General features: G+C 36.5%; 1 protein-coding gene across 1 annotated transcript; it reads left to right on the top strand.

Annotated features, from left to right (window-relative positions):
* Positions 1 to 2,236: 2,236 nt before the first annotated feature.
* LOC6041371 (homeotic protein empty spiracles) lies at positions 2,237 to 62,559 on the top strand. The gene is made up of 3 exons (XM_038249245.1): positions 2,237 to 3,768; positions 38,385 to 38,539; positions 61,457 to 62,559. The coding sequence occupies exons 1-3, from the start codon at positions 2,934 to 2,936 to the stop codon at positions 61,733 to 61,735; spliced, it is 1,269 nt and encodes a 422-aa protein (XP_038105173.1). The 5' UTR covers positions 2,237 to 2,933; the 3' UTR covers positions 61,736 to 62,559.
* Positions 62,560 to 119,713: the final 57,154 nt, after the last annotated feature.

Below are 119,713 nucleotides of genomic sequence, written 5' to 3'. Positions count from 1 at the left end.
GCGAGAATCGCTGTGCCCCTCAACGAGCACAATTTAATCTTACCCCAAACCACAACCATCCCTCACACCACTTCCAGAGCCACCGCGCGCCGTCAGGTGCCCTGTGGGATCCTTTTTTTCTCGTCGTTGTCCTGGGTCCGCGGTCGTGCTCCGACTTGGAAATGAGGCAAAAGCAAATGGCGATAATAACGAAAATAAAACACCAAATAACATACCAGACAATTATAGAATGAACTTTTAACAAGCTTCTAATAATATATAATAAATAAAGTAAATATATGCCATTATAGCGGCCCGGCAGTGGTCGGAGCAGGAGAACGTGGGCTGCTCGCCAGAAAACCTCCCATCTGGTCCCGGAGAGCAGCATTCTGCCAGCGCCACCTCGTGTCGAGAGAAGGGGGTTTCAAATAAACATGGGCATCGTTAGCTGGGTTGCGGGCCGGGTTGCCAAGTTTTGAAGTGTAAATCGTGTAAAATATTTCACGAAATGCCATTCTTATTTGACAAATCTTTAAAAATAATTTAAATTCTGGTTTCAAAATATTTTCCAAATGTGGATTTAAAAAGTTTGATTTTAAAATATGTGAAAATAAAGTTATGAAAAAGTTAATTGTCGTTGATCACATCCGTTCATGGGTATCCGCGACAGACACGAACGACATAACAAAGAGAAACAAAAAGTAACTTTTTCAAAACTTTTTTTCGTAAAATCATGATAACTCGTGATGGTTACAAGCAAACCCCTTATGTTCATGTGCTACAAGCAAAACCCTTATGTTCACATATTATTTTTTGTAATTGTCTGCTCTTCAATTTTGTAGAACATTGTTTCGCTCTATAAAAACCCTGCAAAATTAGAAAAAAATGAAATTTTAAAATGAAACATTTTGTTCTAATGAAAAAATTACCCTTGGCGTCATCCATAAAGTATGTCACACTAAAATCGACCGAAATTAACCCCCCCCCCCTGTCTCCCCCTTTGTCACACTTTTCAGGCTTCAAAACAAGTCTTTTTTCGAATGTTCGAATACGGTAGGGGTCGTAACCAGGCATGCCAGATTTTGCAGATTTTAGGGGACATCACAAAAACGCAAATGAATTTAACTTCATTAAAAATCAATATTAAAAAAAAAAATCACCAGAATAACTGTAAAACGTTTATCTTTTTTGTGAGCAAATGATTTCAAAAGAAATCAACGATTAAAATATTTAAACAATACGTTTGAGCATTAAGGATGTGCTAAAACATCCGTCACAAAATATAGAAAAATGGAGCTCAGATTCGTGATCAGGCACAAAAAATATCTCAACAAAATTGTAAGGACATCAAAAAAGGGTCGAGGCAACTTCCGATTTCGTGTACTCACGGAGATTTACCCAGTTTCAATTAACCATTTTTTTATCAATTTTGTTTAAATGTTTTATAACACTGATTACTCAACACCCAGAATTTTTTTCGAGAAGAAATTTGTATGATCACGCCTTCCGTTGATTTCCGGAGGTAAATGTTGGCCCCGGTCTAAACTAGAGGTTATGTGGTTAGCTCAGTCCAGGTCGTTTTTCTGGATCTTGTCTCGGTAGAGGCGCTGGTCGGCGGTTGGACTCACAACCCAAAGGACGTCTGTGCGAATCCCAAGGTGGATACACCCGCAGACCGAGTGTATGGTCCTTCCGAAAAGAAACGAGAGGAATGTACTATTTTGCAAGAGTATATACCTCTTACGCTCATAACAACAACAAATCGTGTTCATTCGTTCATTGAAACAGTTCATCCCATTGAGTGGCTTTATAGACAAATGATCGTCACTTAGTCACCAAAACATATGTCGAATATCTTGGGTTATAGTCTCGGTATCGAATCTTTTTTTGTGAAGGGTGAACTTTTTGAAAAATGAACCCATGAGTAAAGTTCTCTCGGTAATTTCGATATTTATCCTCTCCGTCCGGAACTTCTTTACTGACAAACAGTAATCTTTATCCTCGTATGCCGAAGCCTAGTTTTGGGTGTAGGAGATTAGGTGTAAAAAGAGACTAACAATTGCCTCAACAATCAAGTTTTGGGACACCTAGTTTCGAGTAGGAATCTCGCAATCGAGAACGCCAAGGCAATGCCGTATAGCGAAAATTCTGATCTATTTTTATTTTTAATGAGGCAAAATATTTTTATCAGCATTTTCCGATTGACCTGGCAACCCGTCTTCAATCCAGTCCCGGAAAGGGTTTCAAACACCAAGGAAACACAGCTGCAGGCGCTCGGCCAACATCCATGGACAACACAGTTCATCACATCGAGCTTGGTGCTGCCCGGGGTTGAAAGCTCGCTCTCCCCGTTCAACGGCACAACGACAGCAAAGCTTCCAACCAATCACGTTGGTAAAATGTTATGTACCTATGTAAAATTTTATGCTCCTCCCTCTGGGTTTCGAAAAGCTCTTCCAAACTGGAAACACGTGCTCGCTGCTGGTGTTGGTTCCGTCGGGTGTCGCTTGGTATTTGCTTGTGTTGGTGCTGGCCGGGGCAGCCCGTACGGAGCTGGTTTTTATTATGTGCCCGAGCGTCGTTGAACGTGGAACGACGTGGTTTTACGTGCGTGCGCGTGTAAAGTAAAGTGTTAAACGGCCCCGCCGTTGTTGTTGTTGTATCGTTTTGTTTTTGCCGTTCCGGCCGTCGCGCGGCTGTGGGTGCCAATCGAAGCATGAACACAAACAACACCCGGGAACAAATTAAGCTGTTTGGAGCGCCAGCTTGGGCTCTTTTGGGAGGAACTTTAGGCGTTTTCGCGAGTCAAGTGTCGGGTTCTAGGTGTAAACATATTGTGGCGCCCAAGCAAAAGTGTCAATTATGAAATGTGAGCGTGGAAAGGAAAAACAAATTGAATAGTGAATAGAAATTACTCACAGACCTCAAAGAAATAGTTTCGTAAAGGTTGCAAAATGATGCCACTGGCTCCGACTTCCGTGATGGCGCTTCCTACGCCAAAGCCTCGGATAGGGTTTAGCATAGAGTCCATCGTCGGGAACCGTATTACGAAATCGCCGCCGCACTTTTCTCCAAACAGTGAAAGCTCGGAACGGCCGCTGAGTCCGCTCAGCGACAGCAGCTATCCGCCGGACCTCCCTAACAACCTCTCCACTAATCCGGTGGACCTCCAGCGAGTCCTGCGACTTCCGCCCAACTGCTCCCCCAGTGATTACAGTACTCGCCTGCAACGGTTACAACAAAGTTCCTCACCTCCGATCGACCTGAACCGATCCAGTCGATACCCGGAGTCTCCACAAAGCCAAGACCTAACCCGACTGGACACCAGTCGGAGTCCTTCACCACCTCAAACCCGACTAACCCCAGATGACGTAATACGGGACCGTCGCTCGTCACGAAGTCCTTCTCCTCAATCCCAACCGCCGCCAGCCAAAGGCCCCATCGTAGTTCCTGGGATCCCTGCCGGTCTCGTCCGACCATTCCCCATAAATCCCCCACAATCGCTAGATAACCTCCCGAAACCGCCCGGAATGCCCGGGCCCTTCCTAAACGCCCAAGAAATGGTCCAGGCGGCCCACAACCATCAACACCTACTAGCGGCTCAGTTCCAGGCGGCGGCCGCCCTTGCCCACGTCCAGGCTGGCCAAGGATTTCCACCGGGTGGCGGTGGGCCACATCCGCACATGCTGCACCCGAACCACCCGAACATTCCGCGTGACAGCTACCCGTTGTACCCGTGGCTACTGAGCCGTCACGGTCGCCATGTGTTCCCGCCACGGTTTCCTGGAAGTAAGTCAGCCTCTTTTTTATGGCCACTTTACGGTTTAGGTTTATTTTTTATTGTTTTGTGAGTATCGTCGAGTGCCGGGCGGTGAGCCAAGATCGTTTATGGACGAGTAGCACAACAATGCGCTGGAGTATGTGTGTGGTTTGAAAAATAACGCAATTTGTGAAACAAAACAACCGACGATATGCTAATTACAAGACAAATTGTAGACTGTATTGTTAAGCGCTCTCGAAAATAATGTTTTCTTAGTTGTTTGGTAATCTTAGGTATTAGGTAATCTTTTATCGGAAATCCAAACAACAATGCCAAAGCTTGATAAAATTATAAATTCCTCAATCTAAGAACTACAAACTTTGTGTGGTTATCTACAATCTATTGAGCAGTTCTCTCAGATTTCGACCATTCGATTTTTTTTTGTATTTTTTAATCAGACTGAAACTTTTTTGGTGCCTTTGGTAGAACTTAGAAAACATCAATTTTCCTGTTTTCAATCACTTGCATGGCAATATCTCAGCAACTACGGGTCGTATCAACAAAGTTCAAAAAACAAAATATATATAATTTTTCTCAACTTTTCAATAATATTTTTTTCAAAGGTGGGCAAACATGAGCATTAATTTAAAAAAAATAAAAACTTCGACTATTTTCAAAAAAGTTACCTATAAATGGCTTTAACTTGAAAACGGTGCACTTTATCAAAATTTCACTAAAGTACTTTTTGATTGCAAATTTGATTTTACATCGAAAAATGAAGTTGAAATTTTTTTTGCGATCAATATCTCAATCTATTTTTTGAAGAAATCAGTATCGATTCAAAAAATCTTAACTCGGTCAACGATTTTTTGCACAACCTGGAAATTTCTGAAGAGTTGGCTTTTGATGTCCCCTAGAACATATGAAAAAAATAAAAATAGTTTTTTTTTTGCAAATCAAGTTTTAGTGTCAATAAGTTAAATAAAAAATCACAATTTTTTTACCGTGTATCATTTTTTTTTCAGTGTAGTCCTTATCCGTACCTACAACTTTGCCGAAGACACCAAATCGATCAAAAAATTCCTTCAAAAGATACAGATTTTTGAATGTTTATATGGACAAACTTGGAATATTATATGGACAAACTTATGAAGAAAAATGGCTTCTTTGGGCATACCGAAGGCACCAAAAAAGTTTCATCCGGATTCAAAAATACAAAAATAAAAATTCAAAAAAAAAGATCGATTTTGTAGAGAACTGTTCTTCTATTTCTATTGAAATCTGAAATATAATTAATATTTTGCAATCCGGGAAGACATTGATATGATTTTCACATGTCTGGAGTTTTTGCCTTCCTCACCTTACTGAGGAAAGGCTATAAAATCACTCTTAAAATGAACTTCTCAATTAGACCTCCTAGACCCTAGACCTATCGACTCAGAATCAAATTTTTTGATTGAGTTGGTGTCTTCGACAAAGTTGTAGGTATGGATATGGACGACACTGAAAAAAAATGCTACACGGTAAAAAAAATTTTGGTGATTTTTAATTTAACTTTTTGTCACTAAAACTTGATTTGCAAAAAAAGACTATTTTTAATTTTTTTTATTTTTTGATATGTTTTAGAGGACATAAAATGCCAACTTTTCAGAAATTTCCAGAATGGGCAAAAAATCTTTGACCGAGTTATGATTTTTTGAATCAATACTAATTTTTTTCAAAAAATCGAAATATCGGTCGCAAAAATTTTTTAACTTCATTTTTCGACGTAAAATCGAATTTGCAATCAAAAAGTACTTTAGTGATTTTTTGATAAAGGCACCGTTTTCAAGTTATAGCCATTTTTAGGTAACTTTTTTGAAAATAGTCGCAGTTTTTCATTTTTTTAAATTAGTGCCCATGTTTGCCCACCTTTGAAAAAAATATTTTTGAAAAGCTGAGAAAATTCTCTATATTTTGCTTTATTGAACTTTGTTGATGCGACCCATAGTTGCTGAGATATTGCTATGCAAAGGCTAAAAAACAGGAAAATTGATGTTTTCTAAGTCTCACCCAAACAACCCACCATTTTCTAATGTCGATATCTCAGCAACTATAGGTCCGATTTACAATGTTAAAACATGAAACATTCGTGAAATTTTTCGATCTTTTCGAAAAAAATATTTTCAAAAATTTAAAATCAAGACTAACATTTTAAACGGGCCAAACATTCAATATAACGCCCATTTGAAATGTTAGTTTTAGTGACAAAAAGTTAAATAAAAAATCACCAAAATTTTTTTCACCGTGTAGCATTTTTTTTCAGTGTAGTCCATATCCATACCTACAACTTTGCCGAAGACACCAACTCGATCAAAAAATTCCTTCAAAAGATACAGATTTTTTAATTTTCACATATAATTTTTGTATGAACAGCTGCCAAATTTGTATGGAAAATTATATGGACAAACTAATGATGCAAAATGGCTTCTTTGGGCATACCGAAGGCACCAAAAAAGTTTCAGCCGGATTAAAAAATACAAAAATTAAAATTAAAGAAAAAAGACCGATTCCGTAGAGAACTGCTCAGTAGGAATAATGAGTCAAAATTGATAAAGCTCTGAAAAACACCGCCATTTTGTGTCTATTTTGGATAGCACCCTTTAAATTTGAGGAAGGCACCAACCACCTAAGGGTGGATTAAGTAACGTTTTGTTTGTAAAGGCCCAATAAACCAAATTTTCAGTTTTTGCTTTTTTGGTGTTTTTTAACACCCCTGACTCAAGGCCGTTTCAAAATCACCCAAATAGCAAAAAAACTGGAAATTTGGTTTATTGTACCTTTTCAAAAATCCAGAATGTTTTATTTGAATTTTTGTAATCAATTTTAATTCCGGGGTTTCTGACTATCAGTATGACAGTGCGTTTTGCAAATTTCGCAAAAAAATATGCTCAAATAATTTTTTTTATGATTAAAAGGCAGTTTTTTTTTAGATTTTGCTCAGTTTGTTCTACAGGTCGTATCGAGGTGTTCCGATTTGGATGAAACTTTCAGCGTTTGTTTGTCTATATATGAGATGAACTCATGCCAAATAACGTCATGATTTGAAATTCGGACACTTAGTCAGAGCTGAAAATGTCAGGGGTCCTGACGCGAAAATCGGCGACGCATACACGATTTTTTCAGATCCATTCACTGAACCGCAAAACCGTGACATAAACAAACCCGACTCAGTCGTGAGTGCCCTAGCTCACTGAGCAGCTGCAATGCGAGGCAGTAGTCGACCAACGCTCATTCGACGTTGCACGCACACACATAAAGAAACGAGTTTTTACACAAAAAGTTGGTATTTATGCGTGGAAATGTAATTTTGAATATTAGTTATGGTTTTTTTTAAGTGTTTTGCACAGTCTAGAACCATTCAATTGTTCGAAAATAGTCAAAATAGTGTTTAGAGAGGATATTACGAGTCAGTCATACGACACGAATTGAGTGAGTGTAGCTCATTTTTTCACGTCTCTCATTCTCCACCAGCCGACCGGCACGAGTCAGGCGGCAGTAGTTGAACGGACACAGTAGGCTTACAGTCAAATGCTAGCAGTGAACTGACATTTTGGTTTGCTTCATGTGTACGCTGGGTTGGAAACATTTTGCAGGCCTGCACTTAGTACCATATTATTTTTGTTATAGCTGGTAAAAAATCATGTAATAAGTTGGAAATGTAGAAATATCATCAGGATTTAGTATAAACAGTCTTTTTAACAATTTTTCATCAAAATTTGAAAATTAAAATGACATGTTGTGCTTCGAATCCCGGACACTGTTAAAAGCTGATTCGAAATCCGGACACTTTTGCTTCGAATTCCGGACACTCGATTTTGCTTATGAATCGCACAAATTTGGACTGAAATGTTATTGATCCTTGCACTGTAACTTGGATTTGGCCCGCACTTTTCTCTCGCACTTTTGACAACCAAATTTCCAAAAACTAGGCAACCAGCAGTTGTTTATTTACATTTCCAGTCGCAGTTTCCACCAAACTGGACATTCGCACTTTAAAATTGCGATTGGCAGGTGAGCAACATCGGCTCGCTTTGATCATTTTTTGAGAAAATTAAAATTTCCCAAGCCAGTTTGACAAGTCGCAATAGTGCGATCGATAGCAATAATTTAGTGCGAAGTCCAAGTTAGTGAGAATTGCGCAATAGTGAATGGCATTCTTTAGGTCTCAAGTAAGCTGTTAACATCAAAACAATCGATAGTTTATATTAAAATGGCTAGAATTTAAGAAAATCAAAAACATAAATTTCTGTTTTGCCTTTCCGGTGCTTCGGACGCCTTTGAAATATTTCCGTTGAAATGTTTTGCATTTTTGGTAATCTTATAATTTTATTTTATTTAATTGTTTTGGCATTAACTACAGCGTTCAAACAAATCTTAATGAAAGTTGATGTTAGAAATTCTAACTTAGAATACATCAATTAACACAGTTTTGACACTTATATCCAAATAATTGATAAAACAAGTTGAAGTGTCCGGGTTTCGAAGCCTCCAGGAATTCGAATCATGACGTTATGACAAAGAAAAGTGGGGTAAAACGGTTGAAGTTTGAGGTCCATAAACGTGAACAATCTTAAAATTGCTCCCATTTGCGTAAAGCTTGACCAATTCTAATTCTCTTAGTTGCATTCAAAAGGTCTCTTTTTAGATGGTTAAATTAGAATATAAGCTCCCAAGTTAACAGCATTTGAAAATTGTGTAAAATTTAAGTTTCTTTTTATTTTAGTTTCTGTTTCTCAGAATCGAGACGAACAAAATAAAATCACGGAATCGGTTTGATTCGTACTGACTTGCTTCTGACAAACTGCTAAAAGAAGGTGAAAATAGCAAATACTTCGTTATCATTTATTGTTTTGTCCTAGATTAATTTGATAATTTCGAAAGCAAAAACACAGATTTGAGCCAGCTCTCTGTAGGATTTTCTGAGAAAAGTAATCTTGGTTTAATATAGTAAGTTAAGATTTAGATTGCTTGCTCATTAACGTCCCTTTTTAAACAGTTCAGTTCAAAACTAATCATGAGTCAATTTAGAATTTTCTGATTACAGCTTGAAAAAAAAAGTAATTTGCTGTTCGTGCTCCCACCACTCATCCCTTAAGGTGACAACAATAGTGTTTAATTGATGTGAGCACATATCACATAAACGTCACATTTGGCCCAACTGTCAGTTGCTCTCCAAGTTTTTTTTTATCTTTTTCAAGCGAAGAGAACACAAAAAAGCAGATGCACATCTTGCTCAACTACTTATTCCGTTAAAAAAATTGAACGCCATATCAAAATGCATATGTCACACACAGCACATCCCCTCGCAGCAAACAAAACATTGCTCTTCTATTTATCAAAGCATTAACACGCCATTCATACATTATTACCTAAGTTCTTTTTTTTCTGAGTCTATGAGCACTCTCTCCGCTCCTATAACGATCTCATAAAAAAGTTCGCCTGCCCTTTATTCCCCTCGCCCAAAAAAACTCAGCGTGTAAAACGATCTGACACTTTCCATTCTCCGTCCACACGCATGCACATCCTCACGCAGTTTGATTGACTCTCTGGCCACAGCATGATATCAAATCCCTCCGCGCAGAATCCGCTCTCCGTCACACACACACACCCTGGTTCTAGGGGGTCGTCAGCACTCTCTCGCTCCCTCTCCTCAGCGAGGTCCAAGTTTTGATCTCGGGTGTAAATAACAATATTTATTTTTAATTTCCCTTCACTCAGCCCTGCTTCAGCCCATTTTTCTGCTTGTGGCCAAATCCATATTCCAGAGAGCGCGCCAAAGTGCCGTAATCCCTCTTAGCTAGAAATTAGGGATTAATTTTATAATTGGATTTGATTGAATTCGGACGCGCTGAAGACTGACACGACGCAACGGGGAAAATGGCAACGTGGCAGTGACACATGGCCTGGCAGGGTGGGTTTTTGATGGAAATTAGGGGTAGAACGTTTCTTTGGGAAAACAATTAAAGATTTATCAAATTTAGGTCGTTTAAAAGTCTGAATTTCAAAACTAAAAGGGTTTAAAATAAGTTTTGAAAAGGTGAAGAAACAAACGTGGAGAAACCGAAAACTCTTTCAGAACATTATTTACAGAGTTAAAATATGGTGAAAAGTCTCACACCCCGAAAATATTTATCGATCCCGGCATCCCATTCACGAAAACCAATTTATTCGCTAAACGATCGAGCTTGCAAAAAAATATCGCAAAACTTGATTTATCGAACCGCCTCCGGCCAACTTTCAACACCAAGCTGGCTGACCGAAGCGAAATCAACTGCCACCAATCCTTCTGGCCATTACTCATGTCACCATTCCAAACCACCTTCCCCAGCACGCGAGATAATGCGTTCACACGCTGCTAAATTTATGCTATCAATTTAAAAGCTTCTTGTTATCATTTTCGAACATGATTTCCCTTGAGTTTCAAAGGCTCTCTTGAAACCAGTTGATCAGTCCGGATGAACGGGAAATCTACCTCTCTCTAACTCAAACAGCGATTAGTCGCTGCTGGAAATGGATCAAAACTGACAGTTTATAAATAATTATCACACTTCTAGCGGAACAAATAAGCTCGGCTACCGACTGGGCAACTTCTAAGTCTAGCCGGGAAATGAAAGGAAAAACCAGTAGCTTGCATCTCATATCGATTTGCTCGACTTTTTCACTTTTTATGGTGTCTCGCTGCCTATAGGGTAATTGGATTTATTATTGGGACAATTTATTATTTACACACTGAAAATTACCTTTCGGCATTCGTTTGTTAGTCAACAAAAGATCAGTAATCACTCACTCATCACCGAACGAGAGAGCCTAAAAAAATACCATCGCGGCGCTCACTTGGCCTGCGCTACAACAGTTTGACGTCAATTAGAATTTTGCATTGTGGAAATTGCCGTCAAATATGTCTTTGATGTAGTGTAAACAACAAAATGGCAAAATATCATCGATATCGTTGGTTTTAAGCAATTTCTTAAATGATCAAAGCAAAGCCGATCGCAGACTATTTTCAGTGAGCTTCGAGCGACTTAATAAAATCGGTCTCTCTGAACCATTCGCTGTACTACTCGATTGGAATGAGAGGGAGAGCAAAAAGAGAGTATTCAGTAGCGATTGGTGTAGAAGTGGTTATTTTAGCCAAATTCTAACTAATTTAATTTCTTTATAATCATTTGATGTTTGTGTTGATTAACTATTTATTTTATTTGTAAAAAAAACCGTCATGGCATAAGAATGATTCTGTGCTGAGATAAATAGAAACTTCCTATTTTGCCCCATGAAGCTATCTTAAATTATTGTATGAAGTTTGAATTCTTTTCGAAGCAGTTTGCAAAATACGTACATTGTAATCATTTGGAACAACCCATTTCACCACTGTATACCTTCTATTGTGTTTAGGAAATTACGCGATTTGTGTACAATCCTGGTTTAACAATGACGCGGTAGTTACCGGCTTTGATTGCTAATTTCAAAATTCTTTTTTAAAATTTTCAAGATAAATATTAGAATAGGGTTTGATGTAAAATTAGACCCTTTTCACAAGTTTATCTTGAGTTTTAAGATTTTGGTGATATTTTTATCGGAAAGGTCAAAATATTTCACGTAGGTTCAAAATTGTTAACATTAAAAATCGGATTAATAATGCTGAGATATCGGCATTTCAAATTTTAGTGCTATTTTAGTGATAACTTAACATTCCATTTTTCCTGATTCTTTTTACTTTGTGTGGTTGTATTTTCGCAAGAAGCGGTCCACTCTTAATTTTTTTAAGCTATTTTTTTGTAAATTCTGTTAATTCTTTGAATAAAAAATCAGGAAAAGGATAAAGTTTAACAAAACTTCTGTAAAGCATGTTTTGACCTTGCATTCAAAAATTAAGTGATTTTATCGAGCTGTTTATTTCAAAGTTGTTCAAAAATTATGATTTGAAAAAATAATGGCATAATTGCCAAATATTGCTTGCCCTTGCTGGGCCAAGGTTGATAGGTTTGGTCAGGTTTTTGAATGCCGGGCCAAATTTTAAGCTCAAAAGAGCTTGCGGGCCAACTGTACAAAATATATTATTTAAAAATTTAACTAGGTTTTTTTTTATTTAAAATACAAAATAGATCTATTTTTTTCTAATAAATATCAAAATAGATGTTTTTTTATAATATAGATTGTTTTTTTAAATTTCTGTTATTTTTTGAACATTTTCGTTATTTAAAAATAATAGAAAATAAAAAATGACAGTTTCCCATAAGATTTATTGATTTTATTGTTTTAGATATTGGACAAAATAGTATTTAGTTGAATGTACTTGTGTTTTCATAGATATTTTGAAGCTTAATTTATTTTGAAGACATAAAATCTGAACAAATTATGCGACGGCGTAATTTTATCTTTAAATTATTTTCCAAAAATTGGGCCCTACGTAATTTTTTATGTACAACGGTAAAAAACATAATTAAAAACTATTCCTGATCACTTTGTTTTCATTTTCATGCAAAAAATAAATTGACAAGACAACATTTTTTCGATTGATCAACTTTGGTCCTCTTGGAACGAGCTGTCCTATTTGACAGCTCTTTTTCTGTCAAGAAGGGCCGCGAAGTTATTTTTTTTAAATTAAAATTTATATCTTTTCCAGCCGTACAAAGGGTCGTTGTACTCAGGAAAGTAAATTTTATCGTATTGAACAATAATATCAGAAATTTAAGCTAAGTTTAGGACCCAATTAGGCAATAATGGAAAATGTTTAAAAAAAAGTTTTATATTGATTTCAGCTGATTGCATTTAAATTTTCATTGAAAGTTTGAAGTTTTTTGAAAAATATTGTTTGCTCTTATTTTTCGAACCGATTTTAATGGATGGGAGGGTTGGGGTGACAAAAGCTTACGATGTTTACTAGTTTCACTCACATTGAAACGTGTGGAATTGTTTCAATTAGAAAGATTTTTGAACGAAATATTTGTGTTGTAAAATGGGGTTCAAAATATGGATAAATGTTTAGTTTTACATTAGAAAAAAAAAAAAACGTTTAAAATTAACTTTCATTTAGAAAAACAATAACTCACTTTACAAATGGTCAACGGGCCATTTTACATGATCATTCAAAATGGGTCCGCGGGCCACAAAAAGACACCTCGCGGGCCACGTTTGGCCCGCGGGCCATACTTTGTCACCCCTGGGTTTGGTTTTTTGATCCTCTTTTTTCAGTTTCAACAAAATGATTTCTACCATTATTTTATTTTTATTATTTTCGAATTTTATTTGGTCAAGATTCGATTCCATCAAATAAACAATAAATTTATGGAAATGTAAGAAGCATTTACTGATATTGTAAGTGTTGATGTAAAGTGAGCCCAAAAACTAAAAAAAAGTATTTTGATTTATTTTTTTTTTCAGTAATAAGCGTGGTCGGGCCAGAATGCACTGCTGTGATACTCCTTTGTAAATGCAGCGGAGTCATTTAGAAGTGATTCGTGAAAACTGCTTTGACCCGGTGCATTTTTCCCCACGTGGTTGTTACAAATAATTCAAAAATTGCCTTAGATTTTTTTAAATTTATAACAATTTTGAGGTTTTTCAAGACTTTTTTTTCACATGGATGACGTAGACAAACTGTTTTCCCTTAGGGAGTGTATTAGCATATTCCATGCAGGGGAACCAATCGGTCTAGGCTTCATCCATAAAGAACGCCACGCTAAAATCAGCCAAAATTCCCCCCCCTTTGTCACGCTTTTCCTATACTTACAACACGCAATGTCACACTTGCTCATACACCCCCTCTCCGCCTAGAGCGTGACATACTTCATGGATGACGCCCTAGGCGTTTTAAATTTTTGACTTTGTGTAAAATACACAAACATTTTTTGAGTTTTTAATTTTTTATACAAAGTAGGTTTCTTTTTGGGTCAAAATCCGTGCAGATTTGTCGATTTTGTAAAGCAAAATCATATTTTTTTTTTGTGATTTTCGGTTTGAATCACTGATGTTATTTACTTTATTTTTATTTGTGGGTCATTTTGTTCTAAAAATCGACAAATATGAAGCGATTTGGCTGAAAGTGTCACATGGGCCATATCTTGACCCAAAAAGAAGCCTGCTTTGATTGAAAACTAAAAACTCGAAAAAAATTATTATCGGTCTCAGATAAGGTCAAAAAAAAAAAAAAAAAACTTGTGCGATGAATTCACTATGCATGAATTTTGCTCAATTTTCGGCTGTCGTGCTATCTTGTTGCTCGTGCACTATGAGCCAAATTGAGTTAAGAACGCCATTTTCTGCAGCTCATAATGTCTCACCTTTTGGCTTTCACAGATCCACAAAATTCGATTTAAATCATGAGATATTCAATAAAAACCGAAAAACCTCCGTGCATTGTTGTCACTTTTAATATGAAAGAAGTTTCAACCTTTCCGTGCTATCTTGACACATCCTGAAAATTGCTGTGCGACAATTGACCAAAGGGATTTCAGATCAGAACGATCCAAGGAAATTTTTGCACGCTAAGGATGCATTTTACCCCCTCTCTCCCCATTTATTTTCTAATTAAAAACATTCCAAACTGTACGCAAGAATGGTTCAAGATTTGCTTCAGTTACCTTTGTTTTTGCTCTGTTAGTTTTTTGCAAATGCATAAATTCGCCGCACTCTGACTCTGAACCCAAAGCAGTGCAAAAGCAAATACTCCGCGCTCAGTGCAGTTTAGTACCTATACTAAAAGCCAGCCAAAGTGATGATTTTGAAATTTATTACGCCAGACATTGAATGCAACGTGGATGGATATTCGATCGGCCTTTGGCTTGCTTCTTGAAGCAGGGGAAAAGGGCACCAGAGGGTGGTAAACGAGATACCGAATGGAAATAAAAACTAGGTGATTTTATAAATTGTTGTTAGGCCGCTTGTTTATAAATATTATTGATTTATCGTTCGCTGTCAATGAGAGCTGCGGGTGAGAGAGCAATGCGATTTTTTTTCTGCTTGCTTTATATTGCTCATGTGAATTTGCGGGCGCGAAAATATCACGTTTTTATAAAGCGCTGGTAATTTGCACACCTTGGCGCAAATTGACAGGAAACTGGGGTGGGTTTGGAGGTTTCGGGGAGGGGGAGGTAAAATTTGAGACAAGGTTGGGCATAACACTTTTGCTGCAAAATCAGAGAAAATCGATGTTGGTTTTGACCTGATAAATTATGGCTTTGAGTTTGACGCAAATGACTCATTTGTCGAGAAAGTTGTTTGACTCGAGTTTCCTATTTATCAGAAATGAGTTTAAACCAATTAGTTTTGATTGTTCGTTCACAGGATCATCCAAGTACACGATTATGACAGAAGCCGTAGTGTTACCTAAAACATACTGCTTTTACCTAAGCTGCAAGTGAGAGTCAGCAATCAAGGGAGCATGGCAGAGCCGCATTAGTGTGGGGTGAATAAATTTGCTCCACGTCCCATCCTCTCTCGCAGTTCATTTTTAACCCCAAACCATGACACGAAAACAAGCCGGAAAACAACATAATGCAACAACCCCATCCCGCTCGAGCACCCAAAGAGGAAACCCAAATAATTAATTAGTTTACATGCACAGAAAAAGGTGTTTTTTTATTTCATCGCATATATAAATAAAAGATAATCTACGCCACGCTCTTGGTTCAACAAAATGCGAGTGCGCTTCTTCCACAAACCTGAGGCTTCTTCAACCCGTCGAGATATGAGAGCTCAATAAGGAAGAAGGAAGGAATCTTCCCTGGGTGGAAAGGAAAACATGGAGGGGAAAATCCCGAACGCATTTATTGTGCTCATAATAAAAATGATAAGTGAGATCTTATTCATGATCGTGCCATCCCTCTTCCACGTTTCGGCTCGCAAAACTCAAGCTGGCAAACGGTGGCTGATGTCTGTCTGGGTTAGTGGCTGAAGTGGAACTGTTTAAAGTTGTACGAATTTACGATAAAACGATTAAAATTAGTAGTTTAAGCAACAAGTTGCGAAAAAAATCGCGTTTTGCATCTATTTAAATACAATTCAGGAAAATACCATTTTTTCAGTGAAATGTTTCTCCGCTTAAATGTTTTTTTGCCATCAAGCTAAGCGTCACACTCCAAACAGTATCTAAAAGTATACATTTTCAATACAAGTGCTGAAAATTTGAACTTTTCAGCTTTCGAATGGATGCTGAATAGTAGTTAGGCAAAAAGTGCTGAAAAATCATTTTTTTTGCGAGTATATAACACTTGTACCATTTCGGTGAACACCATTTGAAATGATTTTTTCAGTGAAACACTTGGATGTTTTTTGGTGTTTGCTGTATAACTCCAAAACAGCATCGAAAAGTATTATTTTTCAATACTAGTACTGAAAAGTTCATTTCAAAAAGATGCAGATCAATTCTGTTATTTATGGCGTTAAACAGTAGAGCAGTTCTCTCAGATTTCGGTCATTCGATTTTTTTTTGTACTTTTTAATCCGACTGAAACTATTTTGGTGCCTTTGGTATGCCCAAAGAAGCCATTTTGCATCATTAGTTTGTCTATATAATTTTCCATACAAATTTGGCAGCTGTCATACAAAAATGATGTCTGAAAATTCAAAAATCTGTATCTTTTGAAGGAATTTTTTGATCGATTTGGTGTCTTCCAGGGGCGCCGACTAGTCCAAAATGTTGGGGGGGCACGGTTGTTTTCCGAAATCAATAGGTAAGAGTGGCGATTAGATGTTTATGTTTCTTGTATATCACGAATTAAAAAAAAAATATTACGATGTGATACGGATTTTTTTCATCCGGAATCCATTTTTTAAGAAATATATAATTTATTAAAACGTGATTGAGAATGTTAATTGGAGGGAATTTTTCATATGTTTGGAAGGCGAATTCATTCTCATTGTCATATTCGTAGTTATTTTCTAGAAGTAACAGTCAATAATAAAAATAATCAGATATTTAGAAATTCAACAATACAAATATTCTAAAAATAAAAACAAAAGTTAAATGCAAAAATTTAGAACTTCAGAAATTTGAGAATACAAATACACATTTAAAAAATATCCATTTTTCAAATCTGCAATTTAGAAAAAACAGATACACCAAATTCAATATTCCAAAATTAAAAAAATACAGAGAAACCTCTCTTTATTTTTGAAAGCTTCAAAGGCGTTTTTAGATCTGAACCTTCAACCTACAAATTGCTTTTAAAAGATTGCAAAAATGTTGCGTCGTTCCAGAGAAATTTACAAATTAAAAACGTAACGCATCGCATAAAAGAGAAAAAAAGAAAAAAATCTAGGGTTACAAAAACTCATGACTTGAAAATGTTAAGAAATCAAAAGCAGAAATTTAAACAATCAGAAATTTAGAAATAACAATAAAATTCAATGTTTAAAAAAAATCGAAAATTTCAAAAGAAGAGAATTTATGAATTAAAAAATTTATGAATTTAAGAATTTAAGAATTTAAGAATTTAAGAATTTAAGAATTTAAGAATTTAAGAATTTAAGAATTTAAGAATTTAAGAATTTAAGAATTTAAGAATTTAAGAATTTAAGAATTTAAGAATTTAAGAATTTAAGAATTTAAGAATTTAAGAATTTAAGAATTTAAGGATTTAATAATTTAAGAATATAAAGATTTAAGAATTTAGGGATTTAAGAATTTAAGAATTTAATATTCCATTTTTAAGTATTATTTTCTACTCCTGATTTTTGATATATTTTTGAGGATGCAGTTAAAATTTCTATAGCCTTTTTATTTTTAAATCGATCATGAATTGCAGAAAGCAATACACTTGTGTTTTATGATTATAATGTGGAATTGTCTCAGATTATGTTTTAATTTGTCAGCTTCTCAGTAAATCGGTGTTCTAGTTTCCAAAAATTTACTTTTTGAAACAATTGTATTTTTCAGCTAAAATTGGTATAGAACGGTTAACAAATGTATTTGAAATCTTTTCAAATCCTTTCTAAAATTACTAAAAAAAATATTGAATTCCTCAGCATTTTTGTAAATGTAAAGCAGTCATCAAATGACCATTTTGAAAAGTGTTTCAGTTTATATTCGCTAAATCCTGATCTACAATGGCAAATCGCAGAATGTTGCGTTTGAAAACTTGGTGATTGTAGATAAGGTGCTATGGAAAAAGTACATTGGTTTTGTTTTTGAAACAACATGCACAGATACAAATCTTATGAGCAAATCCGTAAAATTTATGTTGACGACATCTCTCAAATCATATACCGATGCCTCTGTGCTCTTGTACTAGATAACTGATTTTCCTAGAGAGCACAGTGGTATAGATAAAACGTTGTCGATTTAGAAAAAATGCATCTAAATCCAGAAAATTGTAAACGATTTTGTTCGAAAAATTTCAGCGATTTCGAAAACAACAAATGTTTTTGAGCTATTTTACGGATTCGCTTACAAGAATTCTATCCGTGTGTACAAACAATGTTCCATTTAAGTTTAAGATACTATTTTCAATTATTTCTGTGTTTTTTTACATTTGAAATAAAAATATTTTTCTTCCAAAATTTCTGGGGGGGCACAATGTATGCGCTGCCCCCTCAGCCAAATTTTAGGGGGGGCAAAAAGTACCGTGCCCCCCCAGAGTCGGCGCCCCTGGTGTCTTCGGTAAAGTTGTAGGTATGAATATGGACTACACTGAAAAAAAAATGATACACGGTAAAATTTTTTGGGGATTTTTTATTTAACTTTTTGTCACTAAAAATTGATATGCAAAAAACATATAATAACGTAATATTGAATATTTGGCTCTTTTGAAATGTTTGTCTTGATTTATTTTTTTTGAAAACATTGTTTTCGAAGAGATCGGGGCATTTACGAATGTTTCATATTTTAAAATTGTAAATCGGACCATTAGTTGCCGAGATATCGACTTTAGAAAATTGTGGGCTGTTTGGGTGAGACTTGGAATTCATCAATATCATGTTTTTAAACCAGGGGTGCCCAACCTTTTGGACCTGCGGGCCAGATCTGATTTTTCTGAACCAGTGGCGGGCCGGAACAAAAGTTTGATAAAAGTTGAATGTGTAAAAACGCCCAACCAAACCACAAAGATAATAAAAACTTTTTTTTTAATTTAAGGTTCTTTCAAGTCTAGAGTTTTTTAAATTGTTTTTTATGTGTCCTATCAATAAATAAACTAGTGTTAGTTCATTACCATGATTTTAGAAAGATAAACAAAGATAAATTTCAAAAATATGTTTATTTGATTTTTTTTAAATTGATTGAGTAATTGTTTATGAAAAAAACATTTTTTTGATCACTGATTTCTTTACTTATTTTAGACTTTTTTTTTAAATTCTAGAATTTTTTGCAGCAATCTTTATTTTCAGTATGAGTAAATTGCTTTCTGTAAGGTTTTTCAAACAAAACTTTATCACTGCAAAATTTTATTTTAAAAAAATACTTTGCTTTGCTTACTCACTTATTGAAAAAAATCAATTTTAATCAAGTCCTCAAAAAAGAAAAGCTTCAATTTGCAGAAACATGGTACAAATTGTAAAATTTTAAATTAAGTGTCTTATTGTGCATTTTTAAACAGTGATACAATTTTTTTTTTCATTTACATTTTTACTAAATGGGTAATTTCATTATCTTGCGCCATTTTACAGTTTATTAATTGATTCTGAAACTTTCAATTAAGAAATGACATGAATAAAATTTAAACATAAAAAACTGCATTCGAAGAAAAAATATTTCAAAATTACAAAGCCAAATTAAAATAATTGTTGAATTCACAACATTTTATCGCAAAAAAAATGATCTCAAGTTTTTTTTTTTATTTATACACTCATATTTTTTTTTATTTAATATTTCATGATCAGCTTTAGGGGCCGGTCATAGAACTATTTTGAAAAGTCATCGCGGGCCGGATGAAATGGCTTGACGGGCCGGATCCGGCCCGCGGGCCGGACGTTGGGCAGGCCTGTTTTAAACCTTTGCGTGGCAATATCTCAGCAACTGAGGGTCAACCATTTTGAAAAAAGTTACCTAAAAATGTCCTGAACTTGAAAACGGTGCACTTCATCAAAATTTCACTGAAGTACTTTTTGATTGCAAATTTGATTTTACATCGAAAAATGAAGTTGAAAATTTTTTGCGACCAATACTTCGATTTAAAAAAAAAAACCAGTATTGATTAAAACATTCATAACTCGGTCAAATGTTTTTTGCACAACCTGGAAATTTCTGAAAAGTTGGCATTTGATGTCCTCTAAAACATATCAAAAAATAAAAAAAATTAAAAATAGTTTAAATTAAAGTTTTAGTGACAAAAAGTTGAATAAAAAATCACCAATTTTTTCACCGTGTATCATTTTTTTCAGTGTAGTCCATATCCATACCTACAACTTTACCGAAGACACCAAATCGATCAGAAAATCCTTTCAAAAGATACAGAATTTTGAATTTTCATAAATCGTTTTTGTATGGACAGCTGCCAAATTTGTATGGAATATTATATGGATAAACTGCAAAATGGCTTTTTAGGCATACCGAAGGCACCAAAAAAGTTTCAGTCGGATTAAAAAAAATACAAAAATTAAAATTAAAAAAAGACCGATTTCGTAGAGAAGTGCTCTGTAGGCTTTCTTCAACTTCAAACTTACGTGGAATTTTCCGAGGATTCCGAATATGTAAGTAATGTAAGATTTTACAGCCAAACTTACACAAATCTTCTTACGTATAGCTTTATCCGAAATAAGTGTGGAGAAGATTCCAATAGCAAGTGTTATTATATCCTTTTTTTATTTTTGTGGGAACTTAAGAATTTGTAACATAGAATTAGGATATTACAAAGCATTTCAATGAAGGAATTATGCTGAAAATTTTAATTTTTTTTTGGATCTCACTGAATTTTTTCTTTAATAATTTTAATAATAATTCTAAACGCCTATTTGTTTATGAAGAGTGTGCAAATTTGAGCTTAAATTGAATACTTAGGCTAACATAAATATGAAATTGGGCATTAAGCATGTACCACGCGGCAATCTAAAGTATTACTCCAAAGTTGCAATCGAATCATCATTTGAAAAGTATATTACAATATATTGGATATGGTGTGATGAGAAATAGCCTCTTAAGGGGTTATATTAGCCCGGGTCAAAAAAATTAAAGTTGCTCAAATCAAAAATTATATGAGATTGCCCGAAAGAGTACTCAAAATGGAGGCTCAGGCCAAAATTTCAGCCCATTTGGTTGAAAACTGGCTTGCCTTGAGCAGGAACAAGTTTAAATGGGAATTAACCCGTAAAACTGGAGCATTTAGGTAAATTGCTCTGTACAAATCAGCCGTTAACAAATGACGACTTTTGCATACCATGGGGTCCTTGGGGATGGTCTGGGCAACAATTCCTCCGAAGAGTGCAAGACGATCCGAGGCCCCTGGTCTTGCCTTGAACCGGATTAATTCCGGCGTCGCAGAAATTCTCATGGTCCCAGCAAAATGTATAGGGAAAAATCAAAGCACACTAAGAAGGCTACCTCGATCAGAGGACGCCACATGGCAATCAGCCACCACGTGGCAGGAGGGTATAATCATTTTTTGCTTTTAAAGTAGTTTTGTTATTCCTAGAACACTTTATTCAGCCAGCTATTTGATCAAAACATCTTAAAAACGCAAAATGTAATTTTGAACCCGAATTTGAAGTAATTTTCCTTCCACGTGGTGGCTGATTGCCATGTGGTGTCCTCTGATCGAGGCAGCCTTCTTAGTGTGCTTTGATTTTTCCCAATACATTTTGCTGGGACCATGAGAATTTCTGCGACGCCGGAATTAATCCGGTTCAAGGCAAGACCAGGGGCCTCGGATCGTCTTGCACTCTTCGGAGGAATTGTTCCCCAGACTATCCCCAAGGACCCCATGGTATGCAAAAGTCGTCATTTGTTAACGGCTGATTTGTACAGAGCAATTTACCTAAATGCTCCAGTTTTACGGGTTAATTCCCATTTAAACTTGTTCCTGCTCAAGGCAAGCCAGTTTTCAACCAAATGGGCTGAAATTTTGGCTTGAGCCTCCATTTTGAGTACTCTTTCGGGCAATCTCATATAATTTTTGATTTGAGCAACTTTAATTTTTTTGACCCGGGCTATTATATATAAAAATCGACAAAAAAGTCAAAGGTTGGTGTGAGCACACACTTAATTTTATATGGAATCTGTTTTTAGGGCATTAAAAAATACATTTTCATCTATTATCAAATCAAATTTGAAGACATTTGGTTGTATCATTGCCGAGATAAAGCTATTTGAAGTTAGTCGTTTCAAAAAACGGTTGCCACGATATCTAAAAACTGCATTGACCAAACTGGCTCAAAATTTTAGTGAAGACTTATTAAACCGGTGCTGTGTGCATGACGAAGGCCGATTTTCAAAAAACTTATTTTAAAAAAAGATAAAAATATTTTTGTGTTTTTCATATAAAAAATCATCAGTTTTTAATTTTTGTATTTTTTTAAAATAGCAAAATTTCTAAATCGGGCTTCGTCATGCACACGGGATCCCAAGTAACATTTTTTTCCAAGAGTTCTACAAGAGCTCTTCAAGATAGCTACAGCATAGCAGTTTGGAAGAGTACTTGAAGAGAGTTTTATCCTACCGCGGTCCAAACTGCTATGCTGTAGCTATCTTGAAGAGCTCTTGTAGAACTCTTGGAAAAAATGTTACTTGGGATATGTCTTGAGAATCTTCATCCCAAATTCCAGCCAATTTGGTCCATCCCATCTCGAGATATCGTGGCACCCCTAAATCAACTCGGTGTTTCGTGAAAAAAGCTCAGAAAGTTTAACAGTCCGCTTTGCGCACGGCAAAATGTTGAGCTTAAATCGTCACTAACGCAGTTTAAGCATGTAATATCTTCATGAAACTTTCAGGTGTGATTGAAAATCATGTTTTTAGTGGATTCAATATTTTTTGTAATATGAAATTTTGTGATTTTCTACATGTATGTAACCCCTTAAGTTTGATTTTCAATAAAAAACATCAGGTTTTTGATGAAAATAAGTGATTTTTTTTTAAATAATACTAAGAATGTTCAGAAGATTTGTCTATAAATTGTGTCTAAGAAACATTAAATATTGTACTTCTGGATGCTGAGATACAGTGTATATAAGAAAAAGAATCAGAAAAATGTTAGTTTTCTGAGTCTCACTGAAATTTTCTTATGCCATGGATTTGGTCTGTCAGAGGTCTTGGGTTCAATTCACGATATTGATACTTTTTTTACGGGTGATTTTATTCTTAAATGAGCTTTAATGGGTGAATCAATGACGCAAAATTGCTGATAGGTCATAGGGAAGGCCTCTACAATGATGAATTTTCATTAGATTTACATTTATAAGTAAAATGACTTAAAACAGAGGTAATATTAAACCAACCAAAATGTTTAACCTTCCAAAATTCTACTTTTTTCTGTGTACTTCTTTTATCGTGCTCACTCTTGCTGCAACCACGCCATTAGATCCAAGCCTTGAGTTTCTCACCTCCACGGCATAACAGCCGGAGCATGTTTCTCGGAAGTGGCGGCTCAAAATGCACCCATGAACCTTGATTGCGGTGAGGAGCACTGGTGTGAAAGCATGTGGTATTCTAGTAGAAGTTTGGACTCCTTTGGGCTTTAAAGAGGACAAGATCATTACCATGAAGTTTTTTTACGGTTTTCAGATATGTTATAATCGATTTCATTTAGATGTTGGATTTTTTTTGTTATGTTTCAAAAAAAACTTTTCATCTTAAATTGTAATGTGCAGGAAAACCCATAAAAAGTAGTTCATAACTGCAGTCACCAGCAATAAACACCCACAGAGCGAGTTTCCTAGTGCGCGGTAGCACTAATGAACATGACTAATTTGTCGCGCTAGGAAATTGCCCAAGTAGGTTTATTTATGGCTTTGAAAAACTGCTAGAAAATTGAATGCACCGTTGCTCCTGGTGCGTGAAATGTGGGTTAATGTGCTGCGAACCAAGCTTTTAAGTGTTCATTAACTGTTCGGCTTCCGCAATAGCCAGGGGCTTATCACCAATGGTACAAATCCAATTTCACCGTGCTAATGCTTCTGGAATTGTGTTTTCAAATGACTTTAGATAAGCAAAAGCACGGTCATGGCAGGTCGTGAGGGAGTTTGCGTTTTTTCGCCCCTGCATGCTTATAATTTATTAAATTATCTGTAATTTGAGAACAATTAAGAGCAATAAAGTTAAAGTAAACGGCACGACGACCAAACTGGATCATTTCGGTGTCCGACCGACCATCCGGTGCAGACAGAGACCAATCGTCGCGGTTCCTCCGCCACAGCAAAGTGACCGCGATTCGCGAGCCCTCTGGGTTGTTGTTTTTGCTTTGCTCCGCTCCATCCAGACCATCGGGGTTTGATTGACAGCAGCAGCAGCACAGGACAGAGGGGTACACTATCATTTGGAGAACCAGTTTCCAGTGTGACGGGAATCACATTTAATCAACGGTCATTAGTCGGCGAGTTCGCGCGCAAATATGCAACACTTGCGGCCTTCCATCGAACACCAGCAGATCTACGGACGGATCTTTCTGGTCCCCAGAAGGGACTGCACTGGCTGGCTGGATGGATGCAGTGACAGCATTTGCGGCCGGGAACTGAGCTGATTTGACTTGAGTCTCAATTGCTGGCTGCGGGGAATGATTGTTGCTGTACGTCGTCTTAAGGAAACGACCCACGCTAAACTGTGCTCCCTCCCTTTAAATGCTAAATGATCGGTTCGTGTGAAGATGAATTACTTGATATGACCATGAGTGAGGAGCTGCAATTACTGTATTGCTTCCAATTCGGTTAGGTTGGTTTTGAAATTGAAATAACAGAAAAAAAAACATAATTCATTGATAATTGTAACTATTTATTGTTTTAAACTGCACAGTTTTTAAACGATACTTGGACGTACTAAATTCCGCTTATTTCTTTAGAATTCAGTATGATTTTATTGTTGTAACAAACTTTTTCTGAATCAAATTCAGCCTATACCAATATCTATCAGGATCTGCAAAAAAGATACACTCAAATTCACACCGCAAATACGCGTATCAAATTATCACAATTCCGTGTAAAACCAACCCGTAAAAAGTTAATGATCCACCATGAACACCGTCATAAATCTGCACCGGCCTCCTCGCAGGTTGTGGGTCATTTTCCAATTGCCAGCCGTCGTCGGGTCCAAACCTTGGGCGGCAACACCAAGAGTCTTGTTGCGTATAGTTGAGCGTTAATTAAGAAACAATTTCCGCTTGTCGGCGCGGCTAAGGAGATTGATCAATTCCACAGCAAGCAGCCTCCTCAGTCCCCGGTGAGCGCGTGTTACGTAGATAACCTCCCGCCGATTAGCGCCAATCGATAATGATTTCCACTTAGGAGGGGCATTTATTTATATTTTTTTCTGCTTCGTTCAATATCGGAGACTATGGTCTGTAGACGTAACGTTTACTTTAAAGCCGCACCTTCCAAGCCCGACTACGACGGCGACGCAATCTAACAACGATATTAATATTGAATTAAGGCTAATTAACAGGCTAAATATTTATTAAAACTCATTAACTGTGACAAGCAAAGTGACAAGTTTATAAAACATTTTACATAAATACTCAGTGGCGCAAAAGTGGTTTTTGCAAGTGACTACGATGGGGAAGGGGTGGGGAGGTAAACGCACACATCATTAACGGGTTTTCTGTACAACGGATAATTGTATATTTTTTCCTCATTCGCGACTCGTTTGTATCTACTTCGAGAGTGCGCGGCTAGACTGGAAAATTTAGTACGCCGCCAATGAAGACTTGTTCGTAAATTGCAAATTAACTCGCGAGGAATCGACATCAGGGGGTAATTCTGATGTTGTGGTAAAAAAACCTGAAGTGAAAAGTGATCCCACCCTGTGTTTTGAGTTTAATCCATATTTCTGAGACAATTAATTTTTTAAACTATTTTTTTTATTCCTAATGATAAATAAAAATTAATAAAATCAGATTACATTTTTGAATTGATATGTTCAAAAGTATTGAAATAGTAACTCAAATATTTAAACTTTGCGGGCCCCTTCCCTAAGACTAAAGATGCAATTTTGGTTCATTGGTTCACCGATATAAGTCTCCATACAATTTTGGCAGCTGTTCATACCACAAATGGTACGTAAATATTCGAAAAACTGTAAGTTTTGAAGGAATTTTCTGATCGATTTGGTGTATTCGGCAAAGTTGAAATTATTGATGTGATATCCCCATTCATATTCGAGAGTTTCCCCATATAAACTTCAACGATAAAAAGCGTCCCCTTAACCTTAACCGATTTGGCTCAAAATTGGCACATATACTTATTTTGCCTAAAAAATTGAGCCACGGAATATCCCTGACGTCGATTTTTGTATTGTCACCCTAGGGTCCATCCATAAACCACTGAAATTTACATCAACTGAGTTTACATGTGATTCATTTTTTCCGTGTCGAGTAAATTCACATATTTTTTCTGTGTAGGCTCTTTTATCCCGAGACCACCGAAACCGCCTTGCAGGTTTTCATACGACCTAAGGCTAGACTTTTGATACTCCAATCTATTTTTCTCTTAAAACACAATCAATTACCTTTCATTTGCGTCCAAAAGAGCTAATATCGGTTGAAATGGCGTGTTGAAAATGGAATTTTTTTGGACCACCGTAACACGGGGTACACAGAAAAAAATATGTGAATTTACTCGACACGGAAAAAATGAATCACATGTAAACTCAGTTGATGTAAACTTGAGACTCGACGTAACCAGTTGAATCACACGTAAAATCATGTTTTTACGTATAATTTGTCGCAAATTTACATCAATTTGCATTTAAATTTAAATGTTTAATGACGTGCAAAAGTGTTACATCATAAATGATGTAACATTCGGAAATATTTTTTTTTGTGTTTAGGTCGGCCTTATGGCCAAACAAAAAAATACGGGTCGAATTATTTTCGTCCAGGAACCACACAGCAAAAAAAGTTGAATTTTGGAATGTTGCAAATGTGGTAGGTTGATAATACTTCTTTTTTGAGTAATTTGGGTAATGTTTAGGTAATAAACACAAATATCATCATTTTTTTGAAGTTGAATTTTGGAATGTTGCAAATGTGGTAGGTTGAATATTACTTCTTTTTTTAGTAATTTAGGTAATGTATAGGTAATAAACACAAATTTCATCAATTTTTTGAGATCCGGAATGAAAAAGTACACAAATATCACTGAAGTGGTCATAACTCGAGACAGGGTTGCCAGATCATCAATGTTTTGGACTCATTGGAAAGGTCTTTCGATTACCTAACCAACGAAGGGTGGGTTGATAGATCCGGACATAGTTTACATATATTTAAGCGAGATCCGGATGTTTGTGAAAACACATTTTTATACATAACTTTTGAGCTACTTATCGAAACTTCAAACAATTCAATAGCGACGTATAGGACCCTACACCGAGTCTAATGCGATCGGTTTGATCTAAACTGGTTCAGCCAGTTCTGAGAAAACTGAGTCAGAACACACATACACGGACATTTTCGTTTTCGATTCTGAGTCGATAGGTATACATGAAGGTGGGTGTACGACGATTCTGAAAGAAGTTCATTTTCCGAGCAGGATTATAGCCTTACCTCAGGTGAGGAAGACAAAATGTGTAAAAATGTGAATCTAATTAATATTCGCTAGAAACTGATGAAAAAACATCATTTTCTGATGTACTATTACACTTTTTTACACAAAATCTGTCACCATTTCCTAATGAATATTACCAGTTTTTTTCTGTGTGGTATTCCCCATTGATCTCAGGGATTCGATCTGAAGACCTTTGGATTACGAGTCTAACTGTCGATCAGAGACTCTACCGAAGCAGGTTCAATAACTATAACTGAATTAGGCGATGAGCTAAAAAGTTAAGATGGAAATTGAATCTAACAAAAATCCGGTTGCTTCATGTAATTTATAATTTTACAAAAGAATAGCTTTCCAACAAGGAATAGATGCTACAGATTTGGCAACTCTTATGAAATTACAAGTTTCAAAAGTTAAACTTCGATATTATATATTCGTTGACAAAATTTATGGATTTTAGAACAAATAAATCATCAACCAAAACATATAAATTTAATCAACCAAAGAAATTAATGTTACACACAATTGATGTTTTGACTCAAACTGTCTCAGTCACAAGGTTAATTTAAGCCACATAACCCTTAAAATTGTGCATGGTTAAACTCAACCAGTCAAGCTGTTTTTTTTTGCACAACCCAAGTCACCAAACAGTCGCAGAACCAAGAGTGGCCCAGTGTGTGCCTGCATGTATAAATATATGCGCAGTAATGATATGTAATTATTTAATTATATTGTATTTTTATAGTGTATATGCTAAAGAGCAGGCAAATGTGTTTAACGTTGATTATAAACACACAGCGACTGGGTGACTGACTGACTGGTGGTTGTTTTTGCTGCCTTCCTCAATACTTGTCCGGACCGAGGGCGCAGGCTTCAGGTTTGAACTTTTCACTACTTGGCGGTGCAGCAGCTTTTTTTTCTCTGTATTTTATTTTATTTTCTTGCTCCGTTTAGATTGCGACCGCGATGGTCACAAGCCTTTTGGTTCCGTGGCCGGTCAAGTCTCGCAGATCGCCGGAGTTCGGTGTGGGGTATGAACATGTTAAGTTAATTATAAATGATTGATTTTTTTGTAATTTAATTTTAATTTGATCCCGGGCCCGGTCAGTACCGGCGGGTACCTGCACCGAAGCTAGTGCTTATGGTAATCACGTTGGCTGTTAGTAACTGCTGCCGTTGCCTACCCCGGGAGGTAATTTATGGCCCCTCGGATCGCAAATTGGTAACGCGAGAGTGAGCAACCGTGGGTTCCACACCGGATCAAACTGCACAATTTAGTAGCAGTTTGGTAGCGAATTACATTCTCGTGTTGAGCATCATTGGCACCATGAAGATTGTGTTAGGAATGGAGATTTAGATGTTACATTGTTGCAATTTTGTTCAAATTTGAGGTCAGGCATGGATAAGGTTAGAGGTTAGGTCTAGTCAAAATTTGGGTACATAACATTCACAAATGCTGTAAAATTTTCAAAATCAAAATATTCTTGAGAAGTTTTTACTCATGATTCATGGATCATAACATCATGATCACTGGCAACACTGCCACGCCAGCCCAAACAAGCTTGCCTGACTCGATCAATTTGCAGGCCAGGCTAATCTCGCTTATCTTGGTCGCGATCGTGAGTAAGTTGACGCGCGCTACAACTACATCAGCAAGCCCAGCATAAGTGGGTGTGGGCGGTTATGGCCATCTGATCTGGTACGCTCTTTCCTCCTAGCCCGCATGGCCAGCAGCCACCGATTGCACGTCACGAAACGGGCGTGCGAAAAAACAAGGGTTTGAAAAGCCAATAAAACATGTAGCCGCTCAACAAAATCATTAATTTAATAATTGACTTAAGCAAGCACACATCGTTTGCGTCCCGACGGGTAGTTTAGTTTAGGTTGAGTGGAACGATGGTAATCCAGCGACATCCGTCATTATCTCGAGCTAACCCTTAACTGACACATCACCCCTAACTGATTCTGAGCGTTTGGTACGGTATGTGCACGCATCGTTCCTCCCCTGTGGATTATGTGAAATGTGGTCCGTTCACTGAGTCTGTCTCTGCGGTTAATGCAATGCAGTAGGCCAGCACGGAGAAAAAAGAGTTCTTAAAATCGTGAACAAGCGTTCATGAAAATGGGAACCTCGAACAAAGTGTTCAAATTCCATGGTACGATTTTGAAAAACGTACCATGAAATTTGAACACTTTGTTCGTGGTTCTCATTTTCATGAACGCTTGTTCACGATTTTGGGAACTCTTTTTTCTCCGTGAGGTCGCTTTAATTTTTGCTGTACATTTTCGGGTTTTCTCGGATGTACTGCAATTATTAATATTGGCAAGAAAGGACTTGGGGCGTGATTTAACCATAAGTTCTTCCAGGATGCATTTAGAAATATCTGCAATTAAAACTGATTTATTCAGTGACCACACTAAGCTTGAGAAGCAAAGGGTTAAATTGCAGTTCGGTTAGTTCGTTAAGAGTCCGGTTTGCTTTCCTCTGAACTGCAAACACAGGATGGTCGGATTGAAATAATTCGTGCGGGATTGTTACAACTTTTTGTGCCACCAAGAAGCGGAGGGGGGGGGGGGGGGGCTTCCATAATACGCGTGTAATGAAGTTTTTCCGTTAATGATCGATAATGGTGGGGCTGCTGCTGTTGATATGGTCAAACTGTTACGTATGCAAATTAAGTTGCGTTCAGCGCTACTGATCAGGTAGTTTAATTGGTTATAACAAGCCGAGATAAGATAAAGCTGCAGTCCGGTTGCATGGAGTGGAGCCCTCGAGTACTGTTCTAGTTTAGTGAGCAAAAAAACCCAGCAACATTCTGTTTAGCACCGACTGCTGACGGTATTTAAACACACAAATTGAGTAGACTTTTGCCCCTCAGGCCGTGGTAGTGACTCAGAAACGTCATTAGAATCACTCGCACTGGCATAATAGTTCACGGAAACAATCAACTTCGGTATACATTTTAGGTTCGCTTGAACTCCAACCTCTCCCTTCTACTTTGCTTTTTGTGATGACGGGGTTGCAGCTGAAACAGGTGCAGACATTTAGGAGAGATTAGAATCTTATGTATTATTTAATCTATTTTTTCTTAAATTTATTGTTTTTAAAATTCAACCGAATTACACATCAGTAAAAAAAATTCAATTGGCAGTTGATCAAGTTTCCAACATCGTCCAACAAACCCCAACCTCACCCGCGCACAAAGTTCGCGTTTTGGATAACCTCATTAGAGCCAATAAAATCGCAATTTAAATGAAAAGGGTGGGCCTCTGCTATCTATTCACCTTAATGTGCGCCACACCACAATCATGGTACCGTGTCGTACTGGTGGGTTGAGGAAATCAGGCTCGAAAACACTGGTTCTATCAAGCCAACACCCCCCAACACTAACGGCGGCAATTTAAACTTTCTATGAATAATTACTATAATGGAACATCAACAGAACCCTCCTCGCCCCCACGTTATGCTAGAACTCTTCGTGTTTGAAACACCCAGAAACGGATTGATTGAAGTGGATGAAGCGCGGGTTGCGAGGGTGGAACAACTTTTGACGCGGGAGCATTTAGCAGTTGTAGGGAAATTATAATAAATTAAAAGGTTAACCCCGTTCTGTCACGGAACACCCTTCGAAGCATTGTGAGAGTGAGAGCTGCTGAGTTGGGGCTGTCACCAAGACCGCTTGAGGAAAACAGGACCAGGTCACCAATTTGAAGGATGGTGGGTGGTGGTGGATGGAAAACTTTTCACCGCTTTCCAACGGAAAATATTAGGAAACATTATTGGAACCGTTTTCCGCGCAAATGCAACATGCAACGGTGATTCGAGGTGATGGATTGGGATCGAAAGTTGATTGTGGAATGTTGCATTGATTTTGTGAACTGATACATTGTTTTGAGCTACTTTTTGGCCTCAATGAACTGCTCCTGTTCGCATTAATGTCTAATACGATTGCTTTGTCGCATTTGAGTTAATGATGCAATTTGTGCGTAATTTGTATATTGATGAATTGTTCAAAACATTTGAAGTACTTGGGCTAGACAATCATCACATATACATGACGAAATCCAGTCTGCAACCCGCTAAGATTTAAAGCCTTTTTTTAGTTTTTGTAAATGTCTTGATATTTTTTTTTTATCTTTTACTTGCCAATTATTTCAAAACATGTTACAAAATAATCTAAACGAAAAAAATTTAGTTATTTTTGTCATCGAGCAGAATCTTCCACTCTCAAGTGAGTTTCAGAATATTTAAATTATAAAATTTTATTGTTTTTTTCTCCTATTTTTTCGTTGTTGTTGTTTTGGCAACACTCTTAATTTTTTTTCTAACAAATCGAGAGGCTAAAAATATATTGCCAACACAAAAAAAAGGAAAACAAAAACTTGTTCAATCGATTGTTGATTGTAAAGAATGTATTGTACATTGTGGTTATTTTATTGGGCAGGAGCTAATGTTAAGCCAAATTTGAAGCTCACATAAGCTTGCGGGCCAACTGAGAAAAGAAGGAAATTATGTATAGAACTAAATAATAAATCTTCCAGTAATCGTTTTTTTTTAATTTCAGTTTTTTTTTACAATTTCTTAAAATTAGCAATTCTCTACCAAAATCGGAAATGGAAATGGGCCTTCCCTATGACCAAATAAGCTATTTTGTGTCATTGGTTCACCCATACAAGTCTCCATACAATTTTGGCAGCTGTCCATACAAAAATGGTATGTAAATATTCAAACAGCTGTAACTTTTGAGTGAATTTTCTGATTAATTTGGTGTCTTCGGCAAAGTTGTAGGTATTGTTGAGAACTTTTGAGAAAAAAATTGCACATTTTTTTCTCAACTTTTTTAGCACTAAAACTCAATTTCCCAAAATATGTATTTTTGATTTTCGAGATTTTTTTATATGTTTTAGGGAACAAAAATCCGCAACTTAGAGAGCCATAGAGAAACATGGTCAAAAAATCTGCCGCCGAGTTATGAATTTTTGAAAAAAATGTGATTTTTGGAAAAAATCGAAGTTTCATGCAAAAACAAGTTTGACATTACAAATATTTGCAGTTTTTCAATTTTTAAAAATAGTGACCATGAGTGACCATTTCTAAAAATATTTTGTTTGAAAAGTTCAGAAAATTTGCTATAAAATTGTCTAAGAGACATCGAAGATTGGACCTCTGGTTGCTGAGAAACAGCGGCTTAAAGAAAAAGAAACACAAAAATTGAAGTTTTCTAAGTCTCACCCAAACAGCCCACCATTTTCTAATGACGATATCTCAGCAATTAATGGTCCGATTTTCAATGTTAATGCATGAAAAATTTGTGAAATTTTTCGATCTTTTCGAAAAAAATACTTTGAAAATTTTTAAATCAAGACTAACATTTTAAAAGGGCCAAACATTGAATATTACGTTATTAAGTTTATTTAAAAATAAACTTACAAGATGATTTTCAATCACTCCTGAAAGTTTCATGAAGATATTTTATGATTAAAGTAAGTTACAGACGATTTAAGCTGAACATTTTGTCATGCGCAAAGCGAACTGTCAAACTTTGCGAGCGTTTTTCTCTGAACACCGAGTTGATTTACGGGTGCCACGATATCTCGAGATGTGATTGACCGAATTAGTTGAAATTTGAGGTGAAGATTCGCAAGACATGTGCTCGAATGTGAAATTTTACATTTTTTTAAAGTACAAAAATCAAACACTTTTGATTTTTTATAAGAAAAACAACACTTCCTCATGCACACGAGACCGGTTTGATAAGTCTTCACCAAAATTTTGAGCCGATTTGGTCGTGGCAGTGTTGCGATATCGTGGCACCCGTTTTTTGCTTACTTCAAATAGCTGTATCTCGGCAATGATTTGACCAAAGTCTTCAAATTTATTTAGTTAATAGTTGAAAATGTACATTTCAATTTCCTGAAAACAAATTTAAAAAAAAGTTTCAGTTTGTGCTCAAACCAACCTCTGACATTTTTGCCGATTTTCATGTTTGTAACCCCTTAACGTTTTCAAAATTAACATGTGGCAATTCTTTCTCTCCCGCTAGTCAAAGATCATGTCTTCGTTACATAATCCATCACCGCCGCAGTAGTAGTCGATCACGAACTCCCGGTGAGAATTGGCACCCTTTGACGGGCTCGTTATGCTGAAAATCGATAGATTTTGTTCAGCTCTTCTAGTTAGTGCATAACTCTTTATTTTGATTACTTTATGCTCGTTCGCGCGCGGGAAACCTACTAATCTAGTAGGCCGGGAATTAGGCAACTTTACGTGAGCCAGAGTTCGTTTTAAATTAATTTAATTATTGTTTGATATTGCCTAATGGCATAAAATTGAGCGCGCGAGCAAAGTCGGTGGTCAGAGTCCGCTAACCCGTCATTCGGTTGGCTGGGAAATTGCTTATCGAAGGTAATTTCCATAAAATTCAATTAAATTTTTGTACTGCTGTTTGTATAGACCAGGCAGGGAGAGGCTTGTTGCGAGCTCCGGTTATGGATTTGGCCGGCGGACAGGCAAGGGCGCTCCCGAGATTCATCACGTTAATTAGACATGTTTTTATTAATATTTATTCGGTTTAATCGTTTTCCTCTCGCTAATTACGATAATTGCTGGCAGTTTGAGCTCAATTTTGCCTCTTGCAACGGGGTGAGCTTTCGAAAGGTGGTATGGGAACCCTTGCGGAACCTGGCGTCATCTTTAACGATTTTACGATGATAAAAATGAGAAGAATTTTCACAATCCTACATTCATTTGGTAATATTTGTTCTTTTTTCATGCTTTCGCAGGTATGAGGAAGAATCATTCTGCGATCAGTTATGAAAAACTTGGCTCAACATTTGAAAACTCGCACATCAGTCCCTCACGGGTTAGCTTCTCCATCATTAAGATCTTAATTTATGCACTCTGCACTTGGGGAGGAAAGGTGGTGGTATCGTTCCCGGTTCGTGTGTGTTGTAGTTGCAAAAGGCACATCACGATTAACGAACATTATGCATCCGAATCAATCAAATTAGGCCTCGTAAAAGAAGCATAAAACAAGCAATGTTCTCGGGGCCTTACGGGGAAGTTCGACCACAGCAGTCAGTGCATCACTGATATCGTGCCTCGATGCGACGATAATGATCACGTTGATATGGGTAAAGTCGGAGAGCCAGAGCTGGTTAACAAACTTGGGGTCGGGTTGGGGTTCAGCTTTCCTGATGGGTTGGCTTTCGGAAAGACATTAGCCTAATGCGTTGCGCGGTTCGCGATTTTTGAAGGGGAATGTTCTCGACTTTAAACTTTAAAATCCTGCAAAATTTGAAATCAATGGCGTTTTCCGATTAAAGCAAAACTCATAATTTCAAAAGTTTGATGGTAAAAGAATGCCGAAAACGTTTATAAAAAAAGAAAACACATAAATGCTTCTAAAAGGAAAATAGGAATAGTTTTTTTTTGTTTTTTTTTACTAACGTTCTGAAGGCATCATAAAAAATATATTTGAATTGAAAATCTGAAAAGTTTTGTTGTACTTCTATGGCACAGAAAAAACCCTTTCAATAGTTGAAGAGAAAGTTAGGATAAGACTGCCTCACTTTTGAAAACAACACAGTATAATAAAAGAAACTCAGCCTTGATTTTATTCCCTTAAATTTTTCGAATAAGTGTGAAATACTAACGCGGTTTGTTTCGTAGAACAAACTTAAGTATATAATTTGACGATTCTGATATTTGAGAGGAGTTTTCTCGACATTTTGCGGGTTGAATCGAATTATTTCGTAGGAGGATAGGGCAACTTTCTTTGATTAAGATTTTTGTCGGTTCTATCAGATATTTCTATAGAAATGTCTCAAAATATCGATGAATTCGAGTACATATCTATAAATTCATTATGAACATGTTGCTGTATTTTCATAACAATTTCTACAAGAAAAGATTTTGATTCGGTCTCGTTTATTCTTTTGGCTTTGATTTTGGGATTATTTCAAAGAAAGCTGGAAATCTAGTAAATTGGGTCGGGAATCATTTATTTAGTGATCTAATATGTAATTTAGAGTCTTTGAAGCCATTTTAATAAGGGACCATCCACAGACCACGTAGACATTTTTTTGGAAATCTCAACCCCCCCCCCCCCTCCATCGTGGACAATTTCCATACAAATAAAATCTTTTTGTGTAAGTATTCTCTGAAAAAAAATTCCGTGCTAAAAATGATTATCCATGCAGGAATATGTATTTTGAGTTGTTTCCAGGTGATAAGATTTTTAAAATAAAGAGAGCTGGAAAAGTTTGTTTCTTATGATTACCTATCAATTGGTAGCACTAATCATGCAATTATCTCACGCAGGGATGCCACTTGTTTTTTTTAAATGTCTGTAAAAAAGTCTGTGTACGTCTGTGCATTTGTCTAAAATTCAAATATATCAATTCACAGTCATTGAAATCCATCAGAAATTGCGCTTTTAGGCATTTGAAGACTAACGAAATAAGTTTCGACAAAAAAGATTACAAAATAATAATTTAATGAAGTTTTTTTAAATGTCTGTGCACCTCAAAAAATGTCTGACACAAGCTCAAAAGTCTGTGAAACACAGACAAATCTGTGTATCTGGCATCCCTGATCTCACGTTTTATCGTGTAAATTTAAAACTATGCGAACAACGAAAAACCACGACCGCAAGATTTAAAAACAAAATCTGTAAATGATCATGAAATTTCGATATTTTTTTCCAATGTAACAAATCCAAACAAATTTTGCTTTTCGTTTCTTGTGGCAATGTAAAACACATAGGAAAGATGTAAATTTACATTTTATTTTTATTTTTAATACAATCTTTTTTCTGAAAATGTTAATCCATCCCCATTCCCAGATGTTATTGATTTACATATTTAAATACACAATATTGATTGAAAAAGTGACATTATAACGGAGAAGTGGTAAATTTACATTTTTTTATGGTAATGTTAAACATTTTTTTCTAACAAAAAAGATGTAACCTTCCTAGATGTATTAACCAGTTTTTTTACTGTGTAAGTACTGTGCTCTGATTATTTAAGCCAAATGTTTTGCTAGTAAACTTAATTTGAAAAAAGGCCTGGCAAAGTTATCTTTACCCTTTACAACCCGACTCAAATTTAGCCAAAAATCATTTTTCAACTTTAAAAGCATAAACTTTAATAGCATAGGTAAGACGAAATCAAAAAAATTATGAAAATTTTACGGTTGGTAGTTTGACTTGTGTTATGTGACTTTGCCATTGTTTTAAATATATTTTTTTGTGGTCAACTCTAGCTGTTTGTTCACTTTTTTTATATATATATTTTACGTGAATATAAGATGCATTTTTTTTTACAAAATAAATTACATTGTGCCATTATCTTTGTTGTAGAAAATGTAAAAAAACATGCAGAAACAATGGAAAAGTTACATTGAAAACATAAAAAAACATAAAAGGCAAAAGGTATTTAAAGAAGGTTGAAGAATGAGTTAAATACTATCAAAAATAAACATAGATTAAACAAAATAAATGCAAATAAAAATATCAAACATGGAACAAGGAAAACATAACACAAGAGAAGTAAAGTTATTCTTAAAACAAAAGTTAAGGTAAATATACAAATTTTCGAAAAAAAATTGCAGTCGAAGGTATTTTTTTTGGGAAAAAAATAATTCTTTCAGGTAATCGAAATAACTTTCTAGTTAATAAAAAAAACTACGGTATTATATGCAGGTATGAGTAGAACAATTAAATTATAAATAATTTAAAGGGGTGGCTGTTGTGATTATTAATGGCCATATTTTTTTTATATTTGAGGAATAAACCAACCACACCAGGGTTTTTTTTAAATATTTTTTTAGGAGAAGACCATCTGCGTGAAATGTATTAACCGCTTCTAAGTGAATTAAGTAACATTGTTCAAGATCCATTTTCAATACTGAAGTTGATTTGTTACACTTTTTTTTTAAATAAAATTTAAAAGATTTTTTTTGCAGCCCCTTTATTGGTTTCTATTTAAAAACTTTTAAATTTTTGAAGATTAACTGATAAGTAATCTTAAACACTAGAATAATATTGATAAAGTTGTTTTGCAATTTTAATTTTTTTAACAAAGCAACTCTCCCCTACCATTATGCCATCAGCAAGAACACTGCACTTCTCGCTTCTTCGGACCTCTTGGTAAACCTCTTTAAGAGTGCAATTACTCTGCCATTAATGATGCGTGATCGATTTACTCCCTTCACTCTCTCTCTCTCTCACACACACACACACATACACACACTCTTCTGACTTCTACTTTTTTTTCTCTGGGGATTTGTGTGGAATGTGTGCAAACGATTCCATGTCGATAATTTGGGGTCCCGGGCGGACCACATTAAGTAATGGCGGACAATGAAAAGTCGCCTCTCTTTTCGAAGCGATTTTTTTTTATATGTTGTTTCCGAAGATTCTGCCATCCATCTGCCCATCTTGAGACTCAAGAGGAACTCTTCCTCGAGGGCAACATGAACAACGATTACGAAAAACGATGGGTTGTATTTGTAGTTGGAATTAATTCACGGACACTTTACTTTGTAAAACTTCGTACCGATGATGGCCCCTAATGAGAGTGGGAAACGTAAAAGTGCCATTAAATGGCGATTCTTGGTCCGCACTTGGTTCGGGCCCTTGCAGCCTTCTGAATTGAGCGTATTTTTGCACTAATGCGAAATTAATCACAAGTTTTGCACGGCGATGCAAGTCACCACTTACCGATAAAGGAAGAACACATGCATGGTTAATGGGTTGGCTTATATAATTGAGTTGGAATTGCGGTTGAGATTTTGTAAGAGATCATTTGGAGGAACGCTTGGAGTAGAGTAAATATAGAGAAGCTTCTGAAGTTTGTTGTCGTTTCGTTACAATCGAATTAGCTAATGATAAGTTTGAAATTGATTCTTTCAAAATCCGGTTGATGAGACAAAGACATGTTCAATACTAACTGCTTTAAATTCTTGTATCCATCCTTCCAGCTTACCTGCTCCCCTTTCGGAAGCCCAAACGCGTCCGGACGGCCTTTTCACCCTCGCAGCTGCTAAAGCTGGAGCACGCCTTCGAGAACAACCACTACGTGGTGGGGGCGGAACGGAAGCAGCTCGCCCAGACCCTCTGCCTAACCGAAACCCAGGTAAGTCAGTCACCGCCGCCACCACTGCAGATCGAGATCTTATCTAGATGAGCGGCATCGATGGAGCGGGAGGAGAAGGTACTTGTTGGGACACATTTGTGGCAATTGATTTCACGCTCACGATCGTTTAATTTGCCACGCAATCTCACTTTCTGCCAACTCATGACGTTCGGTCGGTTCCCGGGGAGAAGTTATGGCACCCTTTGTGAGGCAGCTTACCAGAGGTCCAGAGGAGCCGGCCGTCCAACCGTTGTCGTTGGAGGCAGATGGCTATCGCAGAACACCATTGTGTTTGGCTGGGAAAAGTAACTTTGCGGTACTTTGAAACAATTTTTATGGTGTTATTGCCAGAATTGGTTAAAAATTACACATCACATAGACATTTTGAAAATCAATCTCAACAACTTAAAATGTTTTTATTTTTCCCTGAGGCCATTTTGAATAAGTTTAGTTCTCCGAAAAACTTTTCTTCTTTTGTTTTATGTTTTTCTTGTTTAATTTTTAGTATTTTTTCATGTTTTTTCAGTCACTTTTACAAATTTTTGCTTATTTTTTCACATTTTCTGTTATAGAATGGAACCATTATCATTTAAATTGTAAAAAGAAGTGTAAAGGCATAGTCTGGGATACTACAAAAATTACTGCATACTTCTTTTTAGTTGAAATACACGAAATGTTAGTAAGAAAAACTAACTCAATCCACCTATGTGGTTGGGGCCTTCCTCACTCATTACCAGCAATGGCTGTACACAAATTTCATCTATTTTTTAGATCCAGAATAAAAAAGTACATGAATATTCCTTAAGTGGCCATATCTCACGGCAGGGTTGCCAGATCGCCAATGTTTTGGACTCATTGGAAAAGTCTTTTGATAACCTAATCAACAATGGGTTGGATGGTGGATTCAGACATAGTTTACATACATTTAAGTGAGATCCGGCTTCAAAAAGTACATCAATATCACTTAAGTGACCATATCTCAAGACAGGTTTGCCAGATCGTCAATGTTTTGGACTCGTTGGAAAGGTCTTTTGATAACCTAACCAACAATGGGTCGGATGGTGGATCCGGACATAGTTTACATACATTTAAGTGAGATCCGGCTTCCAAAAAGTACATCAATATCACTTAAGTGACCATATCTCGAGACAGGGTTGCCAGATCATCAATGTTTTGGGCTCGTTGGAAAGGTCTTTTGATAACCTAACCAACGATGGGTCGGATGATGGACCCGGACATAGTTTGCATACATTTAAGTGAGATCCGGATATAAGTGAAAACACATTTTTATACATAACTTTTGAACTACTTATCGAAACTTCAATCTGTATAAAATTCGATCTATGGGACCCTAAACCAAGTCGAATGCAACAGGTTTGGGTCAAATCGGTTCAGCCAGTGCCGAGAAACATGAGCTAGTTTGTTGGTCACATACATACATACACACACACATACACACACACATACACACACACATACAGACAGACATTTGTTCAGTTTTCGATTCTGAGTCGATATGTATACATGAAGGTGGGTCTACGACGTTTTTATACAAAGTTCATTTTTAGAGCAGGATTATAGCCTTACCTCAGTGAGGAAGGCAAAACAGCCAAAGTTGACCCCTGAAAAAAATATTTTTTAAACCATTGGCAAAGTCACATAAAACAAGTTAAACTTCCAACCCTAAAATTTTCTAAAATTTTAAGAGTTCTAAAGGCGGGGTTTGGTTTGGTGTGTAGAATTTAATTTTACCTCATTTCTGGCCAGAAAATAATAGCTTATACTCGCTTAAAAATGTTATGGAATAATTCCAAGAAACCAAGCTACTCCATGGATAAATTGGGACCTAAAATGAAGCTTAGATTGCTGATATTATTGTTTACAGCGATAGAGCTTATTTTTCTGAGTACAATGACCCTTTGTACGACCACAAAGTATTTAAAATGGATTTTTAAATCAATTTTGAAAAATTAACCTCGCGGTCCTTCTTGACAGAAAAGCTCCTACTTGACAGCTCGTTCAAAGGAGACCATAGTTGATCCATCGAAAAAATGTTGTCTTGACAAAAAATAATTTTGCATTAAAATGAAAAAAAGTGATCAGAAATGGTTTTAAATCGTGTTTTTTACCGTTGTACATAAAAATTGAGATAGGGCTTTAGTACCCAATTCAAAGAAATGGAGAATCAATGAAACGCGGTTGTACTCTAGAGTTGAATTTTGTTGAATAACCTATGGCTGTTCTTTTTATAAGAATATTTTTTTAATACTGTTGAATCAAATGCTGGAAAGCTGATCTTCTCAGAACTCCAGGAACAATCCCGTTTAGAAAATACTGACTTTTCCGGTCATTCCATACTAGAGGTGGGCAAAACCGCTCTTTTTGAGGAATCGCTAATTTTCGATCGCTCATTAAAATGAGCGCCTCATTTGAACGGCTCTTTCACTCTTTGAAAAAATATAGGAAAGAGCTAGCAATTCCCCACGAAAACAGCATGGAAAAAAACAAAAGTGTACGGAACGGGATCAATTTTTTTAAGGTTCCATGGCCGAAATAATTAGTCCCGTATTTTTTTGTTTGGCCATTAGGGTGACCTACGCCGTGTTAGGGTGGTCTGAAAATGGCAATTTTCGTCGATTTTCGCAAAAACCACTTTTTTCGAAAAATCATAACTCCTCGCCATTTCAACCGATTTCAATTGTCTTATACGCAAATGAAAGGTGATAAGTTGGCCTTTCAAAGAAAAATAGTCACAAGTTTCAAAAAATGGCATACAATTTTTATTTGACTTTTTGAAATTATTTAAAAAATATAGAAGTAAAAGCGAGAAGATTTGCTTGAAAACCAAAGGTCTTGGCGTTCTTTATGTAAAGGTTTATACCAGAATCTTAACGTTCTAATAATTGGATGGGAAGAGCACCCAGACTTGTAGTAAGTAGGAATTTGGAGTAAAGTGTTATTTATTTGTCGAAGTTGCGTTTATGTCTGCTAGAATTTAACAAAACATTTAATGCTCATATTTATTTTGAGAAAATATACCGCAAACCATTTTTTACATTCTGATTCAATCAATAAAGTCTATAAACGTCTATGTTTCATTCAAAATGTACAAAATTTTCCAAGTTAAGCCTATTAATATGCTTAAATTTGTATCCGGGCAAAACCTTTATGTATTTTTGTTTTACATTAATTTGTAAGCATTGAAATATTTGAAATAACATTTTCAATTCTCGAACCGCCTGAATTCTCCCTACAAATTATGAAGAAAAACCATTCGGCCCTGTCTAAATATTTTTGAAAAATTCAAAGTGCACGTGTTTCTGTGGACGTGCTTCCCATCGAGTTTAGCCTGCGCATTCATTTTTTTTTCATTTTTTGTTGGTGAGTGTAATAATATATAGTTAGAGGTGGGCAAAAAATAGCGAACCGCTCAATGAGCCGATTCGCTAAAAAGAGCGAACGAACCATGGCTCACAAAAAAAGAACCGCGGTTCTTTTTTAAACTCTGGACTTTTGAAAGAACCGTTTCAATATGGCATGATTTTTGTTATAAATATAATTTATTGAATTTCCAAAAAATAGTATTTAATTTGTTTTTGAGAATTGAAAATGCAATTTCAAAAACTTCAATGCTTATAACAATTAATCCCAAAAGTAAATGATTTTCTAAACAAAATGAAATAAACTTTTCATTGTACAACTGAGTGTACATTAAAGTAATACCGGAATACAAATTTGAGCATTTCAAATAGCATAATTTGTCAAATATTACCAAAAATCTACTGAATTTTAAAGAGATTTTGGAAAAAAATAAATCATATTGTCCGATTAAACATAAGTATTTATAGTATCGATTAAATAAAATGTAGAGAAGAGTTCACAGAATATTTTCTCCAAATAAAATATCAGCATTAGTTCAATTCTTGCAGAACTCTTTCTCACAGGAAATTCACTAAAGCGTTTACTAGCATCAACTTGAAAAATGTTTAATTCTTGCAGAAATAAACGCAATTTTAGAATTAATAGCAATTTTTCCAATTCCAATTTTTTTTCGGCTTAAAAAAAGTTCATTAATACTTCGATATTTTGAAATCTAATGATTGCAATACAACTGGGGATGTGTGAAATGCATTTTTAAACTCTTTTTTTCATTCAAATGTTCATACCATGGCTTGTTATTTATTTATTTTTTGCGACTTTGGCTAGAGTTGAGGGTTATAAACTTCAAAAAATATTTGGTACGGCCTAATTTATAAAAGTCCAATGTGAAATAACTTATAAAATCACACGATTCTTGAAAAAACCCTTTTCATCCTCATTTTAAAAAAGAGCGAAAGAGCCGTTCAAAAGAGCGGCTCTTTTTAAAGAGCGAACGAAAATGAGTTGCTCCTGAAAAAGAGTGATTTTGCCTAGTGCGCCCACCCCGGGAATTCCCGGGACAAAAATCCCGGGATTTTTCCAAAACCGGGAATTTCCGAATCCCGGGAATTTTCATATTTTGTCCCGGGAATTCTCGAAATTGAAAAAAAAATCCAACTTTGGTCTGGAAATTCAGATTTGGTTGTGGAAATAAGTACACAGTTAAATACTTGGCAATCGACAAAAATTTGGAAGCATTAAAAATTGTATTCGGCATACATCACCATTAATTTGGATTATTAGGGAAAATTGCAAAATTTTTGGTTTACACATCTGCAAAATGCCTAGCGCTTAAAATATTTTGTTATTGAATTTTGTATATTTTTGAAAGGCAGGTTTCTATATTTACTTATGTTTATAATGTTAAATTTGAAAAATATCATATTTAACTATTTTTCATCACCGGCATCTGAGGCAATTCAGGACAAATATAACAAAAAAAGACAGCTGTTTAAGCCATTTTTTGCCTAATGTTTTGTTTTGTATTTTTGTTTTTTTATGTTGGTTTAAAAAGGACCAGAACAAAAAAATTAGTACACCGTATTTCAAATTTATTGCTACAAAATTTCCAGTACCTGTTAACACTGTAGTCCCGATTTTCCCCAGTAGGCGGTGACTTTGAGATAATTCGTAAAATATATTTCATATAAAACATGAAATTCCAAACATTGCTGAAATTTTACATTGACTGGCATTATTTTCTTGTTTTTTTTTTACATTTTCAAAGAATCATTATATTTTAATGATTTTGAATCACATTGCATTAAAAATGGTGGTTCATTTGAAATCAAAAGCACAGCAAAGAACAAAAAACATTTTAAATTTCTTTTAAACTATTTTCAAACAGCTGCCCTTGTTAAGATTGAAGTTTAGATTATCACTATTTAATAGTATTGAACAAATTCTATGATTTTAAGCTTGAAAAACATAACATATATAATAAAAACATTGATTTTATTGTTGTTTCAAAAATTTCCCGGGATTCTGAAAATATTTTTTTCCGTTTCCCGGGAAATTCTAAACCCGGGAAAATTGGACGCCCTAGTTTTGTCCACCTTTAATATTTAGCTTGATTGAGATCGTTTAAAAATATATTTATTACTTACAGAATTACAGAAGTATCAAAATGAACGGAGTTTTTTTGCCAGCAATGTTTTATTCGCTCTTTTTATTTAACCGGTTCTTTGAGCGGCTTGCACCTTTTTGGCCCATCACCATTCCATACATATTGAAAACAAAATTTAACATTCTAAAATTTTGTATTTTTTTCTAACTTTGCAGGGTTATTTTTAGAGTGTAACAATGTTCTACAATGTTGTAGAGCAGACAACTACAATGAGAAATTCATAAGGGGTTTGCTTGTAATCATCATGAGTTATCGCGATTTCACGATTTTTTTTGAAGGGTTGGTCGTCGTTGATCATGGCCGGCCGTTCATGGTCACCCGCGGCAGACATGAACGACGAAACAAAGAGCATGCAACCATGCAAAGTTAGAAATAACACGAAATTTTAAAATGGAAAATTTTGTTTTAAAAGAAAAAATACCCTTCTGGGTTATAACAAATTTGAAAAGTACATTAAATTTCCCATTAAATGTCATGTCCCTTTTTGGAAGGGATCGTACCGCCCCTCCGTCACGAGATATCAAAAAACGGACCTCGGATTCGTGATCAGGGACAAATGTGACCCCTTAGAACAAAGTTTCACGCAAATCGAAGAGAGGTCGGGGCAACTGCTGTGGGAGTTGGCGGAGAATCACCCACAATTTATTAATTTATAAAAAAAGGAAAAATAAGGAAAATTGGCACCCCTTTGCACGGTAGAATCAAATTTCTTCGCTTCCATTCCCACTTCAACTCCCCGTTGCTGATGGTCGAGAGGAACGGTAAACACAAGTCAACAGAGCACACAACACAACATACTAGTTAGCACTCCCTAAACATTCTCGCCGTGTGTATGTCCTTCCTTTGATCGCTGTTCCCTTCTTTGGCCGACGTCGGTTCAACTTTTGTTATTTGGTTGGTTGATGTTGTTGACTCACTTAATCTACCGTATAATCCGATTAGACTCGCAGTCTTCTGGGACCGATTCCGTTTCTTCACCCCACCTCAGCCGTTCGAGCAGACTTTGAAAATTTGAGTTGCTGGAACAAGTACGATTTATGAGAGGGAACGGGGGAAACTGAGAAGTGCCCAATTTCGAGGGTGATGGCGGTAATTTTCCAGACATTATCAAATCGGTTTTCAGGGCTTGCTGGACGCCAAGCGGGGTGGAAAATGTCTGAGTCTGGTGTCGCCATTTGCCGCCGCCGCACCATCGCCCCAGCAGGAGGGAGGGTTGACACCCCTTCCCCACCTTCATCACAGGGCTAGGCGGTTCGTGTAAGGAAGCAATCATAATTAGATTAAATTACAACCCGTCGGCGTCGGGGACCTGGCCCTTGCAGTCGTCGTCGTCTGGTGCTATATTAGTGTTCATAATTGTGGTCGGTGTGTAATTTCGAGGGGGCGGAGGTGAGAAAGTGACTTTTTTTGGGGTTCAACCAAAAGTCTTCACGGTTGGTGGTTGCATAGACTAATATTCTAGATGGAATGAACAGCGTTTTGCTGCTTTGAGCTAAAGAAGAAGCGTAAAGCGCACTTTTACAAACATTTGTAAATATAATATTGTTTCATGCCTCTAAGAATCTCAAAAAAAAATACACATCCTTCATCTTTAATTAAAACTATTCGATTAGAAAATTAAAAACACGTCTTCAAAACAAGTCGTTGATATAAACTAAAGACTTCAAATTCACGGTTGGCGTCGTTGCGTTTGAGGTGTGACTGACGTCGTCTACGACGACTTAAATGGCGACGAAACGGTGTATTTTCCCTTTGTGTCATTGATAGTGTGGTAAACTGAAAAAATGAACCAAGGAATCACGGTTCGTTTTGATGGATTAAGATTTTTAACGTTCCGTGAAGGGATTAGGAATTGGATGACACAATTTTATTTATTTTTAAAATAAGCTGGACAAACTTTCATACATGAAAATACTAATGGATATTAAATAAATACCAACAACGGAATTGAATAACAAAAAACAAAATTTTCTTTTTATGTTTTTTTACTTCTTGGCTCAATTTTTTTTTGTATTTTGTGTTTGTTTTTTTTTGTTATAAATATTATTGTTTCAATTTAATTTGAAATATACCACTCTATTCCAAACTATTTTTTTAATTAATTTTTTGAGTCAAAACTGACATCAGAATACAAAATTTAGTGTTTCATACACACTTTTTTTATTAAAATCTACAAAAGTAAAGTTTTAAGAGTCGTGTGGTGTTCGTGGGGGAGATCAGTAGGTAAATCGAAGCGCGAGAATCCGCGAGAAAGTGGTAGAATATTCTTGAATTTATTGATCCCAGCATTTTTAAGAGAATTTCATATACCCTAGCATATACCCTTTCTTATCGATGCATTTTTCCCAGTCATCACATTAGCTAAAACATTTGAAAATTCAAATAAATAATTTGAAATCAAAAAATACAGTTTTGAGCTACTTTAAATGAGTAATTCCCTACACGGAGAAAAAAAGAGTTCCTGAAATCGTGAACAAGCGTTCATGAAAATGGGAACCACGAACAAAGTGTTCAAATCCAATGGTACGTTTTTGGAAATCGTACCATGGGATTTGAACACTTTGTTCGTAGTTCCCATTTTCGTGAACGCTTGTTCACAAATTTAGGAACCCTTTTTTCTCCGTGTACCAACTCACACGAAATCGGGAAATGATGCCCCGACTTTTGTCCCTTTATGAAAAATTAGACGCCGGATTTAATGGCGTAGGGGAGATGGGGGTAAGACGGCCACCCTAAGCGGGAAGTCCAATAAAATTTACACAACAGATTATTTTGATCTCAAATTACGTACATATTGTTCTACTACTAGTCCATTATAGAAATGACATAAATTAGTTGGTCTAAAAACCAATTTTCAATACTTTTCAGCAATTTCAAAAAAATAATTGAAATCGTACATATATGATAACGCGGGGTAAGACGGCCACCCATGTGGGGTAAGACGGCCAATGCTATAAATTAACTTAATAACTTTGCTAAATCCACCCAAACACCTACATGGCCGGTTCAACAGACTTCTCTGAACATAATAACTATTTTGGTTGAAAAAAATCAGGTTTTAAATGTGAAGAAAAATGCTGTTTAAAAAATTTAATATTTTGGCTCAGTGAATTTCATATTATTGCGACCACATTTTATGAAAAACTATGAATTTTTACTACAACATAAACACAATTTGATACAAAAAAAAATTAGTTTGTGTATTTCGATTAGAATAAGTAAATCAAAATTATGTAAACAATATTAAATTAGCGATTTTTATGAAAAGTTTGATAGGATTTCATACTATTCAATGAGTTTTGCTATATCACAGTAAAGAATGTTGTCGAAACGGTATTTAACAGCATTTTGATTTAAAATGGATAGTTTTATTGAAAATGCTTTTCCTTTATCTACAAATATGTCTTAATAGTCAAAAACCGTCAAAAATATAACCTATATCAAATAAAATCTACAAATTACGGGTGGCCGTCTTACCCACGGTGGCCGTCTTACCCAGTCACGACGTTCTAGCAGGATTCTAGCAGAGTTCTTACAGAGCTGGATATTCTTAGAGCATTCTAGCAGGAATGTTCTACGTTCTAGCAGGATTCTGACAGAACCAGCTCTGCTAGAATATTTCGTGACTGGGTAGGAGGTGGCCGTCTTGCCCCAAAATAAATTATTTTTTTAACCCTCTACAACCCATGGAACCCCGCCTCTAGACGGGCTTCGATTTAAAAAATCGCCAAAAATCCATTTTTCAACCAATTTTTGATCTTCAAAAAGCATTGGAAAGAATAACTTTTAAAATTTTGGAAAATTTGGGTTGGAAGTTTGACTTGTTTTATGTGACTTTGCCAATGTTTTTAAAAAGGTTTTTTTTAGGGGTCAACTTTGGCTGTGTTTTTTACTAACATTTCCTATATTTTTAGTAAAAAGAAGTATGCTGTAATTTTTCTAGTGCCCCAGACTATGCCTCTACGCATTTATTTACAATTTAAATGATAATGGTTCCATTTAATAGCAGAAAATGTGAAAAACATGCAAAAAATTGAATAAGTTGCTGTAAAAACATGAAAAAATTAGATAGGCAAAATGTAACGATAGGAGGTGGTAGAGTTAGCCAAATACTACCAAAAACAAACATAAACTAAACAAGACAAATGCAAATTAAAATACTAAAAATGAAACAAGAAAAACATAAAACAAGAGAAGTAAAGTTTTTCGTAGAACAAAAGTTGCTCAAAATGACCTCCTGCACAGAAAAAAATCAATTCCCGTAATCGTGAATTAAATTCAGGAATGTGAGATCCACGAAGGAATTTATTCATGAGTATGGTGCATTTGCACCATAAACGTGAATATATTCCTTCGTGGTTCTCATAATCGTGAACTGACTTCACGGTTTCGAGAATTGAATTTTTTCTGTGTGAATACGGGAAAAATAAAAAAAATCGAAAAAAAAATTTGGGCAGAAGAGGGTTAAACATTTTTTGTAAACAGTTCATCGCATTTTTTGAACTTTTTGAGGGACATAATCTAGGAAAAACTTCAATTTAACATGAAAAAATATTTGAAGACAGAAAAACATATTGTTATTTAACAAAAATGCCTAAGTTGTAATTCATGAAAATTACATCCAGTTTCAAGTTCAAAAATTATTTGTATATTTTGAGCTATTTTTATACTATTTCAAACAATATTTCTGGCATAGGTGACTCCATATGCATTATTTAGCATGAGGAACAGTATTGCTGAACATTTTAGTAATATTCATTAGTATACTTATTAAAACAGTGGGGTGGCCGTCTTACCCCACCTGGCCGTCTTACCCCAGCTCCCCTACTCAGAATTCCGAAAAAACGTATTTTCTAATCTAATCTAATCAGACCCTAGCGCAGCCAATCTTTCGAAGGGATCCTGGAGAGTGCCTTAGGTTAGATGACGCCTAGCACTCTTCTTGTCATTTATTAACATTTGCAGTGCGCCATTGCATTAGAATGCATTGAAACATCACAAGCGTTAAAGCGGCCAGGCCTACTGCGTAAAGCCGTATCGCAGAGATGATTCGTAATTGGGTTGAGTTTGAGCACTGAGTGTTCGAGCAACAACACAATTCTGAATCGACAGGGGAGGAAGAAGCGTGGGGACACACCACCATACGCTCCAAGATTTTGGTTGTATTCAAGCTTCCCTGCACCGTGCGGTACACGCGGTTCGCTTGTACCTCGGGTTTGCTTTGCGCCTGCTTTGTTCGGTTTACACCCGTACCCGACTCACACGAACCGAGGGTATTTTGGTTCATCGTACCAGCGCACCACGACACTCTCAGTTCGCCGCGTCGGTTTTGTGTCTGGCACTCACCCATGGCATGAACCCGGTATATGAGCCAAGGTGCTTCACTCGTTACGAGCCGAGGTACGTGTCGTGGTACGCGCTGGCGGTACAAAACGGGTTCAATACCACGACACGTACCACGGCACGCTGGGTTCATGCCATGGGTGAGTGCCAGACACAAAACCGATGGGGCGAGCCGAGAGTGTCGTGGTGCGCTGGTACGATGTACCAAGATACCAATGCATAAATGGGTTCAGGCACGTACCGAAGCTAGAAAACCAAACCCGCGGTGTGCGTTGGCACTGGCGCATGGGAAGCTTGGTTGTATTCGTTGGGAGCACCATGCTAAGAAGGTTTGGTACTCCGGGACCCTCTGGGATGGGACATTGTATTTCCACGAATGCCCTGGACACTATTTGCCGTGGTTATAGCGCCACAACTCGCTCTCTGTAACAGTATTCCTAATTCCAGTCCAAGTTTACCAAGTCGTCATGGCCTAGTGGTTAGCATTTTTGCTTACCAACTTAAAGGACGGGGGATCGAACCCCGCCTCGAGCGACTTTGATTTTTTCGTTCATATTCATCATTTCAGATGGGAATCGAACCCAGAACCATTCGCTTACAAAGCGAACACCGTAACCATTCAGCCACGGCCGCTCCTCCTAAGAATTCCGAAAAAACGTATTTTTCATCGAAAAAAAAAACACTAAAAAAGTTTTAAAAATTCTTCCATTTTCGGTTACTCCACTGTAACAAATTTTGGAACATGTCATTTTAAGCAAAATTTAATGTTCTTTTTGAATCTACATTGACCCAGAAGGGTCATTTTTTCATTTAGAACAATTTTTTCATTTTAATATTTTGTGTTTTTTCTAACTTTGCAGGGTCATTTTTTAGAGTGTAAGAATGTTCTACAAAGTTGTAGAGCAGACAATTATAAAAATTTTGATACAGAAACATAAGGAGTTTGCTTATAAACATCACGAGTCATCGCGATTTAAAAAAAAAAAATTGAAAAAATACATTTTGTGTTTCTCTTTGTTTCGTAGTCCGTGTCTGTCGCGGGTGACAATGAACGGCCATGATCGACGACGACCAACTTTTTCAAAACTTTTTTTTCGTAAAATCGCGATAACTCGTGATGTTTATAAGCAAACCCCTTTTGTTTACATATCATTTTTTTGTATAAGTGTCTGCTCTACAACTTTGTAGAACTTTCTTACACTCTAAAAAATAACCCTGCAAAGTTAAAAAACACGAAATTTTAAAATGAAAAATTATATTCTAAATGAAAAAAATGACACTTCAGGGTCATTGTAGGTTCGAAACGTGCATTAAATTTTCTTTAAAATTACATGTTCTAAAAAATTTTACAATCGAGTAACAGATAATGGGAGAATTTTTAAAACTTTTCTAGTGTTTTTTTTTTCGATGAAAGATACGTTTTTTTCGGAATTCTGAGTACGCCATCAAATTGGGCGCCTAATTTTACATAAAAGTCCTTTTGACACCAAATTTCTATCTCATCACCGTTTCAGGCTGCAAATTATTGAAAAACACCTCTTTTTTCGCATGTTCAAAAATGGAAGGGGTCGTACCGCCCCTCCGTCACGAGATATCAAAAAACAGACTTCAGATTCGTGATCAGAGACAAAAGTTACCCCTAAGGACATAGTTTCACGCAAATCGAAGAGGGTCGGGGCAACTGCCGTGTGAATTGGTGGGGAATTACCCAAATGTAAATGGTTACAAACATGCGAAAAATGATTATCTACACAGAAAAGAAATGTTGAATTGTTATTAGTCGATTGCTTTTCAATATCCATTGACACAATACAATTTTTTCGAAAAGAATGTTTTCTGTCATCGATTTTTTGGGTTGTTTGAAAGAGGTTATATAAAGTATGTTAAACATTTGCAATGGTCTTTAACAAATTATAACTTCAAGTTATCGAGTTTGATAACACACTTGAAGCCACAACTTCCTCATAAAACAAACAACCCCGCCAAGTTTGGCTGTCAAACTTTTCAAAGTGCTAACGATATAATCGATCGGCTCATCGTATTCCTTGCAACCGTACCAAGAGAAAATGTACTGATTGATTTGCGCTAATTCTCCGACCTAGTACATCCGCCAACTTATCAATATCCCCCAGTTCACCCTTCTCATAAAGCACCAGAAACCCGTAAAATAGACAGCTTATTTACAGGAGCGATTATATTAAACGTGTGTGAACAGCATTTGCACCACCACCACCACCTACAACCATGCCCATCCCAATCCCGTCAGGATTCGCGCAACCCTCGTTTTTCTTGCCATAATTTAATCAAGATGGCTGACACTGCCCCGTGAACCTGAATCGTTTCAGCTTCTCGCCCGAAACACCAAATTGACTGTGAAGAACAATAAGTGCCTTCGCACCACAGCTCGCTCTCGGCACGTAGCAAACGAAAGCCAAGCTGGATCGTGGCAGGAAAAGCAAATAATGCGAAATTGTAGCGTAATATTTTTATTGCTGGCACGGGAAAGTTTATCATCCAACACAGGCGCGCAACGACCAGCAAGGGGAAAGATGGGTGGAAAGGGGCGAAATCAACTTTGGTTCACCATTTATGTTGCGAAATCCTTGCTGGTGGGAAAGAGGAAACAGGGAAAAAATTTAAGCATGCGCAGTGTGGTGTTCGAACGAACTGAGTTGGGCCGATGAGGGTTAAAACTAACTTGGGTTATGGGAATCGAACAAAGTTGCTACAATTAAACATATTCGTTTAACTGAAATTTAATGTAATTTTCCCAAAACTTTGAAACGATTCTTTATTTTTTTCATGAATATGCCTAAAAAAGGATTACAAATTTGTCTAGTACAAGTAATTTGTAAATATATGACAGTAGAAGAATCATAGCTTTTCAGAATTTTTAGTAGTAGTATGATACCTTCTACAGCTCAAAATCGGTTTTCCGATTTTTTTATTTTTATTTGTTTAGCAGGTCATTTTGGGCATCTGTTCTACGAAAAACTTCACTTCTTTAGTTTTATTTTGTTTCGCTTATTAATTTTTACTATTTCAAATTTTAATCTTGCTTATTTTTCGTTTTTTGTAGTTCAATGTGACGCTTTTTATCAGTGACATGATTTTTGCTTCAAAGATATAAATTTAGCTCCGCTCAAATTTTAACAAAAATTCCTTCTACAAGTTGTTAAGAATAGTACCCACAATTTGTAAATATCTTGTAAATTTATGGAAATTGTAATTATTCAATGAGCATGAGCATGAGCATGAGCATGAGCATGGTTGACTGCCAATGAGCTGCTACTCCGTTATTGACGGATCAGCTGAAGTTACACAATGAACCAACAGATGAGTAGTGGGAGCTAATCATCCTCACTGTATAACCCCTGAAGATCTCTGCTTTGAGTCAATACCGGCGCCCCCCCAAGGAGATGCAGTTCAACAAAGGTAGGAATGTTAGTCCGATAGTTGAAGTTGCAGACTCATCAGACACAGAGTTTGTCGCTCTATACCTGTTGACACCGCATGAGACCGTTGAATCCACAGCATCTCCTTCAAGCATCACGGGAAGTGGGGAATTGTGTTAGTAGGGAAGGAAAGGAAAGGTCAGGATTCATCTTGGTAGATGATATGACCAGAAAGTGAAACAATCGTTGCCTTCCGAGCTACGACGCTATGAGAAGGTCTTATCAATCGCGTATTTTTTACTTCTTACCGCCGGCGTGCCATCCGAGCAACGATGCTTTGGGAAGGACTTTCAAAACGAAATGAATTTTGAATTAACGTATTATTCCGTGATGTACAATTTTTATGTTTAACTTCTTACCGCCGGCGTGCCATCCGAGCAACGATGCTATGGGATGGGCTTTCAAAACGAAATGAAAATATAATATATAATTCAACGATGCGAATCTCTATTTCAATTCTTTTCCGATCTACTTCTCGCGGGTTCGCGCGCGCCTGTTCACACTTCGATCGATCTAACGAACACCACACGACTGATGGCCCAACTTCTCTGGGCACACTGCGACCCCTTTTTCAATGATTTCGAGAACTTTCTACCACTTCCCCGCGGATTCGCGCGCGTCGATTCACTCTCCGATCGATCCAACGAACACCACACGACTGATGGCCCAACTTCTCTGGGCACACTGCGACCCCTTTTTCAATGATTTCGAGAACTTTCTACCACTTCCCCGCGGATTCGCGCGCGTCGATTCACTCTCCGATCGATCCAACGAACACCACACGACTCTTTATGGAAATTGTAATTATTCAATGATCATTTACTAGAATGTCAATTACTGTATCAAAAAGGTATACAAATTTCGAGAGTCAATAGAGCAAGAAAAATAACATTTTGATTGTTACAGTGGGTTTTAGCAAAATCGAAATTTTAGTATTTTTGAAAAGTTTTGGCAAAATTTCGTTTTTATGTTTACTTACATTTGTTATCAATTGTATTAGGAAAATAGAAAACATTTCAAATATTCTTGCAACATCTTTGGTATTTTAAGCCAAATTTGATCATAAAATTTATCGTTATTTAAATAAAATTTACAAAGATTTAGAAATCAAAAAGATTCAACTGCTCTGTGTTTCGTTTTTTTTGCAGTATGGTATAATGTTGTTTCAAACCCTTTTTATTTTTTGTGTAATAAACTAAAATTTTCATGCCACAATGTAGCAACCAAAGTTTATTTTGTTGAATATTATCAATCAACTATCAGCATTCCATAAAACATTTTAACAAACAGTAGGGTAGAGTAGTCAGACACGGGGAACAATGATAAAATGGCTCTCACAAGACGTAGTTTCAACCAATCAGGCTCATATTTGGGGGAAAGGTGTGTCTACTAGATACACGTCTGCCATAATAGTGGCTTTGGTTATGGACGCTCCCTTGCAAAGTTATTCATAAATGTTTGATTCTGGGGTGTTAAAGTAAATTATGACTAAAAATTACATTTTCGCTCATAGACTGCCATTAACACAAAAACTAATATTTCTCCAAATTTTTTTCGTCATTTCACAGGGCATTAGTTGGGCTACAATGTCCTTTCATTAGGTCTGGCAAAAATTTAAAATATACCCAGAATCCAGGGCTGTCTCATTGTTCCCCACTCCTTTCAGCCCATGGGTAACAATGAGACACTTTGATTTTTCTTCATTAAACTTTTCAAAATCTATGGAAATCTTTCAAAACATGAATTGGAAGTGAATTTTGGCATATTTAGTGAGTTTGAACTTCATTTTACCAAAAATATAAAGTTATTTGGTAAAATATATGGATTTTACAAAATTTAAATACTTTTTACTATAACTGTTGTTATTTGAAGTTTCATGTTGACAAAATTGCTTGAAAATGTTCAAAGAAAGTCATCTGCAATGGAACAATACAGAACATGATATTTTACTAGAAAACTATTGCTTTTCATAGAGTGTCTCATTGTTCCCCAGCTGTCTCATTGTTCCTGCCAAGTGCGTCTACAATGAGACAGTTGAATAACTCTGGCTGTAGAGGTCGAATCGATCTCATATTTTGGTCAATGTTAGAACACATTAAAAGATAGAAAATGCAACAAAAAGCTCTTTAAAACATACTAATGAAAAAAAAAAACAAAAATCGTTGAAGTTTAAAAACCAAAAGTGTCTCATTGATGACTACCCTACCCTACCTTGAAAATGAGTTCAAAAAGCCTGTTAAATTATTGTGGATTGAATGTTTTTAATGTTTGAATAAACTAAGAAGCAATTTGACAATAAACTATCAATAATTTTCCGCCACTAGCCCTAGCGATAATATAAGAACCGATTGCTTGAAAAAGTTTGACTCCATAATTAATAATTTAAAAAATATTTAGCATCAAACATTAAAAGTAGATTATTCCATGAAGTACTTAATGGTCGTTGCCATAAAATAGCAACCAAAATTTTCGTAATTGAAAAACGCAACTCTCCTTATAAAAAAAAACTAGCTCATCGCTCTCATTTTAAAGTAGGTTTAAGTGAAAAAAGTGTTTTTTCCCGTTTACGATTCTATTTTATTTTGGGAGCGGCCGTGGCTGACTGGTTACGGCGTTCGCTTTGTAACCGAATAGTTCTGGGTTCGATTCCCAACTGCTCCCAACGAGAGAAAGTTAAGAACACATAAATTAGAAATGATGAATATGAATAAAAATCAAAGTTGCTCGAGGCGGGGTTTGAACCCCCGTCCTTTGGATTGGTAAGCAAAAATGCTAACCACTAGGCCATGACGAATTGGTGAACTTGGATTGTTACAGAGAGTGAGTTCTGGCGCTATAACCACGGCAAATAGTGTCCAGGGCATTCGTGGAAATTAAAGGTGGGCAAAACCGCTCTTTTAGGAGCCGCTCATTTTTGTTCGTTCATTAAAAAGAACCGCTCTTTTGAACGGCTCTTTCGCTCTTTTTCAAAATTGGGATGAAAAGGTTTTTTTTTAAGAATCGTGTGATTTTATAAGTTATTTCACATTGGATTTTATAACGAGAAGATGCCCTCGAAAACCATAGGTCTTGGTGGTCTCTAAGTCAAAATTTCTACTCAAACCTTAACATTCGAGTAATTGATTGGCATAAAAATTTAAATCTAGAGAAGCTGGAAAAACTGCTATTAACTTTAAAATTGCGTTTATTTCTGCAAGAATAGAACTAATGCTGATATTTTATTTTGAGAAAATATTCTGTGACCTCTTTTCTACATTCTGATTTAATCGAAAAAGTCTATAAACTATAAACGCTTAAGTTTAATCGGACAAAAGGATTTAATATTTTAAAACTTATGGAATTTGAAATACTAAAATTTGTATTCCGGTAATACTTTAATATACAATCAGTTGTACAATGAAAAGTTTTTTTCAGTTCGATTAGGAAATTTTTTACTTTTGGGAATAATTTTTATAAGAATTGAAACATTTGAAATTGCATTTGAAATTCTCAATAAAAAAATCAGTACTATTTTTTTTGAAATTCAGTAAATTATATTTATAACAAAAATCATGTCATCTTGAAACGGTTCTTCCAAAAAGACCGAAGTTTAAAAAAGAACCGCGGTTCTTTTTTTGAGAGCCACGGTTCGTTCGCTCTTTTCAGTGAACCGGCTCTTTGAGCGGTTCGCTCTTTTTTTGCCCACCTCTAGTGGAAATACAATGTCCCATCCCAGAGGGTTCCGGAGTACCAAACCTTCTTAGCATGGTGCTCCCAACGAATAGGTGAGTGTGATCCCCGGGGACACTTGATCCCAAGCCTGTATCTCGTCAGCATGTGGGTAAAACAATTAGTTTTGTTCTAGAAAGTTGTGCGAAATTAACTAAAACTCAATGTAGAAAACAAAGACAAAAATTAAAAAAAATGTTTACATTGAGTTACACACATTTTTGAAAAACGAGCTACAAAAAACTTCCAAGAGATCTTTTTTTCTTTGTTTTGATATGTATAGAAAACACTCAAAAATTATTCAACAAAAATATTTTTTATACATGAATTGCTTGATAAACTCATCAACTCCAAAACCCTTACGCATTTGATGTTAAATTTATCGTCATACTATTTTTACAATCAATTGTTGAAAAACTTGACTTGATCCCTGCATTTTTACAGTCACTGGAATCAGCCTCAAGATTAATTAATTGGGCTGGGTTTTCATTAGGGTGCTCAGAATATGGGACTTTTTCTCAAATCCTCGCTCCACATGCTGAATATTGTTCCTTGAGCTATTTTAGGACTCTGGAACAAATATGAGCAAAATCGGTCATCATGTACCCATTGATACTCGGCGGTGAAGATTGTATGGGAAAAATCGAAAAAATGTATGGAAAACCCAAGTTTCTTACGGTTTGGTCTGCACGGTGCGCTACTTCAATCCAAATATTTCCTAACGTGAGATTCTTATTGAAAATTTAATGCTCTACAACTTTGTAGAACATATCAATGCTGTAAAACTCGATCCTGAAAAGCTATTAGCGATTTAAAAAAGTCATGAAAAATATTTTATTTACCAACTTTAGGCTCGGGTATCAATGGGTTAATCTCATCCAATTTCGCTCAAAATTTACACAGATGCTTAAAATAACCCAAAAAACCGTTTTCCACTTGTGGAGCAGGGGGTCATTTTTTCTGGGCACCCTAGTGTTCATACATAGTTTCCTTTAGTATAGTTGTACATAACTTACTGCAGTTTGAATTTTTTTTCAAAAGTTTTGTAAACAAAAATTTCCAGCTTTTGTAAACATGCTTAATTTTGTTCTAAAGAATAATATTTTAAGTTTTCAAATATTTTACATACTAAACTTGTTATATTTTGAACACAAACGTACAGGTTTTATGTAAAATTGCTGTAATTTATAGAAAATGAATAGTTTGGATGAAAAAGAAACATTTTGCTTAAGAATTCTACAAAATGTTGAAAGGGGGATCAAGTTACCCCTAACATTTTTAAAATGCAGGTTTAAAATATTTTTTAAAAACGCTTGGCATGATTCGAAGAGTTCATCTGATGAAATACCCTTATTAACCAAACATAGATGAATGTTTAAGCTTTCAATTCATGCAAAAAGTTTGTAGTTTTGTGAGAAATTGACAGAGTTATGTGCGATACAAAAAAAGGGGATCAAGTCTCCCCACTCTCCCCTACAACCAAATCACGGAGCGTATGGTGGTGTGCCCCACGCTGCTTCCTCCCCTGTCGATTCAGAATTGTGATATTGTTCGAAGACTCTGTGCTCAAACTCAACCCAATTACGAGTTATCTCTGCGATACGGCTTTACGCAGTAGGCCTGACCGCTTTAACGCTTGTGATGTTTCAATGCATTCCGATGCAATGGCGCACTACAAATGTTAATAAATGACAAGAAGAGTTCTAGGCGTCATCTAACCTACACGGATAGAAATCCTGTCCGTGTGTTTGAAAACATTAGGCGATAAAATCGAAAACATTGAATGTTTTCGATTTTGAAAACAATGTTTTCGATAATGTCTACAATGTCGACGAAATCGGTGATTTTTTTGCCTACATTTCGGCGCCCGCCGTTTTCTGCTTTACATAATATCGACCACCACGGTAAACAGTGATGACGTTTCGGGACTTTGTTTATTTTAGCAAACAGATCAAAACAAACTTTTTGGCCACTTAGCCGCGTCGCGCCGGGTTCCCGGGCCGTTTTCTATTACCGTGACCAGGTATCTCCAACGTCGTCAACGTTTCCGCAGTTTTGATTACGGTGTTCGTTTTTGTATTGGTGAATTCGGAAGACGCGACCGGTTTATAAGGCACTCTCCATGATCCCTTCGAAAGATTGGCTGCGCTCGGGTCTGATTAGATTAGATTAGATTAGTTCACGATTCTATTTTATTAAAAAAAATCATTTCTCAGAATCCGATTAGTGCGCTGACCACGGGGACGCGCAGTCTCGTTTTTGAATGCTCAATTTCGTTCCTTTTGTGTCGCTGTTTATTTGCTTGGTCACGTGGTTATTATTTAAAGGTGGAGGGATTTTTTTGAATGATCATTATATTGAATGATTATATTTCATTGATTCTATAACAACACTATATTTTACACTGAACAAAAAAGCAAAGCAATCCACTTTAACGATTCCCGGGGTCTTTTGTGGTCTCTATTGCAAGTTTCTGCTCATTTCTAGGCGTCCGAAGGTTATGTGTGGTGAGTCACCCAAAACCTCTTTTACGCAAATAGACCGACGTTTTACTTCCCCATCCGATAAAAGGCCAGGAGGATAAGGCGGGAATCGAACCCGCGCCCACAGCAACTTAGGGATCGGCAGCCAAAGCCGCTAAACACCGCGCCACGAGGCCCTTACACTAAACACATCCTACAAAAACCATATAAATCTGCAAACTGGAGCGTTTGGTTCGGTGTGTCCACGAATTGTTCCTTCCCTGTAGATTCTGTGAAATATGGAGTTTTCAGAATCCTCTCTGCGGTAAACACAACGCAGTAGGGCTGGCCGATTTAATTTTTGCGATACATTTTCAGGTGTTCTCGGATGTACTGCATTGACAAGAACAGCGCTTGGGGCGTTATCTAAACACAAAACTTTCCAGCTTGCTTTTATCGGACTGGTTACGTTTTTGTTAGATTATCTCAGAATTCTGTTGATGAACTCCTCATATTTTAGAGTACGTTATGTTAATTGTCCTACAGTATTTTTTAGCAGCAATTCCCCACGAAAACAGCATATTTCGAAAAAAAAGTTCTCGGATCGGGTTCAAAATTTTTCTGAGGAATCCTTGGCCGAAATAATTAGACCCGTTTTTTTGTTTGGCCATTAGGATGACCTACGCCGTGTTAGGGTGTTTCAAAAAATTGCCATTTTCGCCGATTTTCGCAAAATCACATTTTTCCAAAAATCATAACTCCGCATTTCAACCGATTTTAGCTGTCTTGGGTGAAAACGAGGCTTTCAACGTTACACATCAACCATAGTTTTTGCACGCAGATTTATGTTACAGACATTTTAGTATCTTCAAAACTACGGGAACTATTGATATAATTTTTTATTCAACCCCCAAATTACTGTCTCCGTAGTTATTTACAACAAAGTTTGACTATTTTTACAATTAGATTCTTGCAGGATTGGGTCCGTAATTTTGACAATTTTGGAATAAGAAGACAACAACTTCCTTGGTTGCTGTGCACCCTTAAGGAAAAATAGTTTCAAATATCTAGTCCAACATTTAAAAAGGTCAAATGAAAACTTGTCTGAAAATATTTTTATCGGATTCCTCGGAACATATAAAAAAATTGCGAAGTTACGTTTTCAACATCTCGAGATACGATTTTTGAAAATAAAAACTGGGTTTTTCGGTGCTTGACTCACTGTAGGAATAACGAATATCGATGTAGAAAGGACTTTGTTTACTAATAACCCTAGCCCTAGCCTATTTTGGCCAAACATTTTGAAACCGATCGGAAATTTTTATTCGGTTTATACTCTTTTCAAATGGAATTGCTGTATACATAATTCTTATGAACAATTTTCAGCCCTATTTTCCATTCAGCAACTTTCTAACAATTGAAAGTGCAATTGCTCGAAAAACGACAGGCACGTTTCGTCACGTACTGGAGAAACCACTCGAACTTCTCGCAGGACCATAAAATATGCGGCAAAATGAATGCTTTCAACATCACCATGCACACTCCACGGGAGCCCAAATCTGGCGGAAGCCCTAACAGAGCAGCACAGTACTAGGACCCTCCATCGGTTGGTTGCGTATCGTGTGGAAGTAAAATAAATTGTTGGCACTTTGTCGAGCAAATACTTGGCAATATTTGCGCGCCACGACGAGCAATAAGGATTATATATGTGAGCTTCAATCCCGGGGTGAAATTGGCCGGTTGGGGACCAATTGTGGAAAATATGAAGTTTTCTCTGCGTCTCTCTCTTGCGCTTGTTTTCCGTCGTCGTAAAAACTCCCTATTACGATTGAGCTCAAGATACACGGCTCAATATCACCCCTCAGTGTAAAACACCCCTCTGCTCGTGATGCCACTTTATGAGTTGCGTCGTGATATGTTGTATGTTCAAGTTGAGGGGAGGGAAAAAGGAAGCACAACAGGAAGAGCAGGATCATCACTCGAATATTGTTCAACGACGACGATGACGACAGTTAATAAAAAGCGTATCAATTTTGTGTAACGAATTTATTCATGAGTTTCATAACGAGCCACGTTGCTGTGGCGCTCGATGATGGAAGTGATTTGGCACTGGTTTTAACGAGGAAAACGTGGCGGAAATTTGACATTTTACAAGGAGAAAAGTATGGTCGTTTTGGGAGTTGTGATGTTTTGTAATTAATGTACTAACGGATATATTTTTTCTGCAAATCCGTTCTGAAACTATTTACTTTTACTGTACATTGATAAAATTGCCTACTTTGATTCACCCAAAATAATAACTTTATGCAACATGTTCCAAAATGATATTTTTTCTGCCGATGAATTTTTCATTTCGTCCCTTAAGAACGTGTCTAATTTGCTTCATTTCCATTCTCTTTCCCAGGTCAAAGTGTGGTTCCAGAACCGGCGAACGAAACACAAACGGATGCAGCAGGAAGAGGACGCCAAATCCGGTGGCGGCGGTGGAAACCGGTCCTCTAGCCCGGGTGCCGCTGGTGGTTACGACGACGAAGACGACGAGGAGCTAATCGACATGGAAATGGACGACTGCACCAGTGACGAAGAGCAGGAACAGCTCCAGCAGCAGCAGCAGCAGCAGCAACATCACCACCAGCAGCAACAGCAACACCTTTTCCAGTATCAGAACCATCACCACGCATGAAAGTTAGCCCAAGAGCGATTGCTTCGGATGATCGTTCTTGATTAGGGAGGAAGAAGTGTTTGAGGGGGGCAGTGACAACAAGTGATATTACCGGATAGAATCCTAGCTTATTGAACGTGTTGAAAGCATTACCAGAGCAGAGTTTGGAAGAGTAGCAACGAAAAAACGAAACACAGTAACAGTAAGATGTGCCAAAACCCGGATCGATCACGTCCCAGCGCCGATTCTCTCGGGGATTTCAGCCACGTCGTCGGTTGTGCCGTTGGTGGGTTGTTAATTGTGTGCCAAACTGGGAAGAATCGATTTGCTCGTGGCTGGGACTAGGGAAAATAAACAGAAAGAAAAAAAATCCGCAAAACCTTGTAGTAAGTTATTTATTATTTATTTGTCTATTCAAATTCGATGGGAACCAAGAAACGGGCAGAGCAGACTGTCTGTTGAAATTTGTGTAAAATAGCTAGGAGCTGTTGTACATACAAACAAACTACTAGTAGAGTGTAGCCGCAGTTAATGTAAATTAAGTTATCCTTATAAGATTCCGTACCAATTAGGGGGTGGTGAGCTGCATTTTGCCAGTGAATAATTGCAAGCTAATTGGCGCCCGAGCATTTGAAGTAGTTGCAACGGCAGCAGCAGCAGCAGCGGGAGAGGTGAGCAAAGTGATTTATACTATTTGACGTGAATGGATTATTGTCAATTATACGAGAAAAAAAAAACAACGGTTGCACACTTCTCTCGAGCGTTGTGAAGCGTGAAATGTAGGTTGATTGAAATATTATTGCTAAATCTAACGAAAATATACTGTACGTATTACAATACATAAACATAGTGTGTTTCTTTGCTTTGTATGTTTCATCCGAAATTATCCTACGTTTCTAATGATTTCATTTGCATTTTCAGCAAGTTGAGAAAAAGGGAATGGAAACTTTAAAAAGTTTTTCTCGTAAATTCTACAATCATGTCGTTAAAAAATAATTCACCAGAGGTCTCATACATGCTCTTGTTTAGTCTTTAGTAAACTTTATGTTGGAAATCATTTTGGTTTAATAATTTTGTTCGAAAAAAAAAAATACTCAAAATGGGACTGAATAAGTGAACATGGTTCTTCAATATATTCGCGCAACTGCCCGGTCGAATTAAGTTACCATGCTAAGCCCCAATTGTAAACACATTTTTTGATTGAAAAATTGATTTTTAAAAACTGAACAAATGTTGCTGTCATAAGATTTTTGTGTGAGTTAATGACAAGACAGATATTGTCCCTGTTTGCATAAAAGTCCCATAGGTAAAAACAGTGACATGGACAGAATAGATCAGAAAATATTGTTCCCTAGCGTAACCTTTTCAAGATGAGACTCTTATTTGAACATTTTTCAGATGGGGCAAACAAACTTGCCGAATCTTTTCTAACTTCCAACATAAAGCAAAACAAAAATGCATATGAGACATTTATGGCAACATTGCCAGTATAAGGGTTTTGCAATTTCAGACTGCATAAAACTGATTTCTAACTCAATTCGGTCCGTTCATCTTGTTTTTTTTAATCTTACTTGATATATAGTTACAGAGTTCAAATTTGACTACAAAAATGTGAAAGTGACACAACCACTCAGTCGATTGTGTCGCAAAACTCTAATGAGACCAAAAAAAATATATATATTTTCCAGAGATTTAAAAATCAGTGGTAATTTCTATTCGAAAAATGTCAACTTGTTTTCAAAGTGTTTGTTTTGGTCTCGATTAAAAATATTTTGATTTTTTGTATAAATCCGATGTACAGCACAGCAAAATTTCCTAAAAAATACCCTCGTAGTTTATGGATGGTCCCTAAAATACTTTTCTCTCATCAAAAGGTCTTTCGATTAACCATCCAACGATGGGCCGTATGATGGATTTGGATATCATTTGCTTCAAAATATCGACTTCAACACAGTTGATAGTTAAACCTTAACTTTACTTTTCACAATATTAAGAGATATTTTTCATAGTTTCTGTCACCCAAATTACTTCAATACTTATAAAATTTGAAAACTAAAGATTGCATAACAGCTGAGTAAGTGTAAAATGCATTTAAAAAAGAATGTTAATACAAATGTTGATATCATGGCTTTCCAATTTTTTCTATTCCTTTCCTCAGTGAAGAAGGCTAAATATTATTCTGTGATTCTTTTTTAGCTTTGTACATGCATTCCTATTGAGCAATTCACTGAGATTTCGGTCATTCATTTTTTTCGATTTTTTTCATTTCGGTCATTCGATTTTTTCGATTTTTTTTTAATCAGGCTAAAACCGTTTAAAAAGAATGATACACGGTAAAAATAATTTTGGTGATTTTTAATTTCACTTCTTGTCACAGAATCTTGATTTCCAAAACAAAAAACACTATGTTCATTTTTTTTATTTTTTTATATGTTTTAGAAGACATTCTTTTCAAGAATTTCCAGAATGTGAAAAAAATCTTAGGCCGAGTTACGAATTTTTAAATCTTTACTGATTTTTTTTTTTAAATGAAAATGCAGTACAGTCCGAAGGACTCAGAAAAATTTCACTTCGGATAATCGAATTACGAAAAAAAATTGTTTTTCGTTGCCTAATTTTTTATTGTCGAGCTTAAGTTTGCCCCCTAAACTACGTTAAATTGATTCAAAACTTTTAAATACAATATGGCGACCAATATGGCGGTATTGAAATATTGGAAAAAATGCGTTTTATTTTTTAATAGGCAATCAACTATACAAATTTGATACAAATGGGGTTGCAAAACTCAAATTGATATTTAAACAAGAAAAAGAAAAAAAATGCTCGTGATTCGATTATCCGAAGTTCCGTAAAAACCTTCGGATAATCGAACTTCGGATAATCGAAACTTCGGATAATCGAGGCTTTGGAAAATCGAGCAAAATGTTTTCAACTTCTTTATTCGATGTAAAATTGAATTTGCAATCAAAAAGTAATTTAGTGAAATTTTGATAAGGCCGATGCAAATATTTAAAAAAGTTTTTGTCCCTCGGCCCTGGCCGAGGTCAAGGGGGGGGGGAGGGGGCAAAAAAATATAAAAATTTAAATAACAAGCCATAATCTTCACATTTAAATGAAAAAGTGTTTTAAAATGCATTTTACACTAGTTCAGTTGTTTTGCAATCATTAGTTTTCAAAAAATCTAAGATCTGGCAAAAACAAAAATTGTATCGAAAAAAAAGATTTTGCATCGAAAATTTGGAAAAATCTTAAGATTTTTTGATAAACCCAAACATGCTAAAAATGATTTTAAACGCAGGAGAATGTATTTTAATATGATTTCAGCTGGTTGCCCTTGAATTTTCATTGAAATTTTGAAGTTTATTGTAAAAATATTTTTTTTGCCCCCTGATTTTTCGGGCCAATTTTGAAGGGGTGACAAAAACTTTTAAAAATATTTGTACCAGCCTAAAGTGCACCATTTTCAAGTTATAGCCATTTATAGGTAGGTTTTTTGAAAATAGTCACAGTTATTCATAGTGTCCATTTTTCCATTTTCAGGCTTGATTTAAAAAAAAATATTGTTTTCGAAAAGTTCGGAAAATGTTACGAATATTTCATAATTTAAAATTCAAAATCGGGCCATTGTTTACTGAGATGATGATGAGACGAGATGATGAGAGAAAATTTCAATTTTTCTGTTTGTAAATCTTTGCATGGCAATATCTCAGCAACCATGGGTCGATTTAACAAAGTTCAAAAAAAGCAAAATGTTGGGAATTTTCACAGCATGGGCACCAATTTTTAAAAATGAATAACTGTGCAATTTTCTAAATTCTACCTATAAATCTGGAGTTTTTTTTTAAAAGGACCAATAAACCAAATTTTGAGTTTTTGCTTTTTGGGTGTTTTTTAATACCCCTGACTCAAGGCGGTTCTAAAAACACCCAAAAAGCAAAAACTGGAAATTTGGTTTATTGGACCTTTTCAAAAAAAAAAACTCCAGAAATGGTTATAACTTGAAAACGGTGCTCGAGCAATTCCAGCTCAAATCAGGTATTTTTCTGGTACTTTTGTACCCGACCCTCTCCGATTTCAATGAAACTTTGTAGACAACATGTCCTAGGCCTATATAAGCCATTGTTGTGTATTTGGAGCCAATAGTACCAGAAAATAACATTTGAGAAGGGCGTAAGATATTAAAATATTTTTGTATTTTGTAAATTAAAAATTACTGTATCTCGAAGCCATTGCGTCGTATCAAAAAGTGGTTCAAGACAAACTTGAAGGAAATTGGACGGGCTTTCTGGAAAAAAACACTGAAACAAAAATACACGCCACATCTATGAGATTTTTTTTATTTTTATGTCTTAAACTTAAATTTAAAGGGGATGTCACGATTTTTTTTCGTTAAAATTTTTTGAGGAAATAGCTTAAAATATAACCAAAAGATTGACGAAAAATGCAGGATGGTATGTTTCTCCTAAAAAAATACAAAATTCATTTACTAAAACTGTTTTTTTGAAAAGTGGTCTAAACGTCAAAATTTTTGAAAACAGGCAGTGGGAACCGATTTTCCAGACAATTTTACATAAAAGTCTCAATAATGACCATTGTCCTCTGTCCAATCCTTGGGAAGAAACAACGGGTTTAAAAATAAAAATGTTGAAGAAACGGGATTTTTGTGGTTTTTGGCAATTTACATATTACAGCCTTGGTTTTTCAGTCTCGTAGTTATTTTTACCGGAAAGCTCGTCCAATTTCCTATAAGTTTGCCTTTGACGCATTTCAATTAGATGTAAGGGCTTACAGATATAAGCTCAATTACATTGCTTTTAACTGGAAGTAAAATATTTTTTTCAGTGTGGTAGAAACCAGGATAGTAAATTTGGTAACATAAATATAAAAACGATATAAATCAAAAAGCTGTCAAAGACAAACTTTTGGGAAATTGGACGAGCTTTCCTTTAAAAATATTTACGAGACTGAAAAACCAAGTCTGTTGTATAGAAGTTGCCAAAAACCATAAAAAAACCCGTTTTTTCAACATTTTCATTTTTAAAACCGCTGTATCTTCCCAAGGATTGGACATAGGACCATGCCCAAGTAACATTTTTTTGCAGGAGTTCTACAAGAGCTCTTCAAGATAGCTACAGCATAGCAGTTTGGACCGCGGTAGGATAAAATTCTCTTCAAAACTTCTTCAGGAGTTTGGAAGAGTACTTGAAGAGAGTTTTATCGTGCCACGGTCCAAACTGCTATGCTGTAGCTATCTTGAAGAGCTCTTGTAGAATTCCTGGAAAAATGTTACAATGGTGGTCAATATTGAGACTTTTATGTAAAATTGTCTGGAAAATCGGTTCCCACTGCCTGTTTTCAAAAATTTTGACGTTTAGACCACTTTTCAAAAAAACAGATTTAGTAAATGATTTTTGTAATTTTTTAGGAGAAACATACCATCCTGCATTTTTCGTCAATCTTTTGGTTATATTTTAGGCTAGTTCCTCAAAAATTTTAAATGAAAAAAAAAAACGTGACATCACCTTTAAATTTAAGTTCAAGACTTAAAAATCAAAAAATCTCATAGATGTGGCGTATATTTTTGTTTCAGTGTATTTTTTCAGAAAGCCTGTCCAATTTCCTACAAATTTGTCTTCGATAACTTTTTGATACGACGCAACGGCTTCGGGATACAGTAATTTTTAAATTGCAGAATACAAAAATATTTAAATACCTTACGCCCTTCTCAAATGTTATTCTCGAGTACTATTGGCTCCATATACACAAAAATGGCTTATATAGGCCTAGGATAACATGTCTACAAAGTTTCATTGAAATCGGAGAGGGTCGGGTACAAAAGTACCAGAAAAATACCTGATGTGAGCTGGAATTGCTCGATCACTTTATAAAAAAATCACTTGGTCAAAGATTTTTCGACCGTTATGGAAATCCGGAAAAGTTGGCATTTGATGTCTCCTTAAACATATATTCAAAAAATAGTTTGTTTTTTTTTGCAAATCAACTTTTAGTGACAAAAAGTGAAATCGAAAATCACCAAAAAAATTGAACCGTGTATCATTTTTTTCAGTGTAGTCCATATCCATACCTACAACTTATCAGAAAACTCAAAATTCATTAAAAAAAATCCTTCAAAAGATACAGATTTTTGAATTTTCATATATAATTTTTGTATGAACAGCTGCCAAATTTGTATAGAAAATGATTTGGACAATCTAAAGGTGTAAAACGGCTTCTTTTGGCGTAATAAAGGTACCACAAAAATTTCAGTGAGATTATTTTTTTTAAATACCGATTTTGTAGAGAATTGCTCTAATGTCAAAAAATGCTATTGAGAATCATTTTTTCCATACATGGCTCCATACAATTTATGATGAATAGTCCAATAAAAACAAGATTTTTCCGTGTACGGGTTTTTATCATGACCTGCCAAACTATTTTTATGGAGATTTGTATGGGAAAACTTATAAAGCAAAATGGCATCTTTTGACATAGGAACATGGATGAACAAAGTTTAACCAAAATCAAAAAATACAAAATATCCTCATCCTCATATCTTAGAGCGCAAAATCAAACAAAATCGCGTCTCTCTGGGCTTTCAGAAAAGTGAAAACACGCGTCTAATGTTTTACATACATACCATCATATAATAATCGAAAATCCTCCAAAAAATTTGAAATCGATGAGTTGCGTATTGTTGCACAACAGTGAATAAAGAATCGATCTATCTAAGAAATTTGCAGTTCAGTGTTTACTAAAACTCTTTTGAAGGAAAATTTCAAATTCGTTAACCGCGTTGATTGAGCTTCCGATGGAAGTCAAGGCTGTGATTCATCGTGAAAGGTTAACTTTAGAACTGAAACTTTACCAAACCCTTGAATCCAAATGCAAACATCTAGATTGTTTTGCAAGATGAGCAAAAAATTACCTCAAACCCTATAGTTATTCCCAAAATGCGCCAAATTAATTACCACCGGATGAGGCGCGTCCTTTTTTTTCGAGCACTAAATTACAGGCTTTTAGGGTTTCGACTCCACGGAACTCATCCTTGGCGGCGTCGTCGTCGTTCGTTCCTTTCCTTGTGCGAACGAATCTTCCTCCAGCAAACGAAACGCGACGTGAAGACCAATTTTCCACTTTGCTAACACACACTCTCTCTCTCTCTTGCTGCTAACCCCCTTCCTAATCGTGGCTCCATACAGATACAACCGAACACACGAACCTTAAGTTTCAATCAGCGCACCGGAGTTGGCATGAATGGCACAGGTGATTGAGGCTTTTGAGAGGCTTTGAGCCAATTTTGCGTAGAGTTGGGTTGAATGAAAAAAAGGGACTAATTTTCGCGGCAGATTGAGTCAGGCCAAGTTGTTGAACACATATTTCTGTTAATTTGAGCTGTTAGAGTATTATTACTACCCGAGGAGGAGTGCAAATTATACCTGTGTGTGATCGGGGAAGACACGCACGACTCCTTAAATCTACCTCGTTTCGCTGGGGCTGCAAAAGGTTCATGGACCCAAAGCAAAAAGGGACGTTGTGGAAAAGGGCAAACAAGCTCAGAGCCCAAAAAGACTGATAATTTCAGCTGGAAATCCAATCGGCCAAATAATTCAGAAGTCAGTTCTAAGAAACGGCTTTCGCAAGCAAACATGGTGAGCTTGGTGTGATGTTCTTTTTGCCGGGGGTTTGCAGGGCCTTTGGGACCTCTAGAGCTAGGCTGAATGGGATTTGGGAAGGGCTTAGGCGCAGATCTTATTTGGATCGATTTCAAAGGGCTGGGTTAATGCTCAATGATCTGCTGGTAATCCCATTAGTTTTGGGTAAGAATCAATGCTGTTCATTCTAGATTTGACCCTGAAGGCGACGGTTCGTAATTAGATTACATTTAGCTTGTTGGCCTAGTTCTACCTGCTTGTATTTGGTGGGATTATCAGAATTGCGAGACTTTCTCATCTTTATTGTCTAATTCAATCCGTCTGGCCGAAAAACAAATGGCAAAAATCAGTATTCACACAAGCCTATCGTTTGTTATCTGATTGGTACTTATAAGCAATCATTAATAAGCTTATATTTCGTATGAAAAACCCACCTTCCCCCAAATCAACCGCTTCCCACGGTCTCGTGTCGCGATACTATCGGAACTATTCCACGAAATTTGTATATATTTGACGAAAATCAGTAGAGGAAGCAATACAATGCCTAGATAAAGCACCCAATTTGCATACAAATCTCGCTACTTACATTCAATTTGAACAACACTCAGAATACCAGAAATCCGTCAATTTGCCGAGGTCTGCCGAGGTCGCACCCCGGTTATTCGCCGTAGTCGTAAAATTAGACCACCCTCGACCGGTAATAACACTTACGCGCGAATCGATAGCTGAATTCTAATGTTTTGTTTTGGGACCAACCAAAACAAGAAAAAAGAAACAAGTCGAAAAAGATCGAGAAATTGGTCGGGTTCGTTTTCTCACCCAACCCGATGAAGCGAACTATCTTCGATGGGTTGTATTTTTTAGCATAATACATCATTATTCAGCTCAATCGTCATTTTCCACGTCGTCTTGTTCGTGGTTCCCCCCTCCTGCAAAGCGTTTATAAATCAAATATGCATGAAACTGACCAGCCTTATCAGTGACACCATCGGCGAATGAAAGAAGTTCACTCCCGCGTAACCCTTTCCGGGACGGTTTGGCAAAATTCTACAGTAAATTTTAAAAACAACCAATGATAGACTAATCTACATTGAAAACAAATATCGCATAAAAATCCCCCAGAATTAAAAACTTATATGAATGTAATGGCTTGTTACCAGTGTTGTAAACGAGTGATAGAAAAAAAAAACTATTGTTTGATAATTTCTGCACCAAAATATCAGAAAGTGTATCGACCGTCACTATAGCTTCTGAGTTCTCTACTTATAAATCGTGATTGACCGCAAGAGCATTCTCTTCCTATCACTTCTTTTTTTCCTTGCTCTCGCAGACTCGCCGAAGATTCTTTTGCATTCTCCGAAACCCGCAATGAAAAAACGCGAGAGAGGGATTGGAAACCAACCATGAACTACGTCCCGTTCAACTTAGTTAACAAATTTTATTTTGTGGCGGCTTTTGTGGATACGTTATCCTGTTGTTGGGGATGCTTGTGAATGTGGGGACGAGAGAGGAATACATAGCTAAAAAGTACACAGCAAAAAATCCGATGGTAAAATCGCATGCAAAAGCATGCACATCACCTTCGTCAAAATAAACACTTAATATTACACACTCCATGTACAATTTTTGCAAACACAAAAAAAAGTTGCAACCGACGGGATTCAAACCCACCACCAATAGTAAGGACTGGCGCCTTAGCCCACTTGACCGTCAGACCGATGAAAAGCTGTAAGGATAAACGCATATATGAGCTTGACATTTCGGTCAAGTAGGTTTCCCATACTGATGGGCTACATATTTAAGAGTGTAATATTACACAGAATTTCATAAAATAATGCAACATTTATTTTACACCCAGGCCTTTTACACGCAGCTGGATTACTACTTTATTTGCTGTGTAGTAATCCAGCTGTATGTAAAAGGCCTGGATGTAAAATAAATATTGCATTGTTTTATGCAATTTTATGTGATTTTACACCCTAATATATGTAGCCCATCAGTATGGGAAACCTACTTGACCGAATTGTCAAGCTCATATATGCGTTTATCTTTATATCTTTTCATCGGTCTGGTGGCCGAGTGGGCTAAGGCGCCAATCCTTACTGTTGGTGCTGGGTTTGAATCCCGTCGGCTGCAACTTTTTTTTTTGTGTTTGCAAAAAATGTACATGCAGTGTGTAATATTAAGTGTTTATTTTGACGAAGGTGATGTGCATGCTTTTGCATGCGATTTTACCATTGGATTTTTTGCTGTGTAGAGAATTTCACAAAGGATAGTTTAAACACGCGATAGAGACCGGCAATTCTTGGTGCTGATAATATCGCGACGGAAAGAAGGCCAGAGACAAAATTTTGGGCAAGATAAGGCGATGTAGTCGATGAGAACTGAAAGTTTGATATTTTTTTAACGTATGTAGGGGGTGCGCATGGTTACTTAAAATGATTTCCATAGTTTTATACCCCAAATTTTAAATTTTATTAATTGCCAGAAAATCCAATCATATTCAATTCGACCGATTGGACCATATTGAGGGAGCTCAAATCCATCACACCGTGACGAAATTAAAGTATTTACTACTGAAGTGTTTCTCAGTTTGTTACCGAATTAATGCACAAGAATTCAAAGGGTGTTTTGCAGAATAGACGTTTCGCCGAAACGCAAAAAAGCCATACAAACTATTTTTTTTGCAATATCGTCGTAAAACTACCTACATTTCCTGTCATTTTCACTTTTTTAAATAAATGATGAAAGTTTAAATTTTTCAGCACTGGAATAGACGCTGAAAATTAAAAAAAAATATATATTTAAGCGATTAATTGACAAAATACATGAACATTTCTGGACAAACACTTAAAAAGGACGCATAAGCATTTTGACAGCTGGAACTAATTTGCAAATTCAGAGACAACCAGTAACTATTTAACAAAACCCGAAGTGTTGAAAGTTAGCTGAGGAGGCCAGCTATTGTTTTACGCCTCAAGTTTTGTTAAAAAGTTAACAGTAGTCTCAGTATTTGCAAATTAGTTCCAGTTGTCAAAATGCTTATCCACCCTTTTCAAATGTTGCATCAGATTTGACATATAATTCCATTCCAAGAGTGATTTTCTTAATTGCATGGAACTCGTTGCAATACTTGATTTTTCAGCACGAGTCATACATTTATCCAATGTGGTTCACTTTCGAAATGTCCCGCATCTCCAATTTACAAACTTGTTGGCAATGGAATTATTTCGCGATTTTGTGATACTAATGGGACAGAGTTGTAATTTCATCTCAATATTTTTAATCTTATCGATTTTATTAGTTTATAGAAAATTTTATAGTAAAAAAAAGTGATTTGGACAAAATTTTATTAAAATTCAATGATTTTTGTATTAAAAATAAAAAAAATGCAATTTTTTCATTTCAAAATTTTGAAGCTAAAGTTAACCTTTAAGATCCTTAAGGGCCACCGCTCATTTTCTGCTTGGGCACGTAGTCCTTCCTAAACGCTTCTGCCGGCTTTCGTCATGTTTGGCCATTTTTCCAGCGAAATTAATCGTTATTCCTGCGACGCCCAGAACGGACCCGATTTATTGCGCCATTCGAAAGCCAATCACAAAGGAATCGGTTGGAACTTGGTGGCGCCTCCAAATCGAAAAAAAAAACAACTTAAAGCTTCGACAGTTTAATTTGATGATGGATGGAAGGCCACGGCCACCGGTTGCACTTGTGTGCCAGTGGCGGCGTAAATTAGGACAAATTAGTTGGTCTTTTCTTGGAAGATGACTAACCCTGACGGAATTCCTGAAAAAAGTGCGCGCAAACCACCGTCAGCGTGTTGTGAGAAGATCTGGCCAATTTGCTGGCTCACAGCCGATTCTCTTCTCTGAATAACAATAATCATCATCTCAATCGTTTATTTTAATAAATATAATTTCGGGTCCAGTCCCTAATTGATTGTTCTGAAAATTGACGATAATTTGATTATGATGAGCATGCAGTTTTTTTCACTCGCCCTCAGTGTTTTGGGGTGCGTTAGTCGCGGACTAATCTAAGTTCGAGATGATGACCCGTGATGTGTCTCGGGACGGGAAGGTTATCTCGATCTGGCCGCAGATTTGTTTTCGAATATGGAGATGGAGGAAAAGGGGTCAACCATGACAGTCTATTTGTTCGATTTGCGCTGGATGCTGGAGGGATTGTACTGGAACCGGTATTGACTGTGTGAAACTATTCCAAGAATGGGCTGATTGTGCTCCATTAAGACAAAAGTGCCAGAATTGTTAAATTTTTTATGACTTGTGCTCACAATCGGAGGAACAAAAAGAAGGAGGTATTTCAAAAATGTGTCTTACTATTAAGTTGCATGACTTTTAGGGTGGTAATGGAGGTTATGGTTGGATGGGATTTTTATTACAAATTTTTACCTTTAAAAACTATGAGCAAGGGTTGATCTAAATTTAATTTTAATCCCCCCTTTCAAGCTTAAAACCGATAAATTCAAGAATGTGAGCATGAAGAAACAGCTAAGTACCAGTTATAATCCTTTACCAGAATGTGGTTTCCAGTTTGGTGAAGGTTGATCTGCTGACTCCTCCCACAGTTTGTTTTGCGAATCAAAATATTCACCTCGACCACGGCAGGTAAATCCATCTTCCATAAACATTTAAAAGGTCATAAAATTATTTAAGCAATTACTCTTAGGCATCCCATCCTATTAGTGCAGGCAGTAGTTTCGACATTTGACATATTAGACAACCTCAAAACTGATTTGCATAAATAGTCTTTAACATACAGTCAGGTAGCACTTCCGCACCCTACCCAAGTTCCGTTCCCACCAGACATTTCGTGACCACTTTTGAACCGATCACAGGTGCGCAGCATCCTACGCGACGATCCGCTCTCGCGACCAAACTTTTCCTTTTTGGAGTGCTCACTCTTTTTTTAATAATGACAGTCTGCTTTGTCGTTTGATAAATGGACGAAAGATCGTTTAAATTTGATATTTCCAATTCTTATTAATTTATTTGTTCAGGCTCGTCTCGCTCGCCCCCTCTTGAGCCGATTCCTAAGCCAAAATCGACTGTTGCTTTGGAGGGAGCGCTGGGATTTGGAACCTGCTCAATGGTTTCGTTACATGGTTTGGAAGTGGTGAAGCTGCCCGGAGGTGTTTGATTGGCTTGTATTTAGAGCCTTCCATTGACGGTGCATTCGTATTGAGAGTTTCGGGGAAAAACATAATTTGATTGAAAAATGATCAATAAATGTTTTATTTCTGCTAAAATTAAATACATAAAAATATTAATACAGTACAGACTTGATTCCAAAGCCTCGGTTATCCAATGTTTCGATTATCCGAGTTTGATTATCCAAAGTTTTGTATGGGACTTCGGATAATCGAATCACGAACAAAAAAAATCGTATTTTTTTCATTTTCTTGTTTTTAGCATTAAATTCTACTACTCCATTTTAGTCAAATTTGAGTTGTTGATTGCCTATTAAAAATTAAAATGCATTTTTCAATATTGCATATTGCAAAAATAAGACAACGAAAAAAAAACCTGATATCCGAAGTTAAATTTGTCCAAGCTTTCGGATAATCGAGTCTGGACTGTAATCTTATATGGGTAATTCTCTACCAACTCACACGAAATCGAGAAAAGTTGCCCTGACCCCTCTTCGATTTGCGTGAAACTTTGTCCTAAGGGGTAACTTTTGTCCCTGATCACGAATCCGAGGTCCGTTTTTTGATATCTCGTGACGGAGGGGCGGTACGACCCCTTCAATTTTTGAACATGCGAAAAAAGAGGTATTTTTCAATAATTTGCAGCCTGAAACGGTGATGAGATAGAAATTTTGTGTCCAAGGGAATTTTATGTAAAATTAGACGCCCGATTTGATGGCGTACTCAGAATTCCGAATAAACGTTTTTTTCATCGAAAAAAACACTAAAAACGTTTTAAAAATTCTCCCATTTTCCGTTACTCGACTGTAAAAAATTTTGGAATATGTTATTTAATGGGAAATTTAATGTACTTTTCGAATCTACATTGACCCAGAAGGGTCATTTTTTCATGTAGAACAAAATTTTTCATTTTAAAATTTCGTGTTTTTTCTAACATTGCAGGGTTATTTTTTAGAGTGTAACAATGTTCTACAAAGTTGTAGAGAAGGCAATTACAAAAATTTTGATATATAGACATAAGGGGTTTGTTTATAAACATCACGAGTTATCGCGATTTTACGAAAAAAAGTTTTGAAAAAGTTACTTTTTGCGTTTCTCTTTGTTTCGTCGTCCGTGTCTGTAGCGGGTGACCATGAATGGCCATGATCGATGACGACCAACTTTTTCAAAACTAAAAATGAAAAATACGTTTTTTCGGAATTCTGAGTACGCCATCAAATCGGGCGTCTAATTTTACATAAAATTCCCTTTGACACCAAATTTCTATCTCATCACCGTTTCAGGCTGCAAATTATTGAAAAATACCTCTTTTTTCGCATGTTCAAAAATTGAAGGGGCCGTACCGCCCCTCCGTCACGAGATATCAACAAACGGACCTCGGATTCGTGATCAGGGACAAAAGTTACCCCTTAGGACAAAGTTTCACTCAAATCGAAGAGGGGTCGGGGCAACTGCTGTGTGAGTTGGCGGAGAATTACCCATATGATAACTTTGGAAATAAGTTCCTGCTGGACGCACCGTCCTTGATTTCCATTTCCACGATTCAATCGCATTAGACCTATTGTTGCCGCTGGGGTGTTTAGGCTCAACCAACGGTGCAGCATCCCCTTAGATTCGTTTTCAAGAAACTTTAAGATGTTAATCGATTAGTTATTATTACTTACCTGCCCCGTTTCACCAACAACGATGCCCCAAGTCATCGATCCGGAGTCTGCGCTGTTTGTTTTCAGCAACAGTCGCGGAAGAGCCACGGGTCTCTTCAACCGCAGTTCCTCCCTTCTTGAGACCGTCTTCCCGGGAACTTGATTATCACTCGCACCTTCGGCTGCCATCCGGTTTTCGTGAGGTTCCGTCGAAGTTATGAATGGAGCATTTGTGGCCTTAAATTGTTTGGTATCGTAGTAGATTAATGTGTCAAATTTATAACGCTTTACCCCTTTCTGTCTTTTGTTGACTGGGCCACGATTGATTTATTATTCCACTGATTGAGATAACACGTGTGCGCGACGAGGCTTTCGAGATCCAGCCCAAATTGTGAGCCTCCAAACTGCTCGATTGGAAAGATGATGGAGTTGGCTCCGGGAATCGAATCCGGACCGTGTCCGCATGAATTGAGATGTTGCCCCGCCGCACCAGGCCATAATCCTATCGGACAAAGTGTTCAGCCAAATCGGTATTACGTGGGTAAATAATGATCCGGAGTTCTCCTCTCCCCGAAAAAAATCCATTCCAAAAGCCCGACTATCGGCCGTGACAAATCATTCAATTAACTCCGAATTGCGAAGCGCTCGTTATGAGCTCTAAATCTTTCAATTTTCTCCACCATAGCTGGGTCCTCGGCACGGTACACACACGAGTCTGTCAAAATCAGTTTTGGGGCCGATTTTCTGGTTAATTTGAAAATTGTAATCATGATTGATGATGCCTTCGCGGTAATTAATGATGCTGTTATCGTTATGTCGATTTAGGCCTTTGTTACGATCAGGCCAGGTCCAGCCAGGTTCAGCCCAAAACCAATCGGAGAACAAGGTGTACGTACACGGGTTAATTTAAAGTTTGGAAACTTGTGACCACGGTTTGAAAAGGGGACGGCCGCGACTAATGATGTCGTTCTTTCATCACGTTGAATAGTTGATTTTATGATGACCTGAGTGAGCACGTGTTATTAATTGCAGGATGAATGTGTTTGTTTTATAAGTTATTGTGCTTGATAACGAAATTGTTTTAAACAATATTCAACATTGAGTTTTAATTTTGAAATACTCTAGAAGCACATCTAATTTTTAATTATGATTGATGGTTTAGATTCACCATTATATAATATCCAATTGTCTAAAGCAAAAAAATAAGATAAAAATTTGATTTTTATGAAAAATAGCAAACTTTATGGAAAATTGTTTTTTTTTGTATTTTTTTAATTTGGATGAAACTTTGTGTGACCAAAAAAGTCATAAAAAATGTTAAGTATTTTTAAAAATGGATTGTCATGACTTTTAAATATTAAAAATAGTTTTCATTTATTCCGAAACGTTGCACGAGGTCGGAGTTTATTTAAAGTTCTTTTCGATTTGAACCTTAAATCAACATTATGTTTTCGATGTTTTTAAATAAACATGATTCGTTCGGAAAATTGGCAACTTAGAGTGCAACTATTTAATTCTGAGAAGTCCTGAGCAATACCTACAGCTTTGCCGAAATCACCAAATCGATTAGATAATTTTTTTTCAGGATACAGATTTTTTAATATTTTAGTTGTTTTTTTTATGGACGGTTGCCAAAATTGTATGGATTGATGCAAAATTATTACTTTGGTCATAAAAAAACACAAGATTTCATCCGTATCAAAAAATATAAAACAAATGTTTTTCGAAGTTTTGGAGAATTGCTCAGTTTTATATTAGTAAATAAAAATACTGAGATATCAGCTCATAAAATTGTATTTCAATACAACTTTCTACTGCCAATTTTTTTTTCGATTTTTTTTCCCGTGTTCAGGATGTCATTATGAGCAACTTTTGTTCTACGAAAAACTTTAATTCTCTTGTTTAATGTTTTTCTTGTTTTAGTTTTAGTATTTCAATTTGCATTTATCTTATTTAGTTTATGTTTGATTTGGGTAGTATTTGGCATATTCTACCACCTCCTATCGCTACATTCTACTTTCTAATTTTTTCATGTTTTTACAGTCACTTTTTAATTTTTTTGCTTGTTTTTCTCATATTCTGCTATCGAATGGCACGAGGCATTGATGCATTGTCTAAGACACTACAAAAGTTACTGCATACTTCTTTTTACTTTAAATATAGGACATGTTAGTAAAAAATTCAGCCGAAGTTGACCCTTAAAAATGAAATCCTTAAAAACATTGGCAAAGTCATATAAAACAAGTTATACATTCAAACCTAAAACTTTCTTAAATTTTAAGTGTTCTTCTTTCCAATGCATTCTAAAGATCAAAAATTCTTTGAAAAAATGATTTTTGGCGAATTTTTAGATCGAAGCCCGTCTAGAAGCTGGGTAACTTTGTGTAAAAAAATACTCACATTTTCCAACAATTCGTTTGACGTGTCATAAGATGGCAGATTCATTTTGATGATAAATTGGTCCATGTCACAAGTGTGATTTGCAATTCCCGGGAAACTAAAGGAATTGAAAAAATCGGGTCAAAGCTTCCTTAGTGTTTGTTAAGGAATTAAAAAAATACAAAAATCAAAAACTTACGATCTTTATATGAAAAACACTCAAATCGGCCTTCGCCATGCGTACAGGACCAGTTTAACGAGTCTTCACCAAAATTTTGAGCCGATTTGGTCAAGGCAGTGTTAAGATATCGTGGCACCCGTTTTTTGAAACTGCTAACTTTAAATAGCTATATCTCGGCAATGATACAACCAAATGTCTTCAAATTTCTTTTGATACCGTCAGTGGGGTGACATTGGGTCTGGGGGGTGAGATTGGGTCAATGTATTTTTTCGGATTTTACAATTTCTCAGGTACTTCTCCATGAAACTAAATTCTGTTAAAAAGGTTGTGCAAGGGACACCTAAAGATGACTTTGCTGAAAAAATCTCGTTCCTAGAACAGCAGCTGTCCGAAGTTGAGGTACGTTTTTGGCCAAAAATGACCTCTCGAAAAATCAACTCTTTATTTTTTTTTTGTTGGAATTGATCAAAAAGTACCCAGATGTTTGTAAATCTCTACTTCAAACATTTTAGCATGTCAATACGATTCCCTCGAACAAGAAACACTGTTGGATTACTTGTTTTTCCATATCTTTGTATTTGAGCATCATTTTAGTTTCATTTGACCCAATGTCACCCCCTCTAAGGGGTGAGATTGGGTCAATTTTCAAACGATTGCCATTTAAGGTAGAGTCCATCAAATTACACCATGTTTTGGGAAGATGTTAGTAACCTATCTAAGAACAAATCTACGTTGAAAGATTTTTGATGTTATTTAAATTGTTTTTGCTACTAAGAAATTACGAGAGGTGTATCGTTTTTTGACCCATAGTCACCCCCACTGACGGTAATAGATGAAAATGTATGAAAACAAATTTTAAATAAAATTGAGTGTGTGCTCACATCAACCTCTGACTTTTTTTTATAGATTTACATTTGAAGTGTAAAAACGTCATCATTAACTCATTTTCGATCAAAATGGTCGTTGTCATAAAATAGCACACAACAGATGATATGTAAAAATGATTTGTATTTGTTGTGCTAATTGATGAATATTGCAAAAGATTCAAAGTTTCCTTAAATCTAGTTTTGTTTTCTTTGTCAGATAATACATTATCGTTGAATAGATGATGACCTAATTGATCACATTGAGGTGATCGCTAGAATAAATTCAGTATTTAATTTTGCAAATTACATATATAGATGTTAACTAAACATGAAGTGATGATGAAGATTTTACTATTGTCATTTGTCTATACCTTTCCTCAGAATGTGTTTTGAGCAAATATAATTTGATCAGAAATTCCGTTCGCCTATCGCTCATTTACATTCAAGTTCGTTGACTTGACCACCCCGAACACTTGCAAACTATCTCACGGTTGGCAAAACGTTCCAATTTCCGCACAGACTAGCTCGTTCTCACTAATGTTCATGATTAAAATCGAATCAATTCCCACCACCAGAGAGGGAAATCCAAACACCCATTACCGAATTATTTAGAACAATCGAACCATTAGGCCCAAATCTGTGGGCCAATTTTCGTCTGCCTGATCACCCTCAGATCTCATCAGAAAGAATATTAAGAAGACGGAGGAAATAAAACGAGCTGATCCCACCTTGGTCAAAACTGCTACCTTCAAGTGCTAATAAAGTAGTTAGCAATTATCACTAAATTATTAACATTAAGGCTAGCTGGAGCCGGGACCAGACCAGAAAGCTGGGCATGCATCGAAGCCCAACTCCAGGTCCAGGCGTCCACGATCGAAGCCCCAGCGCCAGGCAATTTTGATAATTCCGTTCTAATCGTAGATAAACATCTATAATCGAAAGTTGGCTAACTCATTTCCACACGTTGTGGCTGGTGCTTGGTTAGATTTTCTTGATGTTGTTTTCTCATCATTCTCATCCGAAGGGAATCCGTTGGACCAGAGACAATTGGAGATGTTTGCCTGAAAAGAGATCAAAAACCTGCAATTCTAAATATTTGGTTCAAATCGTAGCAACAAACCTTTTACTGCAATCTACACTGTGACCTGGCGGGATTCGTTAATGGTAAAAGTTACGTTTCAGTTGGAAATCAAGCTTAACCACGCGCTGTAATACAGACGTGCTACCTCCGTTGTCTGTGGCTTGGCAGTTGGGATTGCCCAGCATCAACGGCAAAGCTCGTCTGCAGTTCCACAGACAGAGATTGGGCAGGCTCCACCACCAAACAAAAGGCTCGGATGGCGTCGCTGACGACGAGGAACTATCGATATAAATCAAAATACGAAATAATTATAGGGCCCCGCGCAGTTTTGGGATATTCAGCAACAGACTGCGGCAAGGCCTCGAGAGGGTTCCGAGCGCCAAGCGGTTATAATTGTACCCCCGAATCGTCGAGTCGAGTTTCATTGATGATGATGCTCTGGGAGTGGAAAAATATCCGGCGCCTAGATCTTCCGATGGGCTCAGATGTTGGTACACAACTTTCCGAGCAGGAGCTGATGAAGAACTTTAAAGCCACTTTATACTGCCAGAGTCAGCGTCAGTGCTCTGGTTCCTCTTGGAGCCAGTTGCCGAAATTTTTCGACCAGCACTGCCTCTTCTCTTGCCCCTCTCGTGGACGGAACGGCGATCACGCGAGATTCGAGCGTGTAGTCATTCATCCAATAAACAGCAAATTACACTTAATGACGTCTAATTTGAAATGTTTAATGTTAATCTTCCAGCTAATTGAACGGGTTATTATTAAATTTCCTAATCCTTTATTATGATTGGATTTATCAAAGATCAAAATTATACGACTGCCAGTTGAGTCGAGGTCGAATCGAGATCGAGAGTGAGGCCGAACCTTACTTGTATCATATCAGTGATGGTGGATTGTCGATCATCTTGCAGTTTGATCAGGAGTTTTTTTTTTTGAGAGGAGGTTATTTTTAAGGACAAGCGGATGCTTACTTGTGGGCTTAAGGTACGTGACGCATTTTATGCATTTGAAAAAAAAACCTAGAAATTACTTTTTTTCTTCATTTCAGCTTATCTGCTATGGGTTATTTATGCAGATAGATTCTAATCTAATATAATCAGACCCTAGCGCAGCCAATCTTTCGAAGGGATCCTGGAGAGTGCCTTAGGTTAGATGACGTCTAGCACTCTTCTTGTCATTTATTAACATTTGTAGTGCGCCATTGCATCGGAATGCATTGAAACATCACAAGCGTTAAAGCGGCCAGGCTTACTGCGTAAAGTCGTATCGCAGAGATGATTCGTAATTGGGTTGAGTTTGAGCACTGAGTGTTCGAACAACAACACAATTCTGAATCGACAGGGGAGGAAGAAGCGTGGGGACATACCACCATACGCTCCGAGATTTGGTTGTATTCGTTGGGAGTACCATGCTAAGAAGATTTGGTACTCCGGGACCCTCTGGGATGGGACCTTGTATTTCCTCGAATGCCCTGGACACTAGAGAGCCTATATGGAGAGGCGAAATGTCACTCTCAGGGTTCCAATCGAACTGTCAAATCGGGGTTCCAATCGAGCAACAAGACCATGCAAGAACAAGGTTGGAATCAATTTAAAATAATTTTGGCTAAAAAAAAGAGATTTTTAACAATCACAAGCATTGTAAAATTGTTGTTTATAATAATCTGGTAGTTTTTGATATGTTTGTGCTTGTACGGTACAAGAAACGTGCCAGCACCAAAAAAAAACCAACAAGTTTTCCAACCTTAAATTTGAATGACTTTGGGTGTTTGAAATTTCTCTCGGAACATTTCATTTCCCTATGTAGGTCCCTACTGGACACTATTTGCCGTGGTTATAGCGCCACAACTCGCTCTCTGTAACAGTATTCCAAATTCCAGTCGTAGCTCACCAAGTCGTCATGGCCTAGTGGTTAGCATTTTTGCTTACCAATCCAAAGGACGGGGGATCGAACCCCGCCTCGAGCGACTTTGATTTTTCGTTCATATTCATCATTTCAAATATATGTGTTCTTAACTTTCTCGTTGGGAGCAGATGGGAATCGAACCCAGAACCATTCGATTACAAAGCGAACACTGTGACCATTCAGCCACAGCTGCTCCGGTTATTCATGCAGATAGATTCAATGAAAAAAAACTAAGTAGATTAGATTTAAAAACATCCAGAACCTGATCTTAGAAGATTAATCGAAAGATGATGTATACACCCAAAATTCAGAGTCGAGATAATCGTTCTCTCAAAATTTATTGAGGGCTCAGTGCCAAAATCGATAGAATAATGGTACCAACTCACACCATCATAACAAATGAGTTCATTCGTTAGTTGAATCAATAAATCTCCAACAAGTGTCATACATCGACTTCTGACTTCTCCTTGGACACCAAGCTGTGGTGGCCGAGGCAGGTGAGTCATTGGATTGGTTTGTCAAAGGTCTCTGGTTCGATTCCCGTTGTCGACACTTTCGGTTTTTTGTTTGACGGATGAACTTTTTTTGCAAATGAACCTCGAGAGAATAGTTCTATCGCCCATCTCGAGCTGTGTTCTCTGCGTCCGTGAATGGTACCACTATTCTCTCGACTCGAGACCATCATTCTCTCGGACTAGCGCTGCCAGTTTTGGGTGTAGGATTCATATATGAATGTGATTAAAAGCGATTAAAAAAATCAAAGCATTGTTTCTGAGTTTTCTTTCTTTTTTAAAATTAAAATAAGCATGAAGATTTTGAAAATAGAACAAAATACTTCTGCACGCATCCCACATTTATCCAACATGGCCATGGATAATTTCTACGAGTGCTGACAAATTGTCATTTCGTCACTATAGAATAGGGTGTTTCACCCAAAAAGAAATTGCAAAATAGGCTTCATCCATAAAGTGCGTCACGCTAAAATCAGTGGAAATTTACCCTCCGTCTCTTCCTCAGAATAGCTAAGTTAAGTAGAATTGATAAGTTGTGTGGAAAAAGTACGTAACTTAGTGCGGTTATCTACAATCAACATAGAAAACTTACTGATATACATTGCTATGCAGTTGTTTGAATGCCTTTATAGTGAAACGTCAACTCACCACAGATTTTGGAATATTCCAAATCATACGCCAAGTCAATAATTTGCTTACTTTTCCACTTGGATGACCAGATTTATTTCCATGGATTCAAATTTCTACCCCAAATAACATGTTAAATATGCGATATTTTTTGTTTCATTTTGCCATACTGAAATTATTGTCACAGATCGGAAAACTAAATTTGCCATAAAAACATCCTTAAGCTTAATTATTACCTTCAATAAGCAGCTAGTTTAACTTTAACTTTGGTCTCATCAAATAAATCTTTGTCAGACTTTGAATTCTCTAAACCCCAAATTGCGAATAATTTGCTTTTGCTGACAGGCAAGTCAACAACCTTCAGAAAGCCTTCGACAACCCCGGAGGTCTGCGCACCGGAAACCAACCTGCCTTAAATAGGCTTCTGGCGCCGCCACGGTGTGCTCGCTCCGTTTAAGTGCTTATTTAATGTTTGGTACTAACATTTTTTCGCGCAGACACCTTGCGCGAAAAGTGTTTGCTTTTCCATAAAAACCTGGAAGCGTCACGCTAGAATTCCAAAAACAAAACAAAAAAAAACCCGCGCACATGTTCTTGGACCGAGTCCGTTAATTCCGTATGCAATCCGTTCTCCGAACATTTGTGATTTAATACATCCTAATGACGCTTCAATGAATATAAATAAGTGCGAAACGGGCCCCCTTTTGCTGCCCTGCGAATACAATTACCACATTGCATGTAGGACTGTTGAGCTGGAATGGACTGGACGGATGGACGAACTTCCACGTGAATCGCAACTACAGCTCGAACTCTGACAAGATTAATGTGCGTTTTGCGCTTTAAAGATTCGTGTGTCGTGGCTTAAAGTTCTGGGAAATTCTGCTCGGGCTTCCCCATTTTGCGACTCTAATTACTGTAATTTTCAGTTATCTTGATCTGAATGGTTGAATCAAGAGTACCAAAGCTCGAATTGCATGTAACTTTGCAGTATAATTATACAGAACCATTTTCCTGGTCTTGGCAGCATCAATCTCTGTGTGCTTCTCTTCTTCGTGGAGTCATCGCAGTGTCAGCGCCGGAATCAATCTGCATTAGCCAAATGGTCTCTTTGCATACGATTTGTGCCAAGTTTGTTTCAGACAACTTCAGCATACAATGTTGCGTTGGTAGTACAAATTAAACGGTTTTATGTCATGAGCAGAGCAAATCGTCTCGAAATTACCTGGAAATCGGAGGCGAACCGGTAATTGTTTTACGAGTTTTGCTCGAAACCGGCGAGATCAGTTTGTTGTGTTGCCTGCAGAAGAAACTGTAGTACACTCCGTTGCTAAAAACTTGGTTTATCTATTCCTGAGGTTGTCGTTGCACATCACACGGCATGCCACCCAAGCTGCGATGATATGCAGTAGGCTGGATTACTTATGGATGTTTTCACTATAACTGCAAATAGATGTTTGCCATGTTTATGCAACTGAGTGCCCCTCCCGTCTTCCATCATCTGCCAGGCTGCGACTTGAGCTGATCACGTCTCCGGCACATCAGGAACATGTCTTCCCGCGGGGGCCTGCGAACGAATCCTAGCCCGGATCGAGCCAAGGTAGAAACATAGTTGAAGACTCGGAGCGCGGCGACTGGGCTATTACGGTTCCGGGCAAATTACACAAAATTGATAACCACGAATCGTGATCTTCCTAATCTAGAAATAATACGCGATCGGAAATTGTGTGAAAATTTAACACAATTTCGCCTTCATTACTTGAGAGCGAGAAGCGATTGGAGCCAATCTGCGGAACACTGCTGTGGAGCCACACTGCTGCGCCAACGATGGCGTCTCGTAGGGCTTGAAAAGTGCTGCTGCCCTGTGGGAAGCTGATGGTTTTACTCCTGGACTCGCCTATGCAGCTTTGGAAACCCCACGAGCAAATTGCAAACAAAATATTTAATGTTTGGTTAAATCAATTAACAAATATCAAGTTTACTGATTTGGTGCACTCCAGTACAGAGTAATACTCGTTTTTATTGACCTTGAATTTTAATGAAATCAGACAAAAAAATAGTTAGATTACAACGAATGCTAGCAAACTGATCGGTCGACATTACACACCAGCATACAATTGAGAGGAAATGATCCTTTGGGCTGGTCTTAACTTCTGACAGACTGCCCTTTCCTTCGAAATTTGCAGCCCAGCCATGTATCAGGGCAGAAATGCAGCACCGAAATATCTCGTGGTAATCACGACCAATAAATTATAGCTAGCTCGAACGCAAATCGCTGGCCGTTCGTCTTCATCGCTCATCGCTAAACGGTTGCGAAAGAAAGGGTTGAAGTTATAACTTGTTGCAAAAAATTAGCATTTCCCAGTAAGTATCACCTTATTAGTATACATGTTTCAACTGAAAATGAACTGATTTTCAATGATAAAATTAAACCATTGTGAAACTCTCTGCGCATTTAGATAAAGAAATCGAAATTTTAGAAGCCAGCTAAGTTTTTTAGCTCTTTTAAAATGTTCGACCTTATCAAAAAAGTTTAAACTTTAAAGTTTAAACTGTGAGAGGCTATTTTTCAGCAACCAGCAGATCATCTTTTTAAAAGAAATTTAATGAAAATTTTCCCAGCTCTTCGATAATATGTTTTGGGAGGGGTGCTTTTCCCTCATGTTTTTTTTTTTTTTTTAAACTTCATCATCCCGGTACGAGAATCGAACTCACGACCTCTGGATTGGAAACCCAGCACGCCGCTAGTCGAAACCCATCCCCTACCGGTCAGTATTCCCAGTGAGCATATTTACTCTTTTAAGGGATCTGACTTTGCCGAGCCAGACAGGAATCGAACCCATCACCTTCCGCATACAAGGCGAAACCCGTAACCTCACGGCCACGGAAGCTCGGAAAGAATTGAGCATTTTTGAAAAAAAAAAAATATCTTGAAATGAATTTATATACGGTAAACTTTATCCAAAAGACATAGAAATTTCAAATGATTTACAACTAATAGTAAATTTTATGTTTTAATAATAAAACTGACCTTCAAAAATTAACAAAAATGACTAGTCTACGGCTCAACTCGAAGGGGAGCATGAAATTTAAGGTCCTCACAAACACACTTTGAATTTTTATAAAATTTTCAGACAGGGCCGATTGATTTTTCTTCAAAGTTTGTATGGAGAATTAGGGCGGAACGTCGCAATATGAAAAAAAGATTTCTATAAAAAGTTATATAACAAATACTATTACAAAATTCAAAAAAAGTTTGTACACCTTTCGAAAAATTAACATAAATAAAGTTATTTGTTGACAAATCACCATGAATCCAGTCTCCCAACTCCAAATAGGCATCCTTGACTGATTAATAAAAATAATTTGGATTGAATATGAAGTTTACTAACTACTTAGTTTAAAAGTTTATATAACTCTGGAAATGTTATATAAAGCTTATCTTACTTTTTTACATACTGTAAATATCACTTAAGTGGCCGTAGCTTTAGCTAATGTTTGTTCACACTTTACTTCTGGTCCATTAACGTTATTCTGCTTGATTTTAAAATAAAATCTTCTCAATTCAAGCTCAGATTATTTAGAGTCACTTAATGCAGGGTGAGGAGCCAGAGTTGGAGTCGGTAGAGTTGGGTCTTTTATAGAACCCGGAGTTGGAGTCGGAGACAGAACTGTAAAGTTCTGAAGCTGCATGGACGTTGTTTTTGGGAATCGGAGTCATAGTCGGTGGGGTCGGGACTTGTTGAAGAGCTAAAGTCGGAGTCACCAAATCTTTAGAAGCTGGAGTTGGAGTCATTTAAAAAACTACCTGTCTACTCATCTCTGCTTATGCCTATAACATTTTGTTTTTTTTTTAAGAATTTTTGAAGGTAGAAACGATTTGGTATTAGATTCAACCCTGCCAAGTTTTTCAATCCTAGAACCTCAATCCAGTGCGTCCTTTTTCACAAAGTTTCTTTAGCGCTTTGCACGTCCACCTTCTGCAGTTCTTAACCGAAGCGGCCCAGGGTCTCTAGATATTCTTCATCAAAATAATCAGCGATAATTAGTTGTAATTTATATTATTTTGTTTGTTGTTCAGTGTTTCTCTTTACTTATCCTTGTTTCTCACATACAGATACATAAACTGAAAACGTTGTCACAATGCTTCCTCGACTCAATTGTAATAAAAAGTTAGTTTGATTTAACTTAATTTTTCTGAAGGTGGTTATTATAATCATGTCATTGACAAGTTTATTTGTTAACAGCTCATCGTGTAAGCCCTAAGTTCAAAATATGAAACAAAGTATTTATGATCAAATAACATTGAGGCACGAGATTATGAAACCGAATTCTCTCAACATTTCAGGACTGCGTTCCTGTTGACTGGAACAAGTTGGTGCTTGCATCGTCGACGTGCACATATCGGACTTCCATCTTCATCAGCATCTCACGAGTCTCAAGAGGGGTCAGTTGAGTTGTTTTTTTTTCTTTCTGCGTTCGCAATTCAAGTACGCTCGCACTTTCCAGGAGGTATATCTCACCGACGAGGGGTTTTTGGAGGCTCATTGGCCTGATTGCTAGGTACGGAGGTGAAAATTGCCTTAAATTACTCCTAAATAAATTGGCACGATTGAGCAAACTGCGCGCTGAAAATGAGCATAATTTGGATAGCCGCTGGGGACGAGCAAGAATTGGCAAGGGCAATGGCCAATAACGAGCTTCCAAGGTAAGGGTCCATTCGTGGTAATTGGATCCTATGCTAATGGGGCAAAGACAAATCTGTAAATTATTTTATGACCGTTTCTTGTCGATCCTGAGTTCACCAGATCATCAACGGGTATCATCGCATTACCTAAGCCGGATAGAGTCCGGAAAGTCCGGCGAGGTAGTGGACGACAGGTCAGCTTATCTGCCGCAAAACAAACCATGGGAGGAGTCAGCAGATTATCTCCTCTTATTGTCATCTCGATTGTGTTCCGATAGCCGAGGAACCACTTTCTGGGCCCTAGAGCAGCAGGAGCTGAGGCAGAAGGGTAGATTATCCGTGCGGCATTTGTTTTTCTTTTACGGATCGACTTCTTTCGAAAATATTAATGCAATTATGCTAAGCGGCTTCTCCCAGACTCGGGGTCCCTGTAAGGTGTCTGTTACAGCTTAAGCCGTGCGAATGCTTTGGGTTGAAGGAAGCTGAGCAAACACCACTCCAGCACGCCACGCTGGGAGATTATGGACCCCGAGAAAGGTTAGAGTTTTTATCCAAAAATGTACGGTTTTACGGTATTGATCACCAATTTTAGGAAATTGGGTTTGTGTACAATAGCACACACCGTAGTCCGGTTGATTTATGACTCTTGCTCGGTCAGTGGCAATTTGGGCTGGGATAGAAACTGGGAGATTCCTGAAACAAAGATTTGCTGCGCGGACAGCCCTTCGGGGGAATCGAAACGTCACGCTGACAAATGACCAAGTGGTGCCAGTTGAGCCATTTTTATACTTAAATTGGGAATACAATTGCTATTTATTTCGAATTTTCGCACAACGTTCTGAATAATTGCTCATGCTCAGAAAGCATTGTACGTTTAAGCGACGAGATCAATTAGCTCCTAATCTGGCAACACTGCACGTTGTTCCACCACGGGACCCTTTAGGGAGGAGCATCCGATTCCGGACCCCGAACTAGCAGGTTGCCAAATATTTATCCTTTTAGCTAAATACCATTTAATCGTCTCGGGCTCGTGTATAATTATTTATGATTTATGAGTTGTAAATATACGTGTTTGAAGGGAAATGCTCTCCCTCTCTGCCTCCACAGTGATCGTGGTCGGAAATTGCCAGGTTCGGTCAGTTCGTTAATTTGGGGGGCCTCTTTGTTAGACCCCGAGTGCAGCGCCGAGTTTCGCATGTTCGCATGCTTGCCTAAATTAGATTTTAATAAAACTTGGCCACGTTTGGTACGTCGGTACCCTGGAAAAAAAAGTCTCGTGGTGAAACAAAACGGCAATTATCCGAAGCATTATTGGGGGTAAAATTATTACTTCGACCACCGTTAGCAGAGCTCTCTTTGACAAGTGTAATCACCGAGGGGAAACATTTGGACCGATTAAGGGCCCTGCCGGGAGACCATATGTGTTCCGAATTACGAGCTGTTGGATCGTTTTAACCCGATAATCGGGTACCGTGGGAAGGAACGAGGAGGCGACGACATTGCTGGTGGATGCTGGAGGTACAAGTACTCACGGCCACGGTGTAAACACAGTTAGTGCTCGTTAGTTTTGACCAACCTGTAATTACTTCTATTTACCTTTTTTTCTCTTAATTTGATCAAATTATCGACAGGTTTTGGGTACAACGCAGCAACTAGGAATGCGTAATGCACAGTAGACCAGTCACGTTTAAATCCGTGAGAGCAAACAACCTGATTCGAAATATTGTATCATTAAAAATATTGGTCATTTCATGTGAGCTGAGTACATTTTTATACATCGTCGTGCTCGTGTTATCTTGTCGCACGTCGCTTTTGGTCCAAATTGAGTTCAGAATGTCATTTTGTGAAACTGCCTTGCCTTTTGACCTTTACAGAACGCCAAAATTCGATTTCAATCATTTCAATTCATATGATAGACTTTTTGATCTGATCGTGCCCTGAAAAGTGCTGTAGGTGCGACAACTGGCCAAAGGGATTGTAGCCAGAACGTGTTTGACAAACGTACATGCCCGACTACTGTAAACATTTTTTATTAAAACTCGGGACTCCGGCAACAAAATTTAACAAAACTTCGGGACAATGCACAGAATGATCCGCCTGCGAATTTATGTTCTATTATATTGCTATTTCAGTCAAATTTGTTTTTACTGAAAATTCTTACCGCAATACCTGTTAATCATTGAATGAATTCGTTTTAATTGCTTTCATTTTATCTCCTAATAGCCTTTCTATCAACATTTTTTACTATTTTTCACTGAATCTCTTAACCTGGAAGCTGTCTTCATATTTACTCAAACCAATTTCCATCGCAATATCTCCAAAGTCTTAATACAAACATCAACCCGGTCGGACCACATTAACGCCCTTAACACATTACTCACCCAATAACAACTCTCTTTAGCGAGCGAGCGCGGTTAGTTACCTGGTCACGACTTTCGCATATCTTGGCCGCCAGATTCCCGGCAATTTGTACACTGACTGGGGTCTGTCACCGCCGCCGGGATGACTATAACAATCCGACAAATATTAAGTCCACCACCACAGAACCAGGCTCTAAACTCGTCCTAAATCTTGGTACACCACCGCCACAAGTCCCCGCTGCTCCCCGACGACGAACTTGACAAATTTGTACAACTTTATTTCCGCGGAATTAATGGTACGGTGCTGCACATTCGGGAATGTTCTCCGGGGGGAAGAGTTCTCAAGTTACAGCTCAATATAGTCGGCTGACCAGCAGGACCGGGCTGGCCCAGACAGGGCCCAGAGTCGCAGCCGAGGTTGTTGTCTGTTGACTCTCTGCTGGGAGTCATTAAGATTGCCGTATCGTGTTTACTAATGCGTGTTTTGTGTTATTACTTTGTCACGGAGCAACATGATTTGGCGGGGCCCGAGAGCAAATGTTGGTCAAAACTTAATTCTGCAATTGCAGATTTGACTGTTTGTATTATTTTGATTTTTTTTAAAGATTGGATCAAATTAGATAATTTGTAGTCAATTACAGGGCTAAATTGTATTGGTGTACTGAGCCTAATTTCCAAATATGAGCTCGATTGGACAAAATCAAGATTCAGGCTCGATCTCAAGCCCGATCGACTTGAGGCTCGAGCCGAAATTTTCAGTGGGGAAAGTCACTTTGGGACCATCCCTAAATCACGCTCCATACAAAAAAAGATTGGTTTTGTATGGAAATTGTCAACGAGGGGGAGGGGGAGGTCTGAGATTTCAGAAAAGTGTCCACGTGGTTTAAGGATGGTTCCCTTTTCAGTTTTGTAAATTTGCGAACATATGAGCCGTTTTAAAAAAATCGTAATTTTCTTAATAATTTCATTCAAAATGCAAAGTGATATTGATACATTCCAAAACACGGGTGACAACATAAAAATTGTTCTAAGTCTCGCGACAGACACAACCGCGCAGTCATTCTTTGGGCTTGTTTATGCTTGCTTATCTGATCGCAGATTAGCGAGAATTTTGTCATGAAGTGGAAATTTGGTGTAATTTATTCGATAGCAACTCTTTTTCTTCAGCTCTCAGTATCCACACAATGTTTCCCTCCAGGTGACTTTCAGGTGACTCACTCTCAACGATTTGTATCGTTGGTCAACGAAGACAACCAGCATAAGAAAAAAAAAACGCTAATAAAAATTAGCAACCGTCGAAAACAAATGGCGTGAAGAACTATGTTGTGGCTTGCATAAATGCAACGTAATTAGATGGACGTGATAATCTTTTTGTCGTCGTGCTTTCGCGCTTGAGGCTATAATTTCGCTAAATCGTCGCCACTTTCGTCGTCCACGCACACGAGGAAAAGCTAATTCAGTTTAATTACTGCACGATGGTAGCGGCAGCAGCAGCAACCGTCCGTCAGAGATTACCAATTCGAAAAGCGTACCTCCAAACGGGCCCAACTGATACAGTCATCATTCGAAAGCTTTCGCAGAACCTCCCCCCGTGCCTCAAACCGTAAATGTCGTAGATCTAATTCGTTTTATTGGGAAAAATAAACATAAACAAACAATTAAGCGATTGTTAACAACGGTGCGAGCACAAGATTTATGACCACATTTTAATGGATTTCTTCATTTCTTCGTTAAACCGTGAACGTTCGACACGCACCGTGGTTCCGATGGATGGATGGATGATGCCACCGAGTTGAGGAGGCTCCACCACCAGAATGTATCTATGCTCAACGGGGTTTAACATAGCTGATGAAGGTGATGATGGTGGACTCCTGAAGACATAAATTAGCCTGCACCCTGATGCAGGTGTAGTTAAATATATTTTTTCAATAATTCAATTGTAGGTAGAATAAATGTTAGGTTGATTAATGTTAATATTGCAGTTCAAAAAGAGAATTCATCATAAAGAGAAGAGCTTTCAACCGGGCAGTAATAAAGTACAGGTAAACGGCTTGAAATTAGCGCACAATGCCACGAATGGCAAAATTAAGAGTAACTTTAATTTTCTGAAAAATTCTGCAGCTATTGAGCTTCCTGTAAAGTTCTTGGGCATGTAAATCCAAGCAACTTGATCAAAGACATCATAAAATCAGCCTTGGCGTTCTCTATTTTGACAGGCAGTCCAAACCTCTCTTAACACCGAAGCTCCCATCAATTTCGGGCGTCGAACCGACGACCTTTGGATTGTGAGTCCAGCTGCCGACCAGTGACTATACAGAGGCAGGTTTTATTTTTACTTCCCCGTCCGACGGAAGGCGTGATCAGACAAATCTCGTTCCGAAAAATGCCACCGGGACCTTTTGGGATCAAACCCAGGCCGACTGGGTGAGAGACAACCACGTTGGCTAGATTGATTGATGTTGAAAAAGTGTAGCCATTTTAAAAAGTATCATGTCGTCACCGACGTGCTAACTTGTCGTACGTGCATTTTGGGCCAAGCTGAGTTAAGAACGCCATTTTGTGCAGCGCACAATGCCTTACCTTTTGACCTTCACAGATCCCCAAAATTCGATTTCAATCCTGAGATATCCAATGAAAACCAAAAAAGCTCCAAAAAAATTTGACACTTTTCATATGAAAGTAGTTTCAATCTTGTCGTGCTATCTTGTCCCTCCCTGAAAATTAATGTAAGGGCGACAACTGACCAAAGGGATTTCATGTCAGAACGCGTTTGACGCACGTACAAGTTAGACTACCGTAAACATTTGTAATTATACCTCGGGACTCCAGAAAACCAACTTCAACCAAACTTCGGGACAATGCACAGTATGGTTAGCTAAACAACACGTGATTGTTACTGTTTTCATTGCGTGCTCTAGTTTTTGTTTATTCAAGGTCAAACATTAAAACGCGTTATTCTCGGAATGTCAAAATGGCGGGTGCGACAAGATAGCACGACGACGTCGATTTGTAATTATAACTCGGGACTCCAGAAAACCAACTTCAACCAAACTTCGGGACAATGCACAGTATGGTTAGCCAAACAAAACGTGATTGTTATTGTTTACATTGCGTGCTCTAGTTTTTGTTTATTTTATTTTATTTTTTTTTTGGGTATTCCAGGTCACATATCAAAACGTGTTTTTCTTGGATAAGATAGCACGACGAAGTCGATGTGGAAACGAAAAAAAAAAAAAAAAACAAAAAAATGGCAATGCTAATCAGGTTTTGCTTGTTTCACAATTTATAATGATTCGAAAATTATGAAAAATCCTGATCTCACATATTAACTATAGAGCGGATTCGTTAATTCGAATTTCACTACTTCAAATGTCTGCTAATCCGAATATATTCGAATTGAAAAATCACTTAACCGTCAAAACCAGTTTTCAATCTGATGTTGAAGTTTCAACACCATTGTTCGACAATTTCCGAACACGTGGTTCAAAGCTTTTGACAGCTGTCAGTCGTACCAATTTGCGAATTTTGATTCGCTCATTCGAATGCAGTTCCATTCGAATTAGCAAATCCGCTCTATATCGTAAGATCCTTACAGGTTTTAGGTTCAAAAGCTTTTTCATACGTTACATGCCTTAATTTGGCAAAATTATGTAATATTGATAAATTCATATGTGGTCAATAGCAGCTTCCAGCATTCTTTTTAAAACATTATTATTTTTCAAAATAGTCGCAACATTTAGGATAATTTTATGATTCGAAAAATTAATATTTTAAACTTTCAAACAGACCATTATTTTTTACGAATTTAAGAAGTATTTTCACTTATGTTACAAAATCAAAGAAAAAAACATGTTCTACAAATTATATAACATGTAGGTTATATTTTTTCCCGGATCGAAAAATTGGACACTCTAATGAGAATTTAAAAGTAAAAGAACCATCTAAATTCACAATTTATGCATTCAACGTCAAACGCCCGAAAAAAACCTCATTCAACGTTCAAAACGTAGCTCCCATCGGTCTTTGGCAAGTTGGTCGTCCCGAGTATTCCCACCGTATCGATTGGCGAGGCGGTCCGAAAAAACGGCGGTATTTAGCGTCTATTTGACCTTAAATACTGCTTTCAAATATGCATACGTGATGAGACGCAAGAAGCCGGACGATTCTCACGGAGCTTCTTCTGTATGAAGTCTGGTTATCATTCCCATACGAGCAAGGCGCAAAAAAGCGGCGAAAAGCAGGAGCTAATTGGGAATCCAACTCAGGTTCATCGGGTAACTGGCCAATCTAGTTTCTTTTCGATAGAAATTAATAAACTATTTTGTCTTTTTTTATTTCCCTGTTTGGTGTGGTCATACACGGAAAAAAAAGGTTTCCGAAAATCATGCAAATCGTACCATGAAATCGTGAATATCGCGATTTTTGCTTTACGAATTTTTGAACTATGCATAATGGGCACGAATTATCCAGGAATCGTGAATAAATATGCATGACTTTCAATATTCATGATTTCATGAAATGGATGCATGAAGTCGTGAAAAATATTCACGATTTTATGAATAAAAATTCATGATTACGATCAAAAAAATATACCTCGTGAATTAAAATTCATGATTTCATGCATAAAATTCATGAAATCATGAATTTTTATGCATGACTTCGTGCACAAAATTCATGAAATCTCGAATTATTTTTACGATTTGTAAATGAAGGCGTAAAAATATTCGCGATTTCATGCTCACAATTCATGAAAAATGTAAATAAATCATGAAATCGTGAATTTTATTCATGAATTCGTGCACAAAATTCATGAGATCTGGAATATTTTTATGATTTATTTTTGAGGGCGTAAAAAAAATCGTGAAATCATGTATAAACTTCATGAAATCATGCATAAATTTCATGAATTCGTGATTTTTTTTTATGAAATCATGAATTTAATTCACGTTTACGAGTGTATTCGGGCATGTCTAATCATGCATATTTATTCACGGCTCCTGGCTTATTCGTGCCCAATATGCACAGTTCAAAAATTCGTAAAGTAAAACTCGTAATATTCACGATTTCATGGTACGATTTTCACAATTTCCGGATTACTTTTTCTGTACATTTACCATATCGTGCCACTGGGGGCACATACCGGAATTGACAAGGAATCCTGTTTTGTGAAAAAAAAACGGAGCACATTTTATGTGATTCCAATGTACTATGGCCCCACCTGGCCACTTTGGAACCGGTCACCGGTTACCGGTGGTCACTGGGGACATTTCGGAATGTGCAAGGAACCCTGTCATGTGACATATCAAAATTCATGAAATTTAAAACTGTGGCCATTTTATGTGATGCCAATGAAATCTGGCCCCACCTGGCCACTTTGGAACCGGTCACCGGTTACCGGTGGTCACTGGGGACATTTCGGAATGTGCAAGGAACCCTGTCATGTGACATATCAAAATTCATGAAATTTAAAACTGTGGCCATTTTATGTGATGCCAATGAAATCTGGCCCCACCTGGCCACTTTGGAACCGGTCACCGGTTACCGGTGGTCACTGGGGACATTTCGGAATGTGCAAGGAACCCTGTCTTGTGACATATCAAAATTCATTAAATTTAAAACTGTGGCCATTGTATGTGATGCCAATGCACTCTGGCTCCACTTGGCCACTTTGGAACCGGTCACCGGTTACCGGTGGTCACTGGGGAAATTTCGGAATGTGCAAGGAACCCTGTCATGTGACATATCAAAATTCATGAAATTCAAATCTTTGGCCATTTAATGTGATGCCAATGAAATCTGGCCCCACCTGGCCACTTTGGAACCGGTCACCGGTTACCGGTGGTCACTGGGGACATTTCGGAATGTGCAAGGAACCCTGTCATGTGACATATCAAAATTCATGAAATTTAAAACTGTAGCCATTGTATGTGATGCCAATGTACTCAGGCTCCATCTGGCCACCTTGGAACCGATTACCGGTCACTGCGGAAGAATTCTGAATTTACAAAGGTCCCAGTTATGTGATGTTCAAAAATGCTTTAAAGAAATTAAAAATACAATCATAAATTTAGTAAAACAAACATTCAAAAACTTGACATGAGCATTTCGGAAACGTTAATTGGGTACCGATCGTTACTATACAAAAATACAACGAAAACTTAAATTAAATACAAAAAGACCTAAGGGATTTCTTGTACAGTCCAGACTCGATTGTCTGATGAACTAATAATAGAATAATCGATAATTCGTATAATAAAGCCATAATTTTTTTGTCTCATTAATAACTACAATTACAATAAAGTGATTTTTTACAATAAAAGGATTTATTTTTGTAAATGCAGATGATCAAACACTTTAATTTGACGCAAATAGAGTCATAGAGAGTTGAATTGAAAATTAAAAAAAACACCGAAATTCTAAAAATACTCAACAAAATAAAAATCTTTAAAAACTTCAAAAACTCAAACTATTTAAAATACGCAAAAAAAATTAAATACTTCACAAACTCAAAATAATTGAAATACGCAAAATACATAAAATAAATAAAATGCTCATAAAACATTCAATACTTGAAATACCTAAAATACTTTTTTTGTATACTTTATTATAGAGTTTTAAACTGTTTACTTAAAGCAATTAAAATTCTTAGAACACTTAAAATACTTCAAATACTTCAAATACTTCAAATACTTCAAATACTTCAAATACTTCAAATACTTCAAATACTTCAAATACTTCAAATACTTCAAATACTTCAAATACTTCAAATACTTCAAATACTTTAAATACTTAAAATAATTTAAATACTTTAAATACTTTAAATACTTTAAATACTTTGAATACTTTAAATTCTTTAAATACTTAAAATACTTTAAATACTTTAAATAATTTAAATACTTTAAATACTTTAAAAACTTTAAATACTTTAAATACTTTAAATACTTTAAATACTTTAAAAACTTTAAATACTTTAAATACTTTAAATACTTTAAATACTTTAAATACTTTATATACTTTAAATACTTTAAATACTTTAAATACTTTAAATACTTTAAATACTTTAAATACTTTAAATACTTTAAATACTTTAAATACTTTAAATACTTAAAATACTTTAAATACTTTAAATACTTTAAATACTCTAAATACTTTAAATACTTTAAATACTTTAGATACTTAAAATACTTTAAATACTTTAAATACTTTAAATTCTTTAAATTCTTTATATACTTTAAATACTTTAAATACTTTAAATACTTTCAATAATTTAAATACTTTAAATACTTTAAATACTTTAAATACTTTAAATACTTTAAATACTTTACATACTTTAAATACTTTGAATACTTCAAATACTTTGAATACTTTAAAAACTTTAAATACTTTGAATACTTTATATACTTTAAATACTTTAAATACATTAAATACTTGAAATACTTTAAATTCTTTAAATAATTTAAATACTTTAAATACTTTAAATACTTTAAATACTTTAAATACTTTAAATACTTTAAATACTTTAAATACTTTAAATACTTTAAATACTTTAAATACTTTAAATACTTTAAATACTTTAAATACTTTAAATACTTTAAATACTTTAAATACTTTAAATACTTTAAATACTTTAAATACTTTAAATACTTAAAATACTTTAAATACTTTAAATTCTTTAAATACTTTAAATACTTTAAATGCTTCAAATACTTTAAATTATTTAAATACTTTAAATACTTTAAATACTTTCAATAATTTAAATACTTTAAATACTTTAAATACTTTAAATACTTTAAATACTTAAAAAGCTTTAAATAATTATAATACTTAAAATACTGAAAAAACTTAAAAAACTTAATATACTTAAAATTCTCAAAATACTTGAAATACTTTAAATACTTAAAATACTTTAAGCACTTTTTATATATAAAATACTTTAAATACTTTAAATACTTCAAATACTTTAAATACTTTGAAAACTTTAAATACTTTAGATACTTGAAATAATTAAAATACTTTAACTACTTGAAATACTTAAAATACTTAAAATACTTAAAATACTTAAAATACTTAAAATACTTAAAATACTTAAAATACTTAAAATACTTAAAATACTTAAAATACTTAAAATACTTAAAATACTTAAAATACTTAAAATACTTAAAATACTTAAAATACTTAAAATACTTAAAATACTTAAAATACTTAAAATACTTAAAATACTTAAAATACTTAAAATACTTAAAATACTTAAAATACTTAAAATACTTAAAATACTTAAAATACTTAAAATACTTAAAATACTTAAAATACTTAAAATACTTAAAATACTTAAAATACTTAAAATACTTAAAATACTTAAAATAGTTAAAATAGTTAAAATACTTAAAATACTTAAAATACTTAAAATACTTAAAATACTTAAAATACTTAAAATACTTAAAATACTTAAAATACTCAAAATACTTAAAATACTTAAAATACTTAAAATACTTAAAATACTTAAAATACTTAAAATAGTTTAAAATACTTAAAATACTTAAAATACTTAAAATACTTAAAATACTTCAAATACTTAAAATGCTTAGAATACTTAAAATACTTGAAATACTTAAAATACTTAAAATACTTAAAATACTTAAAATACTTAAATTACTTAAAATACTTAAAATACTTAAAATACTTAAAATACTTAAAATACTTAAAATACTTAAAATACTTAAAATACTTAAAATACTTAAAATACTTAAAATACTTAAAATACTTAAAATACTTAAAATACTTAAAATACTTAAAATACTTAAAATACTCAAAATACTTAAAATACTTAAAATACTTAAAATACTTAAAATACTTAAAATACTTAAAATACTCAAAATACTTAAAATACTTAAAATACTTAAAATACTTAAAATACTTAAAATACTTAAAATAGTTTAAAATACTTAAAATACTTTAAATACTTTAAATACTTTAAATACTTTAAATACTTTAAATACTTTAAATACTTTAAATACTTTAAATACTTAAAATACTCTAAATACTTTAAATACTTTAAATACTTTAGATACTTTAAATACTTTAAATACTTTAAATACTTTAAATTCTTTAAATTCTTTATATGAGCAGTTCTCTAGGATTTCGGTCATTCGATTTTTTTTGTATTTTTTAATCCGACTGAAACTTTTTTGGTGCCTTCGGTATGCCCAAAGAAGCCATTTTGCATCATTAGTTTGTCCATATAATTTTCCATACAAATTCGGCAGCTGTCCATACAAAAATGATGTATGAAAATTCAAAAATCTGTATCTTTTGAAGGAATTTTTTGATCGATTTGGTGTCTTCGGCAAAGTTGTAGGTATGGATACGGACTACACTGGAAAAAATAATACACGGTAAAAAAATTTGGTGATTTTTTTTTAACTTTATCACTAAAACTTGATTTACAAAAAACACTATTTTAAATTTTTTATTTTTTGATATGTTTTAGAAGGCATAAAATGCCAACTTTTCAGAAATTTCCAGGTTGTGCAAAAATCACTGACCGAGTTATGAATTTTTAATCAATACTGATTTTTCAAAAATCGAAATTTTGGTCGTAAAAATTTTTCAACTTCATTTTTCGATGTAAAATCAAATTTGCAATCAAAAAGTACTTTACTGAAATTTTGATAAAGTGCACCGTTTTCAAGTTATAGCCATATTTAAGTGACTTTTTTGAAAATAGTCGCAGTTTTTCATTTTTTTAAATTAGTGCACATTAGCGTGGCTCACGGATATATGAAAAAGACAAAAGTGTTCAATTTCGAACGCCTCGACCGAAATTTTGTAGCATTATAACCGCAGAAGCTAGCCTGAAATTTTGAGCGCATTTTGTTAATGTTTAGTTGTTCCACTCTTAATCTGAAGTTATAAAGAAATTTCAATAAATTTAATTTATTTATTTTCAACTTTTTAACTCTTCTTCGAGAAAGTTTTCCTATGCCGTATGATTTTTATCAGAATAGAGGTTTCTCATAGGTTTTGATCCGGGGAACAACTTTGTAGAACATCGCAAAGCGCTAGGAATTAATCCCGGAAAGATACAGACAAATTTTTAGAGAACGTTGAATTTTGTTTCCGTACTCCAAAAAATATCCTGTATCTTTTCGGGATCAATAACTAGCGCTTTGCGATATTCTACAAAGTTGTTCCCCGGATCAAAAACTATAAGAAACCTGAGAATAGAAAATTTTGATTGGGTTTTGAGAAACTTTCTCTATGAAGAGGTTAAAAGTGAAAATTTCCCATAGTAAATTTTTAGAAGTTCCATACTAACTTCAGGTCAATGGTGGAAGTACTAAACCTTAACCAAATACGCTCAAAATTTCAGGTTATGTTCTGGGGCCATATTGCTACAAAATTCCGGTCGAGGCGTTCGAAATTGAACACTTTTGTCTTTTTCATATATCCGTGAGCCACGCTAGTGCACATGTTTGCCCAGTTTTGAAAAAAATATTTTTGAAAAGCTGAGAAAATTCTCTATATTTTGCTTATTTGGACTTTGTTGATACGACCTTTAGTTGCTGAGATATTGCAATGCAAAGGTTTAAAAACAGGAAAATTGATGTTTTCTAAGTTTCACCCAAACAACCCACCATTTTCTATCGTCAATATCTCAGCAACTAATGGTCCGATTTTCAATGTTAATATATGAAACATTTGTGAAATTTTCCGATCTCTTCGAAAAAATATTTTGGAATTTTCAAATCAAGACTAACATTTCACAAAGGCCAAACATTCAATATTACGCCCTTTTAAAATGTTTGTCTTGATTTGAAAATTCCAAAATATTTTTTCGAAAAGATCGGAAAATTTCACAATTGTTTCATATATTAACATTGAAAATCGGACCATTAGTTGCTGAGATATTGACGATAGAAAATGGTGGGTTGTTTGGGTTAGACTTAGAAAACATCAATTTTCCTGTTTTTAAACCTTTGCATTGCAATATCTCAACAACTAAAGGTCGTATCAACATAGTCCGAATAAGCAAAATATAGAGAATTTTCTCAGCTTTTCAAAAATATTTTTTTTCAAAACTGGGCAAACATGTGCACTAATTTAAAAAAATGAAAAACTGCGACTATTTTCAAAAAAGTCACTTAAATATGGCTATAACTTGAAAACGGTGCACTTTATCAAAATTTTAGTAAAGTACTTTTGATTGCAAATTTGATTTTACATCGAAAAATGAAGTTGAAAATTTTACGACCAAAATTTCGATTTTTGAAAAATCAGTATTGATTAAAAATTCATAACTCGGTCAGTGATTTTTGCACAACCTGAAATTTCTGAAAAGTTGGCATTTTATGTCTTCTAAAACATATCAAAAATAAAAAAATAAAAATAGTGTTTTTTGTAAATCAAGTTTTAGTGATAAAAGTTAAATAAAAAATCACCAAATTTTTTTACCGTGTATTATTTTTCCAGTGTAGTCCGTATCCATACCTACAACTTTGCCGAAGACACCAAATCGATCAAAAATTCCTTCAAAAGATACAGATTTTTGAATTTTCATACATCATTTTTGTATGGACAGCTGCCGAATTTGTATGGAAAATTATATGGACAAACTAATGATGCAAAATGGCTTCTTTGGGCATACCGAAGGCACCAAAAAAGTTTCAGCCGGATTAAAAAATACAAAAATTAAAATTGAAGAAAAAAGACCGATTTCGTAGAGAATTGCTCATATACTTTAAATACTTTAAATACTTTAAATACTTTCAATAATTTTAATACTTTAAATACTTTAAATACTTTAAATACTTTAAATACTTTAAATACTTTAAATACTTTGAATACTTCAAATACTTTGAATACTTTAAAAACTTTAAATACTTTGAATACTTTATATACTTTAAATACTTTAAATACATTAAATACTTGAAATACTTTAAATTCTTTAAATAATTTAAATACTTTAAATACTTTAAATACTTTAAATACTTTAAATACTTTAAATACTTTAAAAACTTTAAATACTTTAAATACTTTAAATACTTTAAATACTTTAAATACTTTAAATACTTTAAATTCTTTAAATACTTTAAATACTTTAAATGCTTCAAATACTTTAAATTTTTTAAATACTTTAAATACTTTAAAAACTTTAAATAATTTAAATACTTTAAATACTTTAAATACTTTAAATACTTTAAATACTTTAAATACTTTAAATACTTTAAATACTTTAAATACTTTAAATACTTTAAATACTTTAAATACTTTAAATACTTTAAATACTTTAAATACTTTAAATAATTTAAATACTTAAAATACTTTAAATACTTAAATACTTTAAATACTTAAAATACTTTAAATACTTTAAATACTTTAAATACTTTTAATACTTTAAATATTTTAAATACTTTAAATACTTTAAATACTTTAAATACTTTAAATACTTTAAATACTTTAGATACTTTAAATACTTTAAATACTTTAAATACTTTAAATACTTTAAATACTTTTAATACTTTAAATAATTTAAATACTTTAAATACTTTAAATACTTTCAATACTTAAAGTACTTTAAATACTTTAAATACTTTAAATGCTTTAAATACTTAAAAAGCTTTAAATAATTATAATACTTAAAATACTGAAAAAACTTAAAATACTTAATTTACTTAAAATTCTCAAAATACTTGAAATACTTTAAATACTTAAAATACTTTAAGCACTCTTTATATATAAAATACTTTAAATACTTTAAATACTTTAAATACTTTAAATACTTCAAATACTTTAAATACTTTGAATACTTTAAATACTTTAGATACTTGAAATAATTAAAATGCTTTAACTACTTGAAATACTTAAAATACTTAAAATACTTAAAATACTTAAAATACTTAAAATACTTAAAATACTTAAAATACTTAAAATACTTAAAATACTTAAAATACTTAAAATACTTAAAATACTTAAAATACTTAAAATACTTAAAATACTTAAAATACTTAAAATACTTAAAATACTTAAAAAACTTAAAATACTTCAAATACTTAAAATACTTAAAATACTTAAAAAACTTAAAATACTTAAAATACTTAAAATAGTTAAAATAGTTAAAATACTTAAAATACTTAAAATACTTAAAATACTTAAAATACTTCAAATACTTTAAATACTTAAAATACTTAAAATACTTAAAATACTTAAAATACTTAAAATACTCAAAATACTCAAAATACTTAAAATACTTAAAATACTTAAAATACTTAAAATAGTTTAAAATACTTAAAATACTTAAAATACTTAAAATACTTAAAATACTTAAAATACTTAAAATGCTTAAAATACTTAAAATACTTGAAATACTTAAAATACTTAATATACTTAAAATACTTAAAATACTTAAAATACTTAAAAAACTTAAAATACTTAAAATACTTAAAATGCTTAAAATACTTAAAATACTTGAAATACTTAAAATACTTAAAATACTTAAAATACTTAAAATACTTAAAATACTTAAAATCCTTAAAATTCTTAAAATACTTTAAATACTTAAAATACTTAAAATACTTAAAATACTTCAAATACTTCAAATACTAAAAATACTTAAAATACTTGAAATACTTAAAATACTTAAAATACTTAAAATACTTAAAATACTTAAAATACTTAAAATACTTAAAATACTTAAAATACTTAAAATACTTTAAATACTTTACATACTTTAAATACTTTAAATACTTTAAATACTTTAAATACTTTAAATACTTTAAATACTTTAAATACTTTAAATACTTTAAATACTTTAAATACTTTAAATACTTTAAATACTTTAAATACTTTAAATACTTTAAATACTTTAAATACTTTAAATACTTTAAATACTTTAAATACTTTAAATTCTTTAAATACTTTAAATATTTTAAATACTTTAAATACTTTAAATACTTTAAATACTTAAAATACCTAAATTACTCAAAATTCTTAAAATACTTAAAATACTTAAAATACTTGAAATACTTGAAATACTTGAAATACTTGAAATACTTGAAATACTTAAAATACTTAAAATACCTAAAATACTTAAAATACTTAAAATACTGAGAATACTTAAAATTATTTAAATTCTTTAAATACATTAAATATGTTAAAAACTTAAAAATACTTAAAATATTTCAAGTTCTTGAAATATTAAAATACCTATAAAAAATTAATTGCTTAAAATTTTTTAAAAGCTTAACAAACTTTAAACACTTCAATTATTTCAAATACTTGAAATACTTGAAAACTTTAAAAACATTTAATATTAAAATACCTGAACAAATGAATATACTTAAAAAATAAATATTATGCTTAAAATTATTTCAACACTCAACAAACTCTAAACACTTGAAATATTTAAAATACTTGAAATACTTAGATACTTTTAAAGTCACAATATTAAAATTATTAAAATACGTTATTAACTTCGAATACTTTAAATATGTTAAATCCACTGTACTTTAAAATATTATGCTTACAATATTAAAATCATTAAAATTATTAACATACTTTACCTATGTCCCTATTTCTAGCTCAAAACAAAGCACCGAAATGTCACTCAGCGCATCCACGAGAACCGATAAAAAACGGGATTTTTTCGTTTCCAAAACCAAAACAAACCTCACTGTCTGTCACACGCGTAGAATGCTCCGGCAATTGAGAAAAAAACGAGATCCCTACGAGTCCACGACCAAGAAACTGTCACACGCGGAGATAAAACACGGGAACTGTCTTATGGACCATGTTCCCCTTGATTCGACAATCGAAACAAACTGGGAACTGTTCTGTCTCTTACCTTGTTACTCCTCCTGCCGCTCGGTCCTCCTCCTGCCGCCCGGTCCTCCTCCCGCACTCGGTTCTCCTACTGCCACTCGGTCCTCCTCCTGCAGCTCGGTCCTCTTCCTGCTAGCCCTTGGCTCCGTTGCCATTTCCAACGGAACGGCCGCAGATCTTTTCCCGGTTCCGGTGGACAGCACCTCCAAATCCCGGGTCCGCAAATCACGGTCACTTTTACTGGCAAACACAACAGGACGCGACAAGTCACAACGCGATTGACTTCGTGGCAAATAAACACGCGGCTGAACTGGCAAGCGAAAAACAAACTTGACAGTTCGAACGAAACTGTTCTTGATTGATCAAGATCACTCGTCATAAACATGGATACAAATTCATAAACCCATGAATGTTATGCACGAATTCATGCATTTTATTCATGAAAACATGTAAACTTTCATGAAATCATGAAAAACATGATTCATAAATTCGCGAATAAAATTTTACGACGTAAAATTTACGCATGCATAAATAATCGTAAAATCATGAATATTTTTCATGAATTCATGCAGTTTAATCATGACTTCATGAAAATCAGTCATGAAATCATGAATAGTGATATGCATGATTTCATGAAGGAAAATTCATGAATATTCGTAAAAATATTTTTGCCATGAATTAAATTCATAAATTCGTGCATTTTTATGCACGATTTCATGAATAAAATTCATGAAATCATGAAAGGTATCACGAAATCATGCACAAAATTATTCACGAATTCATGAATCGAAATTCACGATTTCTCGCACACTTTTTTTTCCGTGTACATATTAAATTAGCTCAAACTTCTTTATCAACTAAATATTTTTCTAAACGATTTGTTCAAGCCTGAACTGGATTGAATTAAAAGTGTCACTCAACTAGGTTATTGTACCAACTTAATAACTCATATCGAGTGCCTCAGTTTCTCAGTTTGAAATGACACCCCAAAGGCATCCACACAAACAACTCGCGTGTACTGCATTTAACGAACATTAATAGTGAGTGATGGTCGCTATTAAAAGTTATTAATTATTCCTTATTGTCGGGTGCACACAGCAGCAACTCTGCTCTGGCACTGCAATCACGTGCAAATCGTTGCAACCTGCTCTAGACCAGCGAACAGTATAGGGACGCAACTTGACGTGACAGTTTTCGCGGCGCGCATTTTTGATGCGAACTCTACGCCAGATTGATGGCTGTTTGCTTTTGCGCAATAATATTTTCCTCGTCTCAGGCTGGCACCACTTCCTCTGCCGTGAGCATACTTTTCTTCCATTTCTCGGTACTAGATGAATTGCATTTTGATGGATCAGCTGGGAGTCATTATGCAAATTTATAGTTCACTGGAAAAAGTGCCTCGGAATGTGTCCATCGTTCGGGCCCAACTCCATCCGTTAGCTGATTTGCATTTCACGGCGGCGATTTAAATCCAAGCGTCAAGGCAAATGTGTGTGTGTGTGTACGAGCAACAAATTACAAAACGATGTTTAGTGCTGAGAAATGACCGTTAATGACGCGCTACCTCTGTTTGGTGTGGTTAAATTGATGAATTGTGGCGAATAATTGCGTTCCACAGTAAAGTGTGAGCAGATGCAAAGTCGCTTGCATAATGACGCGTCCTCAGCGCTGGTTGCGTTAATGTGGCACTCAAAGTGAGGCATAAATAGAGTTTGAGTAATGTCTCATTAACTCCACGCTGTAGTTTTGTTGATGTTGTTGTGATTGAGTTGTCAGTTGCACCCAGCAACCAAGTTAATGCGTATTCTTATGTCAAGGATCAAGTAAAACTAAACTGTCTCAATAATAACGGTCAATTTGGAGATTAATTTTTTTTTAGATCCAAATAGGGGTTCTCTAACGTTTGTATCATCCCAATTATTTCTTGTAAATTAGGGTGGGCCAAATCCGAACATTCCCCCGAGCTACACAATCAAATCAATGATTTTTTAACGAATTTTAGAAGTATATTCAATTATGCTAAATCAAAGAAAAAACATGTTCTGCAAATTATACATATCGGGAGCACGATAGTGAAGTTTAATTCAAAATTTAAGCGCATTAACATTGAGAAAATTGCGTGTAAAGTTTTCAACTGCGCAAAACGCATCAATGTTTGATTTCAATCGAAAATCTGATGAAACCATTCGATTCAGCGTCCAATTTCCTTTAAAAATTGCTGTCAAGTTTTGCTCAATATTTTTTTTTGCTTCCGTGATATGGCCATTTGAAAAAGGGGTTTTTGGAAAACCGACGAAATCGCAAAACTTAGGGGTGGTTCCAAAAAAGAAGGGGTGGTCCAATTTGGTTCAAAATCGGGATTCTTACATGTTTTGATCGTATCAATAGCTCTACCAAATTTGAGCTTGATCAGGGTAAGCTTATCCATTTGAAAACTCTGTCCAGATCAATCATAAGACCAATCGTCAGTGTTGTCACGGTTCACTCGCTCGAATCGTGGTTCAATCGATACATCATGACGTTCAAATGTGGTTTGCTCATGATTGCGAACCAAGCACGAGCGAACCACAATCGAATACCTGCCGTGATTCGCATGAACCTTGCTCTCTCATCGCGAATGTGAGTTCATGATTTTGACAATAGGGGCTACAGAGCATGCCTGCCAAAACTCATTGGAATGCCCTGGGTCCCTGGAGTTAATATCTGTGGGTCTACCGCTGTAACAAGCAAGAGGTCATCGGTTTTTGACCACGGACTACACCCGCATAGCTCCAGTGAGTATGGTAGACTAATTTTATATTATGTTGTTATGTCCTGTACCGCAGGAATAAAATAGACCCGCCAAGTGATCCATTAGCCTCTTGTCCAGTAACTCCGATACCCTGGCCTCCCCGCGGCGCTAGCCGGGATACTAGTAACCATTGGAGAGATCGGGTAACCAACCCCGGTGGGAACTATGGTAGTATGCTGACAGGGAAGGGGGGCTCCATCCTCTTCGGAGGGTGTAGCTATACCGTTAGGCCTCGAGAGAAAGGCTCCCGTTACGGTGTCGAGAGAAAACCGGAGCTGGGTCTCGGTAGCTTCAAGGTGGCAGCCCCACCCCGAGACTAGGTATCGCAGCCCCATTCCGGTTGCATACCGAAAATTCAAGTATTACGAACAATCAAGAAGGAATAAGGATCCGGAACAAACGGCATAGACCTAGGCACGAAAAGGACACCGATTGGAAACTCGGAACATGGAACTGCAGATCGCTACGTTTCGATGGGTATGAGTACGCTCTGTTGAACGAGCTCAAACCCCGCAACTTCGATGTTGTAGCGCTGCAAGAGATGTGCTGGAAGGGAGCGAAGATGTGGGAGGATGATGCTTTGGAGCTCACCATGTACCAGAGCGGCGGAGCCGAAAACAAGCTGGGAACCGGCTTCATAGTGTTGGGCAAGATGCGGAGTCGTGTGATAGATTGGGAGCCGATCGACGACCGGATGTGTAGATTGAGGATTAAAGGCCGTTTCTTCAACTATCACATCTTCAACGTACATTGCCCACACGAGGAATCATCCGATGCCGAGAAGGAAGCGTTCTACGCGAAGCTGGAGCAGAAGTTCGACAGCTGCCCGCAGAGGGACGTCAAGATCGTCATCGGAGATATGAACGCCCGCATAGGAAGGGAGGAGATGTACAAGCCGGTGATCGGGCCGAACAGCCTGCACACCGTTACGAACGGCAACGGCCAGCGGTGCATCAACTTCGCAGCCTCCCGCGGTATGGTGGTACGGAGCACATTCTTCCCCCGGAAAGACATCCACAAAGTCACCTGGACATCGCCTAACCAACGAACAAAAACACAAATCGACCACGTCCTCATCGACGGCCGATTCTTCTCGGACATACGGAACATCCGCACGTACCGCGGTGCGGACATCCACTCGGACCACTACCTGGTGGGTGCAAGCATGCACTCAAAACTGTCGACGACGTATCACCGACGACGGAGCCGGCTCCCACCGCCGTTCAACACCGAGCGGCTGCAGGACACGGCTGCGGCTCAGCACTACGTGCAGCAGCTGGAAGCGAGCCTGCCAACGGAGGAGGAACTCGGCGCTGCCTCGCTCAACGATGGATGGAGCAGAATATGCTCGGCCATCGGCAGTGCCGCTGAAGCCGCGCTAGGTAGTACGGTCCGAGTTGGAAAGCAGCGCTGGTTCGACGAGGAGTGCCAGCGGCTACTTGACGAGAAGAAAGCAGCTTATGCGGTGAAGCTGAGAGCTGCAACTGATGAGAACGTGGCCAGATACAAACAAGCGCTGAAACAGCAGAGAACGGTCTTCAAGCTCAAGAAGCGCCAGCTGGAAGATCGCGATCGCGCCGAAATGGAGCAGCTGTTCCGGCAGAACGAGACGCGTAAGTTCTACGAGAAAGTTAACCAGTCCCGCAAAGGCTATGCGCCGCAAGCCAACACTTGTCGGGACGCCTAGGGAAACCTTCTTATGGACAAAGGCGAGGTGTTGAACAGGTGGCAGCAGTTCTTCAACGAGCACCTCAACGGCGATGTAGCGCATGGAGACGGCTTTGAAGCCCAACTTGGACCGCCTGCTGCCGACGAACAGTTCCCGGCACCTGATCTGGAGACGGTGAAGAAGGAGATCAGGCAGCTGAAGAACAACAGGGCCGCCGGTAAAGATCGGTTACCCGGTGAGCTCTTCAAATATGGAGGAGAGCAGTTGGCGAGGGCGATCCACTTGGTGATTTCTAGGATCTGGAGGGAGGAGAAACTACCAGCAGAATGGATGGATGGTGTCGTGTGCCCCATCTACAAAAAGGGCGATAACCTGGACTGCGGCAACTACCGCGGCATCACGCTTATCAACGCGGCCTATAAAATCCTCTCCCAGATCCTCTGCTGTCTGCTGACACCGTACGCACGGAGGTTCGTGGGCCCTTATCAAGCGCTCCGGCAGATCCTCGAGAAATGCCGTGAGTACAACGTGCCCACACATCACATCTTCATCGATTTCAAGGCAGCGTACGATACAGTCGACCGCGAACAGCTATGGCAGATCATGCACGAGAACGGATTTCCGGACAAACTGACTCGGCTGATCAAGGCTACCTTGGATCGTGTGATGTGTCACGTGCGAGTGGCAGGGAGCTAGCGGACCCCTTCCAATCGCATCAAGGGTTACGACAAGGTGACGGCTTATCCAATGCGCTGTTCAACATCGGACTTGAGGAGTTGTGCGAAGAGCGGGTATAGACACGAGAGGCACGATTTGCAACAGGACAGTCCAACTTCTTGCTTATGCGGACGACATTGATATTATAGCGAGAGACCTAGAGACGGTGAAAAGGGTTTACACCGCCTTAAAGACGCAAGCAGGACGAATTGGATTGGCCATGAATACGACGAAAACAAAGTACATGAAAGGGAGGGGCTCAAAGGACGTAGACCCTCCAAGACTCACCCCTCTAGCTGTGGATGGCGATGTGCTGGAGGAGGTGAGCGAATTCGTGTAATTGGGATCGCTGGTAACGGCCGACAACGACACCAGCTTAGAGATCCGGACTCGTATCCACTCCGCGAATCGCGCCTACTTTGGATTACGGAAAACCTTGACATCTGATCGAGTGCAACGCGCCACGAAGCTGACCCTGTACAAGACACTGATTAGACCGGTTGCCCTCTATGGCCACGAGACCTGGACGCTGCGGCAAGAGGACGAACGAGCCCTTGGAGTTTTCGAACGGAAGGTGCTGCGAACGATCTACGGTGGAGTACGTACAGCTCAGAACGAGTGGCGAAGGCACATGAACCACGAACTGCACGCGCTGCTGGGAGAACCGACCATCGTCACCCTGGCGAGAATCGGGAGGCTCAGGTGGGCCGGCCATGTCGCGAGGATGGACGAAGACCATCCTGTCAGGATGCTCTTTGACCGCGCGCGACCGGATGGCGGCACTGGCCGAAGAGCAGGAGCGCAGCGTGCACGATGGGGAAATCAGATCGAGGCGGACCTAAGAAAGATCTGCAACCTAGGAGACTGGCGAGCTGCAGCCCAGAACCGAGCAACATGGAACAACCTTCTTGATACAGCACGGGCACCGCGTATGGTGTTCTAAGCTGTTTGGTATGGTATGGTATGTTATGTCCTGGGTCATCCGAGGACTCCCTGGAGTAAGGGCCTGTGGGTCTACCACCGTAACAAGCAAGAGGTCAGCGGTTTTTGACCTCGGATCATACCCACATAGCTCCAGTGAGTACGGTAGATTACTTTTCTATCATTTAGGCATGTCCTGGGGCATCCAAGGAAGTCTTGATCTGTGGGTCTACTGCTGTAACAATCATGAGGTCAGTGATTTTTGAACACGGATCATACCCACATAGCTGCCGTGAGTTTTGTATTATTTTGGGATATTCTGGGTCACCCAAGGACTCTCTGGAATGTCGTGGGTCTACCATACTCACTGGAGCTATGCGGGCAACTAATGGTCCAATTTTCAGAAACAAATCAAATGGTATCTTTTCTTACATATAAAAGTGGACCAATTTTCAACGCCAGTTTTTTTTTAGACTTACACGACAGCATATAAAAAAACGACTTTACCAACTAGGACTTCAACTCCACAGACATGACACCAAACCACTACTGCTTTGAAGGTACACAGAAAAAAATGATGGTAATATTCATCAGGAAATGGTGACAGATTTTGTGGCAAAATAAATGATACATTTTACCCCAGAAAATGATGAATTTTCATCAGTTTTTGATGAATATTCATCAGGTTCACATCTTTACACATTTTTTATGTAATATTACACAAATAAAGAGGTAATATTCAACCTACCAAATTTTCAACATTCCAAAATTCAACTTTTTTTTTCTGTGTACTAACATCTACAATCCTACAACTGTGCTCTTCTCAAATTCCTTTCTAACCTGTAGTCGGTGAATGTCCGCGGACTCCACACCGAACAAGCAATTATCGCATTAATGAGCGCCTCAATTTGTGCGCATTAAAATTAGCTCATATAAATGTTCAAATTACGTATTCACTAATGTCCGGAGCTCCACCGTGCTCATCAACAGAAACAGGACCCACAACCATGTCCAGTCATCACCCCGCGAGCCACACGAGTCGTCATCCGTCTAAGCACTGAGCTCGTAATTCAGAGACTATTTTTTTTGACGAAACAAGCTCCAAGCAGCGATTCCGGGAGAAGATCGTGAGATCCCGCCGCTAGGGTGTCGGACCAGAACCTGCCGTGGACAATAAATTTGTATAAATTTGAACCATAAAACCAGTCGGTGGTGTCCAGGTCGCAGGCAAACACATTCGGACCTGGGTTTTTTTTCTGTTCGACAAGCTTAACCAGCAAAAAAATGGTCAGTGGATGAGCTTATTAGTTAGAGGTTCGAAGAAATCCCTCTTCACACCACACGGCTCTCCGGACGGTTGCTGCCGTTTTCAGTTGTTGAGTTTTATTGCCCAATAGTTTACAACTTAATTAGTGGGTGATTTGCTGACATTGTTTGCTTGTTTCGTGGCTCACCAAAAATTGCTTTTTTCAAATCACTGAAACTACTTCAAATGAATCAGAAATCATCAAAAACTAATTCTTTATTTTACGGAATTGAGAGTTGAAAACAAAATTGAAAAATTCAATTTTCTTGTATCGGTGTCTGTACTCTACACAATCAAGACATTCTTTAATCTAATCTTAATCAACTCACTGCCCATAATTGGTTCATCAATCAATCTGTCCCGGCAGCGAGCACAATAGTTGCAAATTCTTTTACAGCCAATTAGAGCCAATTCCCAAACCATCTCAACCCTCGCAGAATCCATCCATACTCCTCACAGCATGCATCATTTCTTCCCCCCGAGATTAATGAGCGCATAAATGCATCAATCGGACTCCGGACATCCAAGCCAAGTCTCCCTGGTGCAGCCGGCAGGGGTGGCAATAAAGTTGTCCGTTTTACGATTATCAAATTAGTTCCCAAACATGCACTTGCTGTCTGTCCCCAGACTACAAGTCCCCAACACGACACGATCCTTCTCCCCTTGGTTGTTCTGATTTTGCTTCACCTGATTTGATATAATTTATGTTAATCAGACTCGCGCGACTGTTGCGGGACGACGCAAAACCCTGGACAGATCTCGGTGACAAGATTGCTGGGGCTGGACCTCGTCTCGGGATCTGGACACAGCAAGAGGGAGACATTCACACGTCGTACAAGGGACCCCGGTCGACGACGATGATCGAGCGAATAGAGCCATCAGAAACACATAAACGAATGTATATTGGGTTGTAAATGTTCTTATAATTCTAATCAACTATCATTCAATTAATTTGATTTTATTTTCCCTCGCAGCACTACCATGAAGAGGAGTTCTTTGTGAAATCGGAAATTTCCAAATTTAACTTTCGTTTAAGTATGATAAGTTCAGCAACAACTTTTCAATAGGGCTTAACCTTTCGTTATTTTACGCCTCACCTTTTAGCCCTTTCATGTGCTTTTCGAATTTTGAACTTTAATTGAGTTTTGCCTTAAGTGAATTTTGCCTGGAGTGGCGTGAACTCACTTTTCATTTTCCTAGAGAATTTCTCTCCCGGCTTGTCACGGCTGCTGCTGTTCCTGGTTCCCGAAGCTGGTGCGACCACAAACTGGGGCCCAGTTTATCCTCTCAGGGGTTTCGGGTTGCGCCTTAAAACCCCGAGATCGTGTGACTATAAAATGGTAGAAATAATTTATTCAATTATAAAACTATTAATTTTCTCATAGACATTAGTTGTCTTGTTTATTTCTCTGTCTCCAGCCTCGTGCACGACCGATTATTTGGAATTGGCCTGGCGTTCAAACCTCGAAGACGACGACGACGATCCTTCCCCGAAGAAGGTGTGATCTTTAGTGTTGCTTCTTTACCTAACTTCAGCATCCCCATGAGGCAAGCTTAGCTGAAGAAGGAAACAGACGAAAATGAAGGGAAAAAAAAACTTCGTAGTCACTAAATTTATGTGCATTATTATAATTCGACATTTATGTGTTGTCAATGATTAGGGGAGGTGTGTGTCGTTTAAAATTTTGTTTATTCGATTCCACCCAACCAACGCTTCATCATTTCCAACATCGTCGAGTTTTTGGGATGTTTTGGGTGCCTGTGTGATGTGGATTTTGTATCTGGCCGTGTTTTTGCTTCATTAAAGGTGATTTTGATTTTGTCCCCGTGGCTCCGGGGTCTCCGTGGAGATATAGTTTCGTTGGAGCCTTTGGACTATGGGCAAATATTTGATTTTTACATGGCTTCAATGAAAAGTACTTTTGCTGTTTAGAAGGTGCTTTCGATTTTTTTCTTTAGTCGATTACTCGATCCATAAAGCACCAGTAATCTCTTTACCCCCATCAGCTGATGAAAGGTAGATAAGTTTATCTATAGATAGTGGTAACTGCACACAAAAAATATTTAAACAATGAAATTGAAACCTTACACCACTTTGACGCTTTTATATTGAACATTGTTTACAATTTTACATTTAAAATACAAAAAAAAGTGTATGGGCAAACCTTCTACATTTTATAAGTCTTTTTTTAAGACAATTTGATCTTAACAGGGTAACGCAAACAAAGCATTTAAAACCTCAAGTTTTTGCCTTTCTTACTAAAGAAAGGTATACGTTTTACTTTATGGCTGGACGTCATTTTCATCTTCGTAAATATTACAATATTGTTTTGATCACCGGAAGTCAATTATAATTATTTGCTTATATTGGCAATTTGCGGCGAGAAATATCAAGCTAACCTAGGACAGAAAGAGGAGAGACAGAATTGAAGATCGCGACCACAGTTTTTTCAAACCTTTTGTCACTTGGTGGATAGATCCAGACAGGGCGCTGGCAGTTATAAGGGGAAAGGAGGTGAAGAAGCTAAGGGCCATTCATTCTAAGTGTAATATTTGGTTGAACTAGCTTTTTAGGGGTCTTCCATTCACCGACACAGAAGGTGTCGGAGAATGTCCCACATAGTTGACACACGATAATTTCTTTTCGTGTTTCGTCATCTATGGGTCGTTCTCGCCGCAAATTGCCAATATAAGCAAATAATTATCTTCGTAAATATTACGATTCAGCATGAATTTTCATCGGTAAAATAATCAAAAAATCACACTGCATCGATTTTCGACGCTACCTCGCCAAATCGACAAGTTGTCAAGTTAAGCTTCGAATACTGGCGCGAGAATGCTGGCGCATATATTTTATGGCTCGACTTATACTCGTTTGTAGTAGCTTGTCTACCGATGTTTCCTTCAACATGTAAGATATCGTAGCTTTTCGGTTTCTTTTGCCCTGTCCGTTTTTGCATAACTGTCCAATGTTTATGCAAAAACTTTTGTAACATAGGACATTTATCGGGCTACAATAAATTTGTTCCCCTTGTGCTCCTAAAATCGCCTGAAAGTAGACTTAACATTTTCGTGATTTCGTAAGTTTATTGAGCAGGGTTCATTGGATTCCAGTAGTAGCTTTCTAAGCTTTTCATCGTTTATGTCGTTTTCAAAGTTTTCAATGCTGGCGACGCCATTGGCTTTCTACCTAAGGTACTCGCGATTGAGCGTGTAGTGGTGCGGTTGTAAAAACAGCTATCTCTGACTCTGTAACTTTCGTAGAAGCTGAATAGCTAGCTTCCCTACACTGTGCGGCATACGCGGCTCACCTGTACCTCGGTTTTGCTTTGTGCCTGCTTTGTTCAGTACGATGCGTACCACCTTGAACCAAAATACCAACACACAAAAGGGCTCGTACCAAAGCTAGAAAACCAAAACCACGGTGTGTGTTGTCACTGGCGCATGGGAAGCTTGCTATGCTCGCGTTTGTCATAAACGCTTGTTTGATTAAGAATATGTACGATTAAAAATATTATTTTAGCGAAAATTGCATTTTTGTTTCTTTTGGAAAACATATCATTTATAATACTTTGCTTTCATCATAAAACTTACTTTTGTGCTGACGTTATAAATAAACTTAGTCGATGTTATGAACTGAAAGAAGTTCTACCATTGTTATATTCTTTAGTAAGAAAGGCTCTATCTCACCCAGGTGGGATTGAATCGGTTTTTTTTTCAAATTTTGACCAATTTACATACTGTTACCCCACTGTTCCACTCGAAGCGTTGTTCGTGCATTTAGTTTTAATAATTGATTGGAATTAGGAGAAGATGACTTAATTATGTGTATAGTTTTGATCACTGACGAGATAAACACAAAAGAGCGCGACGGAGAATTTTGCGTTTCTGTTTTCTTTTTAAGACCGTTTAGTTCAGGTCGGGGCGAGGGTCTTTGGCAGGTTTCTAGGGATCGACCATTTGGAGACCATCGCGAAGCGCTTCCAGATGGTGGGGCGCTGATAACGGGGCGAATGACACAATGCGATTTAATTGGACCTGGTGCCTAATTTATTCTGTATCGTAAATCTAGCGTTGCTATACGGTCACGTTGTTTCACCGTGAATTTATAGCTACAAATTTGGTACAGATTCTCTGCTTCTCGCGTTAATTCTTTTCCTGTTGTTTTTTGGCTTAACAATATTAATTTGATACGATTCAGGGGATCATATTTCTAGGAATTTCCTCAAGCTGCAGTTGAGATTAGTTTCTCAGAGCAAAATGTTCTAAAATATTTAATATTGAGCTTGCAATTTAGCTCACCGTGATCCATAAACAGACGAATCGACCACAGGAATGCCTTTGACTGAATAAAATAAAATAAATCGACACCATAAATCAACACTATCGCCAGCAAGCTGTTGCTTCCATTCCTTGCTTTCGATTGTTCAATCTAGATGTTTCAACCAGTAAGTGAACCCCTAGATCAAACCCCTTGTAGAAGGGCACAAAAAGGCTACAATCGAAGCCCATTGCCTAGATGATCCCGGTTGCGCAACCCAATCATAAACGTCAGTCAACGCATCACTTCATCTGTCCTAAGCAGAAGCCACGAGGGATAAAAACCTGAAGAAATTAAACTGATGATGAGAATTCTGACATGGATTCCTGCCTTCCAGCGTGGAACTTGACAGGTATGAGTTGAGGCAGAAATCTTACAAAGATTTTTTTCTCTTTATTCGGAAGGTGAACCGGGGATCGATTGCTAATCTGCTATTTTGAGGAGGGGATTAGCCAAAAAAGGTGATCTGCAAAGGGTTTTTTTTCTTCTCGATGTTATGTTTTCAAACGGGGGCAGCTCGGTTGAATTGAAGACGAGATGTGAACGGTTGTCAAAATATTAGTTTTTCAATGGTTGTTTTTGCGTGGTGACATTCTTGAAGCTTGAATGAGTTCCATTTGCTGGTGAAATCGATACGATGTTTTTTGAAAGGATTAAGGCTTTACAATACGCTGGAAGTGAAAAATAGATTATTATCTCCTGAATAGTAAAAATCATTGAACAAAGAAACAAGGCGTTTTTTTTTAAATTGATTTCTGAGGACTTGAAAAACTTATACAAAACTTCTGCATGCACGGAAACCATTGAAATGCATTTTATTTGATCAGTTTTATTTCTCCAAATTTTGGAAATAGAAATTCTTGTTGATTTGACGCATGCTAAGAAAAAGTTGATTTGGATTTTTATATTTTTACAAATCGAAAAAAAAAACAATATTTTTTAACAAGGCCAAACACTTAAAAATCAATGGGTAAAACTGCATTTGACTCAAATTTTGGTAATCTGGTTTTTGCCATCACAGGTTCTGAAATAACGAATAAAATGAATAAGTTAATTACACATATTTTGTTTGAAAACCTACATTTAGATGTGCCTTTCTTATAATTTGGTTGCAAGGTGATATTCAGCGCTACGTTATAATTCATGGTTTTCTTCATCAAATACATAAATATTGAAAAATTTATCCTTCTACGAAGAGTTTTATTTAAACATAACTTTCAATTGAATATGCAAAAATTCCGATTCCGATAAAGACATAGCTTTAAAAAAATTGGAGGATAGGATGTGATTTAGATTTCCAGAAAAAGAATTTATATTGGCCCTTATGAAGAAATTTTTACTTTAGGCAATTTCTTTTCGTAACTTTGTAGCAATTTTTTTCTGATTTTAATGATGTGAGGATTAGTGTAGGAAAAGAGGTAATCTTAGTGAATTGCGAAATTGGACTACCTTCCTGTGGAGTAAAAGACAATGTCACAACCAGGATTTTGTATTGACTAATTGTTTTGAATTGACTTTACAAAATTGTCCAAATTATTAACATGGTTGCCCATCCCGCGGAGATGTAAATCATGTAAATAAAAAAAAAGCAATACATGTAAATACTATATTTGTTTCATATTCCTGAATTTGTGGAAAAAGCCAAGCAAATCACGGTAATATGAATCAAAAACATGCATAACTTATCAGACGATAGTCTACCCTTATAAAGAATGTTATACACTCATAAACATCCAACTTTATTATGGAACAAAACACACTTGTATTCAATTACTTCAGAGAATCGATTCAGTCCTAAAGTACACTCTGTTCCAAGGTTCGCCCCATCGTGCATTCCCTTTTTCGCGCAGCAGCTGCCCTCGAATGGGTGTAAAAAGCCACATAAAGAAAACAATTTAATCATCTCTAATTTTCAATGTAATAAATTTTATACCCATTATCACGTCCATTCATTTAAAATGAATTTCATCAATATGTACACAGCGTACTGCGGGGCCGTTCACGCTTTCGCATTTAAGCGCTGCTCTCCGTGAGGCTGCTGGTTGCAATGCACATGTACTGCCCCAAGGAGCAAAACGGAGTGCCTGAGTTCGGAACCGTCAGTTTCGAGGGATCCCCTGCCCGTATGGCGCGTACGGTGACGGTGCAGAACACTAGACCATCGCAGGAATGGGGCTGTAAAGGGCTCAATTTTGCGGCTGTACCTGGGTGCAGGGGAAAATATGTTGAAATAAAACAGTTTTGAAAAATGCTCATAAAGTATCCTGATCGCGGGTTTTCAGGGTGGAGGGGTGAAGGAAACAAAGTGGCAGCCAATATTATAAACAAACCTATGTGAAAGGTGATGATCCTGAAAGGAGGAAGGACTGTTTCGAGGAAGGACAAAATTACAATTTTTAT

The sequence above is a fragment of the Culex quinquefasciatus genome, chromosome 1, assembly GCF_015732765.1.
Source record: "Culex quinquefasciatus strain JHB chromosome 1, VPISU_Cqui_1.0_pri_paternal, whole genome shotgun sequence".
Classification (NCBI taxonomy): domain Eukaryota; kingdom Metazoa; phylum Arthropoda; class Insecta; order Diptera; family Culicidae; genus Culex; species Culex quinquefasciatus.
This window is presented reverse-complemented; position numbering and strand designations above follow the sequence as displayed.

Coding starts and splice junctions, on each gene's coding strand:
- LOC6041371 (XM_038249245.1), top strand. CDS start 2,934: ATGATGCCACTGGCTCCGACTTCCGTGATGGCGCTTCCTACGCCAAAG. Junction 3,769..38,384: donor CCCGCCACGGTTTCCTGGAA/GTAAGTCAGCCT, acceptor CCATCCTTCCAG/CTTACCTGCTCCCCTTTCGG. Junction 38,540..61,456: donor TCTGCCTAACCGAAACCCAG/GTAAGTCAGTCA, acceptor TCTCTTTCCCAG/GTCAAAGTGTGGTTCCAGAA.